Source organism: Schistocerca piceifrons, chromosome 5 (genome assembly GCF_021461385.2).
Source record: "Schistocerca piceifrons isolate TAMUIC-IGC-003096 chromosome 5, iqSchPice1.1, whole genome shotgun sequence".
NCBI classification, from domain to species: domain Eukaryota; kingdom Metazoa; phylum Arthropoda; class Insecta; order Orthoptera; family Acrididae; genus Schistocerca; species Schistocerca piceifrons.
Window position 1 is genome coordinate 502,979,915 of NC_060142.1, and position 144,179 is coordinate 503,124,093.

The 144,179-nt window shown below is 45.4% G+C and overlaps 1 pseudogene; it reads right to left on the minus strand.

The window, feature by feature from the left end:
* Window positions 1-88,315: 88,315 nt before the first annotated feature.
* Window positions 88,316-88,433, minus strand: LOC124799384 (annotated as a pseudogene).
* Between the last annotated feature and the right edge of the window lie 55,746 nt (window positions 88,434-144,179).

Consider the following 144,179-nt stretch of genomic DNA (forward strand, 5'->3'; position numbering starts at 1 on the left):
AAGGAAAAATACGAACGTTTTAAATGTGTAAATATAACGCGAAAATATGTCTTTTTTGTTATTTGTTATGCGACTGTCTCGGGAGTGGCTCTTGCCTGTATCGATATCGGTAACAGGCAAGAATCGTCAAGATTCTCGATTCCCGGAATGCAGTTTATATGGAACTTATGGTGCGAGAGTCCTACTTGCACTTAACCGGATTTTAGATTACTTTTTCATTTTATTTTTAAAAGAGATCCCCCGTATTGGGTCTGTTTTTGTTCAGTTGTGTTAACACGTTACTGAACACCATAAAAATTAAAAAACTGTCATTTCGCGTCACTATCAGATAATGTAAGTTCCAGTCACGCCACATCCTCGGCCTGAGAGTCCTTCAATTGATTGCACACGAGAGAATTCGCGTAGATTGTGTTCAGCAATAAAGAATCACCAATTGCTTTTTCTGAGAAACCCCCTTTTCATTTCGGTTTTGGACGGGTCTATCACTCGTCTTCATGCGGCCTACGGAACAAAGTGGACAGCGTGCTTTGTAGAAAGTGAGCAGGCGACTTATACATAAATCATGATCAGTGGCATTTTGTCTTGACAACTGCGGCTTATCAGTTCTCACACGTGCCCGTGGCGGTCTATAACAATGTCTGACGGTTATCTCCGTTACAGCGCGGTGACTGACGGAGTCCTTTTCTGATTAAAGTTTGTTCCATTTTCAGCGTCACATCGTCGGATTGGACGCCCGAACCTCGCGTAATGATTCCTTCGTGTAATCTTTTTTTATGTCCAGTTGATGTATAAATGTTCGTGGCTGCTCTTCTCTTCGCCGTCAGGGTTATACTAATAAAGTTGGCATTACAGTGTAGGAGCTGTAGTAATAGTTCCTAATTTCTGGTTTTACAAGTAAACTGAATCCAAAATTGTCACGCGTAGTAATGAATGGTGATGATTAATGATCGTGAAACGAAACTGATTGTTTTATATTTCCAACCCCAGCAAAACGCAAATTTTTTTCTTCTGGTGTCGTTAAATACAAACACTGAGTTTTGATAGCTTCTTCTTCACCTTTCATCGGCCTCTCGTAAGCAAGAAACATTTAACGCTAAATTTTATGGGTTTGGTAGTAATTTGTTTATATATTTTAGAGCTTCTATTTTTATTCTGTATTTTTAAAACACGTAGTCTTTTGTTTCAATTCTTGCTACTTTCTCAAACTCAATATCGCTCTTGCAAGCTATATAATAGTACAAGGTACACACTTTGGCTTTAGTCACATTTTGTAACAAGTGCTAAATTCCCTTGTAACCAGCATGTTTTATACAAACATAAGAAATAGGTTTACAGGTAGATATCAAAGTATCCATATGTTTCGACTCCTTTATGCCGACTGGCACGCACTAACAAAAAAAAAGTCAGTTTTATAGCATGTAGTCACTATCACGCAATATTCATACAACTTCCTTCGTGTTCTCTCTCGGGACATGTTTGAATCGATACCACATCTGGAAACAGATATGACAGGATTAGTACCCGTAGACGAGTCAGCATTAGAATAGCTTTTTGCAAGCACGGAACCGGTCTGGGTAACAGGGCCACCCAAGCCGCTGATAATGAGAAGACGATCCCGTGAAAGCAGCAGAGGATCAATATACCTAAGACCAAATTTCAAAATTGACATATTATGCCAAATGGAGATCAATGCGCAACACCAAGCCGGGAATCGCTCTCATTACAGTCTGTTTTTTGTTTAAGTCACACTGACCCAACCGGTGAAACTGTGCTGGTGTGAAACGAGCAATACTCACGGATGCAAGACATTCATGTTTGTTGCTGTTGTTGTTGTTATGGTGGTGGTAGTCCCCTTCAGTCTAAAGGCTGGTTTGGTGTTCGTGTGCAAGTCTCTTCATCTCTGCATAACGTCTGCAACCTACAGTGATTTGAACCTGCTTACTGTAGCCAAACATTGATCTGCTCCTAGAAATTTTATCCCACATACCTCCTCCCATTACCAAATCGATGATTCCTTGATGCCTCAGAATGTAGCCTAGCAACTGATCCATTCTTTGAGTCAAGTTGTGCCTAGCACTTTCTTTCTCCCCAATTCGATTCAGTTACCCTTCTTTAGTTAGCCGATCTACTCATCTAATCTTCAGCATTCGTCAGTAGCACCACGTCTCAAACATCTTCGATTCTCTTCCTCTCCGAACTGTTTACCGTACCCGTTTCATTGCTGTACAACACTACTGTCCCAGACAAATATCTCCAGAAAAAATTCCTAACATTTAAATTTCTATTTGGCCTTACCCCAACGTTCTTCGTTTTTCAGAAACGGTTATCTTGTTATTGTTTGTCTGCATTTTATGTCCTCTCTGTCCGCCCCCGGTAGCTGAATGGTCAGCGTGGCGGATTGTCAGTCCTCTGGGCCCGGGTTCGATTTCCGGCTGGATCGAGGAATTTTCTCCGCCCACAGACTGGGTGCTGTGCTGTCATCATCATCATCACCACCATCATCATCATCATCATCATCATTCTATCATCCTCATCGACTGCAGGCCGCCGAAGTGGCGTCAAATTGAAAGACCGGCACCCGGCAAAAGTCCTGCCCGACGGGAGGCCCCTATCCATACGATTAAATAAAAAATGTCCTCTCTACATAGGTTCAACAAAAAAAATGGCTCTGAGCACTATGGGACTTAACTACTGTGGTCATCAGTCCCCTAGAACTTAGAACTACTTAAACCTAACTAACCTAAGGACATCACACACATCCATGCCCGAGGCAGGATTCGAACCTGCTACCGTAGCAGCCGCGCGGTTCCGGACTGCGCGCCTAGAACCGCTAGACCACCCCGGCCGGCTCTCTACATAGGCCATCATCAATTAGTTCGCTGTCCAAATAATAAATCACATCTATTACTCTTAGTGTCTCATTTATTAATTTAATTCGTTCATCATCCCTTAATTTTATTCGACTGCACTCCATTATACTTGCTGTTATTTTGTTGACCTTCACTTTAAAACCACATTGCAAGACACTGTCCGTTCTGTTGAACTGCTCTTCCATCCCATTTGCCGTCCCTGACGGAATACACTTACTACATTTACATATTACACATCTTCCGAAAGACGAAAACCGAATTCCGGAAAACGTTTTCCGATGTCGCGTTTATACATGTAAAAGTCTGAAGCGGATTTGCTAGCCCAGTTAAATATTACGCCTGAAAACTAATTGCTACAGTTTCTGATTTAGTCAGAACAGTCGCTATTTCTCTTCAAATCAGAGGAGATGTAAGCAGCTCCAGTCTACTATTTCAACTTATCTGCCGGCCGGTGTGGCCGAGCGGTTATAGGCGCTTCAGTCCGGAACCGTGCGACCGCTACGATCACAGGTTAGTTAAGTTTAAGTAGTTCTAAGTGAAACGTCCCCTTTGAAGAATTATACAAGACTGTGCTTAAACTGACACACAATATTTTGTTAGCGCAACGCAATCTGACTTTCAAAATTCCCTACAAAAGAATGGCCCTGACTAACATTAAACTATACCTTTCACAAATCACTTACCTCACAAAAATCTTCGCTGCTCAAGTTACTGCAATACCGCGAGCGCCACTACTGCCAGCTAAATAAAAGATTCAAACTATGGAAGGCACTAACTACTGATAGGGATAGTTAGCAAATGAAAGATATTAATAGAGAACAAACAATGTATTTACCTTGATATCATCATATATAAATATAGCAGTTCATGACAAATTTCAAAACTCCGCCATCTCTCTCCCCACATCCACCACTGCTGGCGGCTCACCTCCAACTGCGCAACGCTACGCGCTGTTCACAGCCAGCTGCCTAACACTACAATGGCGAGTATTACAACAATGCAAAGCAGCCACAGACTGCACACAGCACAGCCAGTGATTTTCATACAGAGGTGGCGTTACCATAAAAAACATAAACAGCCTACTTACATAGAGAAAACATAAACAGCCTACTTACATAAGTTCTAGGGGAGTGATCACCTCAGATGCTAAGTCTCATAGTGCTCAGAGCCATTTGAATTTCAACTTATCTTTGACTATGCTTTGTCAGTCTGTCCGTATTAGCCGAAAATTTTTAAAAACAAGACGAAGCCTGACAGCCCTAGCACGTTTCAAAACCGTCGCTTTTAGATGGAACCGAAAATCGATTGCAGAATTGGTAAACGGGCAACTACAAGCGGATATCCAGAATCGATTTTGAAGTGTTAACATGAACACCCAGAAGCGCTATTGGGAAATCCGTTTACGACGTACGGTTTTGGGAGTCCCATGTAAAGGGGGCGAATGCTTCCCTCTGAACTCTAATTCCCTTTTGCAATTTTTTTCTAAATTTCGTTTAGTGCTTGCTTAGTGTTCAGAATGAACATTTTCCATGATGCTGTTACAGGTAATGAAAATCGATAGTTATTTTTGTAATGTTGCGTGTAGTGAACATTAATTGCTATCGAGCCGGCCGCTGTGGACGAGCGGTTCTAGGCGTTTCAGTCTGGATCCGCGCTACCGCTCCGGTCGCAGGTTCGAATCCTGCCTCGGGCATGGATGTGTGTGATGTCCTTCAGTTAGTTAGGTTTAAGTAGTTCTAAGTTCTAGGGGACTGATGACCTCAGATGTTGAGTCCGATAGTGCTCAGAACCATTTGTTGCTATCGATGCGGAGCACTTCAGAAGCCACACGGTGTAAGTAGGCTGTTTACGTTTTTATATCGGTAACGCCACGTAGAACACTGTATGAAAATCACTGGCTGTGCTGTGTGCAGTCTGTGGCTGTTTGTGGCATTGTTATAATATTCGCTATTGTAATGTTGGGCTGTTGGCTGTTAACATCGCGTAGCGTTGCGCAGTTGGAGGTGAGCCGCCGGCAGTGGTGGATGTGGGGGGAGAGATGGCGGAATTTTGAGAGCGGACGATCTGGACGTGTGTCCATCAGGAAGAGTAAATTTGTAATATTGGATATCATGGACTGCTATATATATTATGACTTTTGAACACTATTGAGGCAAATACATCGTTTGTTCTCTATCAAAAATCTTTCATTTGCTAACTATGCCTATCAGTAGTTAGTGCCTTCAGTAGTTAGAGTCTTTTATTTAGCTGGCAGTAGTGGCGCTCGCTGTATTGCAGTAGTTCGAGTAACGAAGATTTTTGCAAGGTGATTTGTGAAAGGTATAGGTTAATGTTAGTCAGGGCCATTCTTTTATAGGGATTATTGAAAGTCAGATTGCGTTGCGCTAAAAATATTGTGTGTCAGTTTAGTGTTGATCAGAATAAGTAAAGAGAGTAATGTCTGAGTACGTTCAGTTTTGCTCAGCTGTTTGAAAATCAAATAATGTAAGAGGTTTATCAGCACAGTAATTCATAAATTTTTCTAAGGGGACGTTACAACGGTAGTACTAGAGTTACATCAAATCACCTTGGTTCTCATTGTAGGGAACTGGTTGGACCCACTCCGACCGTTCACCAGGGGAATTTGTAACGTTCACGACGCTGTAGTGAATTTCACTTGTAATGCCTCGCCTGAAGGGATAAGATGTTTCACTGAACAGCCCTCCAATACCTGAAATTTTTCATCCGCTCAGAAACGACTCAGACCAGTACAATGCAGAAACCCTCAGATGCCAAGCCGAGTGTATCCTTCCGCACCGGCAGTACTTTTCTCCGCGCACTTGGAGTGAAGCCAGCGTGCCGCTCTAAAGTGAGCAAGCCTCCAGGCTGCGTGTGTAGCGACTGCTTCAGTTCCCACGCGGAACCTGTAGTGTCTCTCGGCGACGAGTGCGGGCCGCCACAGCGTAACCACTCCGGAGGGTCCTCGACTTCAAGATCCCCAGCAGCGCCGCTGTTCAGCCGCCTGGCGAAATACCGCCTTATTGGAGAACAATGCAGGTCTGCTACACGGGGCAGCCGTTAGCGGCCAAGCTGCGTTTGAATTTCAAACATACACCGTACCGGTTGTCAGGTGTTTGAATCCGGCAACGAGTGTTGTGGTCGTTTCTGCGCAGAAATCTTCGACCGAAAACCTAACTTCAGGATTACCTCAAGCGATTGTAATGGAGTCGTTACTTTTCGCAATATATGTAAACAACCTAGCAGAAGTCGGAAGTTCCATGGGCCTTAACCAACAACAAACACTGCTACTTATACGAGGGGCGTTTGAAAAGTCCGTGCAAAAATAAAACTATTTACGTGTCTGGGGTAAACCTTTTTTATTTTTCGACAAAAACAAAAATTCGGAGTAGGTATTAAAATCCATGGAGAAGAAATAAACTTTTAGGTTCGCCGATGACATTGTAATTCTGTCAGAGACAGCAGAGGACCTGGAAGACCAGCTGAACGGAATGGGCAGTGTCTTGAAAGGAGGACATCAGGTGAACATCAACAAAAGCAAAACAAGCATAATGGAATGTAGTCGAATTAAGTCGGGTGATGCTGAGGGAATTGTCACTTAAAGTAGTAAGGGAGTTTTGCTGTTTGGGAGCAAAATGACTGATGATCGTCGAAGTAGAGAGGATATAAAATGTAGACTGTCAATGGCAAGGAAAGCGTTTCTGAAGAAGAGAAATTTGTTAACATCGAGTATAGATTTAAGTGTCAGGAAATCGTTTCTGAGAGTATTTGTATGGAGTGTAGCCATGTATGGAATTGAAACATGAACGATAAATAGTTTGGACAAGAAGAGAATAGAAGCTTTCGAAATGTGGTGCTACAGAAGAATGCTGAAGATTAGATGGGTAGGTCACATAACTAATGAGGAGGTATTGGATAGAATTGGGGCGGAGTCTGTGGCACAACTTGACTAGAAGAAGGGATCGGTTGGTAGGACATGTTCTGAGGCATCAAGGGATCACCAGTTTAGTATTGGAGGGAAGCGTAGAGGGTAAAAATCGTAGAGGGAGACCAAGAGATGAATACACTTAACAGATTCAGAAGGATGTAGGTTGCAGTAGGTACTGGGAGACGAAGAAGCTTGCACACGATAGAGTAGCGTGGAGAGCTGCATTAAACCAGTCTCAGGACTATAGACCAAAATAACAACAGTCTCCTTTTAGACTTACACACTTCGTCCAACGCTGTTCTAATTTGTTGATCCCTTCCGAATAATAGGAGTTGTCCAAGTCTGCAAAATAGCTATTAGTTGCTGCAATCATCTCCTCGTTTGAATAAAATCTTTGTCCCGCCAGCCATTTCTTCAAACTGGGGAACAAATAGTAGTCCGAGGGAGCCAAGTCTGGAGAACAGGGGGGATGTGAAACGAGTTGGAATCCTATTTCCATTATTTTGCTACTACAACTGCTGAGGTGTGTGCTGGTGCATTGTCGTGATGGAAAAGTACTTTTTTGCGGTCCAATGCCGTCGTTTTTCTTGGAGCTCGGTCTTCAAATGGTCTAACAACGATGAATAATATGCACCTGTAATAGTTTTACCCTTCTCCAGATAGTCAATGAGGATTATTCCTTGCGAATCCCAAAAGACAGTCGCCATAACCTTTCCGACCGAAGGAATGGTCTTCGCCTTTTTGTGGTGCAGATTCTCCCTTGGTAACCCATTGTTTAGATTGTTGTTTGATCTCAGGAGTATAGTAATGTATCCATGTTTCATCCACAGTGACTAAACGACGCTTAAAGTCCTGCTGATTCTCCCTGAACAGCTGCAAACCATCCTTGTAACACTTCACACGATTCCGTTTTTGGTCAAGCGTGAGCAATCTCGGAACCAATCTTGCGGTTAGCTTTCACATTTTTTTAGAAAAAAGAAAAAAATAACCATAAGCCTTAAGTTTTAAGCAGCTGAAAACAGATAATTAAACACCGGTGGCACTCGGAAGCCTCCAGGGAGATAGGTCTGCTCTCCTTCACTTAGGCAAGACAGGTGGTGGGCCCAACTACACTTCATCCGTCGGAACCCAACCAGGGGACAGCCATGGACCGACCGAAACAACGACTTGCTTCCCCCCAATCAGTACATGAGAACTCAAACAGAAAATGTTATAAACGTGATAACCCACAATGGAGTACGTATTAGCTGCCAAAATTACACACCGTGTTGGACAGCGACAACAGCTGAGGAAAGGACGCTGCCTGAAATTACGTTAGTGGCCAGGGCAGGTAACCGGAACACCAACGGCCACAAGGCAGAAAATTCCACTGGTGCACTCGAATTGTAGTCAACCAAAATAGTTAATTGCACCGCATCGCGGCTAAATTTCAGCAGTAGAAACACTCGGTGTTGCTCACAGGAAAACTTCCCCAACAGCAAACCACCGAAACGAACCGCAGCAACATGAATGCGCGTGGCTTGGGTAGTTGAAACCACTACTCAACTTTGACGTCCTGGGTCGGTGAACCACGAATATCATAACGATCGGACAGCTCCACACACGCTCAGACACTGCGCAGGGTCTGCCAGCGGACCCAGCCGACTGGTCCGCAACAACCGACCGACTCGCCTCAGAATGCCGACAACGTCTAAAATCGTCGTCAAGAGAAATAACACCAAATACACACACAACCTGACAAACACTTCCACGAAGACCTGAATAATACACAACAATAACTAAGTACGCACGAAGACGAATCGGGAGTCGATGCGCGCGCGCGCACGCATACATACACATACACACACACACACACACACACACACACACACACACACACACACACACACACACACACAGCCGACTCATGAACGATCGGCGAGCCAAAACGCGTCGTCGAGTAGGACGAGCTGGCGTGGTGGCCGAGCGGTTCTAGGCGCTACAGTCTGGAACCGCGCGACCGCTTCGCCGCAGGTTCGAATCCTGCCTCGGGCATGGATGTGTGCGATGTCCTTAGGTTAGTTAGGTTTAAGTAGTTCTAAGTTCTAGGGGACTGATGACCTCAGATATTAAGTCCCAAGTTCCTCAGAGCCATTTGAACCATTTACGTAGGACGACCGACCGACGATCCACCAAGACCGCGGCCCGGCTCAAGTGATGCGTGGCGGCAACGGTCGGGCGAGCCATGTCGACGCAGACCTCACTCCTGTTCCAACCCGACTGCACTAATGCCGCATTGCAACTCCCAACTGGCAGGTCCGGACTGCGCTCCAGACGCGTTTCAACTGACTGGCAGATCCGAACTCACTATCCGAACTGCCGACACGAACTGGCTTACGACAGACAACGACCCGGAAGTAATAGTCAAGCAAAGATACTACGAGAGGGAATATATCGATACGCGCTGCTAGCGCCGGTCACTGTCAGGCAAAGCCGTGGAGGTAAAAATAAGGGGAGTTGTCATGACGTCACAAACTTGAAGCCGATCCAAGTGAAGATCCGCTAAGTTAGCTACCCCAAAACATTCACTTCTGGTGGTTTTATTCCGTGTAGTCGTGAAGTGTTTTGATAAAAATGCGGCTTGCGGCGCTTGCGAGTGTACTAATCGTTCTGGTTGTAGTCTGAAGTTTGCGAGGTGCCTGGGCTAGCAGTGTATTTATCACTAAATTCTTCTAAAATCTTCGTGTATAAATGATGCTCTAAGGCCCCCCCCCCCCCCCCCCCTATTCTAACTCCGACTTTTGCTGTTGCACATGGATTAAAAAGAACCGCGAACTGACTGTAATCGACCCTGCAAGTGGAGTAGATAAGTGTTTGGCACCTGCAATAATTTAATTTGATAAATAAGTTAAATAAAGGAAAGTTTCATCCCTCGCGTTTCGGTCGGAGTAGGTCACAAGACTGAGCTCTCGCTACTCTGGAAAGCCTGCCTTCCGTTGGCTGTCTAACATACTTTTATTTAATTGTAACTGTTCGTTGCTGAAGTTTCGACTTCAACGTAACTTTCCGAGTACAGTTGGCAATTGAGCGTTCTGCGTACAAGCGACCTATGTTGCCTGTCTTGAGCAGTTTTGGCTAAAGTTGACTGTATCGGAGTTAAACATACCACTTCGTCATAAATGTCACAATCTAGTTTAGGGACAACTTCACCTTCACAGCATTTATTTGAGTATCCAATTTGAGCCAATTTGATGTATTGTAAATGTTTCATGTGTTTTGTTTATTATTTTGATTTTAGTCATAATAAATCATGTTGTTATTTTGGACAGAACTTTCATTCTGTTAATCGGTAGAGCAACCCTTTCATTTCTCACTACGTTAATGAAACTTTCCTTTATTTAACTTATTTATCAAATTAAATTATTGCAGATGCCAAACTCTTATCTACTCCACTTGCAGGGTCGATTACAGTCAGTTCGTGTTTCTTTTTAATCCATGAGCAACAGCAAAAGTCGGAGTTGGAACAGGGGAGGGGGGGCCTTGGAGCATCATTTATATATGAAGATTCTAGAAGAATTTAGTGTTAAATACACTGCTAACCCGGGCACCTCGCAAGTTTAAACAAATAACATTTCATTCGTAAGTGGACTTATTTAAGCGCTATTTTCTTATATATTCTTGAAATTCTGATGCAGTGTAAAGTTTCACAGTATGGTTTTATTTCTGTGATTTGAGTTTAGATTTCCTATCAATCCAAGACGAAGAGCTCTCTGGAGGTGAGCAATACACTTGGTTTTCATTGTTTGGTTATTCCCAGGTAACTGAAAAGTACTGGCATGAAATATTCTGGAAATGGGGACTAATGTTTGAAAATGCGGTAATTTAATATAAACGTAATGTAACTACATGTAGTTCATTAAATCTTCAATAAAATGTGTGGAACACCTGTTACAGTGGTTAAATTATAAGTACTTAAAGGGTTACATATTTGTTAAAGCAAAGTTCCCTATCTATGTCCAGGTTATTTAGGTCATTACATTGATCACTGTGCTGTCGTGTTCCCCTGTATATTGCTGTTATTTGCCACACTGAATGTCACTTGGCAGGTACAATTTAAAAACAAAGCAGATGTGTAAACTACAGTGGGCCTGACTATCTCAAATTCAGTTCTTTTCCTTCGCAATTTAACGAATCTTTCACTTTGTTGGGCCGGCCGAAGTGGCCGAGCGGTTCTAGGCGCTGCAGTCTGGAACCGCGCGAGCGCTACGGTCGCAGGTTCGAATCCTGCCTCGGGCATGGATGTGTGTGATGTCGTTAGGTTAGTTAGGTTTAAGTAGTTCTAAGTTCTAGGGGACTGATGACCTCCGCAGTTAAGTCCCATTGTGCTCAGAGCCATTTGAACCATTTTTTTTCACTTTGTTGACATGACAGCTGGCTTGTTTATATCATCCCTGCATACATCTATGAGACACCAAAGGAAATAAGGTAAGTTTCTTGCAAACTTGAACATTTAAAATTTACATTTGACTTGAAAATGCAACGAATACAAATCGTTGCCTCTAAACTAACAATCATTGCTTTTGGAGTTCTGGCTTTATCAGTTATCGACACAAACACAATGGAAGTGAATAGAAATGGATTACGAAAGCAGGTTTTCATAACACATACTTCTCTTCACGGTTATTCGAAGTGTATAAAGAAAAAGGAGTTACAGTACTGAGGCCAGAAGCGTCATATTTTCGTGTTGTATTACTGTATCGAATACGCATTTAAGACCAGAAAAACGTTTGAAGTTGCGTTCCTTTTGTTGTATTGTTCACTAAAACAGTGTAACATTTACTGTATAAAATAAATATCGCGTGCACAAGACAGAAATAACGAACAAAAATCAATTGTAAACACTCGTCCGCTAATGTTTTGGAGGATCCAAGATGGCGGCAGGCCCCACCCACCGGCTTGAAAACAACTTACAGCGTAAGTCTCTAGCGCCATCTCCCCCTTATTCTACCTCCATGGGCAAAGCAGCAACTCAGTGACAGTAGTAATTTAAATTAACGTAGTGAGGTGGCAGTACGTTGAAAACAGGGTGTAAAATACATGATGGTGGGAACACGAGCCACGCACGGCCCACCCATACTGCCCGCGAAGACTAGTCTGTACACACCGAATCTGGTAGAGAATACGCACCTGGCCTCCCTTCCTGTGGGGGTATTTATTTGGCTAGACTGCCTGCGTTTGTTTTGGAGCGCCAGACGCGATCAGCGATGGCGGGCCGAAGCCAGCCAGCCAGCCCGCGCGGGTCACCTCTGCGCCCGGCTCTCTGGAGCGAGGACAGCGGTGGCCTCGGGAATAATGGGCGGAAGCACGGCGCCCAAGCCGCCGCCGCCGCCTACACCCGTTCCTCCGCCGCTGCCATTCCGCTAGAGGTGCTGCTCGGGTCCGTAGGAACCTCTGCCGTGCCCACATGCGATAGCGCTTTCCGGTTCTGCTTTGCGCATGCGCTTTGCACGTGCCCGACGCTCGTCACTACACACAGCTTATCGCCCTTAAGCCGTCAGCACACGGGCCGTGCATCCGAACGTAGACCGTGCCAAGTTTCTGGCGTCATAGCGTGGAATAGCACGTTCGGGAGTCTTTCCGAACGTGCAGAGCAATATCTGGCATGCCAGATATTCTGAGCGTGCGTCTGAACGTTGACCAATGAGATGGCACAACGCCACCTGCGTCACACGCACGCCGTCCCCCTTCAGTACAGAGTTTTGAGGCGCCATATTGGCATTCATTTCAAGCCTATACGTATATATGCCGATTGTGAGCACCAGAAAATTGAGAATCACTGGAAAACCCGTTGTTAGTTGAGTGATTCATTCCAATAAAATAATGAGAAACATCATATTCGTGGCAAAAGAATTATTGTAACTTGCGTGTTATGAGACTAGGCTATTTGAAGGCAGCGACACACTGAAGATCCACACAAAACGCATTGTTCTTGGTACAATTTGCTGTAATTAAATTTCAATTAGTAACATTATCATCTACGAGTAACATTTTTGGCAAGAGTAATGTAACATGATTAAGTGTATGTAGCGTGTTGTTGGATTAGCGTAATGAGTAGCGTCTCTGTACGGTAATGAGTTTTTGTTGGGACGGTGGATCGCGTCTTAACACTTCCAAATTTTTTCCTAACATTCGCGTTTTATTAGGTTCTGACACTTTATTATTAGTTTAATATAAGTATATGCTATAATATTTGATGTTATGTAAATATAAGTTCACCTGTTTTTGGGGGGGGTGACTTTGTTCGATTGGCTTAATCTACAGGACAGCTTGCGTTACTTGTATAAAGATATTTTGCTCCTTTTTCTTTTACGCTTCGTAATTCATATGCTGTAAAGATTCTGCTACTGGTAGGAACAGTGATCAAGTAAGACTGACCTTGGGGTTTTACCAAAATGTGGGAATGATGAAATAATGTTTATCTTATGCGGAGAGGTATTCCAAATTTATACCGCAGTGTTTGTAATGTAACTTTTATAAACCTGTGTCCTTATTGATTGGACATGGTACTTTCCTTGACGTGGACGATGGAGGAAATGTGCGTTTTAATAGACCTAATGTGGGAATTTTACGCGCGCCCGTTGAGTGATTTACGAACTAGAAACATCCCTCAACTGCCGCTGGAGTGCGTTGCGATCGCGTATACCACGTTGGGGCCCACATACCGTATGCACAACTCGCATCTTTCCTGAGCGTTCAGCATCACGTTGAACTTACCACGCTCAACGTTAACGTTCGACAGCACGGCCCGTGTGCCGACGGCTTTAAGCCTGCGACACGCGGACCATGCTGTCGTACATCACTTTTGTGCGCGCCCAGTTCAACATGCTGCTGAACGCTCAGACCGATGTGACTTGTACATCTTGTCAACGTGCTGTACGCGATCGCAGCGCGCTCCGGCGGCTGTTGTCGGCAGTATGTGACTCGCTCATCACACTGTTAATGTAATCAACAGACGTAAAATTGCTTCGTTAGCGCTGTTAAATCGCACATTTGGCCATATGCTAGTCATGGTCCATCTGCTAGTCATGCTGTAGTATGCTGCTGTAGACATAAATAAAAACTTCAATATCCACGGACATGTTACAGGGCAAACAGGAAAGGACAATTCGCAGTCAATAAGCACAACGGATTCTAAAAGTTCCTTTACAAACAGCGTGATACAAATTTACAGTATTTCTCCACATAAGATAAAAATTTTTACGTCATTGTCAATTTTTACTAAAATCTTGAGGTCATTCTTACTCGATCACTGTTCCTTTTCAGCAGCAGAACGTTTCAACATATGAAATAAAAGCTTAAAACAAGGAAGTGCAGCTACGGTCGCAGGTTAGAATCCTGCCTCGGGCATGGATGTGTGTGATGTCCTTAGGTTAGTTGGGTTTAAGTAGTTCTAAGTTCTAGGGGACTGATGACGTCAGAAGTTAAGTCCCATAGTGCTCAGAGCCATTTGAACCATTTTTTTGAACACACACACACACATACACACACACACACACACACACACACACACCTCCCCTCTCCCCCTTCTCTGTTCCTTCCAGCCCGGCAAACGCATTGCTGTGTGCCTGTTAACACGTACCTTGAAGAGCCACAGTATAGCAATAGTCCATGGAGATAGGCAGACTGCCTAACATACTATCCCCATCTTGCTACCGTATGTCGGACGAAACCGCAGCAAAAACGTGATACAGCAATAAACGAAATAAGCTTTATGTTAAATGTACGTAAATAGCAGACAACAGTGAAGAAAATTAAAAAGAAAATGAGGCTCAGTGTTGTATTATCGAGAAAGACGTGTTATTAAGACACGGAAGAGAAGTAGCGCTAAAAATGTGTATGTTTACGTACGAAAAGTATAGATAACTCTTTGACAGACTACGACTGACCAGGAACATGGATTCTTAAGAGTAGCCGATCCTTCACAGGAAAAGTAATTGGTTTTCTCATAACAGTGCTCTGTTTCGTTGATCCTGTTACACAAGGTCCAGCAGCAATCGATTATCCTCGCTCATCTTCAACTAATTTCGAAACGAGTGTTCGTCCTCTAATAGAAGTATTTCCGAAGAAATTTCAAGCTTACCGTCTACACCCGTCTGCTCACACATCTTTTCACCCATAACGACCGTGTTCTTGTTTCCGTATCGTTCACTGCTACAGCAAATAATGCAGCGGCCGCAGATAACACAAGAACTGCTAATTTACTGTTAGTTAGCAGTTGATGCCATCGTAGCTTGCTCCCTGTGCGTACAGTACTGATGAACCTTACTGTAGCGTCTGACCACAGTCGACTTTTTCCATTCGCTTTAGCGCACCAATCTGTTGCACACTTTAAGCGACATGGAAACGGGCACTTCCGTACGAGCCGTGGATTCCGAGTCCGGACGACCGCGAGATTTCGCGCGACGCTACGGCATCCACGAGGACATAGGAATGTTCGCAACCTGCACCGCATTCCATAGCCCTTTCGTTCCTCCCCCCCCCCCCCCCCCCCCCCTCTTCCCGGCCCCACCCCCTAGCTCTATCACTTTACACAGTCCCGTCGGCATTCATTATTTAGCAACGTTAGTTGCCCAAATGGCAATCATTTTGCCGTCCTGCGTATCCGATAAAATCGATGACAGAGTTAATTTTAATTTGTCCGCGTTTTCGCAATTTGCGAAGCACGAGAAATGGAATTAGGCCTGTCCATATTGAATGAGGCGCCGCTGCGAACTAATGTTGTTTGATAGAGCCTGCTATTTTCAGTGGCGCTAGTTGAGCGTTCTCGATTTCGAGGATTCGGCTCTGTCTGTCGTTAGCGTGCAGATTGCGAGAAGCTCGTCACGTTTGTGTCCAACTCCGACTCATTTGTGTTGTACTGAAAAGCTGCAGCGTTGTGTAATGTGCCCAGATATCGTCCCGTGTGATTTGGGGTCGCGTGTGGTCTCAAACGTGTTGCGGCTGGAATCTCATCCTCAAATACTGGATAATAACAGAGCGAACGTTAATAAAACCGACAAACTGCAGGGACGGATTCCTGACTGGGAATGGAGGGAAAAAAGTCCATGTGTTCCTTGCGTGTTGCAGGCTGTGTGACTGACGCAGCGTACTGTACCAACACCTACTCAAAGGAAGGCCTCGGCGATTGTTCGTGACGTCACGTCAGCTAGGCACGGCGAACGCCAGGTCTGTTGCAGGCATACTCATAATGGTGGTGTCTCCCTCTCTCACACAGGAAAATGTGAAACTATTGGCGGCAGTTGACCAACACACATTGTTCTGAGAGATTTCTGCTATCAATTAAGTCATTACACTTCTTAACAAATAGTGTACTCCTGAACTTAAATTTCCATCTGTTTTAAGGATTGACATACAAAAACAACTTCATGATCCAGCAGCAACAGAATTCGTGCTTCTTTACCTTATTTGTAAATCTGAGGAAGTTACGTTTGTACTGGGTCGCTTTTACAAGAAACTGTGAACATATTGGTGCTCTTCTTTAGGTATCTTGGTTGACTATGGGGTGAGGAGCACTGAATGTTAATGAAATATCTTGCGATTGTACACGTTGGGGGAGGGAGTGGGGGACAGAAGAAGAGGCAAAAGAGGCAGCTTGTTTTATCAAATAAAATTTTTTTATCTTATAAAGTTTCTCCTTTCATTTGCAAGAGGGGAATATTTATCTTTTCTAATGTGCATGTTTAAAAAAGTTTAAGCTCAGCAGTATTTTCGATGTATGAAGCTATTTTGTTTCATGTTTAGAATTCCTTTCGTTGAAAACGACTGTAATCTAATGACTGGCGACAGTTGGACATTTACACATGTAAATTAGTTCACATTTCCAGTGACGATGTCAAACGAAAATAAATAAATAAATAAAAGAAACGAGTTCATTGTAAGGGGGTTGGGGTAAGTTTCGATAGCAAAATGGATCAAGTAAATATAGTTACCTGAATGTAAAATTTCCGAAGCTTGCAACGCGGCAAAGCATCTTCTCATATTGATCTACGTTGGTTTCGACAGGATTCAGTAATACAGAACTATTGCTTTACGATAGTAAGAAAACCTTTCATCTAAATAAAACTGCAGAATTCAAAACAATACCAAACATTTTGTCCAAAAATAAGAGATTTATAGTGATAAGCACGCCCAGGCGTTTCTGCCTGCAACAGACCTGGCGTTCGCCGTGCGTAGCTGACGTGACGTCACCAACAAGCGCCGAGGCCTTCCTTTGAGTCGGTGTTGACTGTACGCGCCAGAATGGTCCGGTATTCATATCGGGAAATAGACAAGATGGTATTTATGTACGGCCAAGCAGATGGAAACGGTCGAGAGGCAGAACGACCAAAACAAGTACACTCACAGACACCAACCATAGCACACAACATTTCAAGCCGGCCGGAGTGGCCGGGCGGTTCTAGGCGCTACAGTCTGGAACCGAGCGACCGTTACGGTCGTAGGTTCGAATTCTGCCTTGGGCATGGATGTGTGTGACGTCCTGAGGTTAGTTAGGTTTAAGTAGTTCTAAGTTCTAGGGGGCTCATGACCTCAGCAGTTAAGTCCCATAGTGCTCAGAGCCATTTGAACAACATTTCAAACGCTTTTTGGGCGTCTGTGTCTTCATAGTTCCTTCAGACAGATGAACGTGCAGGAAGGCGGCGAAGTGTGTATACGCCAGATTTGAAGGACCGGATTCTACGGGATACTGAGACGAACCGTAATACAAGTTTTAGGCAAGTGGCCCGCCAATATGGTGTAACGACAAGCTACGATTACACGTATCCTGCATGACAACCCCCACTATATCTATCACCTGTAATCCCATGGCGGCCACTTTGAACATTTGTTGTGACGTGGATACGATGCAGCTCTATACTGTGTTTCGGGACGATTTGTTGTCGTTGTACACACACCGTCCATTTCCGGACACCTGTTTAAAAAATAGTTCAAATGGCTCTGAGCACTATGGGACTTAACATCGGAGGTCATCAGTCCCCTTGGACTTAGAACTACTTAAACCTAACCAACCTAAGGACATCACACACATCCATGCCCGAGGCAGGATTCGAACCTGCGACCGTAGCGACTGAAGCGGCTAGGACCGCTCGGCCACGCCTGCCGGCGGACACCTGTTTATATGACATCCTTTCCCCCATTTCCATTCAGGAATCCGTCCTTGCAGTTTGTCGGTTTTGTTAATGTTCACTCTGTATTTATCCAGTATTTGACAATGAGATTCCAGCCGCAACACGTTTGAGACTACGCGCGAAGCCACATCACACAGGACGATATCTGGAACATTACAGAATGCTGCAGGTTTACACTACATCACAAATGAATCAGAGTTGGACACAAAACGTGATGAGCATATCGCAATCTGCACGCTAACGACAGACACAGCCGAATCCTCGAAATCGAGAACGTTCAACTAGCGCCACTGAAAATAGCAGGCTCTATCAAACAACATTAGTTCGCAGCGGCGCCTCATTCAATATGGACAGGCCTAATTCCACTTCTCGTGCTTCGCAAACTGAATTGCGAAAATGCGGACAAATTAAAATTAACTCTGTCAAGTAAAACAAAAAAAAAAAAAATGGTCAAGTCCGAGTAGAGCTCGTGGACTGAGGGGTTCCGTAAAAACGTTATTATGTGTACACGTGTTTCATCCATCCTGCGAATCGAGAATTTCAATGATTTTTGCCTGTTATCGATATCGATGCTGGCAAGATATTGTCCCGGTAATTCCATGACCGTGTCAAAATCTCTACAGTAGTTCCTCAGACTAGACCGGACATACAATAACAAGCGAACCCGACATCAGTTTATATATGTAAAGAGAGATTTATTAAAACATTTCTTATTTACTTACTAAAACATGACAACTTACATTTTCTGTTTGCATGCAGTAATGTTCGTGTGCCGGCCGTTGTGGCCGAGCGGTTCTAGGCGCTTCAGTTTGAAACCGCGCGACGCTGCAGTCGCAGGTTGGAATCCTGCCTCGGGCATGGGTGTGTGTGATGTCCTTAGGTTAGTTAGGTTTAAGTAGTTCTAAGTTCTAGGGTACTGATGACCTCAGACGTTAAGTCCCATAGTGCTCAGAGCCATTTGAACACATAATTTTAATGTTCGTGTATTATGCTTTTGACAGATGATGAGTGATGTGTGTTCAAATGGCAAAAGATATTTTTTGCGTAATGTAATTACAATTTAACAAGTTTCATGTTTTTTACTTTACTTGTACTGTGAAACCTCACTTATTGTAGAATTTCATCATTCTAGATAAACGGGAAACACGCTGTAGGTTTTGATGAGTGAGTTTTCGAGTATCAAAATATGTGACATAAATGGACTAGCTTAGAAGCTTACAATTTTAAAAGACCTTAATATTTGAACTTGATACGTCTATCCATTCCAGGAAAAGAAGGTTCTTAACATCTGAACAGACAGACACGCAGAGGGACACCAACGAAATCCTCTACGAGTTCCGTTTTTACAGGCTGAGGCATGAAACCCTAAAAATAAATTTAAAAAATGGGTCTGAGCACTATGGTTCAAAAATGGTTCAAATGGCTCTCAGCAGTATGGGACTTAACTTCTGAGGTCATCAGTCCCCCAGAACTTAGAACTACTTAAAGCTAACTAACCTAAGGACATCACACACATCCATGCCCGATGCAGGATTCGAACCTGCGACCGTAGCGGTCGCGCGGCTCCAGACTGTAGCGCCTAGAACCGCTCGGCCAATCCGGCCGGCAATAAATAAAATAAAAATAAGATTATATTTACAGGGTTCAATGAATTCCTCAGTGGTACTGTTCATTTTAGAATTTGACGCGATGTAAAACAAACACAGTCTTTCAAAACTAAAGGACATCACTGAATGCACTATAAATTAGCACGACGCGATCTGCAGTAAACCACTTCCGAAGTTCTCCCTTGCAGACTAGTACACACGTGTTCTGATAGTTTTACACTAGACGCCTGCGCAGATGAAACGTGCACACATTCCTGCCTACACTCCTGCAAAGGCAGAAAGAATCGATTTCCAATCCTCCGGTCGGTTGTACAGTCGTGCTCGCCCACACAGTTTTTTTGGGACACGCAATCCGTTTCACCTCTGCAGATTGTTGGTGTTGTTGTTGTTGTTGTTGTTGTTGTTGTGATCTTCAGTCCTGAGACTGGTTTGATGCAGCTCTCCATGCTACTTTAACCTGTGCAAGCTGCTTCGTCTCCCAGTACCTACTGCTACCTACATCCTTCGGAATCTGTTTAGTGTATTCATCTCTTTATCTCCCTCTACGATTTTTACCCTCCACGCTGCCCTCCATTACTAAATTGGTGATCCCTTGATGCCTCAGAACATGTCCTACCAACCGATCCCTTCTTCTGGTCAAGTTGTGCCACAAACTTCTCTTCTCCCCAATCCTATTCAATACTTCCTCATTAGTTATGTGATCTACCCATCTAATGTTCATCATAATTCTGTAGCACCACATTTCGAAAGCTTCTTTTCTCTTCTTGTCCGAACTATTTATCGTCCACGTTTCACTTCCATACATGGCTACACTCCATACAAATACTCTCAGAAACGACTTCCTGACACTTAAATCAGTACTCGATCTTAACAAATTTCTCTTCTTCAGAAACGCTTTCCTTGCCATTGCCAGTCTACATTTTATATCCTCTCTACTTCGACCATCATCTGTTATTTTGCTCCCCAAATAGCAAAACTCCTTTACTACTTTAAGTGTCTCATTCCCTAATCTAATTCCCTCAGCATCACCCGAGTTAACTCGACTACATTCCATTATCCTCGTTTTGCTTTTGTTAATGTTCATCTTGTATCCTCGTTTCAAGACACTGTCCATTCCTCCTCTTCCAGGTCCTTAGCTGTCTCTTACAGAATTATAATGTCATCGGCGAACCTCAAAGTTTTTATTTCTTCTCCATGGATTTTAATACCTACTCCGAATTTTTCTTTTGTTTCCTTTACTGCTTGCTCAATATACAGATTGAACAACATCGGGTAGAGGCTACAACCCTGTCTCACTCCCTTCCCAACCACTGCTTCCCTTTCGTGTCCCTCGACTCTTATAACTTGCACCTGGTTTCTGTACAAATTGTAAATAGCCTTTCGCTCCCTGTATTTTACCCCTGCCACCTTCAGAATTTGAAAGAGAGTATTCCAGTCAACATTGTCAAAAGATTCTCTAAGTCTACAAATGCTAGATACGTAGGCTTGCCTTTTGTTAATGTAGCTTCTAAGAGAAGTCTTAGGGTCAGTATTGCCTCACGTGTTCCAATATCTCTAATCTAAACTGATCTTCCCCCGTGGTCGGCTTCTATCAGTTTTTCCATTCGTCTGTAAAGAATTCGCGTTAGTATTTTGCAGCCGTGACTTGGTTTGTTACCGCTCAAGTATACTGATACGTGTTTGATTGCGCGGGGGGGGGGGGGGGGGGAGGAGTGAACGTGTGAAGTGTCAAATGCGCCGTGTGTGTGTGTGTGTGTACGACTGGCTGCGCAACTGTTGGTAGCGCCGCGCCGCGCCGGGCGCCCCGAATTAATAAGGAAGCAGCGCGGAGAGCGGCCAGGGGCGGGAGTTTATCTATTTAGCGGCGTAGCCGGCGGTTGCTAGGATACCGGTTTGAAGGGGAGCTGCCGGCGTGGCGGCGAGCGCGCCGCCCCGGAGCTATTAACTGCCGGCTTAAAGCCGAAGCTCCAGTATTAGCCGGCGGGCCCTCATTAAAACCAAGGCTGGCGCGGCGCACAAAAGGCGCGGCGCGGCGGCGCTCTTAAAGAGGACGACGCACGACGCCGCCCTTCCTGCTCCCCCTCTGCCGCTGTCCTGACAAACAAGTGCCGACCCGCCGCTGCAACCCGATCCGCGCGGAAGGGAAAGCTGATGCGCGCGCCATTCATGTTGTTGTTTGTTTGTAATTGTGTGAATTGTGTGTGTGTGTGTGTGTGTGAGAGAGAGAGAGAGAGAGAGAGAGAGAGAGAGAGAGAGAGAGAGAGACACACAGAGGAGTGGGAGTAAGAGGGGTTGGGGCGGCAGCTGTTACTTGAAGGGAATGGTGGACACAGCAGATGACATATATCTAAAAGTTTTCCCTGGGGACCAGTTCTAAAGTTCATATGAAGATGGTGACCTGGTTATCAACTGAAATATCGTGGCAAGAAGTCGACAGCCCGAAATTTATGGAATGTATTAGGTTGGTTCAAAATGGCTCTGAGCACTATGGGACTTAACATCTGAGGTCATCAGTCCCCTAGAACTTAGAACTACTTAAACCTAACTAACCTAAGGACATAACACACATCCATATCCGAGGCAGGATTCGAACCTGCGACCGTAGCGGTCGCTCGGCTCCAGACTGAAGCGCCTAGAAGCGCACGGCCACTTCGGCCGGCCCAAAAGATAATGGTATGCCTCTGGTTGAGCAGCGACGGTGTGGTGTATAACCAATTCATTCCCCGATGTATGACCACCACTGATGACATTTATTGTCAATAACTAAGACGTCTCGAACTCGGAATCCAAAAACAGTGATCAGAAAGACTGTGTGAAGTGATGCTACTGCATGTGACGTCTGTCCACGTCTGCTGGACGAACAAAAACCACTATAGAGGATTTGGGTTGGGCAGTCATTCCGCACCCACCTTACTCACCTCATCTTGCGGCCTCAGATTTCCATCTTTTCCGCTCTCTATCGAACAACGTTCAAGTTACACCCTTTCCGGCTGAACATGCGCTCCGAACATGGGTCGATGAGTTCTTCGCCTCTAAACCAGCGGAATCGGAAAGTTACCTCACCGTTGGCAGACTTTTGTAAATAGTAAAGGAGAACACATTATTGATGATTACAGTGTCTGTTATGGGTATCCACTGTGTCTCATCTACGTCTACATGATTACTGTGTAATTCACAGTTAAGTGGCTCGCAAAGGGTTCATGGAACTAACTTTAAGCTACTTATCTACCGTTCCACTCTCGCTAATTTCTCTTATTGTCTCATGATGTTTTCCATTGTATATTGATTTAATATTCTCCTAATTGGCCTACTAACTGAATGTCAGATTCATGAACTGAAAAAAAAACGAGAAAATTATTTGAAATTGTTTCTGGCGAAATTCCTGTACTGTGTCTTTATTAATAATCAATTTCAAGTACCAGTATTAGGAAAAGTTTTTCGTTATGCTTGGTTTGCCGCGAAATTATTGCCAACGCGCAAAATCTTCAGCAATGTTGACGATGTATCTTTCCAGGCTGAGATTCAAAAAAATGTGTGAAATCTTATGGGACTTAACTTCTAAGGTCATCAGTCCCTAAGTTTACACACTACTTAACCTAAATTATCCTAAGGACAAACACACGCACCCATGCCCGAGGGAGGACTCGAACCTCCGCCGGAACCAGCCGCACAGTCCATGACTGCAGCGCCTTAGACCGCTCCAGGCTGAGATTCTTACGAAGAAAAGTCACTGTGGCAAAGGCGCCTTCGCGCGATGCTTGTCATGTTCGGTATATCTGTGTTTCAAACATTTCTACGATCGGCATCATTCAACGGAATTCACGAAATCTTCCTGAAGAATAAACATATGAATAAAATATAAGAACTGATGTGAGAAAGAACTACCAGAATATGAGAATTTAAAAGTAACATACTATATACACATATTAAATGTATGACACTTATTAAGAAATCTAGTTGTAGTTGTACAATTAATATAACGTCCTTGTACCCATATCTTCTACAGACATGGGCAGATAAATTAAAAGAAAGGAAAATAAATGAAAACAATAATCGGGTTACGAACACGGGGCGCGAAATAAAGAAGCCGCGGCGCTGATCACTGAGCCACCATTTCGAATGATGATATCGCGCTAAAAGGTACAGAAAGTACTTCGGAAATACGTCGAAAACTGTGATCGTCATTTCATCAGAAACGGTCGAATACCTACGGATAAGCCGAGACATGTGTTCGATTGACTCCGCTTCCACTGTGTGACGTTCCTGGGAAATCGGGTTATGGTACTTGCCCTGTTCTCGTGTGCGTGCTGCGTGCTCGCGGCGGCGCGTGGCCCAGCTACCGGGCAAAGGCGCTGTCGAGCCCAAGGTCGGCGCTGTCAACATGCCACTGACGAATGCGTCCGCGCGCGGCGGAGCGGAGCAGCCCCCGTCTGTGATGACAAACAGTATCCCGGAAACGGAGAGCGAGAATGTCTCACAGTGTGAAAACAGGAAGGACACTGAGTCACGACAGAATCTACTCTGTAGGAATCAACATGGATTCCGGAAACAGCGACCGTGTGAGACCCAACTCGCTTTATTTGTTCATGAGGCCCAGAAAATGTTAGATACAGGCTCCCAGGTAGATGCCATTTTTCTTGACTTCCGGAAGGTGTTCGATACAGTTCCGCACTGTCGCCTGGTAAACAAAGTAAGAGCCTACGAAATATCAGACCAGCTGTGTGGCTGGGTTGAAGAGTTTTTACCAAACAGAACACAGCATGTTGTTTTCAATGGAGAGACCTCTACAGACGTTAAAGTAACCTCTGGCGTGACACAGGGGAGAGTTACGGGACCATTGCTTTTCACAATATACAGGGTGTTACAAAAAGGTACAGCCAAACTTTCAGGAAACATTCCTCACACACATATAAAGAAATGATGTTATGTGGACATGTGTCCGGAAACGCTTAATTTCCATGTTAAAGCTCATTTTAGTTTCTTCCACCTACACTCAATGGAGCACGTTATCATGATTTCATACGGGATACTCTACCTGTGCTGTTAGAACATGTGCCTTTACAAGTACGACACAACGTGTGGTTCACGCACGATGGAGCTCCTGCACATTTCAGTCGAAGTGTTCGTACGCTTCTCAACAACAGATTCGGTGACCGATGGATCGCTAGAGGCGGACCAATTCCATGGCCTCCACGCTCTCGTGACCACAACCCTCTTGACTTTCATTTATGGGGGCATTTGAATGTTCTTGTCTACGCAACCCCGGTACCAAATGTAGAGACTCTTCGTGCTCGTATTGTGGACAGCTGTGATACAGTACGCCATTCTCCAGGGCTGCATCCGCGCACCAGGGATTCCATGCGACGGAGGGTGGATGCACGTATCCTCGCTAACGGACGACATTTTGAACATTTCCTGTAACAAAGTGTTTGAAGTCACGCTGGTACGTTCTGTTGCTGTGTGTTTCCATTCCATGATTAATGGATTTGAAGAGAAGTAATAAAATGAGCTCTAACATGGAAAGTAAGCGTTTCCGGACACATGTCCACATAACATATTTTCTTTCTTTGTGTCTGAGGAGTGTTTCGTGAAAGTTTGGCCGTACCTTTTTGTAACACTCCGTATATAAATGACCTAGTGTCGGAAGTTCCATGCGGCTTTTCGCTGATGATGCTAGTATACAGAGAAGTTGCAGCTTTATAAAATTGCTGCGAAATGCAGGAAGATCTGCAGCGGATAGGCACTTGGTGCAGGGAGTGGCAACTGACCCTTAACATAGACAAATGTAATGTATTGCAAATACATAGAAAGAAGGATCCCATATTGTATGATTATACGATAGCGGAACAAACACTGGTAGCAGTTACTTCTGTAAAATATCTGGGAGTATGCCTACGGAACGATCTGAAGTGGAATGATCATATAAAATTAATTGTTGGTAAGGCGGGTGCCAGGTTGAGATTCATTGGGAGAGTCCTTAGAAAATGTGGTCCATCAACGAAGGAGGTGGCATACAAAACACTCGTTCGACCTATACTTGAGTATTGCTCATCATCAGTGTGGGATCCGTACGAGGTCGCGTTGACAGAGGAGATAGAGAAGATCCAAAGAAGAGCGGCGCGTTTCGTCAAATGGTTATTTGGTAAGCGTGATAGCGTTACGGAGATGTTTAGCAAACTCAAGTGGCAGACTCTGCTAGAGAGGCGCTCTGCATCGCGGTATAGCTTGCTGTCCAGATTTCGAGTGGGTGCGTTTCTGGATGAGGTATCGAATATATTGCTTCCCCCTACTTATACCTCCCGAGGAGATAACGAATGTAAAATTAGAGAGATTCGAGCGCGCCCGGCGGCTTTCCGGCAGTCGTTCTTCCCGCGAACCATACGCGAGTGGAACAGGAAAGGGAGGTAATGACAGTGGCACATAAAGTGCCCTCCGCCACACACCGTTGGGTGGCTTGCGGAGTATAAATGTAGATGTAGACATGACAATTATGCCGATGGAAAACGGGACCTACCGAAAACTGCGAACTTCTCGTACCGAAATCCGCATTGGATTCATAGACACGGGTTGTAATGCACCTGAAGATAGTGTTACAACACGCTGTAAGACTAAGAAGAATGGCTTATCCAGCAGGAGAAACTGAGGCCATCACGAGCGCAGATCACGTCAATTCAATTCGAAGGGCAAAGAACAAACTCGTATGTCATATGAGGAAAAAAGAGACATCGCCAATAATGCCAACAGCAGTCAGGACCTGTATGGCAACGGTAACAACTCTTCTCTCAACCAAATGTAAAAGAACAAACAGCGTAGAAGGCCCGGCCACCAGCGGCCCCACTCCTCATCATGGAGGCATTGCAGTTAAACAGTGTAAATCCATGGTATTGCTGTCATTACTGGAGGAAATGATTACGTTGTTTAGATGTCAGACTTTAAAAAGTTTTAAATGTGGCCCGCGGTAGCTTTGTCAAACACGTGGTCAATAAAATATGTTTCGTCTCAATTGAGGAGTAAAAGTATTGTACTGGATTTGAATTCTATGTAGAGCATAAGACAAATTTGGTTAATAAGTAAAATATAATTATTCACAGTCAAAGACTAGATAAATATTGTTGTACAAATGAAGCAGGACATAACTTCTGCGTTTGCAGCTTTGTTTAAAATATATTATGTAGCACATTTAACACATATTTAACTTACGTCACTTCACAGCATGTATTACTGACTTCAGAAGAATAAGCAGTTTATTTATACACGTTTTCTTTATTCTTTCTCTGAAGGAGATGATAATATAAAGAAGAATCCTTTTTATGATGATCCAGTTACTTGAAGGAGCAGAATTTATTACAATTGTGGCATTTATTTAACTGAAAAAGCAGTCATGGAACGTATAAAAAGGACAGTAAGAATGCTCACAGGCTTGTTTATCTGGCAGAGAGGGTGCAACTAAAATTCTGAAAAATCGACATCTGTATACACACTGAGAAATACGCCTTACATCTCGAGAGAATCTTCTTGGAATACTTCTAGAGCAGTCATTAAGGGCAGAAAATAGGAATATTCTTCGGCCCACAACGGATCTGTCCCATAGATATCGCGCGGATAAAACCAGTCCAATTACATCTCGCACAGAGGAGGGGGTGTACAAGCAGACGTTTTTCCCAGGCTCCATTCGTAAATACATCGGGAAGCAACACTTTCGTCATTTTATCCGTTTCCGTCGTTCCTTAGTTGGTTGAAATTCATGGAGGTGTATTCCGTCTTTGCAGTTAAATTAAAGGCAGTTTGTTTTTTACCATTAGCATCTTCAGTGGTCTGTAATACATTTTTGTTTCAAGTATATAATAAATGCGTTCTATAGTAATTACAAATATGGTAATATATTAAATTTTCTCTTGTTATTTAGTACAACAGGGAGTTAAATTAAATTATTTTGCAAGTTGGATTGGATCTTTTGTTGGATGGTCTTGTGGAGTCTGAGACGAATATTCTTCAATGAAGATACTTAAAAAATAAAAGAAGCGAAACGTGTAGCACAAAACACACGCTGCCTTTCATTTCCTTGCAAAGATGAAATACGCATCTATGAACCAACAAATAATTCAATAAAAAGAACTGCCTACCGCACGCTTCACAGTGATTCGCAAAGTACAGATGTACTCATAGATGTAAGTAGTCATTCTCCTTATTTGACGCGAGCCTTTATCTCACACTCTTCTGGTGCCGCTCTCCTGTGTACGCGTGTCTGTTATATCAGTCGTCAATGCTGTATAGTTCGCTGTCATAATTGAATCGAGATGTAATTCCAACTTTGGGGAATTATAAAAGATCACTCCGTGCCAGAAGTGTACTACTATCAGACATGGCCCTTAAATTGAGCAAGAATTTTCTGAGAATTTACGGCCGGCCGCTGTGGCCGAGCGGTTTTAGGCGCTTCAGTCCGGAACTGCGCTGATGCTATGGTCGCAGGTTAGAATCCTGCCTCGGGTTTGGATGTGTGTGATGTCCTTAGGTTAGTTAGGTTTAAGTAGTTCTAGGTCTACGGGACTGATGACCTCAGATGTTAAGTGCCATAGTGCTTAGAGCGATTTGAACCATTTGAGAATGTACGTCTGGAGCACAGTATTGTACGCAAGTCAATCATATGGTTTTGGGAAACAGGAACAGAAGATGAATGTTTCGATACATGGTGTTCCAGAACGCTGTTAAGTAGATTGATGAGATAGGAAATACGAGGGCAGTCACTAAAAATAGGCGAGAAAAGCAATAAGTCGAAAACACGTAGCACAAGAAGTGGTAGGCTGGTTGGACATATGCTAAACCATTCAGGAATTAAAAAAAAGAAACCTCGGTAGCTTCTTTTCTTTGCCATCCAGCTTCGGTGAGTTCCTACGTGACACTGCCGAGCGGCCACTGTAAGCTCAAAATTAGCCCCATTTTCACAGAAGAACTGCCTCTGTAATCAGACAATATCCGTTTAGTGGCACATGGAAAACTCTGATTTATGTATGACAGGAGATTGCGTTCGAAATGGCTTCAATTAAATTTTAACCGGGGTTTCGATCAGTTCAGGAAATGCAAGTCCACAACTTGGGTGATTTTACGGTCTGAGTCTTCATTGTTTCCTGTATTGAGATCAATGTTTCATGAACAGCGAGAAAAATTCTACTGAGTCCTATTTCCGTATTTTTCAAATGGTATTCGCTCCGATTCTTAGGATTCCGTACTTATGACCACAAAGGCGCTGCGGGAAACAAAACTGTAGTGACCTATTAAGTTTGGCGCTGTCGTAGAGAATTTTTTGCGTAGCAAACTTAGGGCCTATATCCTTGGTATTCTAAATCGCTCCAGGCGAATGCCGGGATGGTTCCTTTGAAAGGGCACGGCCGATTTCCTTCCCAATCCTTCCCTAACCCGAGCTTGCGCTCCGTCTCTAATGACCTCGTTGTCGACGGGACGTTAAACACAAACCTAACCTAACCTTGGTATTCTGTGGTGGAATTATTGGAATAACGGTTCCCTTAATTTCGACCAACAGGGTTTCTCGAGAACATCATCGCCTTCGTTACACCGTCCCCTATTTCAGTTCCCTGGGCAACTCTATTACACTTTGGTATGTTCTACTACGATCGTAGCAGCACGTCTCTGAATTCTTTCTCGGTGTCAGCTGTCCTTCCTACTTCATGAAGACGGCAAACGCGGGAGCCGTACTTCTGAATTGACTACAGCAACAGATTTCTTTATAGATACATTGCACATTCCCAGAAACCTTTCAAGAGATGCAGTCTCCTTCTTTATTACTAATGTGACATGTTCCTATACTGTATTTTTCATAAAAGGCATGAAAAGGAAAGGCGAAGAAAAGTTTGAAAATGCAAATAAATTTCCAGGAAGTACTCAAAAACATGAGAGAGCAAGATCAGCTCATTTATCTCATACGGAATTTATGTACTGACCAAGAAGCCACGGTGAGAACCCCATGTGCGGCAAGATTCACCTTATTTATTCAGTCTGTATGCAGAGCACCTTATCAGAATGCCATGTTAGATGAAGAAGAAAGTTAGATGAAGAAGAAACGGAAATTCAAATAGCTGGGATAAATATAAATAACCTTTGATATGCAGATGATTCCACCCTGATGACAGGAAGTGAAGAAGAGTTAAAGATCTCTTACTGAAGATGAAAGAGAAAAGTGCAAATGCCGCTTTAATGCTGAATGTCAAGAAAACTAAAATTATGGCAACAACATCTATCACTTCATGGCATGTAGGAGGAGAAACAATGGAGGTAATTTTTATGTTCAATTATCTCGGCTCCCACCTTTCTCTTGGTGTTAACTGCAGCCACGAAATCAAGAGACACTTGTTACCCCGAAGAAAGGCAATGGCCAACGTTGACAAAGTTTTAGGAAGCAGAGAATTAACTTTAACAACAAAGATCCGTTCCATTTGTGATTTATGGACCATAAAAAAAGACTGAATGGAGTAGAATGCATTCCTTTGAATTGTGGTGTAGTAGACAACTCCTTGGAATTCCATGAACCACAAAGAGAACGAATAGGTCAGTATTACAGCAAATAAAACCAGATTGCCCCTTGGTAGGTCTGATGCAAGTGCCAATTATATTAAGTGCCACTCTTTGGGTTCTCTCTCTCTCTCTCACATGACAGCAAAAAAGAAACCTATTGGGTCACGGGCAGTGACCCATCCCAAGTCATCCAGCAACTGATTCGCCAGCAAAATACGGAGATCATCAAGGAGGGGGGTGAGAGCCACAGCAATTGGGGGGGGGGGGTGTTACTCCCCCTCTGCTTTATATATATTGTGTTGAGCACATTAATTCAAGTGTGATATATATCTTCGATATGTACCATATAACCTAACTTATGTTCCATATAACCTAACTGTCGTTAAAGTTGCGGCGCAGGGCTCCTAGATTTTACTAGAACCCCGCCGCTCTAAAATCAAGTGGGGCCTTTAGTTATGTTTTCAGTTTTCTTATATTTTAGTGCTTTATTTTTTATTTAAAGTATATTGTTATAGGTATCTATATGATCGTCTTCTGATTGTCTTTAAAATGGTCTTCTTATCTCATTTTGTGATTTTGGAGACTTCAACGCATGTTAAGAAAGCCCTCTATATAATTTTTACCGATCACGAGAAAACGTGATTCCCTGGGAAAAAAAAATATTAATGCTGAGGAAGATCGGAGGCACAAGGAAAAGAGGGCGGCAAAGAATAACGGATCTATGGCATGACACAAGTAATGAATTCCAGTTTGGAAAGTATGCGGACAGAATAAATTGACGTGCCTTAGTTCGTGGGGTTACGGAGAGCCATAATTGAATACACTAGGGGAGAGAGAGAGAGAGAGAGAGAGAGAGAGAGACGGAGTGCGTGTGTGTGTCTGTGTGTGTGTGTGTGTGTGTGTGTGTGTGTGTGGCCGCCTTGTGCCGGCGCACTTGGTGAGCTTCGCCGCCGGCTTCCGGGCTGCCGCTCGCTACCTGTATGGCAGAGCACGCTGTACTGACTGCATCCGGCGCGGGGGCAGCTTGCGTTACCACTGGCCACGTCTAGCTGCCGCCGCCGCCGCTGCTGTTGTCCTCTCACGTGGCGCTGCCGCGGGCTTCACGTCCGCAACTTCCTCGCTGTCAAGAAAAACCGCGACTAAAAGTCCCGCCCGCAACGAGGGCACTCCAAAATGGCCTTGAGACTGCCGATTTACGAAAAAGAAAAAAAAATGTAATTCTGCGCCAGTCAAAAAGGTTTTATTTAGTACAAAACGCGTATCGACTGTAAACCCATCAGCAACAGCTGGCGAAGTTTTCTTAACTATTTCTTGCATCGGCATGACTGGGGGCCGTGGTATCAACGTTCGATACCACACTTGTTAGCGGTTGCAGTTATCGACCGCGGTCCGTATTACACTACTGGCCATTAAAATTGCTACACCAAGAAGAAATGCAGATGATAAACAGGTATTCATTGGACAAATGTATTATACTAGAACTGACATGTGATTACATTTTCACGGAATTTGGATGCATAGATCCTGAGAAATCAGTACCCAGAACAACCACCTCTGGCCGTAGTAACGGCCTTGATACGCCTGGGCATTGAGTCAAACAAAGCTTGGATGGCGTGTACAGGTACAGCTGCCCATGCAGCCTCAACACGATACCACAGTTCATCAAGAGCGTATTGTGACGAGCCAGTTGCTCCGCCACCATTGACCAGACGTTTTCAGTTGGTGAGAGACCTGGAGAATGTGCTGGCCAGGGCAGCAGTCGAACATTTCCTGTATCCAGAAAAGCCCTTACAGGACCTGCAACATGCGGTCGTGCATTATCCTGCTGAAATGTAGGGTTTCGCAGGGATCGAATGAAGGCTAGAGCCACGGGTCGTAACACATCTGAAATGTAACGTCCACTGAACAGAGTGCCGTCAATGCGAACAAGAGATGACCGAGACGTGTAACCAGTGGCACCCCATACCATTACGCCGGGTGATACGCCAGTACGGCGATGACGAATACACGTTTCCAGTGTGTGTTCACCGAATGTCGCCAAACACGGATGCGACAGAACCCGGATTCATCCGAAAAAATGAAGTTTCGCCATTCGTGCACCCAGGTACGTCGTTGAGTACACCATCGCAGGCGCTCCTGTCTGTGATGCAGCGTCAAGGGTAACCGCAGCCATGGTCTCCGAGCTGATAGTCCATGCTGCTGCAAACGTCGTCGAACTGTTCGTGCAGATGGTTGTTGTCTTGGAAACGTCCCCCTCTGTTAACTCAGGGATCGAGACGTGGCTGCACGATCCGTTACAGCCATACGGATACGATGCCTGTTATCTCGACTGCTAGTGATACGAGGCCGTTGGGATCCAGCACGGCGTTCCGTACTACCCTCCTGAAACCACGGATTCCATATTCTGCTAACAGTCATTGGATCTCGACCTACGCGAGCAGCAATGTCGCGATACGATAAACCGCAATCGCCATAGGCTACAATCTGACTTTTATTAATGTCGCAAACGTCATGGTACGCATTTCTCCCCCTTACATGAGCCATCACAACAACGTTTCTGCAGGCAACGCCGGTCAACTGCTGTTTGTGTATGAGAAATCGGTTGGAAACTTTCCTCATGTCAGCACGTTGTAGGTGTCGCCACCGGCGCCAACCTTGTGTGAAAGCTGTGAAAAGCTAATCTTTTGCATATCATAGCATCTTCTTCCTGTCGGTTAAATTTCGCGCCTGTAGCACGTCATCTTCGTGGTGTAGCTATTTTAATGGCCAGTAGTGTAGTATCGTTGGACCCGCGAGTCGCGACCAGCGCCACTAGCGCCGCTCCGCGGCTTGTGTCAAGTTTCCAGCGAGCTCTCGGCCACTCTTGCTCGGGACGTCAAGTAGTACAGTAGCGTAGCATTCAGTTGATACGAAACAACCTCTAACAAGGCGTTCAGTAACGTATGGCCTAAGTGAAGCCTCAATAGCTATCTGTTCGTATGTATGCTACCAAGAAGAATACTGTACAACCAGTTAAGTACAATATATATTATTTTTTACCAACAACTTCTAATTATTTTAGTCGTTACAGATCCAGACCATGCAGCCGGCACCTTATCGACGTTACTGACAAACCTGCTGTGATTTATGTGTTTCTATTTAGCATTAGCCACCACTCAACATTGGTGACGACTCGTTCGTCGTTATTGTAACAGGGGCCATGAGGTATATTGCCTCTTCCAGTGAAGAACGGTATGCATGTTGCGTTCTGCCGAAGAAAGTCGCATATGCTCTGTATGTCAAAAAGTTTTAGTTTTGTAGTGATGTCCGAATTTCAGAAACGGCTTCCTACAACATTTATACTCAATGTTATCAAGTTTCTCTTCTTCTAGAACGCGTTTTTTGCTGTTGCCACTCCGTGTTTCTTGCCATTGCCACTCTGCGTTTTATGTCCTCTCTGCTTCGTTCACCGCCACTTTTTCTGCTGTGTAATTGGCAGATTTCGTCTACTACTTTTACAGATTCATTTCCTGATCTTATTCCCTCTATCATTTGATTTAATTTCACTAGATGTATTACCCTACCGTGTAGGGTTCCGTACCACCTCAGTCGGTAAAAACGAAACCCTTTTAGGATCACTTTCTTGTCCCTCCCTCTGTCTGTCTGCCCTAATGTTAAAAACCCTTTTTTCTCAGGAACGGGTACGCGCGTCAAGTTGAAATATCCTGTCGCACTCTGGGACCTACGGCCCCTTGGCGATGTTAAAACTTTAAGCTTCTACGTCCATGTAACCAAAAGATACAGCCACTTATGTCAGATATTTTAATACTAGTAAACGCATCACAACCTCAGGGTACCTCCCGCAGGTGTACAATCACAAAATTTAGCAACAAGCAAGGTTTTACAGCAAAAGTAAACGGCAAAATCCGAAAATCGTTAGTTTGTAGCAATATCGCCCGAAATAAAATTCTCGTATTATACAACTGTCTGTTCGTCCGTCTTTGAAGACCTCTTTTTCTCAGGAACGAGAAGACGTATGAAGTTGAAATTTATGTTGGACACTGGAGTCTTCGATCACTTGGCGGTGTTAAAAATTTAAGTTTCTGCGTCAATGTAACCACAAGAGACGGCCATTTATGTCACATATTTTGATATCCTGCAGTATCAATAGCGATAACAAGCAAAAATCCTCGAAATTCTCGATTCACAGGATAGATGAATTGTCTACATAAACAATTAAGTCCGGATCCCTCGGTGTGGATTTTTTAAAAACTCTTTTCAAGACACTATCCATTCCGTTGATGGCTTCAGATGGTTCAAATGGCTCTGAACACAATGGAACTTAACTTCTGAGGTCATCAGTCCCCTAGAACTTAGAACTACTTAAACCTAACTAACCTAAGGACATTACACACATCAATGCCCTAGGCATGATTCTAACCTGCGACCGTAGCGGTCGCGCGGTTCCAGACTGTAGCGGCTAGAACCTCTCGGCCACCCTGGCCGGCCATTTCTTTGAAGTTATATTCCAAGAGCTTAGCTGGTCTTCTGTCTGCATTTCTGAATTACAATGTCGTAATTACAATGTCGTCGCGACTACTCACAGTTTTTATTTCTTCCTTCTTTCCTTTAATTCCTTTCATAAATTTCTGGTTGCTTTCCTTCATAGTGTGCCCAATGGACAGACTAAGTAGCAACTGAGGCAGCCTACAATACTTTGCAGCTATTGCTTATTTTCATGTCCTTCCATTCCTACAACTCCAGGCTGGTTTCTGTACAAAATGTACGCGTTTCGCTCACTGTATTTTATCCCTGATAACATCAGGATCCCAAATGGTGTCTTGTAGACAATTTTGTCGAACTTCTTTCTTAAAAATCTACAAATATTTTAAATGTCGACTTACTTTTCTTCTAAAACAAAAAAAAAGAAAAACCACCGTCTTCAGGCCACGAGTAGCCTACCGGGACCATCCGACCGCCGTGTCATCCTCAGTGGAGGATGCGGATAGTAGGGGGCGTGGGATCAGCACACCGCTCTCCCGGTCGTTATGATGGTTTTCTTGACCGAAGCCGCTACTATTCGGTCGAGTAGCTCCTCAATTGGCATCACGAGGGTGAGTGCACCCCGAAAAATGGCAACAGCGCATGGCAGCCTGGATGGTCACCCATCCAAGTGCCGACCAGGTCCGACAGCGCTTAACGTCGATGATCTCACGGGGACCGGTGTATCCACTGCGGCAAGGCCGTTGCCCTACTTTTCTTCTGAGGTACTTTTTAAGGCCAGTATCACTTCGCTTGTTCCTATATTTCTCTGCAAATCAGTCCGCCACCGTTAGCTGAGCGATCAGCGCGGCGGAATGCCATGCCAAGGGGCCCGGGTTCGATTCCCGGCTGGGGCAGGAGATTTTCTCCGCTCGGGGACTGGGTGTTGTGTTGTTGTCATCATCATTTCATTCCTATCTCCGACGCGCAAGGCGGCCAATATGGCGTCGAATGCAATTAAATACTTGCCCACGGTGGCCGAACTTTTCCGAATGGGAGAATCCCAGCCCACAATGCCGTACGCTCATTTCCATTTTCTCTGGAACTCAAACCGCTCTGCGTTCAGGTCGGCTTCTAGCAGACGCTGCATCGTTCTATAGATAATTCGCCCTAGTATTTCACATCCATCTCTTATCAAACAGATAGTTCGGTAATACACCCGTCAACGCACGCCACCTTTTGTACAAGACGAACGAAAGTATAGAAGAGACACAGAAGTGAAGACACCACATCAAGCGGATGTGGTCTTTAGTCGCTGTTCACGATAACGAACTCGTCTTACAAGGGAACCTCCCCATCGCACCCCCCTCGGATTTAGTTATAAGTTGGCACAGTGGATAGGCCTTGACAAACCGAACACAGATCAGTCGAGAAAACAGAAAGAAGTTGTGTGGAACTATGAAAAAATAAGCAAAATATACAAACTGAGTAGTCCATGTGCTACATAGGTAACATGAAGGATAATGTAAGCTAAAGAGCGCCGTGGTCCCATGGTTAGCGTGAGCAGCTGCGGAACGAGCGGTCCTTGGTTCAAGTCTTCCCTCGAGTGACAAGTTTAATTTTTTATTTTCAGACAATTCATTTGTTGCAGTTTATGTGACAAACTCTCATGTTTTCATCACTTTTTTGGGAGTGATTATCACATCCACAAGAAAACCTAAATCGGGCAAGGTACAAGAATCTTTTCACCCATTCGCCAAAGTGTACAAGTTAGGTGGGTCAACAACATATTCCTGTCATGTGACGCACATGCCGTCACAAGTGTCGTATAGAATATATCAGATGTGTTTTCCTGTGGAGTAATCGTTTGACCTATGACCTTGCGATCAAATGTTTTCGGTTCCCATTGGAGAGGCACGTCCTTTCGTCTACTAATCGCACAGTTTTGCGGTGCGGTCGCAAAACACAGTCACTAAACTTATTACAGTCAATGAACGAACGGACACATCATAACTTTGAGAAAATGAAGAAGGTAAAATTTTCATTCGAGGGAAGACTTGAACCAAAGACCTTTCGTTCCGGACCTGCTCACGCTAACCACGGGTCCACGGCGCTCCTGAACTCCCAATATCCTTGTTGTAGCCTATCTTGCACATTGACTACTCAGTTTATATATTTTGCTTATTTTTTCATAGTTCCACACAACTTCTTTCTGTTTTCTCGATTGATCTGTGTTCGGTTTGTCAAGGCCTATCCACTGTGCCAACTTATAACTAAATCCGAGGGGGGTGCGATGGGGAGGTTCCCTTGTTAGAAGCCTCGGATCCGTTTCCGTACATCTCGACCATCTCGACTGCGGCCGCATTTTGGTGCGGCTACTTCGCACTCTTGTCGTGCGCCGTGTCGCTTGCAGCACAGTCGTGGCCGTCGGGAGAATTAGTGCCTCGAAGAAGCCATAAATTGACGCCCGGGACCGGTCCGGAGCTGTAGTTTTATTCTGGAAAATCAGCGCCTGCCAGAGCCCGGCTGCGGTGTAACTCTCCCGCGCCCGGTACTAGATTAAGCACCGCATGCTAACCGGCTGTGCTGCGCCGTGTTACAAAACGTTTTAAAAATAATGATTATATTACACCCGCGCTCGGCCCATTTAGCTTTCTGCGGGATGCAGAGACCATGTGAAGCCATCCGTGTTTCTCTCCGTCTCCTTTGAATTTAAATCGACCCTGCAGCTCTGCGGGAGCATTCAACATGGATGCCGAGGAAATGAAGCAGTAATTTAACACGAGCTTATTATCACCAAACACTCCGCTGTGCGATGTTAGTCGAAGTGTCGGGGGGTAGAAATAACACACTTTCAAGGCAAAAGCACTTCATTACCTGTCTCCAGGCAGCGAAGTGTGGGCGTAGCTGTGAAGCAGGTACTGCACTGGGTTGTTTATCCGCGCGAAGCAGAAGGGATACTTCGAGAAGGCAAGGAAGAGAGAAAAGGATTAACGTCAAGTCGCGGACGAGGTCATTAGATACGGAGCACAAGCTTGTACCGTGCAAGAGACTTCGACAAAATTGCCATTATGAAACAGTGACTGTGAGTGAGAAATGAACGAACGGTGTAGCAGTAGCCTTTGACGATATTTAATTCTGCGTGCAAACAGTATCGTACACTAGGAGTGAAGCGAATGAGGTAACACTGTTTTGAACTGACTGGCCTTCTACTCGGGAGAGTGGAGCCTCCAGTCTTCATCCGGCCACCCAGGTTTAGGTTTCCCGTGGTTCCCCTAAATTCTTCAGACAAATGCCAACATCGTTCTTATAGTAAGGCCACGGTCGACTACCTGTCCCATCCTTGTCGAACAAGACCTTTAAAAATGTAAGTGCTTATACGCGTGAATTATATCTTTTTTGTTCTTAAATTGTAATACTACGACACGTCCAGTATCCTTGTAAAAGTAATCCACGGATGAATAGAACTGCAACTATTACCAGCCGGCCGGTGTGGCCTTGCGGTTCTAGGCACTTCAGTCTGGAACCGCGTGACCGCTACGGTCGCAGGTTCGAATCCTGCCTCGGGCATGGATGTGTGTGATGTCCTTAGGTTAGTTAGGTTTAAGTAGTTCTAGGGGACTGATGACCTCAGAAGTTAAGTCCCATAGTGCTCAGAGCCATTTGAACCATTTGAACTATTACCACTAGGAACGCTCTCGGGATTTGAGCAGTAATCTTCTGCTCTCGCGAATACTAAATGACGTCGTGACGAAACGTGACCCTGTTTGTTTGATCTTTGGTATCTCTTGTGCTAACCTTGATTGGTAAGGGTCCCAGACTGATGAACAATACTGAAGAGTTGGACGAACAAGTGTTTTGTGGACCCACTACTTCGTGGATAAATTTTATTTCCTTCGTATTCCTGAAATGAAACTCACCCTAGCCTCTGTTGTTCCTACGATAATTGAAGTTCCTACATTGATTTCATGCGCCCAGTTGCTGGACTGTTGGCGGACTATTGTTGTCTTGACTACGAACAACAATTGTAGGTCCCCTTCAGTTCAGTTGAATGCATGCATGTGTAGCAACAGCGTGTATATTTCTGTGAACTTGACAGTAAAACTTTGTGTTAAAATGGACATTTCAGCTAGGAAGCGGGTAAAAAGTTACTTTTCACGAACACACATCTACGACTACCAGAGACATTGCCTCTGTTGTTAACTGGAAAAATCTAGTGTTTCACAAGGCTTTTTAGGGCATACAGTTATACTGGCTCATTCTCTCCAAAGAGAAAATTCAGATTTGGACGAAAACGAAAATCTATTCTTAGAACTGATAAAACTTTACTTAGATACAGTAGAATTCACCTTCCCACCGTAGGTAAGGACCTTCAGAGAGATTTATTGGCTACTGGGATTGAAACTGACTCTTCAACGGTTCGGCGTACACTTGTTGATTCTGGGAGGAAGACATTAAAGTCAATAAAGCAGCAGTTCTTAACATCATCAATGAAGAAAAAAGGGTTGGCATGGGCCAAGATACACAAATGTGTTTGACCTCCAATCACTGAGAACGTGCGATTTTCTGTGATGAATCACGTTTTACTGTTCCCGGGTAGCGAGCAAGGTTTCTCAGACGAGGCACCCATTAGGCAGTAAGAGCTCAACATCTTGAACAGACTGTAAAGTATCAAATAGTTCAAATGGCTCTGAGCACTATGGGACTCAACTGCTGTGGTCATAAGTCCCCTAGAACTTAGAACTACTTAAACCTAACTAACCTAAGGACATCACACACATCCATGCCCGAGGCAGGATTCGAACCTGCGACCGTAGCGATCGTGCGGTTCCAGACTGTAGCGCCTTTAACCGCTCGGCCACTCCGGCCGGCTGTAAAGTATCCCTCCAAAAAATGTTTTGGGGTTTCTGTATTGCAAGTGGCCCTGGGGACATTGATTCATTCCAGTCGATGGTATGATGAATTAAATCAAATACATGGAAATCCTTAAGTGTAGGATTGTGCCATTTCTACACACCTTTGCAGACGTTGGAGCAACGTTTCAGCATGATTTGACCTTGTTTAATACTTCTGAAGTAGTCAAGACGTTCATGGAAGAAAACATCATTAATGTGCTTATTGGCCTTGTAATACGCCCGGCTTAAATAGCCATCGAGAATTTGTGGAGTACTGTGAAAATGCGTCTTGGTAAAATGGAGCGTTCAGCAAAAGAATACATGTTAGTAAAGTAGTAAAATTGTGGTGTCATGACGAAGAACTACGATACATTTGCTCTAACCTAGTCGAATCTATGTCACGACATGTCCAGAAGCTCGTTAAAGCGAAAGGAGGGCACATAATTACACTACTGGCCATTAAAATTGATACACCAAGAAGAAATGCAGATGATAAACGGGTATTCATTGGACAAATATATTATACTACAACTGACATGTGATTATATTTTCACACAGTTTGGGTGCATAGATCCTTAGAAATTAGTACTCAGAACAACCACCTCTGGCCGTAATAACGGCCTTGATACGCCTGGGCATTGAGTCAAACAGAGCTTGGATGGCGTGTAGAGGTACAGCTGCCCATGCAGCTTCAACACGATACCACAGTTCATCAAGAGTAGTGACTGGCGTATTGTGATGAGCCGGTTGCTCGGTCGCCGTTGACCAGACGTTTTCAATTGGTTAGAGATCTGAAGAATGTGCTGGCCAGGGCAGCAGTCGAACATTTCCTGTATCCAGAAAGGCCCGTACAGGACCTGGAACGTGCGGTCGTGCATTAGCCAGCTGAAATGTAGGCTTTCACAGAGATCGAATGAAGGGTAGAGCCCCGGGTTGTAACACATCTGAAATGTAACGTCCACTGTTCAAAGTGCCGTCAATGCGAACAGGAGGTGATCGAGACGTGTAACCAATGGCACCCCATACCATCACGCCGGGTGATACGCCAGTATGGCGACTACGAATACACGCTTCCAATGTGCGTTCACCGCGATGTCGCCAAACTCGGATGCGACCATCATGATGCTGTAAACAGAACCTGGATTCATCCGAAAAAATGACGTTTTGCCATTCTTGCACCCAGGTTCGTCGTTGAGTACACCATCGCAGGCGCTCCTGTCTGTGATGCAGTGTCTCCGAGCTGATAGTCCATGCTGCTGCAAACGTCGTCGAACTGTTCGTGCAGATGGTTGTTGTCTTGAAAACGTCCCCATCTGTTGACTCAGGGATCGAGACGTGGCTGCACGATCCGTTACAACCCTGCGTATAAGATGCCTGTCATCTCGATTGCCAGTGATACGAGGCCGTTGGGATCCAGCACGGCGTTCCGTACTACCCTCTTGAACCCACCATATTCTGCTAACAGTCATTGGATCTCGACCTACGCGAGCAGCAATGTCGCGATACGATAAACCGCAATCGCGATATGCTACAATCCGACCTTTATCAAAGTGGGAAACGTGATGGTACGTATTTCTCCTCCTTGCACGAGGCTTGACAACAACGTTTCAGCAGGCAGCGCCGGTCAACTGCTATTTGTGTTTGAGAAATCGGTTGGAAACTTTCCTCGTGTCAGCACGTTGTAGGGGTCGCCACCGGCGCCAACCTTATGTGAATGCTCTGAAAAGCTACTCATTTGCACATCACAGCATCTTCTTCCTGTCGGTTAAATTTCGCGCCTGTAGCACGTCATCTTTGTGGTGTAGCAATTTTAATGGCCAGCAGTGTAATATCCAGTAAGCTACTAACTGTATTATGCTTAGAGTAATAAATGAGCACAGTTAAGGTTCAGTCGTCTTGCCCTAATTGATTTGCACTCTGCTGTAGGCTTATAATTACACGGTCTCTTCTGCTGAATCTGAGTGAATCATCTGATTGAAGGGTTAACAAAGCGAAGGCTAATATGCCGCTTGGGAAATTCGTCGCCGGCTGGAGACGCAAAGCCTCTCCCTCCTGCCGCCAAATACATCTCGAGTAGTGGACGTAACGATACATGTAGAGGTACTTGTGATGTTTCTGCCAACAGAGGTTGATGCTGTAGCTGCTAGCCCAGCGATTTTTTTTTTTTATTTATTTAGATCGGGCCCCTCTACGCCAGCACTAACGTGGTGACCAAACCAAAAGTTCTACTGTCACCTCCGTCAACATGTTAGTTATCTAGTAAGTGGATCACAGGATGCTGGGCTGTGATGTTATCCGTGCGTCTGAGTAAGGCAATGCATTAACACGGTCCATCAGGTGATAGATAGTGGACGAAACGCGAGTGAGGGTAGCGATTTGAAGAGCTGAGGGAAAAAAGTGCCAAGGCTCGTGCCGTGGGAAAAATCCTCTGCGACAGTGGGATGGGTAGTAAGAGCAGTAGTGGCTTACTAGCTGCGATAGTTCATGCAAGGTTGGATTTGTTAGTATGGGTATCATGCATCACTACCGTGGCAAGCAAATGGCGACGTATCCCAGCCGCTACATTCCTGGAACAATCAAGATCGTTATATAGTAGTGGGAGATCGGCCATGGATCATCTCACTGGGTGGGGCTTGTCTGCATGCAGTGTACGGTACGGCTTCCCTGCGTAATGCCAGTTATTCGGCAGTGTATTCCAGCTGGATATGCAGTGATGGCGTCTGATTAACAGGGGCTCGCCTGTACCGTTGTGTTTGCGTGTGCTTGGCCATAGCTGTCAGGTCCTTACAAGTATGTCTTTTGGTCTTTTATGTTTCCATCTATGGTTGGGGGTCGTAGTTCCCCAGATTCAGAATGAATGGGTTCTGCGAATGTCTGGAGTTTGTGTATAGTCTTGTGGTGAGTTTGTGGATTACCTCCGTGAGAGTCTCAAGTCGGTATTCCCGGTGAAGGTCCGCGATGCGTGTGTATCGTGGAGCATTGCTTATGATTTTGAGTACTTTGTTTTGTATGAGCTGCAGACGGCGCAGGCGTGTGGGCGCAGCGTATCCCCAGACAGGAGCTGCGTACGTCATCAGGGGTCGGATAAGTGTCATGTACATGGACCTCGACACCCTTCTGTTCAGTGTGCTACGCCTGTTCAGCATAGGGTAGAGCTGTTTGAGCCTCGCGCTAGCTCGGTCATGTGTTGTATGTGGTCCCCCCCCCCAGTGTAATTTCCGGTCCAGCCAGACACCGCGGTATTTGACTTTCTCACGGAAACGTATTGGGCGTCCATGTAGAGTTATTGGTCTGCAGTATCGGTGTTGCGCGGTTGCTTCGGTCTTCTAGTGAACAGAACGTGTACGCACGGTGACGGATGGCAGGCAGCCAAGCGCGCCCATTGTGGAGGCGAACATGCGGGCGGTCGGCCCACAGCGGGCGAGCACACGTGGCCCGCATTCGGTCGCCTCCCGAGCCCCGGGACCAGAGCGTCAGTTAGCAGCCGCCATTGTGGTCCGTTCCTCTCCACAGTTTATCCTCCCTTTCCCACGCTGCGGCTGTCCTGCTGATTGGAACCTTTCACTTTCATACCTTAATGTGACGCGCGGAGGCCAAAGGCTGCCGGAGACGTCAGAGGGCTACAACCTCTGCGATCTCGTAGCAGATCCAAATCTCATTCAACTGCTCCCAGGGCAATACGCTTCGTATGGGACGAAGCTAACGGGCGGGGGTGAAAGGCGAGTTCTTGGCGCCTTAAAACGGACAGAGAACAGTCAGGTCTGGAGGCCGCAAGATGGCCGCCTCACGATCAGATTCACGCAGCACGGCGCCCATGACGCAGCCAGGGGAGTTTTCTACAGGCAGTGCCCGAACAAGGCTCTAAATTCGTCTGGACGAATGTAGGACGAACACAGTCACGAAAAGAGACAAGCAAAATTTTGTACATGGCTGCACGTTCAGACACTGTGAATAGTTATAATTGAAAGAAAACAGCCCTCGGTCACTATTTTTAAAGAATTAACCGGGTTTCAACACTGCTAGGAGTGTCTTCCTCAGAATTTAAATCAAAGAATGGCCTATAACACGGTCACAGAATTATGACTAAAAACTAGCAGCCCTTAGTGGCTCGCTATCACAATTTTTTGTCTTAAATATCTTTGTGACTAATACCCTTTTTGCATATTTATTATTTTATAAATGACGTATAAGTACTGCCAGTCTTTCACGATGATTCTGTACTGTAAATAGGCTGTTTAGGTTTTTATGTTGGTAACGCCACGTAGCGCTCTGTATGAAAATCACTGACTGTCCTGTGTGCAGTCTGTGGCTGGTTGCCATTGTTGTAATATTCGCCATTGTAGTGTTGGGCAGTTGGATGTGAACAGCGCGTAACGTTGCGCAGTTGGAGGTGAGCCGCCAGCAGTGCTGGATGTGGGGAGAGAGATGGCGGAGTTTTGAGAGCGGATGATCTGGACGTGTGTCCATCAGAGACAGAAAATTTGTAAGACTGGATGTCATGAACTGATATATGAATCTTTTATTCAGCTGGCAGTATTGGCGCTCGCTGTATTGCAGTAGTTTGAGTAACGAAGATTTTTGTGAGGTAAGTGATTCATGAAAGGTATAGATTACTGTTAGTCAGGACCATTCTTTTGTAGGGATTATTGAAAGTCAGACTGCGTTGCGCTAAAAATATTGTGTGTCAGTTTAGTGATGATCAGAATAAATAAAGAGAGAAATGTCTGAGTACGTTCAGTTTTGCTGAGCTCTTTGAAAATCAAATAATGTAAGAGGTTTATCAGCACAGTCATTCATAAATTTTTCGAAGGGGACGTTTCAGTGCTTATACTCTGTATCATACGTTTTTAGTCATAATTCTGTGACCGTGTTATAGACCATTCTTTGATTTAAATTCTGAGGAAGACACTCCTAGCAGTGTTGAAACCCGGCTAATTCGTTAAAAATAGTGACCGATGGCTGTTTTCTCTCAATTGCGAAAATAGATCGCAAAATTGCCGAAAGCGGCCACACGGAACATTAACGAAGTAGCAAACAGAGGGGAAGAACTTGTACATTTCTTGAAAAATATTAGAATATGCATCACTGATATAACAGAATCAGAAACGAAAACAGTGTTTAACAGCACAGTAGTAGAACAGGTTAGCCATTTTAATTACTGGGAACTGGTGTCGCATACGAGTTGTTAATGGCTGTAAGCACTATGAGACTTAACATCTGAGGTCATCAGTCCCTTAGACTTAGAACTACTTAAACCTAACTAACCTATGGACGTCACACACATCCATGCCCGAACCTGCGACCGTAGCAGCAGCGCGGTTCCGGACTGATGCGCCTAGACCGCTCGGCCACAGCGGGAGTATGTTGAACAGGACAGGGAAGTAGCATACTCTAGAAACAAGTATTGAACAATAAACAGGGAACGTTTACACATGAATCATCTGCGTACGAATGACAACTTCGCCAAAGTACCGCCCTTTTATACCTTGTGTACGCGACACTACCGCTATCTGTATTTGTGCATATCGCTATGCCTTGACATTTGTCACCTCAGTGTAATGCTTAGTTAAGCTTCTCTACTTGACATTCATTACTTATTTTCTGTCCTGCAGCGGCCGGCCGAAGTTGCCGAGCGGTTCTAGGCGCTACAGTCTGGAACCGCGCGACCGCTACGGTCGCAGGTTCGAATCCTGCCTCGGGCATGGATGTGTGTGATGTCCTTAGGTTAGTTAGGTTTAAGTAGTTCTAAGTTCTAGGGGACTGATGACCTCAGCAGTTAAGTCCCATAGTGCTCAGAGCCATTTGAGCCATTTGTCCTGTAGCGTGTGTAATGCGTTATAAAAATTGGCCCAGGAGATGCGCCAGAGGTTTGACTGACAGAGATGCGACCCTATATGACACAGTACGGAGAACGCCGTACGCTGGACGCTGCTTTGGCGGCCAGCCCCTCAGCCGCTGCACCCGGCACACGTGTGAACAAAGAGAGCCTCCTCTCTGCGCCTGCGAGCATTCCACAACCAAGGAAAGCGCCCTGCTGCCTCTCCCTCGTCTTATTTTTCCAGCGCAAATTACCATACGTCTGTTGACTGTACAAACTTCAAAAGGAATAGCTGGCACGCGAGAAAATATTTGTTCTGTGGCTTTATATTGGAAGGCCGCTCTCCGGAATATTTTAACATTTCAATGCTTCCCAATCTCCCGGCCATGATAATAAGTTGTCCAAGTAATTTCGGCCTCCCCTCTTGTTGAATCTGGTTGTTGAAATTCAGATGAGCCGAGACTTTCGCAGGAATTTCCTGTTGTAAGAGGAGAAGAACCTCAGAAATTGCGAGAATGGAACAACAACAAATACGATGCTGAAGTTCACTCGAATGTTCATGCCGCCACATACATGACGCAGTTCTGTTTCATATATTTTCTGATTTCTCATAGAAGCATCTAAATTCACATATCCTGTAATATTTATATGTAATCTGTTAATATTTCCAGCCATTCTTCCTCACACATTCACTGCTGCTTGTCTGCCGGCCGGTGTGGCCGAGCGGTTCTAGGCGCTCCAGTCCGGAACCGCGCGACCGCTACGGTCGCAGGTTCGAATCCTGCCTCGGGGATGGATGTGTGTGATGTCCTTAGGTTAGTTAGGTTTAAGTAGTTCTAAGTTCTAGGGGACTGATGACCTCAAATGTTAAGTCCCATATTGCTCAGAGCCATTTGAACCATTTGAGCTGCTTGTCTCGCGGACAGGAATAACTATAACTCGTATTTTCACTGATATTTATTTTTAATTTTAACTAAAGTTTGCGAAAGACGACTGACTTTTGAGGAATTAACCTGCGCAGAGGATTACAACCAGTCATTCACTTTTTGTTTCAACCGTGTATGGAACAAGAAGAAATCTTTAATGGATGACATCACAAAAAATTACCCTGTCCACCAGTTGAGCGCCACAGAGTTTACGTTTTATCGGTAGGAAGTCTTGTGGTCTACTGAGGTATCATCTTGGGACAGTCTTCTGTAAAGTGTCGGCCGGCCGAAGTGGCCGTGCGGTTAAAGGCGCTGCAGTCTGGAACCGCAAGACCGCTACGGTCGCAGGTTCGAATCCTGCCTCGGGCATGGATGTTTGTGATGTCCTTAGGTTAGTTAGGTTTAACTAGTTCTAAGTTCTAGGGGACTAATGACCTCAGCAGTTGAGTCCCATAGTGCTCAGAGCCATTTGAACCATTTGTGAAGTGTCTGATGGTTTGTGGTTTTCCGTTGCCCCAAAGTGGGGAAGACTGCTTACCCCATTTAGTAGAAAGCGCGCACATTTTCCACGCTGGGTTCTAATTCTGTTTAGCATGGACCATGTTTTGAGTGGTGGGTTAAAACCCGGAGGATTTTGAGTCATACACGGCATATTATTACTTTGTTATCGCGCGCATTCTTGAGTCCACGTGTTGGTAAGGGTGAACTCTTCTTCCATAGCGATCCTTGCTGTTTTCGTTGGTGATATTCTAAAGCGGAGTCGGTTGTGATTGGTATCATCGATATCTCGTTGGATTGGGAGATCTGTAGTATCCACGATCTTGTATTACTTTTTCATGAGAGTTGTTGTTGTGTCGAAGTCGGAAGGGTAGAATGTGATTAGTACTGGTAGTGAACTTGTAGTATTGGTAGCCAATGTGTAAGGGTTGATTTGATAACACCAATATTCATCATCGTGATGTTCTTTAGCCGACACTTCTATTTTTTGTGCGTGTGGGCTGTTCAGCCAAACTGGGGCAAAATATTCAGCAGCTGAGAAGACAAGATCCAGTGATGGACAACGCATGGAAGATGCCGACGCTCGCCAAGTTGCACCACTTAGCTTTCGGATAGTGATGTATCTTGTTTTTAAATTTTTCGGCTATTGTTGTTAGGTGCTTTCGGAAAGAGTGTTCTATCAAGGGTTACCCCCCCCCCCCTCCCCCCAGTACGTTCGTGTTTTATTGTAAGTGCTTTGTTTTCTAACTGTATGCTGAGCTTTCTGCCACTGAGTTCATTATTTAGGTGATGGCATAAAATCTTCGTTTTGGTGGCATTTGATTAAAGTCTCCATTATCGAAAGTACTTTCCCACCACACCTAGCTCCACCCCTAGGGTATCTTCTGACCGTTCGACTGAGCTACCCTTTGTTGTAAGTGCCCAGTCGTCGGCCTAACCAAACTCACTTGATTTTCTTTTTGGCATGTCCGTAGTGTAGAAAGTGAAGGGATGAGGAGTTAGAACTGATCCCCATGGGACATTGTTCTTTAATTTTTTTGAGGAGCTTCTGTTAGATCCCATGACTAGTTGGAACCCTCGATCTTTGAAGATACTAACGATTACTCGAACTGTTGGTTTGCAAGGAGTTGCACGAAGAAGGCTGTAGGCGGAACGTCTCGCACTGTTATTTGTTATTCAGTGACCGCGACTGACTACCACGATCGCCAGAGGAGAAGAAGCTAGCTGCTGCGTAGATAGGCCTTGTTTGCTATGAATGAAATGTTCTATTGCCTTGGCGGATGAGGGTTTCGGACACGCGTTTCCATCTGTATACCGAAAAACATTGGAGATTTTAGAGGGTTCCAGGGGAAAAATAAATTGCAGATGGAAACTGGTGTCCGAAACCATCATCCAAAACAGCAAGAAAGCTTCGCACTCATAGGAGACAAGGCCTATCTTCACTGGAGATGGTGGCAATCAGTGGCGATCACTGAAAAACAACATTGCGAGACATTCCGCCTGCGGTCCGCCAGTATATAAAGTCACGTTGGCTACCGGAGGGGTGGCCAACAGACAGGTGCCGGCTTCAACAACTTCATAACTTCGGACGCTCTGTAGCGTCGTTGGATGACGTCTCTGGACACCCGTTCCTGTCCTCGATTTGTTCCTCAAAGCATCCTCTACAATCTGTCTGAAATTTGTCGCAGCGTTTGTGGGACACCCCGTACATGAAACTGAGGTATCTGTATGAACTTTTGAGTCGTGGAGCAAACCGGACTAGATCTAAAGCTTCTCATTGGTACTTACAATCGAAGGTAAGACAAGGTGTGGGAGAACCGAACTACTTCGTTCAGCCGCCACTTCCGCTGCTCCCCAGCATAGTAGTTTGTAGTCACACATAACTTGTCTAGTGGGTTGGGTTCTTTGGGGGAAGAGACCAAACAGCGAAGTCATCGGTCTCATCAGATTAGGGGAGGATGGGGAAGGAAGTTGGCCATGCCCTTTTAAAGGAACCATCCCGCCATTTGCCTGGAGCAATTTAGGGAAATCACAGAAAACCTAAATCAGGATGGCTGGACGCGGGATTGAACCATCATCCTCCCGAATGCGAGTCCAGTGTGCTAACCAAAGCGCCACCTCGCTCGGTTTGACAGGTGGGGGTGGTCTGTGGCTCTTAGGCTATGACCTGGTTTGCCAGGTTTTAATACACGAGGAAAGTAAGGTGCAGTCGTCCACGTGAGCACAAATGAACGTCAGAAGAAGTGACGTCTGAGAAGTATAGTGGGCGATCGAAGACTTCTCATTGAAAACGCTGCAGGAGTGCCTTCGTTGCCCCTGCAGTCTGCTGCCGAGAAAAGTCATGGAGAAGGAAATGCTTGGCACTTACGTTATGTGGGCTCCATAAAATCAGGCGAAATCTGCCGGCAGGCGCCCGTACTTGGCGGGAAACACTATTTTACGGGCATCTCTGCATGCTGCCTGTGCACTCAGAACCGAAGAGAGCGACGTGACGTGATCGACAGGAAAACTAGAAACAGTTCCCAACACATCTGTGCAATGCTTCATGAGATTTTGACTGTGATTTCCATTTCGCGCGCCGATCGGACTTTACTTTCCGAACAGCCCTCGTAACAATTACCGTCGATCTATTATTACCAGAATGAGATTATCATTCTGCAGCGGAGTGTGTGCTGATATGAAACTTCCTGCCAGATTAAAACTGTGTGCCGGACCGAGGCTCGAACTCGGGACCTTTGCCTTTCGCGGGCAAGTGCTCTACCACTTAAGCTACCCAAGCTCGACCCACGCCCTGTCCTCACAGCTTTACATCTGCCAGTACCTCGCCTCCTACCTTCCAAACTTTACAGAAGCTCTCCTGCGAACCTTGCAGAACTATCACTCCTGAAAGAAAGGATATTGCGGAGACATGGCTTAGCCACAGCCTGAGGGATGTTTCCAGAACGAGATTTTCACTCTGCAGCGGAGTGTGCGCCAATATGAAACTTCCTGGCAGATTAAAACTGTGTGCCGGAACGAGACTCGAACTCGGGACCTTTGCCTTTCGTGGGCAAGTGCTCTACCACTTGCCAGGCAGTTTCATATCAGCGCACACTCCGCTGCAGAGTGAAAATCTCATTCTGGTAATAATAGATCGACGGTAATTGTTGCCCGCGAAAGGCAAAGGTCCCGAGTTCGAGTCTCGGTCCGGCACACAGTTTTAATCTGCCAGGAAGTTTCGATCTAATATTAATTTACATCTGGAGGAATGTTACCCATTGTTCCAGACAATACTATCTATCTATTTATATCCGAATCCCGCTCCAGCTATTGCCGGGTCTGGGTGCTGATGAGTCCTCTCCATTTGGCTCGGTCCTCCCACCACTTTTCTTCCTCCACTTGCTGCCAGGTCACACCTCTCCTTTCTACAGATATTCTCACTTCAATTTTCCACCGTGTTCTTGGGCGCCCTCTAGGCCTTTTTCCATCCATCTTTAGTTCTTCCATAATTTTACGGTGTCTCTGCCCATGCATCCTATTAACATGCCCGAACCATCTTAATCTCTTTCTTTCAATTTCTTCTTTCATACTTTCTTGTTTAAGGTCCTTTCTAATCTCTACATTCCTCACCCTGTCCATTCTTGTTTTTCCCTTATCTGCTCTGAGAAATTTCATTTCCCCTGGTTGTAGTCTGCTCCCGTCCCTTTCTGTCATTGTCCATGTTTGTCCACCATAGGTGACAATAGGGATGTAATTATTCTTATACATAAGGAGTTTTGCTCTTTCTGAAACTTCATTATTCCGAATCAGGTGTTTTATTGTTTGGTAGAAATTGCCTCCCTTCTGTAACCTCATATTAATTTCATTGGTTATTCTTCCATCCCTAGATATTTCACTCCCTAAATAAGTGAAAGTTTCTACCACTTTGAGTGGTTCTCCATTCAAGGTAATATTTCCGTTGATCCCTTTCTCTCTTCGAAATACCATTACTCTCTCTTATCTTTATTTATTTTTAATCCATATCTTTTCATTATTTCCTTCCACACATCAACCTGTAACTGTACATCTACCTCTTTATCGTCCCATATTACCATATCATCTGCAAAAATCATCTTTTTGTCTTTTTCTTTTACTATATCTTTAACTGCCCTATTCATTCCCTCCATCACAACATTAAAAAGTGCAGGAGATCGAATACTTCCTTGCTTCAGTCCTTGCCTTATTTCGAAGTATCCAGACAATACTATAGCATGTAAATAAGTTATATAGAACTGCAACCACTTTTTTGAATAATAATGTTTTATTCCATGACCCGGTTTTCGAACATTTTCGGGTTCATCTTCAGATGGTTTCGGAAGGATCCGGGAAGTTACATCCTCCCGAAACCATCTGAAGATGAACCCGAAAAGGTTCGAAAACCGGTGCATGGAATAAAGCATTATTATTTTAAAAAAAGTGACTGGTTGCAGTTCTACATAACTTATTTACATTCAATGTACAGTCACGGCTCTAAAATATCCGTAATGGATAAGCATAATACTATAGCAGTTTTTGTTGTTAGATCATAGTTTGTACTAACAACGACAATTTCGTTTGGCTCAATGACCACTTGCTAATCTTTCAACTGGACGCCACTGTGTTGTCTTTGGTGTCCCTGTTCTACCCAAGTTAACCAACCAGGGAAATAGCACCTGCAGTTTAAGGTGAAATGCGAGCCACGTGTCGTTCCTGCCAACTCCTCACGTCGTTGAAAGGTGACGGCCATATTAAAGGTAGAACGAAAATTTCAAAACCATGACCCCCGGTTTCTAGGCGCGCACTTTACCACTAGGCCATCAGGCCCGGTGTAGTGTGTAGAACAAAGGTGAGCAAAATCGGTGACAGTTGGAAGTACTCTTGTGTCGTAAGTTCACGCTGGGCGCAACCCCGCCCGCGCTGTCGTCGGGGCCGGAACCCCGGCTTTTAAGTGCAGAGTGTAGCGCATAAGTAACGAGCCACTCCTGTCGCGGCGACTGCTTGTGGCGGGTAGAGCCGGCGCGAGGGCAGCGCCCCGGAAGCAGCGCGTCGCTGTCTTCCGCCCGCATGCCAAGACTTCCGGCCGGGCACCGCGTCAACGGCCGGCGCACCAGCAGGCGTGGCCCGGCTCCCAGCACGGCCCGAGGCACGCCTCACTCACGTGCAGCCTTCTCATTAATTCCTTACTGCTGCTGGGAGAGAGTGCAAGTCGCATCAGGGGTGGGAGAAACCGACCGGTTAAAGCCGATACCGGTATTGTAGTCCTCAATAACCGGTATTTTTTGGTATTTGCATGGACTCGGTTTACAGATCGCGAGAAGTGCAGATACGAGACATAACAGACTAATACGGTTAAGCCGACCTCGGGGAAGATCAGTTTGGATTCCATAGAAATGTTGGAACAAGTGTGGCAATACTGACCCTACGACTTATCTTAGAAGCTAGATTAAGGAAGGGCAAACCTACGTTTCTAGCATTTGTAGACTTAGAGAAAGCTTTTGACAATGTTGACTGGAATACTCTCTTTCAAATTCTGAAGGTGGTAGGGGTAAAATACAGGGAGCGAAAGGCTATTTACAATTTGTACAGAAAGCAGATGGCAGTTATAAGAGTCGAGGGGCATGAAAGGGAAGCAGTGGTTGGGAAGGGAGTGAGGCAGGGTTGTAGTCTCTCCCCGATGTTATTCAATCTGTATATTGAGCAAGCAGTGAAGGAAACAAAAGAAAGGTTCGGAGTAGGAATTAAAATCCACGGAGAAGAAATAAAAACTTTGAGCTTCGCCGATGACATTGTAATTCTGTCAGAGACAACAAAGGAACTGGAAGAGCAGTTGAACGGAATGTACAGTGTCTTGAAAGGAGGATATAAGATGAACATCAACAAAAGCAAAACGAGGATAATGGAATGTAGTCGAATTAAGTTGAGTGATGCTGAGGGAATTAGATTAGGAAATGAGACACTTAAAGTAGTAAAGGACTTTTGCTATTTGCGGAGCAAAATAACTGATGATGGTCGAAGTAGAGAGGATATAAAATGTACACTGGCAATGGCAAGGAAAGCGTTTCTGAAGAAGAGAAATTTGTTAACATCGAGTATAGATTTAAGTGTCAAGAAGTCATTTCTGAAAGTATTTGTATGGAGTGTAGCCATGTATGGAAGTGAAACATGGACGATAAATAGTTTGGACAAGAAGAGAATAGAATCTTTCGAAATGTGGTGCTACAGAAGAATGCTGAAGATTAGATGGGTAGATCACATAACTAATGAGGAAGTATTGAATAAGGTTGGGGACGAGAGGAGTTGGTGGCACAACTTGACCAGAAGAAGGGATCCGTTGGTAGGACATGTTCTGAGGCATCAAGGGATCAGCAATTTAGTATTGGAGGGCAGCGTGGAGGGTAAAAATCGTAGAGGGAGACCAAGAGATGAATACACTAAGCAGATTCAGAAGGATGTAGGTTGCAGTAGGTACTGGGAAATGAAGAAGCTTGCACAGGATAGAGTAGCATGGAGAGCTGCATCAAACCAGTCTCAGGACTGAAGACCACAACAACCGTTCGGTTACACACACACACACACACACACACACACACACACACACACACACCATTCCTATACAGGGTGATTCACGAAGATATGCAAATATTTTAAAATGTTATTCTACAAGTAAAACTAAAGAAAAAAGTCGATACAAACATAGGTCCGCAAATGTTTAGTTTCGGAGTTACGGCTAGTAAAAGATTTTACCTGAAATTTAGCAACTTCGCAAATATGAACCCATCGCAAAACTGTACGAGGTTAAAGCAAAGCACCTGGTGAATCTAATAAAATATGTCCCAGACGTATATCTGCAGTAGGTTTCCAGAACATCCAGTGAAGCAAATATGTAATTTCGCAAAATTTTTAATTTATTAACTGCTTGGTCCAATTTTTTTTATATTCCAGGCTGTTGCACAAAGTTTTCAACAGAAGTTGTAGAGAATTTAATTTTGGAAAAAATGATGGTAATAACGTTAACTGAAATTGCATGAATGTGTCAGATAATCTGCTGAATAATATACTTGTGTAATAATCTTTGCATCTCTGGATGTTCTGGAAAACTATTGTTGCTTTAAAAACCGTCTCTAACGGTCGTGAGCGTTAGTTACCTTTGAGGTCGGACGTGGAGAGTTGACGTTAGTCAAGAATGCCTGTAAGGTCACAAAGATGCCATTATCGCCACCTCGCTGAATTTGATCGAGGTCGCGTAATGGGCTATGTAGAGCTGTATGTTTCTCCTGCGATATTGCAGAAAGACTTGGCAGGAATGTAACCACATTCCACCGACCCCAAACTACCGTCAGTTGCGACTTCAGTGCTGTCATTGGACGGCATGATGAAGGTCAGTTATGTTTCCTGATGAAAGCTTGTTCTAGCTCGGTACCAGTGTTGACCATACGTTGTTTAAAAGGAGGCCATTGAGGACCTGCAACCAACCTGTCTGGACCTACACACCTAGACTTCTGGTCTGGGTTGCGATTTCGTATGACAGCAGTAGCACTCTCGTCGTTATCCCACGCACCCTGACTACAAATTTGTATGTAGTCCGGTGAGTCGACGTGTGTGCTGCCATTCATGATTAGCACTTCAGGAGGTGTTTTCCAACAGGATAACGCTCGTCCACATACCGTTGTTGTAATTCAACATGCTCTATAGAATGTCGACATGTTCCGTTACCACCTGATCTGTCTCCAACCGAGCACCTATGAGACATCGTTGGGCAACAGCTCCAGCTTCGTTGACAAACAGCATTAACCGTCCCTATATCGACCGACCAAGTGAAACAGGCATGGAACTGCATTCCACAAACTGACATACGGCACCTGTACAATACAATGCATGCACGTTTGAACGCTTGCAGTCAACATTCTGTCGATTACACCGGTTATTAATGTACCAGCATTTCACATTTGCAATGGCTTTTCTCGGTGCTTACATTAACCTGTGATCTTGCAATGTCAATCTCTTAAATATGTTACGTAGGCAAATGTATTCCCGAAATTTCATTACTCTACCTTTTTTCCGTGTTGCGATTTTTTTCTCTCTCAGTGTAGAAGTTATCCGCCAGGTAACTGAAGCAGTTGATAACAGCGGTCTGGAGTTCCTCGTCATCTTAAAACCGTTCTTTACCACGCCATTTTTTCCACGTGTATTAGGCTGACACAGTGTGGCGAAACTATCTGTCTTGTAGATTGGGGTAAAAAAAAAACTCCCGTGCGCTCGACATCCTATGCCTCCTTTCGTTCGTCGATAAGGGTTTTAGGCACCCAAATAGCATACACTGCATGATATCCAAGCTTTCACAATCGTAGGAATGGTGTGCGTCCATCAGGACTCGTTAATGGCCAAGCAAAAAAGCAGCCGCTTGGGACGCCAAGCTGGGAGGAAGTCAGAGCGATAAAGTGCAACGTTTTTGAAAGGTCTTATAAAGAGCCCAGGGAAAGGCAACTGACGTCTAAAAGTGGGGGGGGGGGGGGGGGGGGGGGGGAGAAACTCCGACTTATATGTCGCTTGTGTGGGCAAAAGTTCTTCACCAAGAGCACCAATCTGAGATAAGACCGAGATTTTTGGTCTACTCGTTGCACAGTTTGGTCTCCCTGGATACTGCACCTGGGACTGCGATCTTCAGCATGCACATTTGTAACGTCCACATTTAAAGTCTCGTCACAACAGCCTAAATTTTCCTCCACGCAGGCCCATAAACTGATGAATATGAGCAGCTGTGGATCATTTTGCACACGATAGTCGAATTACACTTCGCAACTAGTGAGGGCAACTATTTTGTTATTTGTTTCCCCTACAGTGAAACAACTACTGAATCAAAACAATGAGTTAAGTAACTATGAACGGACGTTCTGCATTCGTGGAACTTAGTTCTGGACTGTCTAAATATAAGCAAACGGCCCTTACTTTTCGAGTTCGCCTCATATCTACATTTCACATGCCGAGCGAGCCGTCGACTTTTAGTGTGGGAATAGTAAATTTTAAAGACACTACGAAAAAGTATATGCTACATTTGTCAGCTAGCATCAATACAGACCATTAAAGAAGAAGACCTATTTTATTACATTAATCACTGTATATGAACACGTATTATTACGAACCACATGCAATGAAATCTAGATCCTACCATAGATCTCTGTGAAGCACCAAAGAGTATTATTTTGATGGATATTGTGTCAGTCTAAAATTTTTCTCTGTGTCAGTCGAACACGTCTGCGACTACGCCTACATAAAGTGAATTCAATTTTGTTTTACATCCTGATTTGTGTTAGCGGTAAGAACCTCAGTTTTTCTTTCCTTTCTTTGTTTCAACCTAACGTGACAGAGGAAACGTGGGAAGATGAAGTAAAACAAATGAAAGCGACAACGTTGCCGTGAAATCAGTGAATTGGTTAAATTGAAGGCGCTGCAAGAAAATATTGGCGCTTTCATGAAGACATCACGGAATGTTGCGAGCGCGGGAAAAAGATCTGTGAAATTGAATTTGAACGCTTGGTTTTTCGGACATTGTGTACTGCCACCGGACGACTGCAGAAACCGTTAGAAGGTGTAAGATCTGTCTCTGTGGCAGTTTCACCCAAGATGGAAGTAATCCCTAGATCATTTAGTATGCAATACTTGCGACATGTGAGACGACAAACATGTGTAGCAAATGCAATTCTTCAGGGAAATTAGCAAAACATTTCCCTGCAGTTAGGGTACTCACTGTTGTTTAATATATAAATGAAGAGTTGCAGAATTCTGAAAGTCACATTCGACCTATATACCTCGTTTTCTGACTTTCCCGCACTCTTAACGCTGACAACACTGGTTTTCGGAAGCATTTTGATAAATAAACCGCTATTACGATAGCAATATACAATTCTTTTCCACCACTTAATTCTGCCAGCTGAACGTCTTTTTTTCTGTTTTTCTTTTCTTTCTTCCGTGTAACTGTTAAAACCATGTTACTTTTCTCTAAACCACTAGCACGATCTGGTTCCTCATCTCAGAACTTCTGATGCCTTCTTATTTTCTATGACAATAGTCTATCTTCTATAGTCGATCTGTAAGTCCTCACTTAACCAGCTGTGTTGTTCTTATTGTTGTTGTTGCCTTCAGTCCGAAGACTGATTTGATGCCTCCAGCTAAGCTAATCTATCGTGCGCAAGGCTATTAATCGCTGCATTAACTGCTACAACCTACTTGCACCACCATTTGAACCCGCTTACTGTACTCAGGCCTACAATATTGACACCCCCCCCCCTCCTCCGTCAATTAGCAAACAGACTATACCTTGGTGCCACAGATGTGTCCTGTCAACCATGTCCTTCTTTAGACAAATTTCATGATAATGCTCGTTTCTCCTAAATTAGTTTATTACCTTTTCATTAGTTGCTAGAGCCGTCTACTCTTCAGCACTTTTCGGTAGCACTACATTCTGTCATGCTCTGGACTGTCTATCGCCTACGTTTCATTTACATTTAGGCTACGCCTCATAAAAATATTCTCTAAGAAGACTATCTAAATATTTACGTCAGTTTATATTAAAAAACTTAATTTCCGTCTATGATGACTATGTTATGAATGAAGCCAATTGCTCTCTCTCTCTCTCTCTCTCTCTCTCTCTCTCTCTCTCTCCCCCCCCCCCCCCCTCTCTGTACAAATATCAGTGCAGAGCACACAGCTCAGGAGGTATGGCGCTATAAACGTTGAGATCCGTGAAAAACTATATTTTGGTTTAAATGGAGCACACATTACCCCAGTCTATCTTCATTCAGTGCTTCGTAATAAGAGCATTTAACGACTTCCAACGAACTTTAAACATAATTTCAAACATTTTCTAAACTTTTTCTCGCGTACATACTTAGTGTCAAATATTTAACGTTCTAACCGATTTGTAAATTAATCACAAGCTTGAAACTGTTTTTTACAGGGAAGTTCTATCCTAAGTATCGTGGGTTTACTGGATACTTACACCTGTAAATAAATATTATGGGGTTAAAGACAGAGGTGTAAATGAAGAGCGGGTGACACTGAAGTCAACCTAATGTGCTATGTACCCGACTTGTACAAAAATATTGAGGGAGTAATATTCCTCACAACTTCTAGGGCTGGGGGTGTGGCTGGAAAGGACTGACATATAAGTGTTCGAAAGCGGCATTTTGGTTTGTATTTCTTGTATTTAGTTGCCTTGGAAAACTTTTAAAACTATGAGATTCAATTTGTCTCTAATTTGTGCCGTTCAGTGCGTCAACCAGGTCTCTAGAATGGGCACTGCAGGGATCCAACAATTTTGTCATCGTGTTTCGGTCCAAAAATGGCTCTGAGCACTATGGGACTCAACTGCTGAGGTCATTAGTCCCCTAGAACTTAGAACTAGTTAAACCTAACTAACCTAAGGACATCACAAACATCCATGCCCGAGGCAGGATTCGAACCTGCGACCGTAGCGGTCTTGCGGTTCCAGACTGCAGTGCCTTTAACCGCACGGCCACTTCGGCCGGCTCGTGTTTCGGGGCCTAAGATCAGGCCACAAGGCTAAATACCGCAGATAAATTTAACATCGTATCTGGGAGTCGTATGGGATAAAACATTAGGGAACCAGACATAAAAGACTGGGTAGGGATACAAGGGTGGGTAGGGATACAAACAAGATACAGCGAACCTCCAGCTTACGAAGGTGGGGAGGAATGTACAATTGAACCAGGGGTCCTGGAACTCTTTCATCTGTTAAACTATGCAAACTACTCGTTCCCTGCAACTATCACTTCCTCAGCTGTGAAAATTTCTTCGCAGCATGCCAAACTTTCAAGTTAGGGAACAGGAGGAAGTCACTTGGAGCTAAGTCTGGTGAACAGGGTGGCTGAGAAAGTATTTCAAAGCCCAATTCATGCAATTTCGTCATTATTGTCGCTGATGTGTGGGAAGGTCCATTATTTTGGTGAAAGTGCGGTTTTTCGCGGGCGAATCTTGGTCTTTTGTCGGTCAGTGCAGATTTCGTACGATCCAACAATGAAACATAATAAGTCCCAGTTGGTTCTTCCTTTTCTAAGTAATCTATGACGATTATTCATCGGAAATCCCGAAAAACATTGGGCATTACCAGCTGACAAACTGGTCTTTGCCTTCTTCGATCATTTTCACCAGCCTTTTTCCGTTGTTTTGGTTCAAATGGCTCTAAGCGCTATTGGACTTTACATTTGAGGTCATCAGTCCCCTAGACTTAGAACTATTTACACCTAACCAACCTAAGGACATCACACACATCCATGCCCGAGGCAGGATTCGAACTTGCGACCGTAGCAGTAGCGCGTTTCCGGACTGAAGCGCCCAGAACCGCTCGGCCGCATCGGCCAGCTGCGTTGTTTTGACTGCAGTTTTGTTTTAGACGTGTAATGATGGATCCAGGTTTCATTAGCTTTTATAAAGCGGCGCAAATAGTCTTAGGAAATCAGTACCCAGAACAAACACCTCTGGCCGTAATAACGGCCTTGATACGCCTGGGCATTGAGTCACAGTTGGGATGGCGTGTACAGGTACAGCTGTCCATGCAGCTTCAACACGATACCACAGTTCATCGAGAATAGTGACTGGCGTATTGTGACGAGCCAGGTGCTTGGTCACCATTGACCAGACTTTTTCAGTTGGTGATAGAGCTGGAGAATGTGCTGGCCAGGATAGCAGTCGAGCATTTTCTGTATCCAGAAAGGCCCGTACAGGACCTGAAACATGTCGTCGTGCATTATCCTGCTGAAATGTAGGGTTTCGCATGGATCGAATGAAGGGTAGAGCCACGGGTCGTAACACATCTGAAATGTAACGTCCACTGTTCAAAGTGCCGTCAATGCGAACAAGAGGTGACCGAGACGTGTAACCAATGGCACCCCATACCATCACGCCGGGTGATACGCCAGTATGGCGATGACGAATACACGCTTCCAATGTGCGTTCACCGCGATATCGGCAAACACGGATGCGACCATAGAGATACTGTAAACGGAAACTGGATTCATCCGAAAAAATGACGTTTTGCCATTTGTGCACCCAGGTTCGTCGTCGAGTACACCATCGCAGGCGCACCTGTTTGTTATGCAGCGTCAAGATTAACTGCAAGTCCGTGCTGCTGAAACGTCGACGAACTGTTCGTGCAGATGGTTGTTGTCTTGCAAACGTCCCCATCTATTGACTCAGGGATCGAGACGTGGCTGCGCGATCCGTTACAGCGATACGGATAAGATACCTCTCATCTCGACTGCTAGTGATACGAGGCCGTTGGGATCCAGCAAGGCGTTCCGTATTACCGTCCTGAACCCACCGATTCCATATTCTGCTAACAGTAATTGGATCTCGACCAACGCGAGCAGCAATGTCGCGATACGGCAATCTCGATAGGTTACAATTCGACCTTTTATCAAAGTCGGAAACTTGATGGTGCGCATTTCTCCTCCTTACACGAGGCATCACAGCAACGTTTCACCAGGCAACGCCGGTCAACTGCTGTTAGTGTATGAGAAATCGGTTGGAAACTTTCGTCATGTCAGCACGTTCTGGGTGTCGCCACCGGCGCCAACCTTGTGTGAATGCTCTGAAAAGCTAATCATTTGCATATGACAGCATCTTCTTCCTGTCGGTTAAATTTCGCGTCTGTAGCACGTCATCTTCGTGGTGCAGCAATTTTAGTGGCCAGTACTGTATGTCGCCTCCACCTATACTCCTCCGGAACCCAAACCGATCTTTGCCAAAGTCGGCTTCTGTAGCTCTTTCCATTCGAGCAGCGTTAAACACCGGGATTCTTCGGCGAGACCGCATCTCGCGTGTAGTTCCACCGGGAGCTGGACACCCTGGAGCGGCGCCAGCGGTGCGCGGGTTTCCGCAGAATCCGGCTCTGTCGGCCGCTGCGCCGCTGTGGCGGCCACACATCTCGACCCGCCCACAGCCGGGTCCCGGTTTCCTGTGGTCTGCCGCAGCCGCAAGGCTGCCGGCGTTCGCCAAGTTCTGTGCCGACTATCCAGAGCGCGGCTCAGGCCAAGGCACGCCACTCAGGCCTACAGATGGCCGACCCGCTCCCGAATTGATCCAAAGAGCTATACCCTTATGTAGGGTGAGCGATCAGTGACTCCGGCGAAACGAGCGGTAGCTCTTTGGGTCCGCGTGTCTCTCCAGTGATGTAAGTGAACGGTTCGAAGATATATGGGCATGCAGTTGCAACAGCATACTACGCGACACGTTGAATTAGTCACTACGGCACAAACCAGTTCTTAAAGTGCGGCCCACGCTTCTCAGCTGTATTTAGTAATAGGCATAAGACACTACTGGGCATTAAAATTACTACACCACGAAGATGACGTGCTACAGACGCGAAATTTAACCGACAGGAAGAAGATGCTGTCATATGCAAATGATTAGCTTTTCAGAGCATTCACACAAGGTTGGCGACGCTGGCGACACCTACAACTTGCTGACATGAGGAAAGTTTCTAGCCGATTTCTCATACACAACCAGCAGTTGACCGGCGTTGCCTGGTGAAACGTTGTTGTGATGCCTCGTGTAAGGAGGAGAAATGCGTACCATCACGTTTCCGACTCTGATAAAGGTCGGATTGTAGCCTATCGCGATTGCGGTTTATCGTATCGCGAGACTGCTGCTCGCGTTGGTCGAGATCCAATGACTGTTAGCAGAATATGGAATCGGTGGGTTCAGGAGGGTAATACGGAACGCCGTGCTGGATCCCAACGGCCTCGTATCACTAGCAGTCGAGATGACAGGCATCTTATCTGCATGGCTGTAACGGATCGTGCAGCCACGTCTCGATCCCTGAGTCAACAGATGGGGACGTCTGCAAGACAACAACCACCTGCACGAACAGTTCGAGGACGTTTGCAGCAGCATGGACTATCAGCTCGGAGACCCCGGCTGCGGTTGCCCTTGACGCTGCATCACAGACAGGAGCGCCTGCGATGGTGTACTCAACGATGAACCCGGGTGCACGAATGGTAAAACGCAATTTTTTCGGATGAATCCAGGTTCTGTTTACAGCATCATGATGGTCGCATCCGTGTTTGGCGACGTCGCGGTGAACGCACATTGGAAGCGTGTATTCGTCATCGCCATACTGGCGCATCACCCGGCGTGATGGTATGGGGTGCCGTTGGTTACAGGTCTCGGTCACCTCTTGTTCGCATTGACGGCACTTTGAACAATGGACATTACGTTTCAGATGTGTTACGACACGTGGCTCTACCCTTCATTCGATCCCTGCGAAACGCTACATTTCGACAGAATAATGCACGACCGCATGTTGCAGGTCCTGTACGGGCCTTTCTGGATACAGAAAATGTTCGACTGTTGCCCCGGCCAACACATTCTCTAGATCTCTCACCAATTGAAAACGTGTGGTCAATGGTGGCCGAGCAACTGACTCGTCACAATACGCCAGTCACTACTCTTGATAAACTGTGGTATCACGTTGATGCTGCATGGGCAGCTGTACCTGTACGCGCCAGGTACACGCCATCCAAGCTCTGTCTGACTCAATGCCCAGGCGTATCAAGGCATTTATTACGGCCAGAGGTGGTTGTTCCCGGTACTGATTTCTCTCGATCTATGCATCCAAATTGCGTGAAAATGTGATCACATGTCAGTTCTAGTATAATATATTTGTCCAATGAATACCCGTTCATGATCTACATTTCTTCTTGGTGTAGCATTTTTAATAGCCAGTAGTGTATGCGTCAAGCAACTAACAGCTGAATCCAAAAAACTCGACTAACTTCTTAATAGAGTATTTCCCGTGCTCAGTAAAAAACAAAACTACTTAGCGAAACAATAATATTTTAAGATATACTTAATTTTAGCTGGCGTTATTGAAATCGGCCATGAACTACGTAAAGTTTGCCACTTACATTGGAGGCAAAGTGGTATGAACCACGCTCGTTGCAGGGTTAAGAGAAGTGAGAGAGGAAATATTTTATTGTTTATCTTCCAGTGCTGATAACTCACGACCGTACGCAACTAACACCTATCAGCCGACGGTATTAACTGTCAAAGGGCAGTAACATGGATTCGTGAATTCGCGTTACAAAGATGGTCATCTTAAGAATGTGGTACTTGTTTGTAGCAAGTAATCTGCAATCAAATTAAGAGTGATAAGATGTATTGAATAATAGAAAAGTGTCATTCAGAACATTTGTGATCGTGGCTCAGATTGCAATTACTGTTATTAAATAACAAACGTGCTAATTTATGGAGGTTACCAGTTAATAGTAGATCGGTAGGGAAGGTGTGATAAAATGGCCGGGACGGGTCAAGTGGCCTTTGGATATTTTCTCTTCTGACCATCGATGCTGCCTGTCGAGATGAGGACATTCTAGTTCTAATATACACTCCTGGAAATTGAAATAAGAACACCGTGAATTCATTGTCCCAGGAAGGGGAAACTTTATTGACACATTCCTGGGGTCAGATACATCACATGATCACACTGACAGAACCACAGGCACATAGACACAGGCAACAGAGCATGCAAAATGTCGGCACTAGTACAGTGTATATCCACCTTTCACAGCAATGCAGGCTGCTATTCTCCCATGGAGACGATCGTAGAGATGCTGGATGTAGTCCTGTGGAACGGCTTGCCATGCCATTTCCACCTGGCGCCTCAGTTGGACCAGCGTTCGTGCTGGACGTGCAGACCGTGTGAAACGACGCTTCATCCAGTCCCAAACATGCTCAATGGGGGACAGATCCGGAGATCTTGCTGGCCAGGGTAGTTGACTTACACCTTCTAGAGCACGTTGGGTGGCACGGGATACATGCGGACGTGCATTGTCCTGTCGGAACAGCAAGTTCCCTTGCCGGTCTAGGAATGGTAGAACGATGGGTTCGATGACGCTTTGGATGTGCCGTGCACTATTCAGTGTCCCCTCGACGATCACCAGTGGTGTACGGCCAGTGTAGGAGATCGCTCCCCACACCATGATCCCGGGTGTTGGCCCTGTGTGCCTCGATCGTATGCTGTCCTGATTGTTGCGCTCACCTGCACGGCGCCAAACACGCATACGACCATCATTGGCACCAAGGCAGAAGCGACTCTCATCGCTGAAGACGACACGTCTCCATTCGTCCCTCCATTCACGCCTGTCGCGACACCACTGGAGGCGGGCTGCACGATGTTGGGGCGTGAGCGGAAGACGGCCTAACGGTGTGCGGGACCGTAGCCCAGCTTCATGGAGACGGTTGCGAATGGTCCTCGCCGATACCCCAGGAGCAACAGTGTCCCTAATTTGCTGGGAAGTGGCGGTGCGGTCCCCTACGGCACTGCGTAGGATTCTACGGTCTTGGCATGCATCCGTGCGTCGCTGCGGTCCGGTCCCAGGTCGACGGACACGTGCACCTTCCGCCGACCACTGGCGACAACATCGATGTACTGTGGAGACCTCACGCCCCACGTGTTGAGCAATTCGGCGGTACGTCCACCCGGCCTCCCGCATGCCCACTATACGCCCTCGCTCAAAGTCCGTCAACTGCACATACGGTTCACGTCCACGCTGTCGCGGCATGCTACCAGTGTTAAAGACTGCGATGGAGCTCCGTATGCCACGGCAAACTGGCTGACACTGACGGGGGCGGTGCACAAATGCTGCGCAGCTAGCGCCATTCGACGGTCAACACCGCGGTTCCTGGTGTGTCCGCTGTGCCGTGCGTGTGATCATTGCTTGTACAGCCCTCTCGCAGTGTCCGGAGCAAGTATGGTGGGTCTGACACACCGGTGTCAATGTGTTCTTTTTTCCATTTCCAGGAGTGTACATCGCCACTGTTGTGACTGAGATTAGCAGAGAAAGCCTATTCCGTTATTTTTTTAGTAAAAACGTTCTTGTTTTTAAGTTGTCTGATGTAAGCTAAGTCATTTATATTATTCTTGTTGCCTCACTTGTAAGGAGAATAACAATCTTTACATCATTTTTTAAACAATGTCTTTAGGCCTACTAACGTAATTTCTTGTTATTTACTTCTGTGTAATAGTTTCTTCTGCGAATCACTAATAGTGACATGGTGTCCAATCGGTGCTAGCTAATGTCTAATTGCACTCAGGGGTTATGGTCTAAGTAAGGATGGGAACCACTCAACTAGAGTGTCACACACTGCCCCTTGCACTCCGCGTCGTTCCATCAGCTGCCTTCTTATGTCCACAGTTTTGCACACAATAGCTGAGACCAGTCAATTTAAATGCACACACTTCTGCGAACTCGTCGCCGACTGGCTGTCGTTTTATTGACGTAGTTCCACAACGCTGCATTTTTGACCCATGCCTACTTGGAAAATTTTCCTCGATTCAGAGACAACCCCGCTCTGACTTCTCAGGTTGTTTCTGTCCACCACGTATACAACAACTCGAGTAGCACCCAGTGGAAGACAGCTTAGTACCACGCATGCGTATTCCTGCGTCAGGGACTTTCCGAGAGATAGTTTACTGCGCGCTTGTCACGTGGTTCCCACTGAAAATAGAGGACTGGGTTATCAAAGCAATTCGACCGTACACCGTTTTTGTATAATATAAATCGCTGTGACTACACCAAATCCGAGCTCAAAGAACTATTTTGGACTCTACTGCAAAGTACCTGAGTACACATAATGATAAGTACTATTAAACTTCATGTTTACATGTTCATACAACTTTCGATCGTACGACGTGAACACTGCATAAAAGAATAAAATAAAGAGCGACTGAACATAAAACGACTAAACTAACAAGTCAATATCTCCAAATGGCCCACAGTATACTTTTATGCTGATGTACCAAGCGACGTAAAAAATTCCGCTTATATCTCAAGCATTTCGATGGAAATTAAATATTTTGATTTGTTTAGCGTACTCAAGCGTTTCTTCTACGCATTGAGCAGTTCACCCAAAGAATCCGAAACATCTCTTCCTTAAGGTGCTGTAATTCCTTGTTACTTTCCAAAAGTCAGTGGTTCATCGTTGACACTTCTTAGCAACTATATGGACGTGATTCAAGTTCAGCTGTTTGTTCTCACGCACAATTCACAAACAGTGTCAACGATTTTCGTACTTAATTTTCTAAAGCTACTTTTCTAACGCTTTTTATTGTTTTCCTAGCTGTCAAGAAATGACAATAACTGAAATTACGTTTACGTTATTTTTGTAAGAAGTTAAAATAAAACTGACCTTAACAATATTAACAGTTTTTTGTTTTAGTGCTTTACAATGACGCGGCCCAATACCTAGCTTTTTTTTATATAAAAATGTTAGTTTTTCCTCACTTCCAAGTGGTATTTGGGCATTACAATCTACCGAAAAGATAAATTTCCGCATCAAATTAGCGAGCATCCCGGAACTCAGAACCATGTAAACTAATGTAGTTAGTGAAACGTTTGTCAGAGAACTCAAACATTAAAACGAGTTCACCGTGAGTTTTTCTCTTGTTCATGTATCCACGTTTCCCTAATTATTCTTTCGTTTTGAAGTGTCCAATAACATCAGCATGTTCATTTTTTTTATGAATATCCGTCTCTGAGCTAAAATCCAAGTGTTCATCTATTGCTTCACAAGGAAACAGTGTGAGATACTGACTGACAACCTGATTCCCAGAACGTGCTCATACTGTGGCGTGTACCTTTTGCTACCTTTTTCGCCTGTTCTGGGCTTCCTAGTCAAAGTACCTCGACTGGTTTTTGCATAACAAGTACAAATCACAGAAATATTCTATGACAAGCGTTAAACACGACTAAGAAACAGGAAGAAGGGGTCGGTAGGGATACGGTAGCCCTTCCACTGAAACTCGGTAATGCAGATCTGAGAATGAGATTTACTGGAAAAATCTTAGAAAGGGTAATATTCCAACCACAAATGATGTAGCTTACAAAACCCTCGTTCGACCAATATTCGAATACTACTCGTCGGTCTGAGGTCCATAGAATATAGGATTCCTGGCTCAAATGGCTCTGAGCACTATGGGGCTTAAATTCTGAGGTCATTAGAACTTAGAACTACTTAAACCTAAGGACATGACACACATCCATGCCCGAGACAGGATTCGAACCTGCGACCGCATTGGTCGCGCGGCTCCAGACTGTAGCGCCTAGAACCGCTCGTTCATATAGGATTCCTGCTCTGCTTTTTCCTGACCTTTTTGGCGTACCTTCACAGCATCAGCATGTTAATCGTCGGATGCCAATGTTAATGGTAGATGGTGGCCGGATGCCGTACCACATAGCATTAATGGAAGACATAGAGTAGACACAAAGAAGAGTAGCGCGTTTCGTTACAGGTTTATTCAGTAAGCCCGAAAGTGTCACGGAGATGCTCAAGTAACTCCAGTGGCAGACTCTACAAGAGAAACGTTCCGCATCGCGGTGTGGTTTACTGTCAAAATTCCGAGAGCGTACATTCCCAGAAGGGTTAACCAACATATCGCCCCCTGCTTCGTATATCTCGCGAAAAGCCTATGAATGTAAAATTAGAGAGATTAGAGCTCACAGGGAGTTTACCAACAATCGCCCTTCCTGAGCACTATACAAGAATTGAACAGGAAAGGGGTGTAGGGCAGTGCTACACGAATTACCCTCCACCACACCCCATGAGGTGGCTGATGGAGTACAGATCTGGATGCCGAAATAAACTTTATCATAAGATTTCGTACGCACCTCCGTCATACGTCTGAGACTGTCGATACGTTGTGCTTAAGGTAGTGCAGAGGAGGGGCTGTTCATTCCTAAGTCAGTAATACTGACACTGGGCCGTGAATGGACAACTGTATGTAGCCTGCTCTTCACAGGTGAATCTAGAGTCAGTTTCCAAAGTATTTATGCTCGAAAATTTACCTGGAGCCGCAACCCTATAAAAAGAAAAGGAAGATCAAGCTTTAATGTCAAGTCGTCGACGCGGTCATTACAGCTCAATCTAGGAATGGCTAGGAATGGACGAGTGTAGGGAACCACCTCACGCAAAAAGTTCAAAATGGTTCAAATGGCTCTGAGCACTATGAGACTTAACTTCTGAGGTCATGACTCCCCTAGAACTTAGAACTACTTAAACCTAAGGACATCACACACATCCATGCCCAAGGTAGGATTCGAACCTGCGACCGTAGCGGTCGTGCGGTTCTAGACTGTAGCGCCTAGAACCGCTCGGCCACTCTGGCCGGCACGCAAAAAGTGCAGCGAAGCTGCTGTTCTTAATTCGACATAACAACTTGATCATTTTAGCAGCGTGTTAAATAGTTTAAAGGGAATTAACGTATCTCGAGGTGGTGTACTGAGAGGGGGGGGGGGGGGTGTTCGGGGGAAGAGACCAAACAACGAGGTCATCGGTCTCATCGGATTAGGGAAGGGTGGGGAAGGAAATCGGCCGTGCCCTTTCAAAGGAAGGATCCCGGCAGTTACATGGAGCAATTTATGGAAACCACGAAAACCTAAATCGGGATGGCCGGACGAGGGGATTGAACCATCGTCCTCCCGAATGCGAGTCAAGTGTGCTAACCACTGCGCCACCTCGCTAGGTGTGGTGTGCCGAAATAACAACAGTGTGTGATTATTTGTGTATTTGCGGTCTAGACAAATATTAATATCATAGAAACGGACAATTCTCCAAATAATTTACTGTCGAAGTGCTGTTGCTCATAATGTCCAACGCCACAGCTGGAGAGACGGAATTTGTGGCCTGCAAGCCGCTACATACATAATTAACATTCTACCCGTGGCGTGGTTTGGTGTCGTTTCGCCGTAGTGATAAGCGCAGTGGCGGAGAATAGCGGAACTTCGGAACTACGTGTCTTTATTAGCATCCCTGACGCAAGCAGTCGCGGGCTAATGCAGCGGCTTAGAAGTTACTAGGCTCGCTCCGGAAACCAAAGTTGACTTCTTCCTTCCGAACAGTTTTTAGTGTCGTGTTACACTACTTGTTCATCTTTCTTTGAGCACGGAAATAACACTGTTTCACGCCACGTAAACGTTTTTCTGGGGTTGTGTGTTGTATTTTTTTTTAATTTTCTAATAATCGCCTCAGTTTCTTTGCGCCGTTTGCAGTCCACGTTTCCATCCTATTTGCAGCACGTAGCTCGGGATGGATAACTATTTTCCATATGCATTATGTAATGTACATTTAACGAACTGTCTTGTCGTTCTCCATATTGTTTAATATTCTAGTCGATGTGAGATAAGAATGAAATGTTTGAAAAACTTAAATAAACCGCACTCTGTATTGAACTTCTGGGAAATGTATCGTAAGACGAGGAACTGAGCCAGTGTGCAGCATACGCACTACATTGTACATTTTTGAACTTAACAGACTACAGGATGAACGCCTGGTGAGATACATGAAAGGTTACCAGATGGAAATAAGGTAAGTAAAAATTGTTGAGATTTACACTTCAGATTAAATCAAGCGGTAAAGAATGGTGCAGATCTGGGAAAATACTCAACAACTGACCAAAATGAACAGACGTTATTTAAAAACATATCGCTTTTTTTGCCCTCACATTTCTTTTACGGTAGGATTAAGGATTCGATGGGTTGCTCAAGCAGCTACATCATTTTAAGATAGTCAATATTGATCGCAACTTGTCATACAGTCGTATAGTATTTTTGAGGATAGGCTGGCACATTATTCTCTATCGATGATTCAGTAATTAAAAATTCCTGACTAGTTACTCGCGTATATAGAAAGGTAAGTATAAATGATTCCATCGCTTACATTGATGGTGGGCAGGTCTCAAAGTTACGGATACAAACAAAGGCAGCGTTATTAGATCCCCGGAAAATCTTGGAGACGCCCTACATTTTAACCTTGAGCCCGGCAAGAACTTCGGAAATTTTATCATTATATTATTGGCATTAAGATTATTGAAATCGCGGTAAGAATGGCTGTATTACATCCAATTACGATGTTTCCTAAGTATGGCCCATGACCAAAGAGTGTGCGACAGTTATCGGGTGTAGCGCAACTGTCATTGATGATGTTTGGCGTCCCTTGAGACAAGCAAGGTACGACTGAAAGTGTGTTTCTGAGGAGAACGGGGAGGAAAGAGCACTTGCAGTTTGCTCGAAGCGTGCATTAACTGGTTATTTCTCGCAATTTTAGGCCGTCCCATTTGCAAACTAAAATGCTGAACGGCGAATGAGAGACATAAATCCAGTAAATTTGAAAGTCTTTACAACAGTAGAAACGAAGATGCAATGCGGAAACATATGTTTCTTTGGCTAATAAAATTAAGTGAACTGGCATTTTTTCCTGTTCATAGTCATCGAGCCTGAAGTCTGCGAAGTGCCGTCGAGCCTCGCTCTTTACGCAGCACACATTTCTGAGGAGGGAAAATGGTTCAAATGGCTCAAAGCACTATGGGACTTAACGTCTGCGGTGCAAAATGGCTCTGATCACTATGGGACTTAACTTCTGAGGTCATCGGTCTCTTAGAACTTAGAACTACATAAACCTAACTAACCTAAGGTCATCACACACATTCATGCCCGAGGCAGGATTCGAACCTGCGACCATAGCAGCAGCGCGGTTCTGGACTGAAGCACCTAGAACCGCTCGGCCACAGCGGTCGGCGAGGAGGGAAACATAATTAAAAGTCTGAATAGCGTATTGATGTTTGTATGTTCAGTACACTAATGTTTCCAAATAAAAATAAAATTTAGGTAATGTTCATCATTTGGTCATCTATCGCTCATTCATGATGTCGTCTGTCTTTCTTGGTCATCATGCTTCTTACTGGGTTGATGTGGCCTGCCAAGATTTCCTGTCGTGTACCAGCATCTTCGTCCAGCAACATTTACACCCACCCAACACCCTCAGTTATTTGTTAGTTACATTTTAATATATGTCTTTAACTGCAATTGTAATCTTTTACAACTCGGTGTCGTACCATGTAAGTCATTCCTGGTGTCTCAACGCACACTTTTCCTGTCATTCTGACCACTCAGTACCCTCAGTTATTTGTTGGGTGTATTTCAATATCTATCTTGCCCTCAGTTTTAAACCTCTATAGCTCCCTACCGTACTATGTAAGCTACTTCTGGTGCCTTAGCACTTGTCCTGTCTTTCTGTCACGTCTTCTAGTCAGTATTTTCTACATATTGTTATCCTCAACAATTCTGCAGGGAAACCTTTAAATTTCTTATGTTATAAATGCGCTTAATTTGCAACATTTTCTGTAAGACCACATCTACAACACTTCAACTTTCTTTCTCTCGATCTCTCTCTCTCTCTCTCTCTCTCTCTCTCTCTCTCTCTCTGTCTGTCTCTCCCCTTTTCTATAATCAATCATTCATTTCCATATATGCTGTGCTTCTGAGAAATACGAGGGTGAGTCAAATGAAAACCTTAAATTTTCAACAACAACTCGAAATTTTGCGCACTTATCCTGTAAGTTGGTAAGCGTGCTACCAACAGCGTACAGAATGGGCTGTAGGTGGTAGCATAGTTCAGATGCACACGTACCGTCGCAGTATCAGTATAAAGATGGCCGCCCCACTTGCGACTTGCACCAGGGAAGAACAGCGTTCTGTTATTCGGTTTTTTCGTAGTGAAGGTGTGAAACCTATTGAAATTCATCGACAAATGAAAGTTCAGTACGGTGATGCATGTTTGTCACAGCAGCAAGTCTAAAAATAGAGTAGGAAGTTCGCTAATGGTGTGCCTTCAGTGGAAGATGCTTCTCGTCCAGGTCAGGCACAACGAGTTGTGACTCCACAGAACATTGAAGCAGTTGAAGCCATAGTGAAGGAAAACCGCCGAGTGACACTGAATGACATTGCGGCACGTCATGGGTAAGCACACCACATTGTGCATGATGTGCTCCAGTTTCAGAAAGCGTCTGCAAAATTGATGCCACGACAGCTGACTCCTGAAATGAGAGAACGACGTGTTGATGCTTGTGAAGAACTTGTTAGGCGCTTTGAACGAGAAGGTGATGGCTTCCTTGCCACAATCGTTACTGGGGACGAAACCTGGGTTCACTTCCACCAACCGGAAACGAAGAGAGCGAGCAAGGAATGGCGCCATTCCTCATCACCAAAACCAAAGAAGTTTCGAACAGAATCATCAACAGGGAAGGTTATGCTGACTCTCTTTTGGGACGAAAAAGGCGTCATTTTCGAGCATTACATGTCTAGAGGGACCACTGTCACCAGTGCATCATACACAGATCTCCTAAAAAATCATCTGCGGCTTGCAATCAAATCAAAGCGACGTGGATTGCTGTCAACAGGTGTTCTTTTGCAACATGACAATGCAAGGCCCCATACTGCCCGTACAACAGTTGCAACAATCACACACCTGCTTTTTGAGTGTCTTCCTCATCCACCATACTCACCAGACCTTACACCAAGTGATTCCAATATCGTTGGACCACTCAAAGACGCAATGGGAGGAAAGAAGTTCCGTTTTGATGAAGAGGTACGCCACGCGGTTCATGAGTGGTTGCGCGGACTACCAAAAGAATTTTTTCTAAAGGAATTTATGCACTTTGTAAGCGCTGGAGGACTTGCATTGAGCGTGGGGGAGATTATGTTGAAAAGTGATACAGTTTTGTACCACTTTTGCGCAATAAATAATATTTTAAAAAATATTTAAGGTTTTCATTTTATTCACCCTTGTATCTTCCCAAAAGGCCTATGTTTGATACTAGAAGACACCTCCTCGTTTTTTTAAGCTAGTAATAGCCTCTTTTCCTGTGGTAGTCTGTTGTTTCCTATAGCCTCCTTGCATTATCCGACATGCGTTATTTTGTTTCCAAGGTAACAGCATTCCTTAACTTCGCCCTTTTCGTGGTCTCTAATTTTGATTAGTTTACCACTAACAGCAGTTCTTCATTACTGTAATCCTTCATAATTTGCTCTATATTTCTCTATAATTTTCTAAAATTTGCTCGTTCAGGTGCTGAATTTGATTCAGGGGGGTAAGACGTCAAACGGGCCGACTTCGAGAAGGAGAGGCACCGCAGGACATTTTAATTTCCACTGTTATTCTTTTACAAATAAATTCATAAAACTTTATCAGCATCACCAGGAAGGATTCGGGATTCACACTCACAGCAGTGGAAGTTCAAAAACACAAAAAACTAATATTTTTTAAATGTGAAATTTCACAATTTTTTTCACTTACTGTTGGCTGCATTTGTTGCTATAGGTACACTTTTCTTCGTAAGTAAGAGAGATTCTTCGATGAATTTTGCACAGCTTACAAACCATACTTACAGGTGTATGAAACTCTACAATTTATTTAATGTATGGAAAAATGAATGAGCTGACACGTTTTAAACTCCGTGTTTAGAGAAACTCGAATTTTATAGTTAATTATCTCAATTTTTACCACAGTTTTTAACAGATTTGGGAAATTCTAGAGTTTCAGACACCTGTAAGTATGGTTTGTATTCTGTGCAAAATTCATCGAAGAATCTCTCTTACTTATGAAGAAAAGTGCACCTACAGCAACAAATGCAGCTAATACCAAGTGACAAAAATGATGAAATTTCACATGTAAAAAAATTGTTTTGTTATGTTTTTGAACTTCCTCTGGTATGAGCGTGAACCCTGAATCCTTCCTGGTCGTGCTAACAAAGTTTTATGAATTTATTTGTAAAAGTATAGACAGTGGAAATTAAAATGTCCTGTGGTGCCTCTCCTGCTCCAAGTCGGCCCGTTTCACGTCCTACCCCCCTTAAAATCGATCTGTTAACACTGTCTTTGGGTGAAAAAATGGACCGCCGTAGACGGAGGGATGACGCTTTCCCTCGGTGCCAGTCCCGTTTGTCGGCGTCGTCCTTGACTTTTGGCGGCGGCGCGCCAGGGATTTGTACCCTGGACCGGCCGGCGAGGAGTTCTCCGGGTACGGCAGCGTCAGTCGGAGTATCCGAGAAGGTCGCACAGAGCGCGGCGCAGCGCAGCGGCCGTGGCCCCAGAACCGCTCGTGACGCAACACAGCCTTCACCTGCAGCCGTAGATGGCTGGAGCCCTCTCATCTGCCCCACAGGCGGCAATGGCCGCGCTCGCCCTGGACCTCCGCACGTGCGGCGGCCACTCCTGGTCGCTCACTGGTGTGTAGACTCTACAGGATCTACATCTACATCTACATCCATACTCCGCGAGCCAGCTGACGGTGTGTGGCGGTACCTTGAGTACCTCTATCGGTTCTCCCTTCTATTCCAGACTCGTATTGTTCGTGGAAACAAAGATTGTCGGTATGCCTCTGTGTGTGCTCTAATCTCTCTGATTTTATCCTCAACACCTCCTCGAGAGATATACGTAGCAGGGAGCAATATACTGAGGTGGCCGAGCGGCTCAAGGCGCTACAGTTTGGAACCGCGCGACCGCTACTGTCGCAGGTTCGAATCCTGCCTCGGGCATGGATGTGAGTGATGTCCTTAGGTTAGTTAGATTTAAGTAGTTCTAAGTTCTACGGGAACTGATGACTTCAGAAGTAAAGTCCCATAGTGCTCAGAGCCATTTGAACCATTTTTGAGCAATACACTCCTTGACTCCTCGGTGAAGGTATACTACTGGCCATTAAAATTGCTACATCACGAAGATGACGTGCTACAGACGCGAAATTTAACCGACAGAAAGAAGATGCTGTGATATGCAAATGATTGGCTAAAAAATGGTTCAAATGGCTCTGAGCACTATGGGACTTAACTTCTAAGGTCATCAGTCCCCTAGAACTTAGAACTACTTAAACCTAACACATCCATGCCCGAGGCAGAATTCGAACCTGCGACCTTAGCAGTCACGCGGTTCCGGACTGAGCGCCTAGAACCGCGAGACCACCGCGGCCGGCAAAACGATTGGCTTTTCAGAGCATTCACACAATGTTCGTGCCGGTGGCGACACCTACAACGTGCTGACACGAGGAAAGTTTCCAACCGATTACTCATACACAAACAGCAGTTGACTGTTGCCTGGTGAAACGTTGTTGTGATGCCTCGTGTAAGGAGGAGAAATGCGTACCATCGCGTCTCCGACTTTGATATAGGCCGGATTGTAGCCTATCGCTATTGCGGTTTATCGTATCGCGACATTGTTGCTCGCGTTGGTCGAGATCCTATGACTGTTAACAGAATATGGAATCGGTGAGTTCAGGAGGGTAATACGGAACGCCGTGCTGGATCCCAACGGCCTCGTATCACTAGCCGTCGAGATGACAGGCATCTTATCCGCATGGCTGTAACGGATCGTGCAGCCACGTCTCGATCCCTGAGTCAACAGATGGGGACGTTTGCAACACAACAACCATCTGCACGAACAGTTCGACGATGTTTTACAGCAGCATGGACTATCAGCTCGGAGACCATGGCTGCGACTACCCATGACGCTGCATCACAGACAGGAGCGCCTGCGATGGTGTACTCAACGACGAACCTGGGTGCACGAATGGCAAAATGTCATTTTTTCCGATGAATCCAGGTTCTGTTTACAGCATCATGATGGTCGCATCCGTGTTTGGCGACATCGCGGTGAACGCACATTGGAAGCGTGTATTCGTCATCGGCATACTGGCGTATCAGCCAGCGTGATGGTAAGGGGTGCCATTGGTTACACGTCTCGGTCACCTCTTGTTCGCATTGACGGCACTTTGAACAGTGGACGATACATTCAGATGTGTTGCGTCCCATGGCTCTACCCTTCATTCGATCCCTGCGAAACCCTACATTTCAGCAGGATAATGCACGACCGCATGTTGCAGGTCCTGTAAGGGCCTTTCTGGATACAGGAAATGTTCGACTGCTGCCCTGGCCAGCACATTCTCCAGATCTCTCACCAATTGAAAACGTCTGGTCAATGGTGGCCGAGCAAATGGCTCGTCACAATACGCCAGTCATTACTCTTCATGAACTGTAGTATCGTGTTGAAGCCGGATGGGAAGCTGTACATGTACACGCCATCCAAGCTCTGTCTGACTCAATGCCCAGGCGTATCAAGGCCGTTATTACGGTCAGAGGAGGTTGTTCTGGGTACTGATTTCTCAGGATCTATGCACCCAAATTGCGTGAAAATGTAATCACGTGTCAGTTCTAGTATAATATGTTTGTCCAATGAATGTTTATCATCTGTATTTCTTCTTGGTATAGGAATTTTAAAGGCCGGTAGTGTAGTATTAAACCGACTAGTCACGCAAATACAGGTGACAGCCGCAGAGGCGAAGTGTGGCGTCATACGGGGAAGGAAGCCCGCGGATGGCGCCGTTGCTGCTGCAGCTAGTGCCGGCCGTCGCCCGCAGTCTGGCTGCACGAGGTGCGGGGATTAGGCGCGCTGGATCATTCATAAGTCTGCGTGACGTCACGTCCGGATCAATACGGGCGCGCCCGGCCTGACATCTGGCGACGCGCCCGCCAAGCGCGCCCGCGACCGGCCTCCGTGTGAGTACTACTGGCCGCGTACGGCCCGCCTAGTACAACTGCCCGTGCCGTGCCGGGCCGTCTCGCCACTGTTGAGCGCTGCTCTAAGCTGGCGCCAGTACGCCCGCCAGTGCCAGTTCGCACGACGAGCCGAGCAGGACTGGCCGGCTGGCGCCAGGCGCCGGATTAATTAGCTGCCTCTGGCCGGCGCCGATCGCTCGATCGTTGGCGCGCGCACACTTCGATTTCCCGTTGGACTCGTGCCGCGCGCTGTCCGCGTCACCCGATGAATGGCGGGCCAGGGAGTTGAGTTCGATGGCCGACCAGCCAGACTTGCGTCCTGGACTCTTAGGATCTACAATCTTTGGGATCTCTATTAAAGTAATGAAAGAAACGATTGAAAATTTCGGAAACAATAGCAAGATTAGAATATTTTATTTTATTTCTTAAATGCTCCCTGAGGACACATTGCCTATGTTTATATATAGTATCCCAAGTCTTTCAGGGTCACAATTATCTGTATGACTGATCCTAAACTGATAATTTTGAGGTAAGTATCTTATGGTCGAAAAGGAATATTAATTTTTATAGATATAAACTGAACCGTTATTTATTTTCAAAGAATATTCTTAAGAATTCAATTTATTTACTAGCGATTCATCAAGAACATTAACACATTTAATTACACTATGTAAGCATGGAAGTAGACGCCAGGGAGTAACTAATGAAATCATAACCAAATTCCTTTTAACAAATGGGAAATTTACTCACTCTAATGGTGCCTAAAAGCATTTTTTTAAAAGATACAGATTTAAAATTATATTCAGAAAGCACCCTCTAAATGTCACAGTTACAATTTATTCAGAGGCAGAAAGAAACAAGTTTTGACTGTATGAGCCTTCGGGCAGAGAACCTTGCCGCTCCCTTTTGACACGGCCGTAGTCACAACCGCTCACAACAACCTCTGAAAGACTACACTGCTGCAGATCTGCAACACACCAATACCTTTAAACTAAGAGTTTTAACAATTTACACAAGCACACAAACTATGCACCCCCCGTAGGAGGGAGGAAATGATACAAAACACTAACAATTAAAATATTAACCTTGCCACCGAAGGTGCAACTTGATTTTAACTTCTAAGAAAGTCTTACGGTAAAAGGGTGGCAACTTTATATACTAAAATGATCATTTAAATAAAAGCCCATAAATGCAATCTTATATAAAATTCTACAGTGTTGGCCAAACAAGTTACGATGCTCTACAGTACACAGATAACGCCTCTCAAGATGATAGGCAAGATCAAAACATGTTTCAGGAATTAGGCCGTTACACTCCAAGCAATAAATTCGTTAACACACTAAATCCGACAAACATGACAGAGGCAGCTCCGAACGACAGACAGACACTAACTGCCTAAAAAATGCGGACGAGAGACAGACGAGCAAGTTGAGGACGAGAGACTGACCAAGAAAACAAGTAGAATTTAACAAGAGTAAATCACACAACATATCACCAATCACTTAACTTCTAATAAACTGCGATTTCTGGTGAAGACCTGGCGCAGCAGCCCCAAATCGCTCTCCCGAACCGTCCGCTGCCAGCCGCTTCAACGGACGCAGGAAGGCGCGCCGATCTCCCGTCTCACGGCGTCGCAGCTCGCACCGGCCAGACCGATGTCGTGGGTTGACTCCTGTTGCTCTCGTGTCGACCGCGAAACCACTACCCCTCGCTATAGGGCGCGGCCCACTGGACTCACGTGGTGACCTCACATGCACCGACGTTCAAGACGGACAAGTCATCTTCTGTCTCAGTGTGCTACCGACCAGCCGATCGATCCAACCGCCAACGGCCAGTGCCTGAGCAAACTCGAGCAGACTGGCGGCCTAACGCTCAGACTCAGATGCAGGAACTCAGCCCCGACCGGGCGACCACTCGCTGAGTTCTCTTACTGGCGGAGTGGAAAGACTCTCACTTTGCCGGCTTTAAAGGTTGATCGGAACGAAAGACATACTAGCAATCCGGACGACAGAAAGACATTAAGTGCCTCACAAATGCGGACGAGAGACAGACCCAGACTGACTCAGACTGAACCCGACGGACCAACTGGCGAGCTCATAGTGACCCTTAAATGCACGTGAAGAGGCAACCCTTCCCCTTTCCCACCAGAGGGAGACACCAAAGCTGCTATCGCCACAGCGGCGCCACCGCGAGAAACGGAGGGCGACTGCTTCACACTACGCGCCGCGGCGCGCTCTTCAAAACAATAGTTTTTACCACGGCTCATAAACAACTTACACCCCATAACACCACACATGAACAACGCATCTCGCCGCGGTGGGCGACATACGTGCCTTAACGCTGCGGATAGCCGAATGATAGGCGCATCGGAAGGTATCTGACTAATATACAGGGGATAGGCAAAATAATGTCAACACCTGTGATAACTTGGGAATGGTTCATTAATAAGGGGTTGGGCCCCCATTTGCCTGCAATACAGCTGCGCTTCTTCTTGGAATATTGACATATAATTATTGTATAGTCTCCAGTGGAATGTTATTCCACTCTTTAATCAGAACCTCTTCTAACTCCTGTAGTGACGAGGGAGGCGGAAACCCGCTCCGGAATCTGCGCTCCACAACGGTTCGATAATATTCAAGTCCCGGGACTGAGCTGGCCAGAGAAGACAATCTTCCGACAACCAGTGACAACAGTAACCTTCACCGTGCATACATCAGATGATTGGGTATTGCCTTTCAAGGAAGCGCCAGCTACATGTTCACGTACCGAGAAACTCTCATCTTCCGACAACCAGTGCACAACAGTAAACTTCACCGCGGATACATCACAGATGATTGGGTATTGCCTTTCACGGAAGCGCCAGCAACATCGACGCGGCAGGCATTTTTTATGAAATACAAGCACTTCACAAAAACACACTTCACTGTTATAGCCCATTCAAGACTTGGGACCACCAGCGATATTCCTTTCCAACCACTCTTTTCTTTTCTCAAAATATTCAGTTGCATGCTCCTCATACCTCGATTGTACTGTCCTGACTGTGTGAATGGGTGCATTATTGTGCTGAAATATGGCATCATTGTTGGCGAACAACATTTGAATCATGGGGTGCACCTAATCACCTAAAATGTTCACACAATCGTTGGCTGTAACACGGCCTTTGAAAGTGATGATGGAATCAGCAAAACACCATGATACGGCTGCGCACACCACTCCACTTCCACCTCCGTGCTTAACCGTTGGAATCAAGCGATCAGGATTGTAGGCTTCTTTTGGCGTTCTCCAGGCGTAAACCCGATCTGATGTTGGAAATAACGAAAACATTGACTCGTTGGACCATACGGCATATTTCCACTGATCTGCCGTCCAAGATTTATGCTCCCGATGTCTTGTTTTACGCTTTTTTGCGTTGATTGTCGCCACTCATGGTATCGGTACAGCAGCTCGTCCATGAATATTCGCTTTATGGAGTTCTCGGCGGACAGTGTTTATAGATATGCGGTCCCCAAGATGACTACTGAGCTCTGCAATCACTATACCCGCCGTAGTTTTGTGCTGTTTTGGCACAAGTCGTATTAGTGTACGACGATCTCCGTCATTTACTTTTGATTTGCGCCCACTATTACGTTGAAACGATGATGTGTTTCCATGTTTTGTGTAGGTTGCCATGACTGTTGAAACAATTGCTCTTGAAACATTCAATAAGTTGGTTGTCTTGGTTACTGACGCTCCAGCTAATCGGGTCCCCACACTCTGCCCTCTTTGGAACTCTGTTAGGTCTTTCATTGCACGTCGACCTCGGCCTCTGATTGTAAATAGGAAGTGTGCACTACTCGCAAATGACCTGCATTGATGCCTACTTCGTACTGAACACGCACAGCCCAGCGCGACACGTGCCTTATCCTCGTTGTTGATCGTCAAACACAGCCATCCCATTACTACCACTGTGCGCATTATTTTACTTATCCTCTGTACGATTCCTGATATGAAGTAGTAACCTTTTCAGTAGTAGGAGGGGCAACAGTCTGGATGGTTGGCTGATCTGACTCTCTAACAGTAGCCAACATGGCTTTACCACGTTGGTATTGCGAATAGCCGAGAGCAATGGGTAACTACAGCCGTTGCCTTTTACCAGGACATGCAGCATTACTGTCTAGAGCTGCATCAAACTAGACTAAAGACCAGAAGAACAACCCCATACCAACAACTCACGATCGTGACAAGTGTTCCGAGTGACGACCTTCGGCCGGCCGGCGTGGCCAAGCGGTTCTAGGCGCTTCAGTCTGGAACTTCGCGACCGCTACGGTCGCAGGTTCGAATCCTGCCTCGGGCATGGATGTGTGTGTTGTCCTTAGGTTAGTTAGGTTTAAGTAGCTCTAAGTTCTATGGGACTGATGACCTCAGATGTTAAGTCCCATAGTGCTCAGAGCCATTTTTTTTGACGACCTTCAGTCTCAATGCACACGTTACAGCGTAATCCACTGACAGAACTGAACTCTCATGTTCAAAATAATTTGGTCACGTTAATTGCACACGATGTTTACAATAGGGAACTAATAATGCTCCACTGATGTGGTATTCAACGACTTATACTTTCCACAGGCAAGTTAGCGGATGGCCATTGATTCATCTACTCCCTTGTGATCTAACACCATTTGCTCAAATTCATCTGTGCGAACACTCATTTCTTAAGAATCTTGATCAGAACTTTGCAGCTTGAACGACACAGTTTCTCGTGTCTGCAGATAAATATCCTGCAGTTATTGTGAAACTCTTCTCTGTGCTTTCGCTCGGTTTTCTGGGCTGTTAAATTAAATGCTTATCTTCATGTTCACGTACCGAGAAACGCTGAATCCTCCGACAACCAGTGCACAACAGTAAACTTCAACGTGGATACATCACAAATGATTGGGTATTGCCTTTCAAGGAAGCGCCACCAACATCGACGCGGCAGGCAGTTGTTTATGAAATACAAGCACTTTACAAAAACAAATTTCACTGGTATAGCCCAATGAAGAAATGGCACAGGCCTACATTGATGTTTTAAGCACCTTCTTGCTTCCCACTGTTGAAGAACAATTCGGTGATGGTGATTGCATCTTTCAACGCGATAGAGCACCTGTTCATAATGCACGGCCTGTGGCGGAGTGGTTACACGACAATAACATCCCTGTAATGGACTGGACTGCACAGAGTCTTGACCTGAATCCTACAGAACACCTTTGGGATGTTTTGGAACGTTGTGACTGACAGATTGTCGTTGACAGGACGGATACCATAGCAAAACCAATCAGGAACTATGTGAAGGAACTCTGATATAACTACTGTCATTCGTTCTTGTATGCTTTTTTTCTCAGTGCGATACGTTTCTTTTATGGAATGTATGAAGCTAACTGTGAAATTGTCTAGGAATAATGTTATTATGCTCCGGCAAAGTGAAGTTAATACTGCATGTTAACAGGTAACCCCCGCCCCCGTAGCCGAGGCCGCTGGATTAGGAGGTAAGCCGGTTCGAATCCTGGTCGTGGATGAAATTTCACTGCCTCTATTTGGCCGGCAGGGGAACGAGAGCTGGTAGCGTAAGGTTTCTGCTCACCAGTCTTTGCTCAAGCGTCCTGGATTAAATTCCAAACCGCTTCGCAGTTCATCATGACATGACGCCACAACACATGGTTGATGGTAATCCGTCCGTGGAATGGGTTCGTTAAGCTCGGCGATCCCTTTGGTACTCTGGGAGTGGGGTAGGCTATGTGCCGGCACCGGGTTGCACCGGGTCCCTTCTCTCATCGTTCCAGCACGAACATGGAGCTATACTCCACGCACACGCGCACACACACGCCCACACAAACACACACACACACACACACACACACACACACACACACACACACACACTAGTCGCCTACCATTACCAGATACACTTTCCCTCACAACTCTGATACTTCTCGAAGGAAAGGTTCCTGTGAGTGCGAGGGACAGGAAAAACCTTTCCTAGTAGTGGCTGAACCTGCCCTTTGGAATCTCCCAGACATGCATGCCCTACGACTTTTCTTCCTTTTCTAAACAGGGAACAAATGCATGTAATCAGTACGGCACTGCACAGCTACTGCTATGGTTGCCACACTGCGCTTGGGCGAAGCGGCAAACCATAAACATCTCCCCCCCGGTCTCCTCCCCCAACCCCACCCCCACCCCAAATCCTTCCCATGGTCAACTGTCAATCACTCCGTTATTTTGTTCCATGTTTAGGCTGTGTAAAGTTCGTAGCTATTTTTGGTATTAAATGAGAGTTGAGTTCTCTTTATATTCTATGAGTGATACTTTATACTTACACACTGGATATTTTTCAGACTGAAGTCTTTAATAGTAGATGTGTTACACCACAGAGCTTCTGAGTTCAAGGACCGTTGTCCTTGGTTGTCAGTAGTATTGTCGTTCCCTGTGGCGCATTCTCTGAGAAGTAAGAAATGGTTCAAATGGCTCTAAGCACTATGGGACTCAACTGCTGAGGTCATCAGTCGCCTAGAACTTAGAACTAATTAAACCTAACTAACCTAAGGACAGCACACAACACCCAGCCATCACGAGGCAGAGAAAATCCCTGACCCCGCCGGGAATCGAACCCGGGAACCCGGGCGTGGGAAGCGAGAACGCTACCGCACGACCACGAGATGCGGGCTGAGAAGTAAGAATGTGAGCTAGTTGGATGTACGCCACACTGCACACTGCTGAGCTGTCTCGGAGTAACCAGCAGGACACAGAGATGTAAATGAAGGGGATGTTGATTTTTGGCAATATTCTTTTGTACACACTGATTTTAGAAGTGTCCAGATGTCCAGGTAATGCTGTAACTGCATTGCTTGCTCGAGTGTAATTTGTGATTAGTTTCTGTAAGGCAAATGTTTAGTACGATTTTTCTTTAGTGATTCTGAAGGAGGAGGAGGAGATGAGTGTTGAACGTCCCGTCGACAGCGAGGTCACTAGAGACGGAGCACAAGCTCGGGTTAGGGAAGGATGTGGAATGAAGTCGGTCGTGCCGTTTCAAAAGAATCGTCGCGGTATTTGCCTGAAGCGACTTAGGGATATAACGGAAAATCTAATTAGGATGGCCGGACGGGGGTTTAAACCGCCGTCCTCCCGAATGCGGGTCCATTGTGCTGACCACTGCGCGACCCCACTCACTTTTACTGATACGGGTCAATTAGCTACATTATCGACGCGAGATTAAATAAAATTATCTGGTCAATTAGCTTCGACTCAGAATTATAGACTCACCACTCCTTTACCATACTATTATCGAATTGCATGGCAGAGCAACATCTTTTTTGCATAAGAAGTGAATTTGGTAAAGTTGTTGTAATGGATAAAAGTGAGTTTCACAGCAGAATTTTTAAGTACTAGTCTCTTCTGCATCATTCAGTAAGTTATGTTTCTTTCACCGTCCCTTCACTGAAGTTTTACTTTTGGAATCGTACGTCTCTGCGGAAAGCAATTACTTACGGCTTAAAGTATGATGTGCTTAGCATACCTTGCATTGCACTACCGCAAGGTTTTTCTTTAGTTGGGTGCTGCTGCGCTGAATTTTGACGTTCACCACTTTCGAACAGTACCGGGTTTCCTTTGCCACGAAGTGAGTCACGAAAGTTTGTCCGGGCCAGTTTAACTGTTAGGACAGAGTCAGACTATTTACAGTCAAGCATTGCTTTTTCAAAACTTCCGTCAGGGGTAGTTTAGTAAAGTTTAATTCAGATCTCATTTCTTTGTCTGACATTCTTTCTCCCACAGCGCAGTGTTATGCGGTGTAACCTGTTCGTGAGTGTGACGTTTACCTTCGGAACTTTACTTCGTCTGTTTGGGAACGCAAATTTGCAGAGCATTTGACCAGAAGCATTTTGGACATTTGTGCTTCCAAAGTTCACTTTGTAATTTTATGCAGAATATTTACTCTGTTAGTTCTGTGTGTTAGAATTCTCTATATACGAGTACATAAATGATTTGGAGGACAGGGTGGGCAACAGTCTGGGGTTGATGCCGTTGTTGTGGTGTCCGGTGAGGCGTCGACGTTGAGTGACTGTAGGAGGATACAAGTTGACTTAGACAAAATTTTTGGTTCGTGTGATGAATGGCACGTAGCTCTAAATGTACATGCGGGTGATAGGAAAGCATTAGTAGTGTCCTGCTTGACACAGTCACGTTGCTTAAATATCTGGGCGTAACGTTGCAAAGCGATATGAAATGGAGCGAGCATGTGAGAATGGTGGTAGAGGAAGCGAATGGTCGCCTTCGGTTTATCGGAAGAGGTCTAGGAAAATGTGGGCCTTCTGTAAAGGAAACCACGTGTAGGACATAGTGCGACCTATTCTTGAGCACTGCTAAGAGTGTTTGGGACCCGTACCTGGTCGGTTTAAAGGAAGGCATCGAAGTTATTGAGAGGCGGGCTGCTAGTTTTGTTACTAGTGGGTTCGAAGGAAACGCAAGGGTTACGGAGGTTATTTGGGAAGTTAAACAGTTATACCTGGAGGACTCAAAAGGGAATTCTTGGAGCGAAGGCGACGTTCTTTTCCAAGAACACTATTGACAATATTTAGAGAACCGGCATTTGAAGCTGACTGCAGAACGATTCTACTGCCGCCACCATACATTGCGCGTAAGGACCACGAAGATAAGATACGAGAAATTAGGGCTCATACGGAGGCATATAGATAGTCGTTTTTCCCTAGCTCCATTTGCGAGAGGAACAGGAAAGGAAATGACTAGTAGTGGTACAAGGTACTCTCCGCCACGCATCTACATCTACAATTATACTCCGCAAGTCATCCGACGGTGTGTGGCGGAGGGCACTTTACGTGCCACTGTCATTACCTCCCTTTCCTGTTCCAGTCGCATATGATTCGCGGGAAGAACGACTGCCGGAAAGCCTCCGTGCGCGCTCGAATCTCTCTAATTTTACATTCGTGATCTACTCTGGGAGGTATAAGTAGGGGGAAGCAATATATTCGATACCTCAACCAGAAACGCACCCTCTCGATACCCGGACAGCAAGCTACACCTCGATGCAGAGCCTCTCTTGTAGAGTCTGCCACTTGAGTTTGCATCGTGAGGTGGCTTGCGGAGTATCTGTGCAGGCGTAGATGTAGAACTGCAAGACGCGTACTGTGAAGTCACGCACTGTAGCACTGTTCACTGCACTGCGCAATACAGAGTTTCACAGAGCAGCTTCTTGAGAATACAGTTTTAAGTTTTCTAATTATTTTTTCAAGAAAGTTAATTGGAATACAGTTACGCAATTTCAGACGAATTCAGAGACTCATTTTATCACATGGCATTCACGTAAGCACACGACTGTCACTGTCATACACACGGAAGTAAACAACAGTCTGCAGCTCGTGGTCTTGCGGCAGCGTTCTAGCTTCCCGCGCACGGGATCCCGGGTTCGATTCCCGGCGGGGTCAGGGATTTTCTTTGCCTCGTGATGACTGGGTGTTGTGTGTTCTTTATCATCATTTCATAATCATTGACTCGCAAGTCACCGAAGTGGTGTCAACTAAAAAGTACTTGCTACACGGCGGCCGAAATTCCCCGTATGGGGCCTCCCGGCCAACAATGCCATACGATCATTTCATTTCAGTAAAGAACAGGAGAGAAGTATACAAAACTAAGTTGACAGTTACAGCTGTACTCGTGAAAGTTTGCGGTTCGATTCCTTTTGGTCCTCGAGAATAGAGTTCCCGATTGTAGCTGTGCAGAGAAGAGGGGACTCCGCCGCCACCGAGCGAGGTGGCGCAGTGGTTAGCACACTGGACTCGCATTCGGGAGGACGACGGTTCAATCCCGCGTCTGGCCATCCTGATTTATGTTTTCCGTGATTTCCCTAAATCGCTCCAGGTAAATTCCGGGATGGGGTCTCTTCCCTCAAACAATCCAGTCCAATCCAACTCCGCCGCCAGCCGGCCGGTGTGGCCGAGCTGTTGTAGGCGCCTCAGTCTGGAACCGCGCGACCGCTACGGTCGAAGTTTCGAATCCTGTCGCGGGCATGGGTGTGTGTGATGTCTTTAGGTTAGTTATACTACTGGCAATTAGAATTGCTACACCAAGAAGAAATGCAAATGATAAACGGGTATTCATTGGACAAATATATTATACTAGAACTGACATGTGTTTACATTTTCACGCAATTTGTGTGCATAGATCCCGAGAAATCAGTACCCACAACAATCACCTCTAGCCGTAATAACAGTATTGATACGGCTGGGCATTGAGTTAAACAGAGCTTGGATGGCGTGTACAGGTACAGCTGCCCATCCGGCTTCAACACGGTACTACAGTTCATGAAGAGTAATGACTGGTATTACGACGAGCCAGTTGCTCGGCCACCATTGACCAGACGGTTTCAATTGGGGAGAGATCTGGAGAATGTGCTGGCCAGGGCAGCAGACGAACATTTTCTGTATCCAGAAAGGCCCGTACAGGACCTCCAACATGCAGTCGTGCATTATCCTGCTGAAATGTAGGGTTTCGCAGGGATCGAATGAAGGATAGAGCCACGGGTCGTAACACATCTGAAATGTAACTCCACTGTTCAAAGTGCCGTCAGTGCGAACAAGAGGTGACCGAGACGTGTAAGCAATGGCACCCCATACCATGACGCCGGGTGATACGCCAGTATGGCGATGACGAATACACGCTTCCAATGTGCGTTCACCGCAATGTCGCCAAACAGGATTGCGACCATCATGATGTTGTAAACAGAACTTGGATTTATCTGAAAAAATGACATTTTGCCATTCGTGCACCCAGGTTCGTCGTCGAGTACACCATCGCAGGCGCTCCTGTCTGTGATGCAGAGTCAAGGGTAATCGCAGCCGTGGTCTCCGAGCTGATAGTCCATGCTGCTGCAAACGTCGTGGAACCGTTCGTGCAGATGGTTGTTGTCTTGCAGACGTCCCCATCTGTTGACTCAGGGATCGAGACGTGGCTGCACGATCCGTTATAGCCATGCAGATATAGATGCCTGTCATCTCGATTGCTAGTGATACGAGGCCGTTGGGATCCAGCACGGCGTTCCGTATTACCCTCCTGAACCCACCGATTCCATATTCTGCTAACAGTCATTCGATCTCGACCAACGCGAGCAGCAATGTCGCTATACGATAAACTGCAATCGCGATAGGCTACAATCATAGGCTACAATCCGACCTTTATCAAAGTCGGAAATGTGATGGCACGCATCTCTCCTCCTTACACGAGGCATCACAACAACGTTTCACCAGGTAACGCCGGACAGCTGCTGTTAGTGTATGCGAAATCGGTTGGAAACTTTCGTCATGTCAGCACGTTGTAGGTGACGCCACCTGCGCCAACCTTGTGTGAATGCTCTGAAAAGCTAATCATTTGTATATATCAGCACCTTCTTCCTGTCGGTTAAATTTCGCGTCTGCAGGACGTCATCTTCGTGGTGTAGCAATTTTAATGGCCTGTGGTGTAGGTTTAAGTAGTTCTAAGTTCTAGGGCACTGATGACCTCAGATGTTACGTCCCACAGTGCTCAGAGCCATTTGAACTCCGCCGCCGCGGCTGCTGGCTGACGTGCCCGCTGCCAGCGCGCGAGGATTTGCGTCCTGTGCCGGCGCAGTGCAAACAGCGTCAGCGGGTCTCCCCACGAGAGGCGGCGGCACGGCCGGCGATTATGCCTATCGCGGCACCTGCGCCGGCCTGCAGCCCGCACACACGCGGCTGGGGGAGGTGGCGAGAGGCGCGGCGCCATTGCCGTTCGGCGCGCCCGCACTCCAGCACCGCAAAAATCGTTAGGCCGCCACCGGCAGCGGCACCAACGCTGCTGCACCGCCCTGCGCCACACACGCGGGCCTGCGCCTCCCTCCCGTGCTCTCCGACGCCCTAAGCTTTCATCGGAGGCTCGCGTGCCAGCCGCAGTAAGGGGCACATCACAAACACTCGGGGGGGGGGGGGGGGGGGGGGGAGTCCTCGCATCACATCAAGACAAACAGCCATGGGTTCACATTTCCGACTAAAACTGAAACTCCTCCCGAACAAGCCACAAAGGCCCAACGGTACCGACCGGCCGCCGTGTCATCCTCAGCCCATAGGCGTCAGTGGATGCTGATATGGAGGGGCATGTAGTCAGCACATCGCTCTCCCGGCCGTATGTCAGTTTCCGAGACTGGAGACGCTACTTCTCAATCAAGTAGCTCACAAGGGCTGAGTGCACCCCGCGTGCCAACAGCGCTCGGCAGACTGGATGGTCACCCATCCAATTGCTAGCCCAGCCCGACAGCGCTTAACTTCGGTGATCTGACGGGAACCGGTGTTACCACTGCGGCAAGGCCGTTGGCTCACATTTCCGACAGTACTTTGGTTTTGACCTATTCAAGATGCGCATTTTACAACTCCTTCATTAAAATCCTTCTGAATGGGATTCCGTCTTAACCAAAGAACCAACTGCGCCAATTCAGCGGACGAATATTGAAGCGAAGGGGCACACTTTAAGGTTAGAGGCCCAGCATGTCGAACGGGTTCAAGAGGTTTACAAGCTATATGTGTAAAAAGAAATCCTTTTGTTTTTGTAATTCGGACCGACCTATAGTTTCATTCCGATCTTGATGAAATTGTGCACACTTTACCTTCAGGACAAGTGGACGATCGCTGTCTACATAAGATTTCGCAGTCTGACTTGAAATAAACAGGGTGCTCCATTCATCGTGACCGAGCCAAATATCTCACGAAACAAGCGTCAAAGGAAAAAACTACAAAGAACGAAACTCGTCTATCTTGAAGGGGGAAACCAGATGGCGCTATGGTTGGCCCGCTACATAGCGCTGCCATAGGTCAAACAGATATCAACTGCGTTTTTTCTTTAAGTAGGGACCCCCATTTTTATTACATATTCGTGTAGTACGTAAAGAAATATGAATGTTTTAGTTGGTCCACTTTTTTCGCTTTGTGACATTCGCGCTGTAATACCCATTGCAAACGTCAATTTCACAAGGGTTTAGTAATCGTTATAATATGTACGGGCCGCGAGTCATTCGCGTGTGGAATGTCGCGACGCGGGAGTATGTGCGCGCCTACCTACCGTGACCGCCGTACTTACGCGCACACGGAGTTCGATCTGTGAATTAACTGCGCACTTCCCACCGATGCTGCTTGCGTAAGAGTTGCTGCCCTTTGCTTTCGTGTCTCATATTCTCTCAGTCAATATATTTCCCCTCGTCCTCTCATGATAGTTTTCCACATTGCGCTGGCCTTTTTGGTCTCTATTGATTGGGCTACTAAGCCACCACCATAGTCGGCTATTGGTTAACATTATTAGTTTAAGCGTACCCGTGAGGGTCATGAAAGAAAAATGGCTTTTGTAGAAGTTACGCTAAAAATAATTACGTTGACAATTAGATCCAAACTTGTTACAAGGACATTAATTTCATAGTTAGAAAGTCCGACAAATACAACGATGTAATTGTTTATTTTACGCTGCTAAAATTCACAAACTTGTTACGTAAAATTTATACAAACGTCAGTTTTGCAATTTCTCAGTGCTCGACTAAAGCCGGTGGCGTAATAAGGGCAAAGACCAAAAAAAAGATCTAACGAGGGAAATAAGTGGTGCAGTCGCAAATTTGTGCACAATGGTACAAGGGAGTGGCACGAACAATGAACTAGAAATCCTGAAGGGTAGCGGCTGAGCGCAGGAGTAGTGGTGCGTTTGAAAGTAGCTTCTGTACATTTTTCTCGAAAAACTCAGACTACGGCCTCTAGCTTACATGTATCCTAGTACGAAATTTAACAACATTAATTTTTCATACAAAACTGTGGTGTTCATTTTTTCTGCAGGAATAACAGTTTTCGCGTAGCGAGCAAGAGAGTATGAATATCTAGCGCGTTGTTTTTGAAAAGGTGTAGTATTCCGGATTGCATAAAACGACATCGGAAGGAGCAGCTGAATCATCCTATACGTATATATTCAAATACTTTTCTGCCTTTATGCTACGTGTTATGGCCTTCCTGCCGTCCCTTATCCTGTAATTCCGTACGGCTCAGACATCTGCGATAGGTGATCGCTGATGGTGCCACTGTCTAGGTGGCACAAGATGGTACAAGCTATCTTGTATCTGGAGATAGGGAAGCGGTAACAGACAGGACACCAACTCACTTAACTCGTTATTTAATGTAAATATCTCGCGTAAAGGTGCGTTTACACCTGTGCGACTTTCCTTGCGCACCAGGGGCAAGCAGCCGTTGCACGAAGAGGCAAGGAGGCGCATCCACCGGTGCAAAGTCGCACGAAGGCGCAGGAGTCTCGCCGTACTAGACGGGTAGACAAGTCCATCAACTCTACTGGCCATTAAAATTGCTACACCAAGAAGAAATGCAGATGATAAACGGGTATTTATTGGACATATATTATACTGGAACTGACATGTGATTACATTTTCACGCAATTTGGGTGCATAGATCATGAGAAATCAGTACCAAAAACAACCATCTCTGGCCGTAATAACGGCCTGGGCATTGAGTCAAACAGAGCTTGGATGCAGCTTCAACACGATAACACAGTTCATCAAGAGTAGTGACTGGCGTATTGTGACGAGCCGGTTGATCGGCCACCATTGACCAGACGTTTTCAAGTGGTGAGAGATCTGGAGAATGTGCTGGCCAGGGCGGCAGTCGAACATTTTCTGTATCCAGAAAGGCCCGTACAGGACCTCCAACATGCAGTCGTGCATTATCCTGCTGAAATGTAAGGTTTAGATGGGATCGAATAAAGAGTAGAGCCACGGGTCGTAACACGTCTGAAATGTAACGTCCACTATTCAGAGTGCCGTCAGCGCGAACGAGAGGTGACCGAGACGTGAAACCAATGGCACCCCATACAATCACGCCGGGTGATACGCCAGTATGGCGATAACGAATACACGCTTCCAATGTGCGTTCACCCCGATGTCGCCAAACACGGATGCGACCATCATGATGCTGTAAACAGAACCTGGATTCATCCGAAAAAATGACATTTTGCCATTCGTGCACCCAGGTTCGTCGTTGAGTACACCATCGCTGGCGCTCCTGTCTGTGATGCAGCGTCAAGGGTAACCGCAGCCATGGTCTCCGAGCTGATAATGCATGCTGCTCCAAACGTCGTCGAACTGTTCGTGCAGATGGTTGTTGTCTTGCAAACGTCCCCATCTGTTGACTCAGGGATCGAGACGTGGCTGCACGATCCGCTAACGCTATGCGGATAATACGGCTGTCATGTCGATTGCTAGTGATAGGAGGCCGTTGGGATCTAACACGGCGTTCCGTATTACCCTCCTGAACCCACCGATTCCATATTCTGCTGACAGTCATTGGACCTCGACCGACGCGAGCAGCTATGTCGCGATACGATAAACCGCGATAGGCTACAATCCGACCTTTATCAAAGTCGGAAATGTGATGGTACGCATCTCTCCTCCTTACACGAGGCATCACAACAACGCTTCACAAGGCAACGCCGGTCAACTGCTGCTTGTGTATGGGAAATCGGTTGGAAACTTTCGTCATGTCAGCACGTTGTAGGTGTCGCCACTGGCGCCAACCTTGTGTGAATGCTCTAAAAAGCTAATCATTTGCATATCACAGCATCTTCTTCCTGTCGGTAAAATTTCGCGTCTGTAGCACGTCATCTTCGTGGTGTAGCAATTTTAATACCCAGTAGTGTACTTGCGTGTGGGGCAAGCACAGCCGCATGGCGACTAGCCGCAAGACGCACAGGTGTAAGCGCATCGTAAAGCACACGAATGCGTCTCACCAGACATCGTTTGAAATTTATTTATATTTTTACCAACAACCATCGCCACATTCCATCCGTTGGGTGAGACTCCGCTACAGTTAGTAGAGTGAGCGCGGCCAGCTCTCTCCTGCAATCAATGCTGGCGCCTCGTCGGGAAACCAGAGGACCCACCGCGGCGCACTCCTTCGCCCGTAGGTCGCTGCCACAGCTCTAGCCGGAGCCGAGCGCCTTAAAGCGGACGGCGTACTGGCACAGAAGCAGCGCTTGCGGAATTAATTACCGGCACGCGCGCTTGTCAGCTGTTCCCAGGTGCGTCTCTCTTGCTCGCCCGCGTTTCTCTTGTCCTTCTTCTCTTGCCTCTTGCCTCTTGGTACGTGATTTCGATAATCGTACCACACACACACACACACACACACACACACACACACACACACAAACCATATCTCAAATACCATAAAAGAGGAAGCGGGATGGAATCGTGGTTGGTAGTCACAATTTGTAATTAAGACAATTTATTGACATTGCACCTTTTAAAGAATTTGACAATTACAAATTCTGGGCGAGCCACTAGATAAAGCTTTGCAATTACAGTTAGAAACCCAATGTAGGCTACTCGTTACTCCAATAAACAATCCCTTATTAAGAAAACTGACAAACTTCAGAAATTCAAACTCCCATATAGGATTTCGCTCAAAATACACAACTGGCCATTAAAATTGCTACACCACGAAGATGATGTGCTACAGACGCGAAATTTAAACGACAGGAATAATATGCTGTGATATGCAAATGATTAGCTTTTCAGAGCATTGACACACGTTTGGCGCCGGTGGTGACACTTACAACATGCTGACATGAGTAAAGTTTCCAACCGATTTCTCATACACTGTAAGTAGGCTGTTTAGGTTTTTATATTGGTAACGCCAGGTAGCACTCTGTATGAAAATCATTGGCTGTGCTGTGTGCAGTTTGTGGCTGGGTGGCATTGTTGTAATATTCGCTATTGTAGCGTTGGGCTGTTCGCTGTTAACAGCGCGTAGCGTTGCGCAGTTGGAAGTGAGCTGCCAGCAGTTGTGGATGTGGGGAGAGAGATGGCGGAGTTTTGAGAGCGGTTGATCTGGACGTGTGTCCATCAGAGACAGTACATTTGTAAGAATGGATGTGATGAACTCATATATATATATATATATATATATATATATATATATATATATATAATGACTTTTGAACACTATTAAGGTAAATACATTGCATGTTCTCCATCAAAATCTTTCATTAGCTAACTATGCCTGTCAGTAATTAGTGCCTTCAGTAGTTAGAATCTTTTATTTAGCTGGCAGTAGTGACGCTCGCTGTATTGCAGTAGTTCGAGTAACGCAGATTTTTGTGAGGTAAGTGATTTGTGAAAAGTGTAGGTCAATGTTAGTCAGGGCCATTCTTTTGTAGGGATTATTGAAAGTCAGACTGCGTTGCGTTAAAAATATTGTGTGTCAGTTTAGTTTTGATCAGAATAGGTAAAGAGCGAAATGTCTGGGTACGCTCAGCTGTTTGAAAATCAAATAATGTAAGAGATTTATCAGCACAGTAATTCAATAATTTTTCTAAGGGGCCGTTTCAACACAAACAGCACTTGACCGGCGTTGCCAGGTTGATGTGATGCCTCGTGTAAGGAGGAGAAATGCGTATCATCACGTATCCGAATTTGATAAAGGTCGGATTGTAGCCTATCGCGATTGCGGTTTATCGAATCGCGACATTGCTGCTTGCGTTGGTCGAGATCCAGTGACTGTTAGCAGAATATGGAATCGGTGGGGCCCGCCGGTGTGGCCAAGCGGTTCTAGGGGCCACAGTCTGGAACCACTACGGTCGCAGGTTCGAATCCTGCCTCGGGCATGGATGTGTGTGATGTCCTTAGGTTAGTTAGGTTTAAGTAGTTCTAAGTTCTATGGGACTAATTATTTCAGAAGTTGAGTCCCATAATGCTCAGAGCCATTTGAACCATTTTTGAATCGGTGGGTTCAGGAGGGTAATACGGAACACCGTGCTGCCACGGGCATGGATGTGTGTGATGTCCTTAGGTTTAAGTAGTCCTAAGTTCTAGGGGACAGATGACCTCAGATGTTAAGTCCCATAGTGTTCAGAGCCATTTGAAACATTTTTGGTAACCGATCTAGCGTGTTGAAGGCGTGGAACTGTGAAGGACGAGGGTGGAGTGATCGGTGGCTATTGGGTGGAGCCGGTCTGGGTCACGGGCGCTCTCCTTATCTGGCTGCACAATGCGCCATTGACTGCCGCCACAGGCCGAACCTCTGTTCCCTCCCACACACAGGCCACGCTGTCTCCACCGCCCCGACTTCTACTTGCGCGATAGACTTCAGCGCACGCTACCGAGTCGCGCCGTACAAACGAGGTGATTTGAGCGTCCGGCTGGAAGCGACGGCTTAAGAACATCCGCCCACCACAGAGGAGGGACCCGTTTGTGATGTACTCACGTGGTACATGTGCAGACGGCTCCACACACTTGCTGTGTAGCTATTCATACAAACGCCTTAAACTGATGCAGGCCCAATTGTTCAGTGCGAGACTATAGGTTCGTTTGAGCAGTTACCAGACAGCGCCAGACAACAGACTGTTCTGCGCGTGATTGGTGCTTGCTCTGCTCATACGCTTTTCTGTGTGGAATTTCGTGCGTGGTGGGGCATCACGTGACCATGTGCTGACCTGCGGCATATTGAGAGGACATACAGAGTTGTACTTACAGCAATTGTTTTATCATATCCCACCCACATAAAGGATGCAAATAAGGAAGCAGTTCCTGGCATAATATCAATTAGACTCCACAGCTCAGAGTACCATAAAATTTTGCTATGGGGTGACTTTGAGAGATTTTTTTTTTTAATTCGTACTCTGCAATATTATTGCGTAGCTTTACCAATCAGGTTTACATATACACAGCACTGCAAAAGGCTAGTAGGATAGAATATTAATTTCTTGCACACAAAAAATGAAACAGTTTCTTGTGTAGCTTACACCATAATAAAGGACAATAAATTTCATAACTATTTCGAAATGTGTAAAAAATTAACAAGGTTGTCTGTGAGGCAGAGAAACTGTACAACTGACAGTTTATATTCTACTCTAGGAATAAATATAAATCCATGTTGCCAGTCTACAATTTAGCATAGAATGGCATTCTATAAATTTAAAATATAAACACAAATTAAGAAATAAATTCAGTCCTAGTGGAAGTACTAGACAAGTGCCTTGTGATCGAAAAACACTGTTTCACAGAAGGCAGATTTGTAAAATTCTGCTATAGCTGTCAGTTCAAAACTACTAACCAAATTTGCCTACTTAGTCAGCTTCATTCATCCCCATTACGCATTACGGTCGGAGGAAGGCAATGGCAAACCACCTCCACTAGGACCTTGGCTAGTACAGCGGTGTGGGTCTCCCTAATCGTTCCCCTACGCTCCGTCACGGAGTATGGGACTTCATCATCAGTCAGCTTCAAGTCAGTGTTAACGTATGTTGGTACGTATATAGCTTTAAGAGATCTTACAGTGACATAAAAGGAACAGCACATCAGAGACTACTCCAGCAGCATAGGAATTTCATAAACCATATTAAAATGCTTCATTCCGATCTCATTGCACATTTATATGTCCACATGCACTCTCAAGTACCTGATATTCAGCTTTTCTATGTAGTTTTCGTGATACCAATTTTCTTGGAGGTCCAGTACTGTATTCTCATGTTTGGTTCTTTATTATGGCATAATGTCATTCCTCCCAGAAAATGAAAATTTGCACTTGAAATTGAACGAAGTTGAAAGTAACCAATAGTGCGGAACGAAACACTTCGTTTCAAATAAACTAACTGCCTCAGCAGAAAAAAATTAATAGAAGCAAATTTCTCTACAAAATAGACAGAAATAGCTTAATTAAGACATTAATGGTTGATTGCTAATAACGTGGAAATAATATAAAATCAGAAAATTGAAACTACTAACTTATCTTTCATGATTACGAGAATGTATATTAATTCACTTGATGGCTCCCGACCACAGAAATCTGTTTTGTTTTCACTTGACATGGGAGCCGTAAACGAAGAGACCAGCAATATCACGAAACATATACACGGGTCACGTGGAGAAGGATACCACCCTCTATAACTCAGCTTGCTCAGCGCATGCGCGAATGTGGCAGCTTGGGCGCGCCCGAAAAATTTTTCCGGATAGCTTCTGGCTACTTGCTGCTACTGCTCATACGGCAAACAGCCACGCTTCAAGTAGCCAGAAGCGGGAGGAAGGCAATGCTCATACGCCAATTCAGCTCTGCGCATGCGGACGAGCCCGCTGGCAACTGCTCAAACGAACCTTATGGATTTACAGCTTTCGGGTTAGATCCTCATTTAGTCTTAGGAATGTCCGGACTCTTCGCTTCTTTCGCTTCCGGCAATGTTTGTCAGTGTGGAAAACGCCGAAATGCATTGTGGTTAGGAGTTAGAGTTAATCGCTGGATCTCCCTATAAATGGCAAGGTAAATCAGTTCAAAGACGTGGGCATATTTACTACCTTCAGCAGAATCACGCATAGTAAAAAGTTCAACCAGCCTTCGGTTTAAAAAATGGTTCTGAGCACTATGCGACTTAACTTCTGAGGTCATCAGTGGCCTAGAACTTAGAACTAATTAAACCTAACTAACGTAAGGACATCACACACATCCATGCCCGAGGCAGGATTCGAACCAGCGACCGTAGCGGTCGCTCGGCTCCAGACTGTAGCGCCTAGAACCGCACAGCCACTCCGGCCGGCCTTCGGTTTAAAGACAGTTTTAACTGTACACAATCTTAATTTGTATAATTCTGCTGATGCCGTAGATATCACACATAGTTTGAGTGTTTTTTGAGATATTTGTAGTTACTAGAACAAATCGGATACTCAAGATAATTTCCCCTTCAGTCAACAGGAACGGGAAACAGAATCAAAGACTTTAATAGGGTACCCACAGAAGGACAGGGGCTGCATGACGCTAACCATGCCTCTTTATGCTACTACAGTGCCACATAGCAATACATTGCTCAGTTTCATCTCTCGTAACCATGATGGACAACCAAAACTCTGAAGGCTGAGCTTGGCGATATCTCACAGACGACTTCATTTCGCACATGCTACGATGAACGCGGCAGTGTAAATAAACGTAAGAAGTGGACAATGGCTGAAACGTAGTTGTCGCCACCATTTCGGAGCGTTTCTTCGCTCGGAGATTGTGTGTTTGAACCGCCCTTACCATTTCATTACATCTTCATCATAATGACGCGTAAGTTACCGAAGTGGTGTCAAATAGAAAGGCTTGCACCAAGCGGCCGAACAACCTCAGACCTATCGGCTAAAAATGTCATACGAACATTTCCATTTCCCGTTGCTCTCGCCCAACGTCCGTTTGAGTAAATTTCCGTCTCAGAGATAGTCTGTCAGATAAAGCTGTAAAACAGTTTGACACCCAGAGAGAGAGAGAGAGAGAGAGAGAGAGAGAGAGAGACAAGAAAAATTCAGAGAAGAGAAGTCTGTTCTCATCTAACGAAAGGAATGAAGCCAGCTTTTTACAACAGCCTAGCTAGTGGGGGTACCTACACTTCACACACGCAGCCGGCTCTACTCGTGAAGCTCTCGTTTCTCTGATGTGTATCTACTGTATATGCGTCTATAATGTGAGATTATATATAATTTGCTGCACCTCTACAGAAAATGGTTTTAGCAAATGAATGAAACAAAGCTACTCCTGTAGCGAACTGTCTATCTTCTCGATAGTGAACACTCCTCTCCAAGTGAACTGCGACGTAATATTAATTTAGAATTCACACTTACAGACAAAGTAACTTTATGATTCTTTTTCTGTTGCAACAGAGGTTGAAGAATTTTTGAGAACCAACGTGGCTGCAAAGTTAAGCTAAAAACGAAACAGTCTCAATATATTTGCCAGATATTTCGTTCTCAAAATTATTTAGTCTCTTGTGTTTTAATAACCATTTTTGAAACCTAACAGAAGAAATTTTGGCGCATTTCTACGGTGTGCTACGAGTAACACCGTGCATGTTATCGACAGGGGGTGTGAAACTGATTCCATATTTTTAGATTACCACAATTCTTTTGACACCGTTCGTCACAGGAGACTTCTAATCAAATTGCGTGCCTGTGGAGTCTCGCCTCAATTGTGCGTCTGGAGTGGTGAGTTCCTGTCAGAAAGGCAGAAGTTCGTAGTAACTGGCGGAAATTCTTCAAGTAAAACAGAGGTAATGTGATGTTCCTAACGCACATAAACGACGCAGGAGACAATCTGAGTAGTCCTCTTAGATTGTTTGTAGATGGTGCTGTAGTTTACCGTCGCGGAAAATCATCAGATGGTCAAAACCAACTGCAAAATGATTCACAAAAGATATCTGTATGGTGCGGAACGTGAGTCAATTCTAAATAATGAAAAGTATGAAGTCATCTCCATGAGTAATGAAAGAAATTCGCGAATTACACAAATCTAAAGGCTGTAAATTCAACTAAATACTTAGAGATTACAAATGGCTCTGAGTACTATGGGACTTAACATCCGAGGTCATCAGTCCCCTAGAACTTAGAACTACTTAAACCTAACTAACCTAAGGACATCACACACATCCATGCCCGAGGCAGGATTCGAACCTGCGACCGTAGCAGTCACGCGGTTCCGAACTGAAGCGCCTAGAACCGCTTGGCCACCGCGGCCGGCGAGATTACAACTATAAATAACTTAAATTGGAACTTCACCATGGTAACCAGTGGTTTCAAATGGTTCACTAACAGGCCTTGAGAGGGCAACCCATGTACTGTCAAAACGAAGTTCGTTTATCCTACATGTTTAAATATTTTTAACGCTTCTTAATTGACAGTAGGTGTTAAATAAGGTAAGTTTAGTGTGTGTTTATTTTTTATTTCTCGACAATGTTCTTTTAACTAAGAAGTTTTACATTGTTATTCGACCTATAACCCATTGGTTAGTAATGACATCATTCCATCAGAAGTGGGCGAACCCTCCCTTGTATATAGTAAGACGTGCGTTGGTTTCTCTAGTAGTGAATCTCCAGCAGAAGGAGGTTCTTACTCATTGGTAATTCATCGTTTTATAGCTTTATAACTTTATGTTTGTTCTTTAATGTATGTAGCCCTCTAATTAAAGCTATGTATACGACTTGTAGATCTGAAAATGACCACAGTAGTGGTTGAAACCGGTCACCGTAATAAATAAATTGCGATCAAGACTGTTTTTGATAGTAAATATTTGTAACACATTGATCACTGCCACTCCCACAATGTATTCAAAAGTAACTGTCACCCCTATTTCGTGACAATACAAAACGAGCTCCCTTCTTTGAACTTTTTCGATGACCTACGCCAGTCCCAGTTGGTTGAATCTCATACTGCACACCCGTACTCTAGCAAAGCAGGGACAAGAATTGTGTAGGCACTCTCTTTAGTAGACCTGTTGCATCTTCTCATTGTTCTGCAAATAAAATGCACTCCTTCCCCACAACATGTACAAGTGATCGTCCCAGTTTAAGTGGTTCGTGATCGCAATTCCTACGTATTTACTTGAACTGACAGCGGCCTTTTGACATGTGCGATTTACGATATAACCGAAATTTTAATTACAACAAGCGAGCACGTTAAAGCCATTGCCTAAATTATATTTAGAGGCAGCTGGTAAGAAACGCAAACGAATACACGTCAGAGAACCGAGAACATATAAGAGAACATCCAACAACTGTTGTCGTCTAGTATTGCACGCACGAGCTGATTCGCAGCAACAAACGGAGGGTTTTGTTGTCGGGTATGGTACTCGAATACTCGACGTCAGTTCCCGGAAACACACAGAACACGTTTGAAATCTACAAGATATCAACTGTCGACTCTCGGATTGCCCATAAGGGAGAGAGGGATGGTGGGAGGAGAGGACAGCAGGGACGGCCAGTGGAGGAGGGCGTAAGACGTAAGGACGCGCAAGTGGTGGGCAGCTGCGGCGCACGCAGCCAGAGCACGTGCCGCGGCGCAGCAGATGGCTCGCGGCGCGGCGCTCGCCTGTCCACGGCAGCTGCGCGCTTACGCTCCGCTCCTTTCCGCACCGTCTGCGGTGGCTGCCGGGGCGGCGTTGCCGGCTGCGTCTTGCCGCCCAAGACACAGGGGCGCCCGCCACCCTCGCTCCGCGTTGCGATTCCACTCACCCGACAAGTGCACCAACACGTGAAACCAGCGAATGGAACACTAAGATTTGTTGGTTGCGTTCTGGGAAACAGCCGTGCGCCTGCAAGGATAATCGTGTGTAACACGCTGGTGCTTGCAATTCTAGAGCACTGCTCCACCGTTTAGAGTTACTGTCGGGGAGATGTGACGGCAGACATCGAGCCAATTCAGAGACGCGTGTCAACTGACCCTTAACATAAACAAATGTAATGTATTGCAAATACACAGAAAGAAGGGTCCTTTATTGTTTGATTATATGATAGCGGAACAAACACTGGTAGCAGTTACTTCTGTAAAATATCTGGGAGTATGCGTACGGAACGATTTGAAGTGGAATAATCGTATAAAATTAATTGTTGGTAAGGCGGGTGCCAGGTTGAGATTCATTGGGAGACTCCTTAGAAAATGTAGTCCATCAACAAAGGAGGTGGCTTACAAAACACTCGTTCGACCTATACTTGAGTATTGCTCATCAGTGTGGGATCCGTACCAGGTCGGGTTGACAGAGGAGATAGAGAAGATCCAAAGAAGAGCGGCGCGTTTCGTCACAGCGTTATCTGGTAAGCGTGATAGCGTTACGGAGACGTTTAGCAAACTCAAGTGGCAGACTCTGCAAGAGAGGCGCTCTCCATCGCGGTGTAGCTTGCAGTCCAGGTTTCGAGAGGGTGCGTTTCTGGATGAGGTATCGAATATATTGCTTCCCCCTACTTACACCTCCCGAGGAGATCACGAATGTAAAATTAGAGAGATTCGAGCGCGCACGGCGGCTTACCGGCAGTCGTTCTTCCCGCGAAACATACGCGACTGGAACAGGAAAGGGAGGTAATGACGGTCGCACGTAAAGTGCCCTCCGCCACACACCGTTTGGTGGCTTGCGAAGTATAAATGTAGATGTAGATTATATTGTAACATGTCAGTTTATCCCAGTGTAACAGAAATGCTCCGGGAACTTTAATGGGAAGTCAGGCGACGTTCTCGCGAGACCCTGATGAGTACATTTTGAGAGCTCACGGAATTGTACTGTCACCTTAGTACACCTCGCGTAGCGATCAGGGGACGAACTTCGTTTCGTTTCTCTCTCTCGCCACTTCCCTCTCTTCCTCCTTTCATTATCTGTGTTCTGTCCCATTCCTCATTCTCACCATCTCCTCTGCCTTCTCTCAAGTCTGTTGTTGCCAATATAAATCTCTCTACGTATATTTATTGTTCTACCAATCATGAACGAATTCAAAACAAAAATGGTTCAAATGGCTCTGAGCACTATGAGACTTCACATCTGAGGTCATCAGTCCCCTAGAACCTAGAACTACTTAAACCTAACTACGCTAAGGACATCACACACATCCATGCCCGAGGCAGGACTCGAACCTGCGACCGTAGCGGTCGCGCGGTTCCAGATTGAAGCGCCTAGAACCGCTCGGCCACACTGGCCGGCGAATACAAAACCTTGTTTTTTTTCCCTCGTGTAGCCACTACTGGATCTACTTTTAAGTGTTAATTTCATATTCAGTTTTCCCAAAAAAGTTCCACTAACCGGTCATAGTTCGATTTATAATATTACAGTTTCTGAAGCACAAACACAGCTGCGGATAACTAACTTTGTTTCCGTAAGACGTAATAGCTACGTCTCCCATAAGTTATTCGACACATGGTAGAAATCATCTTTGGAGGTCTTCCGCATAGTAGCGAAAATGGTCCCAGTTGGAAAAAAATGCGCCATTGCACACATACACTGCAATACAAACATCTTTATTTAAAATGTAATCTTTGGCTTTCGCTTACAAAATGTTAGGTAAACTTTAGTAGTGCACATACAACCTATATAGCATTTTAGAAACGATGTTGTTCGGATGTTTGGTAGCATAAGTGGCGTATTCGTTGTGCAGATTCGTAAATTGCGTAAAAGTAGTTTGTAATATTGTACAAAACCGATGAGGATCCTTTTACAGACTGTAATGAAGGCTACCTGCTGTTTGGTGTTCGTTTGTTTAGCTGGGCGAAAAGGACGGACAAGCTAGATTATACAGACTCGTTTCTTGTGAATAACTGCACTTGTGTTCTATTTACAGACAAGTATTTTGAATCGTATCAGTCAAAGTTAAGGAAGGCAGTTCCTCTAAGCCGTTGTGATTGTGATAAATATAAAGTACGATACGCAGGCTGCATGGCTGGATCTACGAGAGTACTTAATGGCCCCAGTCTTGCCAGGATAAATAAATAAATATAGACGAACACAATCTGTTATTTGACTTTCGCTGAGTGGCCGAATGGAATACGACAGTAAATCGCTTATACTGGAATGATCTACCCTCCGCCACACACTTAAAAACATCTTACGGAATATTTGTGTACATCTGCATGGTCGAAGAAATGTGCGTTGTCGTCAGCGTGAGGCGGACCCTGTACGATGCTGTGGTTCAACTACGCAACGTAGGCCTAATCACCTCACAGCAGGCAGCTAAAACTTTTTATTGCATGTCCCAAACACTATGGACCGGCAGTACCCCCGTGGACTGTTCGAGCAATTTTAGTATGGGTCGCCAGCCTGCATGAGTCACTTCAAGAAATGTATGAATTATGCTGTCTCTGAAGTACGACGCTGTAGGAAATATGCTGTAGTAAGGATTGCGAAAGAGAAAGGGGTTTGCTATCTGGACGTGAAATTTGAGGCTCGAAAAAGGTGAACGAAACGCTATCTTTGGAGCACAGCTCTGTGTGGATTTGAAATTTGCGTAACAGAGAGGACGGAAAGAAAATTGTCAGGCACTTCTGAAATTTGGTTGTTACAAGAGACTTGAAGATCAGATTATGTCAAAGTATGAACGGAACACGTGCTGCAACGAGAAAACAAATGCCTCATGACGAGCATAAAGAATCGAAAGGAGAGAATGGTTGTGGAGATATTGTGAACTGAGTTGTTGCTGAAAACCATAGCTGAAGGAATGATGGAAGAGAAGAACCCGCAGAGGCAGCTATAGATATAAGGCAGATCAGCATATTGTAGGGGATATAGTAGTTATCTGTAAACTACGCTGGTAAGGGACAGTAGGCACTTCTAGAGAACTGCAACAAATCAAATATGACAACTAAAAATGGTTCAAATGGCTCTGAACACTGTGGGATTTAACATCTGTGGTCATCGGTCCCCTAGAACTTAGAACTACTTAAACCTAACTAACCTAAGGACATCACACACATCCATGCCCGAGGCAGCATTCGAACCTGCGACCGTAGCGGTCACGCGGTTCCAGACTGAAGCGCCTAGAACCGCACGGCCACACCGGCCGGCTTATGACAACTAATTACGAATCAGAAACGTAAGAATAATTTTAAAATAAATACTTCATCTGTTAATAAATCCTTTAAGGAATTTTTAAGAGGATTAATTTTGTGAAATGATTACGAGAAAAAAAGGACAGAACAAGATATAAGCGAACTCAATTAAATCACTTTTAAAAAAATATCAAGCAAAGTTCTTGGTCGAATTTTACTGGCATTAAGAAACATTTCAGCCTCTTGTTCTATTATCCGATGGTCTCATAAGTTTATATAATTCAGTTATTTTTTACGTTTGTTTATCCTTTGCAGATTAGCGACTTCAAATACCTCTTAACATCGGACACATCTTACGGGTTACAGCGTACACAAGCATAGGTTTACGTGACTGTTAAAGGGAATATATGAGAGTATAAAAATGGTTTATATGTTGTACTGTGATACAAACAATAGTTGCAACGAGAGGAATACATAGAAAAGGAGAGCTAACGAAAGGGAGGCAAGGGGCTATACTGAATCTGGGCCATTTAATAAACTACATCTCGAATGCCGCATTTTAATGAACTGTCTCCTGTGGCCCAGAAGAAATTTTTATAATGAAAATGAAATGGATGTGTGTTAGATGTTTAGCTAGACGATGGACGGAGGGTGGCCTTAGGAATTGGTTAATGCATATCAAGAATAAGAACAGACGAAGAAGACGACATAATCTAAGAAGGCATCAGATAACGCACAGGGCAACAAAGATGAGTGGGTACTAGTGAAAACTGTAGTGTATGGCGAAATTTGATGAAGACATTTATCCAGCAGTGGATGTGAAATGACCGACAGTGATGGCTATGACGATGAAGTACCACACAAAATCAAGCATCAGATTTCGAACGACCAGTGGTTTGCTAGATGAGACGCGTATTCGCAGGCATTGCGCTGTGACTAATTCCGTAAAGTAAAATTTTGAATGAAAGATCTGGCCACGATTTCATTGTTGCTAACATTTGGCTCGCGACAGCTCTCCACTATCAGATGGCGTACTTTATTACTATCTCCATGTCTCTTTTAGGTGAAACGATGGTGTTACCACAGTAATCGGCAGAAAAGGTAGAAGATGGAAAACAGGGTAGTTCTAAAAAACTGATTTCGACGTCGGTGAACAAGACCTCCCGTGTCACGTTGCGCATTGGCTCGGGTCGCCAGAACAGAAAGAAAACAGTTGGCTGTTCTCGTAAAAATTATGGGTTGTCGGTCATACTACGAGAATTCGGGAAAGGGTTCGTTGTCCTGAAAGGTGCATTTTAAAAAACAATATTTTATAATTCATAGGCCTCCTTTATATCTGCAACAACATAATCTTACAGAATTCCACTAAGAATTGTTCCACTACTATTCAAAATAATTATGACGAAATAATATTTTTCCGTCCATTGTTTTAATTAAAATCACATACGAAAGACTGCTTAGCAGAGAAAACATGATTGCATTCACGTAAAACCATTTTACGCAGATTACGCGTACTACCTGAGGGGAACACAGCAATCGTCATGTTGTTGTTGTTGTTGTTGTTGTTATTATTGTAGTCTTCAGTCCTGAGACTGGTTTGATGCAGCTCTCCGTGCTACTCTATCCTGTGCAAGCTGCTTCATCTCCCAGTACCTACTGCAGCCTATTTCTTCTGAATCTGCTTAGTGCATTCATCTCTTGGCCTCCCACTACGATTTTTACACTCCACACTGCCCTCCAATACTAAATTGGTGATCCCTTATTGCCTCAGAATATGTCCTACCAACCGATCCCTTCTTCTAGTCACATTGTGCCACAAACTCCTCTTCTCCCCAATTCTATTCAGTACCTCCTCATTAGTTGTGTGATCTACCCATCTAATCTTCATCATTCTTCTGTAGCACCATATTTCGAAACCTTCTATTCTCTTCTTGTCCAAACTAGTTATCGTCCATGTTTCACTTCCATACATGACTACACTCCATACAAATACTTTCAGAAACGACTTCCTGATACTTAAATCTATACTCGATGTTAACAAATTTCTCTTCAGAAACGCTTTCCTTGCCATTGCCAGTCTACATTTTATATCCTCTCTACTTCGACCATCATCAGTTATTTTGCTCCCCAAATAGCAAAACTCCTTTACTACTTTAAGTGCCTCATTTCCTAATCTAATTCCCTCAGCATCACCCGACTTAATTAGACTACATTCCATTATCCTTGTTTTGCTTTTGTTGATGTTCATCTTATATCCTCCTTTCAAGACACTGTCCATTCCATTCAACTGCTCTTGCAAGTCCTTTGCTGTCTCTGACAGAATTACAAAGTCAGTAACGTCATGTAACGAACTAAATTTTATTTTTCAGCCTCGGATCAAGCCGTCATGAGATGTTTTGAATCTGTTACATAATTAACTCGCCAACAGAACAGGCCAAGAGAGGCACACAATGTGAATACCCTCTATACCCTGTTCAGTTGACGAGTTACCATGTAAAAGATTCAAAACATCTCGTGATGACATACTAAGAAGTTCCGGCCACGATATTATTTGTGTGACCCGAGGCTGAGAGATACATTAAAAGAGTTTCGTTGAACCACGTTATTTAGGGCGCAACAGATGACTTGAAAGCCCTCCATATGGATGCAGTCACACAAGCTGCACTTCTGAGAATCGAGGGGTTTACGAGTGTAGCCAGCTGCGTGGAGCTAGAGCGTTCAGTGCCCCTAGCAGCTAGGCTGTACATGTAAACAGTCTCGTTCCTCGGAGTGTGTTCAGATCGTTCTGGTTTTGACTCTCGTAGGTTCAACAGTCAAGAAGAATATAATAATTGCAATCCCAAAGAAAGCAGGTGTTGACGGATGTGAAAATTACCGAACTATCAGTTTAATAAATCAAAGCTGCAAAATACTAACGCGAATTCTTTACAGATGAATGGAAAAACTGGTAGAAGCCGACCTCGTGGAAGATCAGTTTGGATTCCGTAGAAATGTTGGAACACGTGAGGCAATACTGACCTTACGACTCATCTTAGAAGAAAGATTAAGGAAAGGCAAATCTACGTTTCTAGCATTTGTAGACTTGGAGAAAGCTTTTAACAATGTTGACTGGAATACTCTCTTTCAAATTCTAAAGGTGGCTGGGGTAAAATACAGGGAGCGAAAGACTATTTACAATTTGTACAGAAACCAGATGACAGTTATAAGAGTGGAGGGGCATGAAAGGGAAGCAGTGGTTGGGAAGGGAGTGAGACGGGGTTGTAGCCTCTCCCCGATGTTATTCAATCCGTATATCGAGCAAGCAGTAAAGGAAACAAAAGAAAAATTCGGAGTAGGTATTAAAATCCAGGGAGAAGAAACAAAAACTTTGAGGTTCGCCGATGGCATTGTAATTCTGTCAGAGACAGCAAAGGACTTGGAAGAGCAGTTGAACAGAATGGACAGTGTCTTGAAAGGAGGATATAAGATGAACATCAACAAAAGCAAAACGAGGATAATGGAATGTAGTCGCATTAAATCGGTTGATGCTGAGAGAATTAGATTAGGAAATAAGACACTTAAAGTAGTAAAGGAGTTTTGCCAATTGGGGAGCAAAATAACTGATGATGGTCGAAGTAGAGAGGATATAAAATGTAGACTGGCAATGGCAAGGAAAGCGTTTCTGAAGAAGAGAAATTTGTTAACATTGAGTGTAGATTAAGTGTCAGGAAGTCGTTTCTGAAGGTATTTGTATGGAGTGTAGCGATGTATGGAAGTGAAAAATGGACGATAAATAGTTTGGACAAGAAGGGAATAGAGGATTTCGAAATGTGGTGCTACAGAAGAATGTTGAAGTTTAGGTGGGTAGATCACGTAACTAATGAGGAGGTATTGAATAGGATTGGGGAGAAGAGACGTTTGTGGCACAACTTGACTAGAAGAAGGGATCGGTTGGTAGGACATGTTCTGAGGCATCAAGGGATCGCAAATTTAGCATTGGAGGGCAGCGTGGAGGGTAAAAATCGCAGAGGGAGACCAAGAGATGAATACGCTAAGCAGATTGAGAAGGATGTAGGTTGCAGTAGGTACTGGGAGACGAAGGTGCTTGCACAGGATGGAGTAGCATGGAGAGCTGCACCAAACCAGTCTCTGGACTGAAGACCACAACAACAACAACAACAACAACAGGTTCAACAGAAGTGAGCGTCAGCTGTCACGGGGCAATTGTGAGTAGCGTTGGGGCAAGATCTCGCTAGTTCGCCGTAGGTGTGAGCTGGAAGGCAGGGCGCGGTCCGCCTGGCGGGGGTGGGTGTCTGGGGCGGCACCTGGGGGGAGCCGGCAGTATTTTTGGCCGTCCAGAAGCGCCAAGCCGCGCTGTTCGATACGCAGTGCGCATGCGCGCGCGGTACGCGTCAGATCCATAGCCCCAGCGCCGCGCCGGCCCGCGTGCCATCGGCCGCCCCATGCTTGCGGTGACTGAAAGCTCAGCGGGGGGGCGGTGAACGGGGGGGGGGGGGAGTGGCTGGGGGAGTGGGGCATCGTAGTCGCGGTCTAGATGCCGTCCAGTCCTCTCGGCGCTTCAGACTGTCCGCTGCGGAGCTTCAGTCCTAGCGCGCTATGGCGGGATGATGTGCCAACGACCCTCACTGGCAGGGCTTCCCAACCTTTTCAGCTGGCGGACCCCTTCTCCAGTCGAATATCCATGGCGGACCCCTAGTCAGTCAAGAGCACAGTAGCTTTAAATTTCAGAGCGAAACCCATGGGAACTGAAAGCTTCTTAATGCAAGTGCCATGTTCCCAATGACCCTCCCCTTCTCCCCGAAGTATCGAAGGTCTTTGGTTTAGAGATGATTGAAAACGACTTGAAATTAACGATCCAATTTGAATTCCCACTTTATCCAGACGCTTACTAGTGGATTTACTCCCTTTGTTCAACACACTATAGCCTTATTAAAATTACTTGGTAATTGAAATTTCACACGATGGACCTGTCTTCATCCAAGAGCAATCAACGTCACGTCCAAACTGTTCGCTGTTGAAAAGCTGCCGCTTATGGTCTGTTCACTTCCACTACTTGGCTACTGTTGTGTAAGGAGCATGCACATTTCGTAACAGTCGTGTGTATATATATGTGTGTGTGTGTGTGTGTGTGTGTGTGTGTGTGTGTGTGTGTGTGTGTTTGTGTGTGTCGCTTTTCGTGAAATCCGAAGAAAAATGTTCAAATGTATGTAAACTCTTCCTTTGGTCGTCCTCCCTCCTCATTCATTTCAACTGGAAACTTCCCTTGTTGTGAAGGCGATGGAGAAACTGCACCCTTCTTCAATGATCCTGGCTTGAGCCACAGATCCGTGTTAGAAGTAACTGGTCAAAAATCGACTTCTGAAATAGACAGTGCAGTGACAAAGCAAGTTTAACATTTAATGATGCCTGGGGCCGCATACGTGCCAGCGAGCGGTGTGATTGGTCGACAAAACTCGCTCCGCGCATGCGTAAAAGGTTTCACCGCATCTAGCGCCGTGAGCCGGGGCACAAATGACCCCCGTATTATTGCTAAACAGTCGATCAGAGAAGCCGCATTCTCTGGCACTAAATTGTGTACACGTTCTCACTTAGGAACCGCAAAGGCTGCTTGGGGATACGACCTGAAGTAAAATTACACATGTTTTTCACACGAAAAAAAATAGTTATGAATTTGATTTTCGCATTTTTATTTAATAATTTTACTCATTATTTTACACGATTTGGTGAAAGGTAGTCGCGGACGCCCTAGAAAGAGCCGGCGGGCCCTTAAAGGGTCCGCGGACCACAGGTTGGGAAGCCCTGCTCATTGGTAAAGCCCGGAACATACAATTAAAGAACCAGTGATTCAGCCTCGCAATTGTCTACCCTCTCCATAGCAGCAAGACCGTGTTCCATGAATACTCGTCACACGAAACGCAATCCGTGCTGTAACACAACGTCCCACACAAGCGTCAAGGCTAACAAATGGATGAACTGTCTGCGCTAATTTTTTAATAAAATTAGCGATTAAGGTATTTTTGCAGCCCATGTGATTACTCAGCAATTCACACTTCACTGTTTGGCAGCGGGCTCATAGAACAACTTTCAAACGTGAATGAGATTTTCACTCTGCAGCAGAGTGTGCGCTGAGATGAAACTTCTTGGCAGATTAAAACTGTGTGCCGGACCGAGACTCGAACTTGCGACCTTTGCCTTTCGCGGGCAAGTGCTCTACCATCTGAGCTACCCAAGCACCACTCACGCCCCGTCCTCACAGCTGTACTTCCGCCAGTACCTCGTCTCCTACTTTTCAAACTTTCCAGAACCTCTCCTGCGAACCTTGCAGAACTAGCACTCTTGGAAAGGATATTGCGGAGAGATGGCTTAGCCACAGCCTAGGGTATGTTTCCAGAATGAGTAGAGCACCTGCTCGCGAAAGGCAAAGGTCCCGAGTTCGAGTCTCGGTCCGGCACGCAGTTTTAATCTGCAAGGAAGTTTCACTTTCAAACTATTTCTCGGCTGTCGCACTCCCGAATAGCCCGCGGGAAAAACAAACATCTAAATCTTCATCTCACGAACTCTGATTTCTCTTATTTTATCTCAACTGTCATACATTTATACGTAGGTGGAAGACAGCAAAATAGTTTCCATTCGGAGGAGAAAATTGTTGATTGAAATTTTGTGAGAAGCTTCCTTGTCAACGAGCAACGACTTCGTTTTAATGATATCCACCGCAAATCCTGTGTTATGTTCCTGACACTCGCTCCCCTATTTCACGATAATAAAAAACAAGTTGCCTTTCTTTGAACTTTTTCGACGGCCTCCGTCAAAACTATATGGTAAGGATTCCACACCGCACAGATATACTCCGGAAGAGAACAGGCAAGCCTAATGTAGGCAGTCTCATGAGCAGATTTGTTGCACCTTCCAAGTGTTCAGCCAATAAAATGCAGGTTTTTGTTCACCTTCCACTCAACATTTAGATGCGATGTTTAAGTAGTTCGCAATAGTAATTCCTAGGTATTTAGTGGCATCCTTTAAATTTATGTGACCTTTCGTGCGACCAATATGAATGTACTAGACAAACAATTTAAGAGGGCTGCTCACATTGACTCTTAAATCTTTTGTGCAAATTAAGAATAGCAGAGAGCCTATATATAGCACTTCCTTAGGGAAAGCTAGATGTCACTTCGGTTTCACTAAATCGTGTCTGCCGGAAGCCGAAACACAATTTTCTTATTTTTCACATGGTACCCTCAGTGGTCTTTCTTGGCAGAACTAAAACACTGAAATAAGTGGAGAACTTCATAAACAATCCTCCTTTCTTTCAGTAGTGCTTTTCCCATCTCAGTTAACATTTCTAAGCGGCAGTTTCATCATAGCGTTGTTCAAATGGTTCAAATGGCTCTGAGCACTATGGGACTTAACTTCTGTGGTCATCAGTCCCCTAGAACTTAGAACTAGTTAAACCTAACTAACCTAAGGACATCACACACATCCATGCCCGAGGCAGGATTCGAACCTGCGACGTAGCAGTCGCGCGGTCCCGGACTGAGCGCCTTAACCGCGAGACCACCGCGGCCGGCCATAGCGTTGTTATTGCATAAGGGCCTCCACTGCGATGTCAGCATGCTAGAAACAGACTTCTCACAATTTTTTTGATTTCTTTTCTATATGAAATCACTATGAAGTAACTCGCAAATGCTGTGGTTATACCACCATACAAAGTTGTCTTGGCTTCTCAACTGAAAATGGTTCGGCACTGCCGTGACGTTCTCTGTGGGTATGCTGTTCGTTCTTTTACTTTATTTTATGGTGCACTGGGCACAGTACCTTTGTACTTTATAAGAATATCATTACACCATACTATACTACTGTATGATTTGCAAGACTCAAGTTTTGGCCGGCCGGAGTGGCCGTGCGGTTCTAGGCGCTGCAGTCTGGAACCGAGTGACCGCCACGGTCGCAGGTTCGAATCCTGCCTCGGGCATGGATGTGTGTGTTGTCCTTAGGTTAGTTCGGTTTAATTAGTTCTAAGTTCTAGGCGACTGATGACCTCAGCAGTTAAGTCGCATAGTGCCCAGAGCCATTTGAACCATTTTTTGAACCAAGACTCAAGTTTGGGAAGATAGTTGTCTAGTATTTCCTATTACCGAAAATTGAACTGTGCACCAAAACTTACACGAAATCGTTCTACACATGTAGATTCTCCCAGCGGAAGTCACGTACCTAGTAGAAAAAAAATCAACATGGACTCTGTTGTAGATAAAGTGAACTGCAGGCGTCGACTCATTGGGCGGATACTGGAAAACTGCTGTTCATCCTCCCTCCCGTACCCTGTTACACCGTCAGAACACAATTTGTTCTTTAAAACGACTGTACTGCACTGAGACATGGCACACGAATTTAATATTTCCTCCTAACCTACTTTATTTAAAAATAAACATTAATTTTATACCATTAAAACACTATTTTCAATTATGTGCAATTTTTCTACTTCTTGCAACGCGGAAACCGTTAGTCCTAGAGAAAAATGAATTTGGAAATTTAATTTAGTTTAACGTTGTACTGGGAAACATTTCCGCTGCTATAAGCCACGGTTTTCGATTTATTCAAGAAGAATATAGATGACTGTCTTTTAGATGCCCCCGCATCCCTAGCGCACCGCTTATATCCCACCAGTCGGTATTTTTAGTACACTGTGTGAACAGAAATATCTGGACCCCCCCCCCCCCCAAAAAAAAAACACACGTTTTTCATATTAGGTGCGTCCTATTGCCAGGTACTCCATATCAGCGACCTCAGTAGTGATTAGACATCATGAGAGAGCAGAATGGGGCGCTCTGCAGAACTCACGGACTTCAAACGTGGTCAGCAAAAAAATGGAAATGAGTGTATGGCATCGTTGGCCGGAAGGCCCTATTTGGGGAAGTTAGGCCGCCAAGTGCAAGTCTTCTTTCATTCGACGCCACACTGGGGAACTTGCGTGCCGGTGACGAGGATGAAACGATGAGGGGGACAGCACAACACCCAGTTCATGAGAGGAGAAAATCTTCAACCCGGCCGGGAATCGAACCTGAGCCCACTTGCATGGGATGCGCGCACGTTTCCACCCAGCTAAGCAGGCGGGCCGTGGTCAGGTGATTGTGTATCACTTGTGTCATACGTCTTTACGCGAGATTTCCACTCCTAAACATCCCTAGGTCCACTGTTTCCCAGGTGATAGTGAAGTGGAAAGGTGAAGAGACACGTACAGCACAAAAGCGTACAGGCCAACCTCGTCTGTTGACTGGTAGAAACCGCCGACAGTTGAAGATGGTTGTAATGTGTAATCGGCAGATATCTATCCAGACCATCACACAGGAATTCCAAACCGCATCAGGATCCACTGTAAGTACTATGACAGTTAGGCGAGAGGTGAGAAAACTTGGATTTCATGGTTGATCAGCTGCTCATAAGCCACACATCACGCCGGTACATGCCAAACGACGCCTCGCTCGGTGTAATGAGTGTAAACATTGGACGATTGATCTGTGGAAAAACGCTGTGTGGAGTGAAGAATCACGGTACACAATGTTGTGATCCAACGGCAGGGTGTGGGTAAGGCGAAGGCTCGGTGAACGTCATCTGCCAGGGTGTGTAGGGCCAACAGTAAAATTCGGAGGCGTTGGTGCCAATGGTGTGGTCGTGTTTTTGGTGGGGGCTTGCACCCCTTATTGTTTTGCGTGTTACTATCACAGCACAGGCCTACATTGATGTTTTAAGCACCTTCTTGCTTCCCACTCTTGAAGAGCAGTTCGGGGATGGCGCTTGCATCTTTCGACACGATCGAGAACCTGTTCGTAATGCACGGCCCGTGGCGGAGTGGTTACACGACAGTAACATTCCTGTAATGGACTGGTTTGCACAGAGTCCTGACTTGAATCCTATAGAACACCTTTAGGACGTTTTGGAACGCCGACTTCGGGCCAGGTCTCACCGACCGACATCGATGCCTCTCCTCAGCACAGCGCTCGGTGAAGAATGGGCTGACATTCCCCAAGAAACCTTGCAGCACCTGATTGAACGTGTGCCTGCGAGAGTGGAAGCTGTCATCAAGGCTAAGGGGGGCCAACACCATTCTGAATTCCAGCATTACAGATGGAGGGCGCCACGAACTTGTAAGTCATTTTCAGCCAGGTGTCCGGATACTTTTGATCACGTAGTGTATGTTGCTCATGGCACTCCCTCCTACCACTGTTCAAAAACGTACAACTATATGAATTTTTGCCCCCTTCGACGTTTTTTCATTCTCAGTTGACTGGGTGGAGGAAGGCGTAAGGATGTACGGCAAGTGGCGCACCAATAAAGTAAGGGTAGTTTACGCGCGGAGCGCTATGAGCAGCGGGTGACGTCACCCTTCTCCAGTTTGCGAGCGGTAGCTGCTGTTGGTAGGCCGCCGGGTGACTCAGCTGCCTGCAGCATCCTTATCGCGCTCTACCAGGGTGTCTGGCAAACTGACCCACGGGCTTGCCTCTCTCTCTCTCTCTCTCTCTCTCTCTCTCTCTCTCTCTCTCTCTCTCAACTTCCAAGTCCTTGTGGATGCAACGAGAACAAATGGTATTATTTTGTAGTCTCCATCTTTGCAGATCGATGTGGTGGGGGCCTTTTACTATAGCAGATATTTCAAAAAAGCATCATTCGATTTTAAAGGCCATATCTTCTACGTGAATACATATTGAAACTCGGAATAAATTTTGGCTCACGCATAGAACTAAAAAGTTTATCCACTCTAAAAGAAAAGCAAACGATGCACCACGAAAGAATTACCCGAATGCGACGGAAATCGGTAGACGTGATATGTATCTACAGACAAATAATGATTAAAATGTAATGAAAATTCGATGATTTATTCAATAGAAACAGCTTCACAACCTGAGTACGTGAATAATGCGTTGGTCCACCTCAGGTCCTTATGCCGCTTGGGGTTGATTGAAAAGAGTTGTTCGATGTTGCAAGATCCCCTCGCTTCTAACCTGATACTGTTATCACTCAGCTTAACCGCGAGTCCGTAGAGGGTGGTATAGGTGACGTATAGTATAACGGGTCAGCATTTCCACCCGAAATTTGCGAGTGTAAGTCGGACCTTCCTTGATCCGCTTTGATGGCCCATGTTGTCGGATTTCCTCCTACCTGTGTGCGGTGCAGCTCTCGTAAATGTCGTCCCGTGCAGATTCTTCATTGGCGCATTGGATATCTGGCGGTGGAAGCTAATTATCTGAAATTGCTGTCGATCAACTTTGGGGTATCTATTTACTCGAAATTAAAATTTAGAATGCCGTAATATCACTTTTATTCCTATTGGATCAATAATGAAACACTCACGCCACAAACTACTCGTAACCGAGAGCATGGCTACCATCGAACAAGACAGAAAGAGCTCTTAACGCCGACTGCCGACTTTGGCGCGCATTCCGTATCTCTTTCTAGTTTCGTCACAGTTCGTGGATTTCCGATCAAGTTCGTACTTACCAAGATATGCATTTGTTAATGAACGGGTGTGAATTTTAACGAAGCAAAATTATGATAAATAGTTTTAAACATCCAGAGGCTCCTCCTAGTGTTAATGTTGTCATAAATGACTTTAATTATTAAATATAAATAAAAAAATCGGTGACTTTGGCGTCAACATGGCGGTACTTCCCGTCATGTATATTTCCCAGGCTGACGCCTGTTGCTACGGTCCAGCGCCGAGTCCCAACCCTCTACGCGCGACACATGGTCGCTTCCTCACCTGGCCAGCCAGCGTTGGAAATTCTCTGCGATTCATGGCCGGCTACGGACTACAGCACTTCCTAACTATCGTGAATACATCAATAAGAGAAAATAATAAATTAAAACTGGTAAACATGTCTTCCTCACGTAAGAGGCACCTTACAATGTCCTCCTTGAGGGATATTGTGCCAAATTCTATCCAGTTAGAGCACTAGATAGTAAAAATCTTGAGATGGTTGGAGGACGCTGCCCACAATGCTCCACACGTTCTCAGTTAGGGAGAGACCCAACGACCTTATTGGCCAAGGTAGGTTTGGCCAGCATGAAGACTGTGCTGGCGTAAGCTGTCGCCAGCACACCGGTCGGCAGAGATGTAGCGCGAAGATCGATAGTAAGCGCTCGACCAAGCGTGCCTACTACGAGAGAGGCCTTGAAAGACTCGCAAGCAACGACTCACTACCGCAAGTTGGTGTATGTCAGTGCATTCGCGGAGCGGCTTAGTTCAGCACTGGCTCCGCCAGTACTTAGCTTCCAGATTAATGTAATAGCAAGATTCCCGGTATTGTCTGCGAGAGGACTGTTACGGATGGGCTTGTACCACAACACATGGACTCTACTAAAATTAAGTAGCAGCTGTCTGTTCATGTAAATAAAGAACCGTGTTAATTCACCTGCCACCCGTAATAACATCCTCTCCCTTGCTTCCTATGGTACAAGGCTCTACAGTGGCAACGAGGATTCTTTGGACAAGCACCAAAAACTGTAGCCATGTACGGCCGGGTCGTTATCTTGCTGAAATGTAAACCCAGGATGGCTTGCCATAAGGGCAACAAAACAGGCCGTAGAATATCTTCGAAGTACCGCTGCGCTGGAAGGGCGCCGCGGATGACAACCAAAGAGTTCCTCCTATGAAAAGCAGTGGCGCTCTAGACCATAACACCTGGTTGTCGGGCAGCACGGCAGGTGATAGTCAGGTTGGCATCCTACCGCTATCCCGTAATTAGAACACTCAGCAGGGCTTCCTTTCTTATTGAAGACTGGTGCAGTGATGCTGTGCTGCCAGTCTGCTGGTATTCTGCCTTCTCTGATATCTGGTTCAAAAGATCTGTTAACCAACCTAATGCATTCCACTGTTGAGAACACCATAACTCTGCTGGGAGGCCATTGGGGCCAGTTGCTTTCCGTATTTTTATCTCCTTCAACAGCTGACATGTTTGGTGGTGGATGGGGAAATTCCTCGGTTGAAATTCTCTCCAAGTAGCTCCGCCAGAGTTCCTTTGCTTTCTTCTGGTCGACCAGCAGCTCATCCGTATCTTCGTATCGTCGTTAACGCCGTAAAACTTTGGATATCCTCCGTTTTCCAACGTTTTGATCTGACTAGTCGATAAATACCACATTCACCTTCGCGTGCGTCAAGTTTCAAGTAGAAATCTGAGTACTTGTCTGCTTTTGTAGCAAGACTGACGAAACAATATCCGTCGTCCAGGTGTCCTGCAATAACGTAAAAAGGGCACCAAAAACAGGATACTATCACTACAGTTGTGATGTCACAAACCCTTTAATAAAACCTTACCCTGTTTACGTTTCTGGAGGTAAAACGTCCAGCAGTGAAGGGATGGTACAAAAAAGGTTGGAATGGGTGACGTTTTTCCATCGACAACTGCTGCGGGAGAATGTTACCGGGCGTGCCGCGTACGATCAAGGGCAGAGCTGGTGTTCTGTGCTCGACACTGAGAATCGCAGCGGTTCCCACCGACAAGAAGCAGTGCCTATTGTTCGCGCCGTGTCGCGAGAGAGGTGATGTTTTTCGGAGAGCTACTGTCTTTTTCGCGCTGCGGTCACAGGTTAACAGCTGATGCACGACGTGGGCTGCAGGGAATCGGTGCGGCACATCCGGTGGCCTGTTAGATCCCGCGTCAGCCTACGACCGTGGTTGGAAAGCCACCTGCCCTCATCACCACAAGCTTTCACGAGGACCGCGCCGGCCTCGCGACGCTTCTAATCTGTCGGAGAGTTGCGCATCTACATCTCTACTCCACAGGCCTCAGCCGGCCGCGGTGGCCAAGCGGTTCTAGGCGCTTCAGTCCGGAACCGCGCGACTACTACGGTCGCAGGTTCGAATCCTGCCTCGGGTATGGATGTTTGTGATGTCCTTAGGTTAGTTAGGTTTAAGTAGTTCTAAGTTCTAGAGGACTGATGACCTCAGATGTTAAGTCCCATAGTGCTCAGAGCCATTTGAACCATTCCACAGGCCTTATCGGTGTTTGACGGAGGCACACTCTGTGAAACAGCCTCATTTCTCCTCTTCCTATTTCATCAAGGATGGTATGCGGGAAATAACATTGTCGATATACATTAGTGTGGACCCTAATGTGTCTGATTTTAGCGACGTTTTTCTTTGAACGAGACAAGAAAGAAAATAAAGTTCCACCACTCTGGCCTCAGACAGGGTTGCGGTGTTATCACACCGCTCTCTAGGCATTTGTCGGCGAAAAAGGCTCGGATTCATTACTTCTTGCTCAAGTAGTTCCTCAGATGGCCTCACAAGTAGGACGCCTTTGCAGTACTCCTACCTTGAAAAAATCCTTGCCTGTAGGGGGATCTGAACTCTTGTCCTCTGCATGGCTGTCAGGCAGCTACGGAGGCGAACACGCGATGTACGTAATAATTACTAGCGAGAACTGACACAAATGAAAGTATGCCATTATACATAGAAGCCAAAACGTTTCTCGTTTCCGTGACCAACACATTAGTTGGTTGGTTGGTTGTTTGGGGAAGGAGACCAGACAGCGTGGTCATCGGTCTCATCGAATTTAGGGAAGGATGGGGAAGGAAGTCGGCCGTGCCCTTTCAGAGGAACCATCCCGGCATTTGCCTGGAGTGATTTAGGGAAATCACGGAAAACCTAAATCAGGATGGCCGGACGCGGGATTGAACCGTCGTCCTCCCGAATGCGAGTCCAGTGTCTAACCACTGCGCCACCTCGCTCGGTCACATTAGTTGTATATTCTGTTTGTCGAGAGAGGAAAAAGTCAAACCGTGTCTTCTCAACCGTTGAAAAATTTTTCTTCTGTGGCATCAGCATTTAGGTCTGTTGCTTTTGAAATCAGTGTATAGTCAGTAGCCGTTGCCTGTGGCAATTGCGGTACATCGGTGGATGTTGACTGCGGCAACGGACAATGCTAAGCTAAAACTTTGAAACCACTGCGCACTTTTATTTTTTCAAACCCTTAATGTTTCGGCCAGCTACGGACCACGTTATTTCAACGATTTTCTATCTTGCACGTAGTCCAGTTTTCTTCTGGGTGGATCTCCCTTCACTTCCTCAGTCTACGTCTGGCGTGTCGTAAATTTTATTGGGTTTGGACTGTCTGTTGAATTTGCCGTTTAGAGAATCACGTTTCAAGATACCGAGCTCTTGGACGTCTTTTTCCACCTCTGTAATCCACACCCCGATGGCTTTCTTATTTAAAAACTAGGCGAAGATTCTGTTGAACAAAGAGTCTGTTTTCTTTCACGTCATGTTACAATGAACATTTTGATTTCACGTAAATACAGCTCAGTGTTATGTCGTATTGTTATCTGCTGTGAACGTTCATTTCTTAACGTATAGAATACAGTATGCGGTAAATTTCGGCCAATACCACGCGATACGATAAGTAGATGCATATTCGCTGCATTTATTACTTACGGAAGTCGTATGGCTGGATAATTTTCACCAAGCTGCCTCTTCTTTTAGATATTCATAGTATATGATCGATTTCGATATTATACAGTCCCATCTTCAGATATCGACACAGTTGTTCTGATTAATTGTAATTCTAATACGTCATCCAGACCAAAACACCATTTACAGATTTCAAAAATGGCGTATTTTCTGAAGATACCACACGCGACCAATATGCGTGGCGCTGTGAATTCCCTACTCGTCTCTGCAGCTCCGCTGTCAGCCTGGTTGAAACTAGCGGACACGGTGCCTCTAGAGATTGCACCGGTTTTGAAATCTATTAATTTGATTTTGGTTTAGACTACCAAGGCTCATTTAAATTAGTCAGAGCAACTACAAGGATATCTGAAGTTAAGAATGTAGTATTTAAAAAGTCGGTAATGTAATATATCTTAAATGAATAACATCTCAGTAAAAATGAGCACATAAGCGATCAACAAAATACAGATTGTTTCAGAAAGGTTCATCGGTTTCCACTAGAATATGTCATTTACATGAATGAAGGTAACTTTGGTTAACTATTAACAGACTGTAATTTCTAGTTCACGCGGTTGCATGTAGTGGCCTCCTTGGTGTAGCTAGCTCACTCGTTTGTTCCTTCTTCATGCAATGGACGCAGAACCAAGATGGCGATAACGCAGCAGCAAAAGTCGTTTTTCGTTCTCGGTTTGAACAGATGCAGCTCAGTTTCAACTCTGCGGTGTGGTTTTTGCCGAGAGTTGGGCAATGCATCTCTTACAGCGTAAGGAGCGTGCAGATATCGCAGTGCACCATTGGCCTACGAGGTCGGCTGATATCGTGGCAAATGATATCTTTTGTAGGGGCGGAGGAATGGAGGAGGGGAGTTACGGAAGACACCCTCTATGTGCCTCCCCTACCAACATCTTTGGGCGAGCTGCCACGCAACAGCAGTGAATGCAGTAACTCCGGTACTCGCAAAAGTAAAGGACAAATTTGACTATAGTTTGGATGTTTATTGTGCGTCCAGGGTGATTTGTGAAAAGTAATAAAAACTTTTATCCTAAACACAGCTGTAAGAAAGTACCCCAAGGTCGTATGTAGATGAATGCAAAAGACATATAAAAGAACTATGTAAAATCGGATAGTTCCTTTGAATCTACATCAACATCTACATGGATACTCTACAAATCACATTTAAGTGCCTGGAACAGGGTTCATCGAACAACCTTCACAATTCTCTGTTATTCCAATCTCCTATAGCGCGAGGAATGAACGAACACCTATATCTTTCCGTACGAGCTCTGATTTCCCTTATTTTATAGTGGTGATCGTTTCTCCCTATGCAGGTCTGTGTCAACAAAATATTTTCGCATTCGGAGGAGAAAGTTGGTGATTGGAATTTCGTGAGAAGATTCCGTCGCAATGAAAAACGCCTTTCTTTTAATGATATCCAGCTTCTGTGACACTCTCTCTCATATTTCGCGATGATACAAAACGTGCTGTCCTTCTTTGAACTTCTTTCGATGTACTCCGTCAGTCCTATCTGGTAATAATCCCACACCGCGCAGCAGTATTCTAAAAGAGGACGGACAAGCGTAGTGTAGGCAGTCTCCTTAGTAGGTATGTTACATTTTCTAAGTGTCCTGCCAATAAAAGGCAGTCTTTGGTTAGCCTTCCCCACAACATTTTCTGTGTGTTCAAATGGCTCTGAGCAATATTGGACTTAACATCTGAGGTCATCAGTCCCCTAGAACTTCGAACTACTTAGACCTAACTAACCTAAGGACATCACACACATCCATGCCCGAGGCAGGATTCGAATCTGCGACCGTAGCGGTCGCGCGGTTCCAGAATGAAGCGCCTAGAACCGCTCGGCCACAACGGCCGGCTTCTGTGTGTTCCTTGCAATTTAAGTTGTTCGTAATTGTAATACCTAGGCATTTGGTTGAATTTACGGCTTTTAGAGTAGACTGATTTATCGTGTAACCGAAGTTTAACGAATTCCTTTTAGCATTCATATGGATGACCTCGCACTTTTCTTTATTCAGGGTCAATTGCTACTTTTCGCACCATTCAGATATCTTTTCTAAATCGTTTTGCAATTTGTTTTGATCTTCTGCCGATTTTATAAGTCACTAAACGACAGCGTCATCTGCAAACAACCTAAGACGGCTGCTCAGATTGTCTCCCGAATCGTTTATATAGGTAAGGAACAGCAAAGGGCCTATAACACTACCTTGGGGAACGCCAGAAATCACTTCTGTTTTACTCGATGACTTTCCGTCAGTTACTACGAACTGTGACCTCTCTGACGGGAAATCACAAATCGAATCACATAAATGAGACGATATTCCATAAGCACGGAATTTCACTACAAGCCGCTTGTGTTGTACAGTGTCCAAAGCATTCCGGAGATCCAGAAATACGGAATCAATCTGAAATCCCTTGTCAATAGCACTCAACACTTCATCTGAATAATACATTAGGAAAACGATGCGTAACGAAAGAGCTATGCAAATCGATCGCAAGTTTATATTCATACAGGTATCGACGAAAAATGCAAAATTGTAAACTGTGGCGAGCTGTGGATGAATGTATGACGCTGCAGCGCCGTTTCGCCCCGCAGCTGACAAGGATAGTAAGCAGGGGACGTAACGATACCAGGGCATAAGCCGGCCACCGTGGCCGAGCGGTTCTAGGCGCTACAGTCGCAGGTTCGAATCCTGCCTCGGGCATGGATGTGTGTGATGTCCTTAGGTCAGTTAGGTTTAGGTAGTTCTAAGTTTATGGGACTGATGACCTCAGATGTTAAGTCCCATAGTGCTCCGAGCCATTTGAACCATTTTGAACCAGGGCGTAACGCATTTGCGAGTTTTATTATGGGTACTCAGTTGGACAGTAACTATGCCATGCAGACAGGTTCTTGAACAATATACGCAGACGAGAGAGTTTGAGAGAGGACGTGTTGTTGGCCTCAAAGAAGCCGGTTGGAATAATAGGCGAACCACTCCATATTTTTTTGCAGGAACGATGCTGCTTATAACTGAGGCCTGATGGCGACATTCTGTCGCGGTAACCACTCATCTACCGGGGGCGGACCAGCTGAGTGGTCAGCGCGACAGAGTGTCAATCCTAAGGGCCCGGGTTCGATTCCCACCTGGGTTGGAGATTTTCTCCGCTCAGGGACTGGGTGTTGCGTTGTCCAAATCATCATCATTTCATCCCCATCGATGCGGAAGTCGCCGAAGTGGAGTCAAATCGAAAGACCTGCACCCGGCGAACTGTATACCCGGCGGGAGGCCATTTCCAGTCCAGCCTACAACAGTTTTTACTGATTATCAGTTACGACTCTGACAGGATCAACTTCAGATCTAAAAGGTCTCAGTAAAATAAATATTCTTTCCAGCTATTTAGTGTTATTTTGATATAGTAATTAAATCGACAAACACTAATTGCCCATATGTGATAAAGTACTAAGCTCTGGAACGAACTATATTTTTCACTGACGCCTTTACTCTAAAAATGACTTTGCGGGAGTCCCATTGCTGTGTGATCAAGACAGACTATTAGCCGGCAGTAAATTACAGACCTGTTACGGTTTTACAGGGGCTCCACGTCACACTTTTAAAGAAAAAAATGGGGCTGCTTCGAAGTGACGCCTTTTATGACTTCCGAGAAGTAGCCAGTCAGATATGTAGTAACCTGCACGTCCACTGCCACTGAGTTGATGAATTTTTCTAATATTTTTCACGGCTTATGGACACAGATATCGTATGACACGCTACGAGTCATGGTTCCTTAGTAATCACAGCAGTCTCTCTCCCTTTGGGTAGACGTAATCTTTGTTGTCTTTTTTAATCTTGTCACGATTACCTCTCCTCCTGTTCACATCAAAGCTCTGCACAGACCTACTTCCTCAGTTGTCTGTTGTATCTTTTCAATTCTCTGTCTTCTCCAGTTCCCCAATAGTTGTTACCCTCCACGGCTCACAGAAATAACGCGGAAGTTGTTATTCTGTCAATCACGTGTCCTAACACCACGTTGAGTTCAAAATGGTTCAAATGGCTCTAAGAACTATAGGACTTAACATCTGAGGTCATCAGTGCCCTAGACTTAGAACTACTTAAACCTAACTAACCTAAGGACATCACACACATCCATGCCTGAGACAGGATTCGAACCTGCGACCATAGCAGCAGCGCGGTTACGGACTGAAGCGCCTAGAACCGCTCGGCCACAACGGCCGGCCAGGTTGAGTTTTCCGCGCGTTCCTTTCCTCGCCTGTTCGTTGGAGTACTTCATTTCTTATCAGACTACTTCAATTTTAGCATCCTTCTGTACTCCGCACTGCCGAAACATCTATTCCTTTCTTTCCGGTTTTGCCGTAGCACATGATCCTTTACCGTACAAAGACGTGCTTCTGACGTACCTTCTCCGAAATTTCTTCTCAAATTTGGGCCTACGCCTTGTTGGTGAGGAAGGCCCTTTTTGCCTGTACTAATCTGCTCCTCGCGTCCTCCTTGCTACATCCGACATATCTTATTTTGATTGCAAAGAAGCAGTATTCTTTCATTTCATCTACTGCTTGCGATCCCCCCGCCCTTACGATTGTTAAGTTTGTCGCGAATCTGATTTCTGCTACTTTCTCGCCTTTGGCTTATTGTCAGTCCGCATTGTGTGCTCAGTAGCTTGCCCATTCCATTGGAGAGATCCCGCAGTTCTCCCTCGGTTTCACTGGGAGACCTCCTATAAAATTGGCAGCGAGGCGCAGCCGCGGCGACGAGCACGCAGAGTACGGAGCCGGCCGACGCCCACGTGTGTTGTGGCACGGCTGGGCATTCTGTGGGCGGCGTGGCGCGCCGTCGTTTCCTGCCGTGACTCACGGCGCAGCCAGCTACCGCTGACGCACCCCGCCACGTCCGACCAGTCACAGACCGCCCCAGGTCCTGCGCTTTCGCGCGTGAATCAGGCTGGGAAGCACATCGCCGGTGAGGTCTTTCTCAGACCAGAGGCCGAATTGTTCGTGGAAGCATTCGTGACGTAGCAGTGCCGCGGTTTCGCTTCTTGCTTTAAAATCTATGTGCAGGAGGGCATCCTTATCACGAGTTAGCCATTTTGTTAGTTTATAATTGCGTAGGCATCCGCGGCCAGAGTCAGTCGATATAAAAGTTATCTGGGTATGGTACCGCGTCATAATGTAAAAGAAAACTACTGCTGCTGAAGATAAAACCAACGTTTCGGCCACGATTGCAGCGGCCTTCTTCTGGGTCTGATGGTGCGTTCTAGCTATGCAGTGTCCTTTATATTTTGTCGTTAGTGTTCACTGCGCATGCCATTACGTCATAATTTTAAAAAGGTAGTTAGTTTCATTGGCCACTTAAGGAAGAAGGAGAGGGAACTTTATTTTAGTAGGTTATTGCGGTGGAGGGAGAACGTCACCTCTGTTGTCTGTTGGCTCTTGTATTATGTACCATAATTGGTGGTCACCGTCGAATGAGAAGTTTGCTGCGGCAATTACCAACACCGTCTCAAAGGAAGGCCTCGGCGCTTGTTGGTGACGTCACGCCAGCTAGGCACGGCGAACGCCAGGTCTGTTGCAGGCAGAAACGCCCGGGCGTGCTTATCACTATAAATCTCTTATTTTTGGACAAAATGTTAGGTATTGTTTTCGATTATGCAGTTTTATTTACGTGAAAGGTTTTCTTACTATCGTAAAGCTACAAATGAAGATCATAGTTCTGTATTACTGAATCCTGTCGAAACAAACGTAGATCTACATGAGAAGATGCTTTGCCCCATTGCAAGCTTCGGAAATTTTACATTCAAGTAACTATATTTACTTGATCCATTTTGTTATCGAAACTTACCCCAACCCCCTTACAATGAACTCGTTTCTTTTATTTATTTATTTTCGTTTGACATCGTAACTGGAAATGTGAACTAATTTACATGTGTAAATGTCCAACTGTTGCCAGTCCTTAGATTACAGTCGTTTCCAACGAAAGGAATTCTAAACAGGAAACAAAACTGCTTCATACATCAAAAATACTGCTGAGCTTAAACTTTTTTAAACATGCACATTAGAAAAGATAAATATTCCCCTCTTGCAACTGAAAGGAGAGACTTTATAAGATAAAAAAATTTTATTTGATAAAACAAGTATCTCTCTTTTGCCTCTTCCTCTGTCCCCCACCCCCTCCCCCAACGTGTACAATCGCTAGATATTTCATTAACATTCAGTGCTCCTCACCTCATAGTCAACCAAGATGCCTAAAGAAGAGCAACAATATGTTCACCGTTTCTTGTAAAAGCAACCCAGTACAAACGCAACTTCCTCAGATTTACAAATAAGGTAAAGAAGCACGAATTCTGTTGCTGCTGGACCATGAAGTTGTTTTTGTATGTCAATCCTTAAAACAGGTGGAAATTTAAGTTCAGGAGTACACTATTTGTTAAGAAGTGTAATGAATTGCACAATTAACTGATTGTAGAAATCTCTCAGAACAATGTGTATTGGTCAACTACCGCCAATAGTTTCACATTTTCCTCTGTCAGAGAGGGAGACACCACCATTATGAGTATGCCTGCGACAGACCTGACGTACCTAGCTGACGTGACGTCACGAACAAGCGCCGAGGCCTTCCTTTGAGTCGGTGTTGCAGTTACTCGCCGGTAGTGCTCGTGCCTCGTGTTGACAGTGCGGTCAGTTGGGCTCTGATTACTGGCAGCCAAGATGGGGTAAGCCTGAGTCCATCCTCCCTGTTCACGTTACTAGGGTGTGTAAGTATTCCGATGGCCTCTCTGATTTTGCGTTTCGTCACAATTGGCTGCTTGGCCAACACACAGGCTTCGCTGAATTTTATTTCTTTTCCGCAGTCTTGCTGATGAAACTAACTACCTTTTTAAAATTATGACGTAATGGCATGCGCAGTGAACACTAACGACAAAATATAAAGGACACTGCATAGCTAGAACGCACCATTAGACCCAGAAGAAGGCCGCTGCAATCGTGGCCGAAACGTTGGTTTTTCTCCAGCAGCCACTAGTGTTTTTTTTACATTACAACGTGGTACCATACCCAGAAAACTTTTATGTCGACCATTCAGTTAGTTGTTTATTCAGCTATAGGCCATAGCAAAATGTGTCAGGCTTGTAAATTTAGTTGACAGAGAAAACTTTTTTTAAATAACTAATTCGTGCATACAGCAACGTTCTTGTTCTTTTTCTTTAGTGTTTCTGTTTTACGACGGGTTTCAACTGAAGGCTCTCCATCGTGTCTTGTTCTGAGCATCTTCCTTCACCTGTTTGTATGTTCGTCTTCTTCTAATGCAATCCATCATTTCAATTTCCTTCCTACCTCTTCCACTCATTTCTTCTACTTCCCCCTCTGCAATTCTTTGTTGTAGACAATTCCTACGCAGTGCATCTTCTAGCCAATACTTTTTTCCTCTTTCTGATCACTGCTAATCTTCTTACTTCCGGTATTTTATCCATTACTTCTTGACCTGTAAGTCTCTCATCCCACGTCACCTCAGGCATTCTTCTCCATAGCCACAAATCAAAACATTCTAAATATCCTTCTTTCTTTTTAACTATCCATGAGTCACTGCAGTGCCACATTACACTCCAGATATAACATTTAGCAAATCTTGTCCTCAGATACACACACACACACACACACACACACACACACACACACACACACACACACGCAAACACACACACGCACGCGCGCGCGCACGCGCGCGTTCTGTCTGGTCTAGCGTGAGGCCTTTTGCGGGCGATGTTCTGGTGACGGCTGTGGTCGATACGTTCCTGTTTGCTCGCCGATCGCACGAAAATATTAAGTGACTCGCAGCTGCAACGCTTCCTGGCACTTACTAGTTGCGCAATATTCACGTCAATGAAAAATGTCACACTTCACCAGCACAAATTCATGGCGCGACTGCTGCGGTCGCAGGTTCGAATCCTGCCTTGGGCATGGATGTGTGTGATGTCCTTAGGTTAGTTAGGTTTAAGTAGTTCTAAGTTCTAGGGGACTGATGACCACAGATGTTAAGTCCCATAGTGCTCAGAGCTATTTTGAACAAATTCATGTTGTCTAGGAGACGATCTAAGGTTAGTTCGTGCCACTGCCTTCAGTTGCGCAAAAGAAAAATCACAGTTAAGTGCTTCACTTCTTTTCTATCATCACATCAACCAAGGACCGTTCCAAATGAGAAGACCAGCAACAGCCCGTGTCTGGTCCCCTCCCAACACGATCTGTTTGCGCCATGCCAAGTAGTTACCCACATTTTAGTGCCCGAGCGAGTCGGCGCAGCGGTAAGGCGCTGGAATCGTACTCAATAGGACACTGGTTCAAATCCTCGACCAGTCATCCAGATTTAAATTTCCCTGGATGATCATGATGAAGTCCCATACTGCGAGGAGCCTAGGGGACGATGCGGGAGACCCGCTCTGCTGTACTAGGCAAGGTCCTAGCGGAGGTGGTTTGCCATTCCCTTCCTCCGACCGTAAGTGGGATGAATGATGATGATGAAGACGACACAACACTCGGTCATCTCGAGGCAGGAAAAATCCCTGACCCCGCCAGGAACCGAACCCGGGAGCCCGTGCGCGGGAAGCGAGAACGCTACCGCAAGACCACGAGCTGCGGACCAAAATTTCCCTTAATTTCTCTAAATTGCTTAAAGCGATTGACGGGATGTTTCCTTTGAAAAAAGCACAGCCAATTTCCCTACCCATCCTTTCCCAATCCGAGCTTGTGGTCCGGCTCTAATGATTTAGTTCAAAAATGGTTCAAATGGCTCTGAGCACTATGGGGCTTTAGAGCTGAGGTCATCAGTCACCTAGAACTTAGAACTACTTAAAGCTAACTAACCAAAGGACATCACACACAGCGATACCCGAGGCAGGTTTCGATCCTGCGACGTAGCGGTCGCGCGGTTCCAGACTGAAGCGCCTAGAACCGCTCGGCCACTCTGGCCGGCAAATGATTTAGTCATCGACGGGACATAAAACCTTAATCTTCCTTCCTTGGAAGCAGGTGGTTGGTGTATTTTTAGAGCGTATTTCCCACATGTCACTGCACCTTTCCGGACTTTTAGCGAATATTTCTGGAATTTTTTGTCCATAAATGCATGCATATTTCGGCAGCCGGCCGCCATGACCGAGCAGTTCTAGGCGCTTCAGTCTGGAACCGCGCGACCATTACGGTCGCAGTTTCGAATCCTGCCTGGGGCATGGATGTGTGTGCTGTCCTAGTTCTAAGTTCTAGGGGACTGATGACCTCATATGTTAAGTCCAATAGTGCTCAGAGCCATTTGAACCATTTGAGTCATGCATATTTTGGTTACTTTAGTTTGCTTTAACCGGCCTTCTAGTCATCGTCACATACTAGATTTAAAGACTCTGTTTCTTCCAACAGCTGAACAGCCATATAAGCTTCCCTTTTGTCAACACGTTAGTATTTGTAGCTAGTCAATGCACTGACCAGAACGTTTTTTTCTCCCATTTCAGGTAAGTGTGGGCGCCGCTTGGCGGGTGCAGGCGAGTTGCGGTAAGTGCGGCGAGGCTCGAAGCCGGACACAGAAGCCGTGTGAGAGCGACGCGACACCCGAGCTTCCAGCTTCCAGCCTGCAGCCAGCGATACCTGTGAGAGGAGGCCACACTCGACGGCCTCACGTCCGTCACGCAGCGGCGGAAATCTCCAGACAGCCGCAAGCGCCGAATACCTGGTCCACAGCGGCAGCTACCTAGCGTAACTAGAACGTACACTACTGGCCATTAAAACTGCTACACCAAGAAGAATTGCAGATGATAAACGGGCATTCGTTGCAGAAATATATTATACTAGAACTGACATGTGATTACATTTTCACACAATTTGGGTGCACAGATCCTGAGAAATCAGTACCCGGAACAACCACCTCTGGCCGTAATAACAGCCTTGATACGCCTGGGCATTGAGTCGAACAGAGCTCGGATGGCGTGTACATGTACACCTGCCCATGCAGCTTCAACACGATACCACAGTTCATCAAGAGTAGTGATTGGCGTACTGTGACGAGCCAGTTGCTCGGCCTCCATTGACCAGACGTTTTCAATTGGAGAGAGATCAGGAAAATGTGCTATCCAGGGCAGCAGTCGAACATTTTCTGTATCTAGAAAGGAAGGTACAGGACCTGCGACATGCGGTCGTGCATTATCCTGCTGAAATGTAGGGTTTCGCAGGGATCGAATGAACGGTAGAACCACGGGTCGTAACACATCTGAAATGTAATGTCCACTGTTCAAAGTGCCGTCAATGTGAACAAGAGGTGACCGAGACGTGTAACCAATGGCACCCCATACCATCATGCCGGGTGATACGCCAGTATGGCGATGACGAATACACAATTCCAATGTGCGTTCACCGCGACGTCGCCAAACACGGATGCGACCATCATGATGCTGTAAACAGAACTTGGATTCATCCGAAAAAATTACGTTTTGCCATTCGTGCACCCAGGTTCGTCGTTGAGTACACCATCGCAGGCGCTCCCGTCTGTGATGCAGCGTCAAGGGTAACCGCAGCCATGGTCTGCGAGGTGATAGTCCATGCTGCTGCAAACGTCGTCGTGCAGATGGTTGTTGTCTTGCAAACGTCGCCATCTGTTAGGGATCGAGACGTGGCTGCACGATCCGTTACAGGCATGCGGATGAGATGCTTGTCATCTCGACTGCTAGTGATACGAGGCCGTTGGGATCGAGCACGGCGTTCCGTATTACCCTCCTGAACATACCGATTCTGTTAACAGTCATTGGATCTCGACCAACGGGAGCAGCAATGTCGTGATACGATAAACCGCAATCGCGATAGGCTACAATCCGACCTTTATCAGAGTTGGAAACGTGATGGTACGCATTTCTCCTCCTTCCACGAGGCATCACAACAACGTTTCACCAGGCAACGCCGGTCAACTGCTGTTTGTGTATGAGAAATCTGTTGGAAACTTTCCTCATGTCAGCACGTTGTAGGTGTCGCCACCGGCGCCAACCTTGTGTAAATGCTCTGAAAAGCTAATCATTTGCATATCACAGCATCTTCTTCCTGTCGGTTAAATTTCGCGTCTGTAGCACGTCATCTTCGTTGTGTAGCAGTTTTAATGGCCAGTAGTGTATTTAATACACAGTCATTCCTTCGTTTCAGTAAATGACGTCTCTTTATCATACACTACAAATTTAGGCATTCCTCTGTTTTCACATTAGTTCCTTAAATGCACCTCTCCTGCTTTTGATTTGCTAACGCTGAGATATAACACCTTAAGCATCCTATTCTGTAATTGCGCTTCCTAAAATTCAGGTACGAGAGGATCATGTAATCATTCGCCAACGAAGCAGTGCTGAAGTCTTTCATTTTGACGTTGTATTTGCTTTTGCTTTTCGTTCAATACAAGCAATGTACTACAGAGAAATCCTCATGAATTCTCACGTTGCTCTTACGTACAAAAATTGCATGTATAATAATAAACACCATAAATACTGCATTTCTGTTTTGAGGTTCAAGGCGTCTTCCAACTTAAAAAGGTAATCGAATGTTTTTCTACTTTTGTGCAGCTGTTGTCTCTGATCCCGTGAACATAACATACAAAATCCTGTCAGTGACCATTCTGGAAAAAACTTAAACCTTGCGCAGTAAACATTATTGGAGATTACCAGGCTGGATTTCGAACAAACCGTTCCACAACTGATAACTTGTTTACTATACGACAGATCTTTGAGAAATACTGGGTATTTAACAAAAACATCCACTGTCTCTTCATTGACTTCCAGCGAGCTTACCACAGCATCCACAGAAGTAGCCTCTACAACACATTACGAGAATTTAGTATACCTAGTAAAATCATTAGGATAACACAATTGCGCATGGATGGTTCCCAGGTAGCAGTGAAATTCAGAGGATCCATATCCCCACCTTTCCAATTAAAACAGGCTTACGACAGGAAGACCCTCTTTCATGTGTCCTCTTCAACCTTGCATTAGAGAAAGTGGTTCGGGAGAGTAATTTACATGTATACAATGGTCTCCGATTCGAACACGGTGAAGTAAAACTCGTGGCTTATGCAGTTGATATAGTGTTGCTGAGTGAAACTGAAGAAGAACTGGAAGACATGTGTAGATCTCTCCGGCACAGTGCCAGCAAAATCGGGCTTCTGATTAATCAAGAGAAAACCGAATATATGGAAATAAGTCGAGTCATAAATCCGAATCCTTACATTGAAATTGACCAACATTCTAAATTCAGCAAAGTTCTCCAGTTTAAATACCTTGGATCACGTTTCAACAGTAAAAATATCATAACAATGGATATAAATGAAAGAATAGCCTCAGGGTCAAGATGTATGCACTCACTTAGCAAACCCACTCAAAAGTAAAGTTTTGTCAATCACCACAAAGATGAAGATATACAACACTATTATCTGTCCCATAGTACTGTACGGTTCAGAAAGCCGGACGCTTACAAAGAATGAAAGAGGAAAACTGAATGTTTTCGAAAGAAAAGTAATGAGAAAAATCTGAGGACCTGTGGTGGAGAACGGCGGTTGGAGAATTCGAAAGAACAATGAAATTTATCAGTTAATGAAGCAACGCACTATCATCCAGAAATTAAAAAGTAGGAGACTGCAATGGGCTGGACATGTGGCCAGAATGGAAAACAACAGAATCACCAAGAAAGCATTTGAAGGAAATCTCTAGGCAACAAGACTGTAGGGCCGACCTCGTACAAGGTGGAAAGATGACATAGAGAAGGACATCGCAGCATTAGGTATTTCCGCAGTGTGGAGAGGGGCTGCGAGAGATAGAAGGCGGTGGAAGCAGATCGTTGATGCAGCGCGTCGTCTACAGGGCCTGTGATTGCTGAGAAGAGAGATGTTGTCTCTGATGGCGTTAATTTGTTCTAATGGGCCAAATGTCAACACGTTCCGTAAATAGCCAGAAGCGCAAAATTCACAGTTTTGTGTTTTCACTCACAGATACTTCATATTTTTCACTTGAAATGTTCCACGGGGTCAATGAACTTCGCCGGTATGGAGTTGTTAGTAAATGGGGTCAACAGTAGCCTTTCGATCTTTGTTAAATGAGCGGAGTTAATGATGCAGAGGTTCCGTGGGAACGGTGAAAGAGCGGGCAGTATAAAATAGTAAAAAGGCGCGTCTGTAATGAGAGGGATGTTGTCACGTGATGATGTCGTAAAGCGGTGAAATGTTATGGCCTAACCTGTCTTTAGAGCGACGGTCAGCCAACGGGTCGTATCGTGACTCGAAGGAATCAGCTGGCTTGTGCTGCAATTGGCCTCGGTACTCAACACATCTTTCATGTACAAAAAATATTTTATATGCCTGACTACGAACACAAGTTTACAGAATCAGCAATAATTAGACAGAATGTCAATATTCAAACGAATGCGTAGCCAAGTACATGACATGGGTATGCTATCTCGCCTCTGGTGTGCGTGTTCGTTCTAATGTGCTGTTATAGTGTTACATGAAAATGACAGATATGGCTACATATTTGTTAGAGTTATGAAACTCTGGGAAGTGACGAGGCGAGTCTCTCCCGGATCGAATCCATGCGGCGTATTAACGACGGCTAATGCGGACGTGTTACTAGGTGAGTCCGGGAGGGTACCCACGTACCGCCGCAGTTACACCATTCGCAAACATTCACGTGAGGTAACACTACATGCAGACAGTTGTGATACACAAATTCCGTCACCGGTGGTCGGTACAGGAAGGCCATCCGGCCGCCCACTACCACTAAGATTGCCAAATCCAAAAAATTAACACTCCGACCCCGTGAAGGTATGGGAAAAAGAACAAAGAAGACTAACTGCAAGAAGAGACGAAGTTACAGAACTTGTGCCGAAACATCAGATGAACACGTCCCATGATATTAGTGCAATTCGTTGACAGAGGAAACGGAAGGGATGACAGAAATTGGAATTAGGTGCTACTCTGTGATGAAGAGACTGGCGCAAGAGAGAAAATCTTGCCTGGTCTCATCAAACCTATGAGGGTCACTCCAAAAGAAATGCACACTATTTTTTTTAAATCCATCTTTTATTCAACACTCCTGGAAATTGAAATAAGAACACCGTGAATTCATTGTCCCAGGAAGGGGAAACTTTATTGACACATTCCTGGGGTCAGATACATCACATGATCACACTGACAGAACCACAGGCACATAGACACAGGCAACAGAGCATGCACAATGTCGGCACTAGTACAGTGTATATCCACCTTTCGCAGCAATGCAGGCTGCTATTCTCCCATGGAGACGATCATAGAGATGCTGGATGTAGTCCTGTGGAACGGCTTGCCATGCCATTTCCACCTGGCGCCTCAGTTGGACCAGCGTTCGTGCTGGACGTGCAGACCGCGTGAGACGACGCTTCATCCAGTCCCAAACATGCTCAATGGGGGACAGATCCGGAGATCTTGCTGGCCAGGGTAGTTGACTTACACCTTCTAGAGCACGTTGGGTGGCACGGGATACATGCGGACGTGCATTGTCCTGTTGGAACAGCAAGTTCCCTTGCCGGTCTAGGAATGGTAGAACGATGGGTTCGATGACGGTTTGGATGTACCGTGCACTATTCAGTGTCCCCTCGACGATCACCAGTGGTGTACGGCCAGTGTAGGAGATCGCTCCCCACACCATGATGCCGGGTGTTGGCCCTGTGTGCCTCGGTCGTATGCAGTCCTGATTGTGGCGCTCACCTGCACGGCGCCAAACACGCATACGACCATCATTGGCACCAAGGCAGAAGCGACTCTCATCGCTGAAGACGACACGTCTCCATTCGTCCCTCCATTCACGCCTGTCGCGACGCCACTGGAGGCGGGCTGCACGATGTTGGGGCGTGAGCGGAAGACGGCCTAACGGTGTGCGGGACCGTAGCCCAGCTTCATGGAGACGGTTGCGAATGGTCCTCGCCGATACCCCTGGAGCAACAGTGTCCCTAATTTGCTGGGAAGTGGCGGTGCGGTCCCCTACGGCACTGCGTAGGATCCTACGGTCTTGGCGTGCATCCGTGCGTCGTTGCGGTCCGGTCCCAGGTGGACGGGCACGTGCACCTTCCGCCGACCACTGGCGACAACATCGATGTACTGTGGAGAACTCACGCCCCACGTGTTGAGCAATTCGGCGGTACGTCCAACCGGCCTCCCGCATGCCCACTATACGCCCTCGCTCAAAGTCCGTCAACTGCACATACGGTTCACGTCCACGCTGTCGCGGCATGCTACCAGTGTTAAAGACTGCGATGGAGCTCCGTATGCCACGGCAAACTGGCTGACACTGACGGCGGCGGTGCACAAATGCTGCGCAGCTAGCGCCATTCGACGGCCAACACCGCGGTTCCTGGTGTGTCCGCTGTGCCGTGCGTGTGATCGTTGCTTGTACAGTCCTCTCGCAGTGTCCGGAGCAAGTATGGTGGGTCTGACACACCGGTGTCAATGTGTTCTTTTTTCCATTTCCAGGAGTGTACATGTTTGAAAGTTTTACAGTGTGCAGATACATCATTTAGGAACACTATTTTCATTTCTCCACATAATTTCCATCCCTCTCAACTGCCTTACGCCAACTTGGAACCAGCGCCTGTATACCCGCACGGTAAAATTCTGGACCAACTTGTTGGAGCCACTGTTTGGCAGCGTGCACAAGGGTATCATCATCTTCAAGCCTTGTTCCACGAATAGCGTCTTTCAGTTTCCCATAGAGATGATAGTCACATGGAGCCACGTCAGGATTGTAAGGCGGGTGTATCAGTGTTGTCCATGCGAGTTTTGTGATCGCTTCCGTGTTTTTTTTTTTTTTTTTTGACTGACATATGGCCGTGCATTGTCGTGCAACAGCAAAACATCCTGCTTTTGCCGATGTGGTCGAACACCACTCAGTCGAGCTCGAAGTTTCTTCAGTGTCGTCACATATGCATCAGAATTTATGGTGGTTCCACTTGGCATGATGTCCACAAGCAAGAGTCCTTCGGAATCGAAAAACACCGTAGCCATAAGTTTTCCAGCAGAAGGTGTGGTTTTGAATTTTTTTCCTTGGGTGAATTTGCATGATGCCACTCCATTGATTGCTCTAAAATGGTTCAAATGGCTCTGAGCACTATGGGACTCAACTGCTGAGGTCATTAGTCCCCTAGAACTTAGAACTAGTTAAACCTAACTAACCTAAGGACATCACAAACATCCATGCCCGAGGCAGGATTCGAACCTGCGACCGTAGCGGTCTTGCGGTTCCAGACTGCAGCGCCTTTAACCGCACGGCCACTTCGGCCGGCCCATTGATTGCTTCTTCATCTCTGGTGAAAAATGATGGAGTCATGTTTCGTCACCTGTCACAATTGTTCCAAGAAATTCATCTCCACCATTCTCGTACTGTTCCAAAAGTTCGCTGCATACCGTTTTTCTCGTTTCTTTGTGAGCCACTATCAACATCCTGGGAACCCACCTGGCACAAATCTTTTTTAAAGCCGACACTTTCAGTATTCTGCAAACACTTCCTTCCCCTATTCCAACGTAGCGTGACAATTCGTTCACTGTGATGCGTCTGGCAGCAGTCACCAATTCGTTAACTCTCTGCACATTGTCTGGAGTGTGTGCAGTACGAGGCCTGCCGCTGCGAGGACAACCCTCAATATTGCCGTGCCCGCTTTCATCACGTAACCTGCTTGCCCACCGACTAACTGTACTGTGATCGACAGCAGCATCCCCATACAATTTTTTTAACGTCTTGTGGATGTTTCCCACTGTCTCGTTTTCACAGCAAAGGAATTCAATGACAGCACGTTGCTTCTGACGAACGTCATGTGTAGCAGCCATCTCGAAGACATGCTGTGACGGCGCCACTCGCGGGAACAAGTTGAACTAAGTTTGAAAACAAGCGCGAAGGATGTATCTACACACTGTAAAACTTTCACACATGCAGAATGAAAACTTTATTTTTACAAAAATAGTGTGTGTTTCTTTTGGAGTGACCCTCGTATCACTAGACGGAGGACAGAGGGATAACCGGCCGGTGTGGCCGTGCGGTTCTAGGCGCTTCTGTCTGGAACCGCGTGACCGCTACGGTCGCAGGTTCGAATCCTGCCTCGGGCTTGGATGTGTGTGATGTCCTTAGGTTAGTTAGGTTTAAGTAGTTCTAAGTTCTAGGGGACTATTGACCACAGATGTTAAGTCCCATAGTGCTCAGAGCCATTTGAACCATTGTGAACAGAGGGAAAAAAATATTCTTTTGCAACTATTTTACTTGAGTTACTTGCTCCTGACGGTCATTGCTATGAATTACTGATCCCAGTTCCATCAGTAAATAATTTTACGTAATTTTATCTCGTGGATGACTACTTAATAAAAGTAAGTAAAGCAAAATAAGCCGTCATCTGTAATTACGGGTTGGTACAAGACATGTCCCCCATAAACTAGCTTGGACACAGACTTCGTTGACGAAGTCCAGGTACAGTAGGGACGCGGAGCCCAGAAGGTTCGGCCCTCGCCCGCAGGGTTAGCGGAGAAAGTGGAGGTTCCAGGCGGGTGGCTGTATGCCTGCGCCGACTTTCTGCGCCGCCTCGCTTAGCGTCCGTGGGAACGCCGCCCAGCCGGAAAGCCGCCTACCTCCCGCTGCTAGTCTCTGGCTGCCCTGGCTGCTGCACTCCAGAGGACATTGTTCTTCTGCAGAGCACCCTGGCTGCGCGCAAAAGTCACGCCGATTACACCCTGGCTCGTTAAGTCTTTCCGTGAAGCATCTTACGCAAAAACTACAAGAAGGAACTGGAAGTGCCACTGTAACAACGTTTACAGGCGGCTCAACTTGCGCAAGGGGAAAATAGAATTTTCTACGTCTACTTTTACACTCTACAAACCACCTTATGGTGTTGGCGGCTATATTGATTAGATTTTGAAGGTGGCAGGTCTATATCCATGGCAAGAAAATGAACTGAAGAAAATATGATGTACTTTGTATAACCTGTCTCCCTCCCTCCTCCTCCCCCCCCCCCCCCCCCCGCCCCACACACACATTTCTTCCCGTTTCAGCTGCGAATGGTAGGCTGAAAGAAACGTGTTGTTAATTCTCAGTGTAGCCTCGTATGTTTGTAATTTTATCTTGGTGGTCTTTTCGCAAGCTATACGTAGAGGAGGAATCAATGTATTGATTGACTCTGTTAGGAACGTACGCTCTCCAAATTTTAACAGCACACCACACCCTGATACCCAGTTACGTAATACATCTGTAGCAGCGTCATCCACTTAAGTTTAGTGAGCATCTCAGTGACCGTTACACACGATTAGTTTTATGTTGTTCTGTATTAACTCGCTCCGTATGCATACTTACAGATACACAGGGTGAAGCAGAACTCCACCGAGAAACTCTCAGAGCTACTACGAGGCGTGTTTTTGTAAGTAAATACCGTTTTGAAATTAAAAAAAGACGTGCTATCTCAATAATTTTATTTTTACATGAAAGCCTGTACCTTGATCTACGCACTGACCCCATTACAGTCTGATTCTTCCTTGTTTACGTTATGTACTGAGTGTTTAAGATGCTTCCGATAATCGTGAGTCCCGCCGACTGTGAAGTACGGGTTGTTATAACATATCTTAGTGCTAAAGGCCTAAAAGCGATCGATATTCATCGTGAGATCTGTGCAGGTTACGGAGAAAACATTGTGACTGATGGAATGGTAACAAAGTGGGTGAGAGGATTTAAAGTTGGCCGCACAAATGTGCATGATGAACAACGGAGTGGGCGTCCTTCGGTCGTTAATGAAAGTTTGGTGCAGGAAGTGAACAGTAAGGTGAGAGAAAACAGACGCTTTACGATTTCCTCCTTGCGGGATGACTTTCCTAATGTTTCTCGTAGCGTTTTGTATGGCATTGTTACCGAGCACTTGAATTACTGAAAATTGTGCGCTGGTTGTGTACCGAAAATGTTGAGGGATGTGCACAAAACCAAACGTTTAGACAGTGCATTGACTTTCCTTGAGGGGTGCCACAACGACGGTGGTGATTTCTTAAGCCAAATTGTTACGCACGATGAAATATGAGTGGCCTACGTCACACCAGAATCAAAGCAACAGTCCATGGAAGCTGAGCAAGGGCATCGTTTTCATGGTTGATCAGCTGCACATTAGCCACACATCACGCCGGTAAATGCCAAACGACGCCAGGTTTGGTGCAAAGATCGTAAACATTGGACGATTGAACTGTGGGAAAGCGTTGTGTGGAGTGAAGAATCATGGTACACAATGAGCGATCCGACGGCAGGGTGTGGGTAAGGCGAATGCCCGGTGAACGTCATCTGCCAGGGTGTGTAGTGCCAACAGTAAAATTCGGAGGCGGTGGTGTTATGGTGTGGTCGTATTTTTCATGGAGGGGGCTTGCACCCCTTGTTGTTTTGCGTGGCACTATCACAGCACGGGCCTACATTGATGTTTTAAGCATCTTCTTGCTTCCCACTGTTGAAGAGCAATTTGGGAATGGCGATTGCATCTTTCAACGCGATCGAACACCTGTTTATAATGTACGTACTGCGACGGAGTGGTTACACGACAATAACAACATCCTTGTAATGGACTGGTCTGCAAAGACCCCTGACCTGAATCCTATAGAACACCTTTGGGATGTTCTGGAACGCCGACTTCGTCCCAGGTCTCACCGACCGATATCGATACCTCTCCTCAGTGCAGCATTCCGTGAAGGGGGCTGCCATTCCCCAACAAAGCTTTTAACACCTGATTGAACGCATGCCTGCGAGTGTGGAAGCTGTCATCAAGGCTAAGGGTGAGCCAACACCATATTGAATACCAGCGTTACCGATGGAGGGTGTCACGAACTTTAAGTCATTTTCAGCCATGTGTCCGGCTGTTTTTGATCACATACTGTAGCTATCGTGAATAAGGCGATTTTCAAGAGAGAGAACACTCCGCTACCCGCTTTGGTATGTGGAAATGGTATTTTTTATATGCCACATTCGTGTATATGAGTAATGTTACGAAAATATTTTTATTTGTATATTAATCTTTATTTGTATTCTTTATTCGTCATTCGAATTAATTTTGCCAACAGTGGTAAGTAGGTGTCTTATCTCGGCAACTCAGCAATCTTTTTCAGTGATTTATAGTACAATAGCAGGAGAAAGAGCAACTTACGAGAGCCAGAAGGTATTAAAGTTGTGTGAATACAAGCACTGGCCATCGTTTTGATATGTAATCGCACAGTGAACAGTTCCTTCTATCCCGTGTCCACTTACATCTGCAGACTGACAATTATTGAACTGTATGAAAAAAAGTAAATTAGGTACAAACTACGGCGTGCACACACTTTATTCAACATGTAAACGTCACAACAGGTATTCGGATTTCGATTATATTTAGGTATGGCTTCATGTGTGTGTAAGTCGTGTTCACGCGCGCGCGCCTGTGTATGTGTGTGTGTGTGTGTGTGTGTGTGTCGTCTATTTTTGACAATGGCCTTATTGGCCGAAAGTTTTATTTGTCACAGTCTTTTTGTTGTGTCTATCTGCGACTAAGCATCTCCGCTGTATGGTGAGTAGCACTTTCCTTTTCATAATATTGTTAGGTTATGCCATGTTCGATATGCCTGCCATCATTGGCGGTGATATGGCGCAGACGAATAGCGAAGTTCTGCATGACCCGCTGAAGTACCGAACATCGATGCTGTCGATGGCCTCCTGAATGGCTGTTCTCAGCTCAGCAATGATTGTGGGGTCATTACTGTACACCTTGTCGTTAATATAGCCCCACAAAAAGGAATCGCATGTGTTCAGACCCGGAGAATATGGCGGCCAATCGATGCCCATGACAGTGGCTTGTGGATACCCCAGAGCCAGAATGCGGTCCCCAAAGTGCTCCTCCAGGACATCAAACACTCTCCTGTTTCGATGGGGTTGAGCTCCGTCTTGCATGAACTACATCTGGTCGACATCAGGGTCACTTTGGATAATGGGGATGAAATCATCTTCCAAATCCTTCACGTGCCGTTAAGGATCAAGGAATACCGCACCGATTATTCCGTGACTGGTCACAGAACACCACACAGTTACCCGTTGAGGGTGAAGAGACTTCTCGATCGCGAAATGCTGATTCTCAGTCCCCAAATGTGCCAGTTTTGATTATTGACGAATCCATCCAAATGAAAGTGGGCTTTGTCGTTAAACCAAGCAACAATGCGCATACTAATTTCGATCAAGCCCCTCAGCCAACCGTGCAGTTTGAACGTCCTAACGCAAACCATTTACAAGTTATGACGATTTTATTTCATGTAGCCCTGTAGATGATTCTAGATGTAGAGTCTTTCCTTGTTAACGCCCAACACATTGCCATACCAGCGCGACCGTCTCTCTATAACGTCGAGTGCTTTTTCTTCTGTTCGCGTCCGCTGTAATCCTTTCGTGAAGCTGACGCCTCTAGACGTATTTGCATGGCGCTCCCCCGTCATGTTTTGTCACTAGAGCGGAGTTTGTCAGAGTTTTGTCTGGGGTGTGAGTGTGGCGCGCCTAACGGATGCAGGGGTGTTACTGGGAGGGCGATCGACGCGCAGGGCCTCATGGGAAATTACGCACGCGCTGGCCGATTCTTTGGCCGATAGCGACAGCTGGGTGGCGCGTCACAGCCCAGTGTTCCCCACTCGTCCCCGACAAGTTGGTCGCTAACTCACAAGTGTTGTGCATCACTGCACTGAGTTTTTATATACATTGCTAGTGGTAGTAACTGAGCGTTGCTTTATATAGTAGAGTATATTCCGCACCATTTCTTTCGGAACGTCCGACTTCATCCGGTTGAATAGGGAGTGCAGAGGTTTCAGACAGCCGGTATCATACTTTCGGCGGTGGCGTCGCTTCCTCTCATCCCAATCTGTCTCGTCGGATGTTTTTTGATACCGTAAAGACTTTCAGGAGAATGACATCCACACAATCCCTAACATAAAATTAATATGACAGCATTGTTTTTAGGAAGCATACAATGTATACAAGTATAATACTACAGATACTCGAAATCAGTCCAAGGGGTAGGATATGTGATAAATTGTCTTTAAATAGAAAGTAGAAGTTTGCTGTGGTATACAACATAGAGCCCAGTAGTAAAGAAGTGATGTAATCATAGGAAAAGTGTAGTATATGTGTCCATCAGCAGATATTATTAATGTAAACTCTTAGGAAATGTGTATGTCAGTAATATGCTAAAAACATAATATAAAATGGAGCGTAGCACGTTTGCAGGGCACACATATAGTACAGTGTAAACCTTTTTGCACATCATATGAACACATGAGTACGATACGCTCACACCTTTCGAGCTACCGTACCATTTTTGGAGTAAGGGAACCTGCTGCTCTCTATACTCCTCTACATAATTCTAAATCTCTAACTATCTCTTTCCCACAACCTTTACAAATAGATTTCAACCTTGTTAACTTTAATCCACACTCTATACCTAAATTAATTCTGTCTTTACTCTCTTTTGCAGAATCTCCTATCCATCTATTGTTATATATTTTCCTTCTCTTACCAAATGTATATTCTTTATTCGTGTAAAGTGATATCGTTTTTAACTCACTATGTTCTTTTTTTCTCTTTTTATGTTTCCTTATTTTTACACGTTTACTAAATTTTATTAACATTGTAATACTTTGGAAATGTAACACCAAACCATGCATGCAGCATGTGATAGCGCAGATCTGGTCCGCCTCCTCGTGGCTAGGGACGGAAACGGTGCAGTTACTCGCAAACAAACCATTTGTGAGTGGCCGCAAAGGCTACGAGACCATGACTTGCTGTAGCTAACAACCCACCTTAGTTGTCAAGGCGGTGGGTTTCGCATGTGGGTAAATGAAAAAAAAAATCTCTAACATCAGGGAAAGATTAAAAATGAGATTTCTCAACGCATCGAGTGGATTGATACGTTACCTCACTGGCCATGGCCCTTATGCCACGTGTCTACACAAAATCAGAAGACAGATGAACGATAGCTACGCCTGCGGCAGTATGGACATACCAGAACACACATTGTGGGACTGCGCGGACTATGAAGATGCAGCGGGTAATGGACGTCAGGTATTGAGGATGTTGGATACCGGAACAGCACTAAAGCCGTCGGCACACGAACCGTGCATCCGAACGTTGAGCGTTGAGCGTGCCGAGTTTCTGACGTCATAGCGTGGAATAGCACGTTCGGGAGTTTTTCCGAACGTGCAGAGCAATATCTGACATGCCAGATATTCTGAGCGTGCGTCTGAGCGTTGACCAATGAGATGGCACAACGCCACATACGTCACACGCACGCGTCTCCTTTCAGTACAGAGTTGTGAGGCGCCATATTGGCATTCATCTCAAGCCTATATGTATATATGCTGTTTGTGAGCACCAGCAAATTGAGAATCACTGGGAAACCCGTTGTTAATTGTGTGATTCGTTCTAATAAAATAATGAGAAACATGACATTCGTGGCAAAAGAATTATTGTAACTTGCGTATTATGAGAGTAGGCTATTTGAAGGCAGCGACACACTGAAGATCCACGCAAAACGCATTGTTCTTGGTACAATTAGTTATAATTAAATTTCAATTAGTAACATAATTATCTACGATTAACGTTTTTAGCAAGGGTAATACAATATGGCTAAGTGCAGTGAACGAGTTATTGGTTTAGCGTAATGAGTAGTGTCTCTTTCCACTAATCAGTATAGGTTTGGTCGGTGGTTCGCGTCGTAGGACTTCCAAATTTTTTCCTAACATTCGCGTTTTTATTAGGTTCTCATACTTTATTATTAGTTTAATATATGTTATAATATTTGATGTTATGTAAATATACGCTCACCTTTCTTTGAGGGGTGACTTTGTTCGATTGGCTTAATCTACAGGACAGCTTGCGCTACTTGTATAAAGATATTTTGCTCCTTTTTCTTTTACGCTACGTAATTCACATGTTGCAATGATTCTGCTACTGGGTAGGAATAGTGATCAAGTAAGACTGACCTTGGGGTTTTACTAAAATGTGGGAATGATGAAATAACGTTTATCTTGTGCGGAGAAGTATTTCAAATTTGTACTGCATTGTTTGTAACGGAACTTTTATAAGCCTGTGTCCTTATTGATTGGACATGGTACTTTCCTTTTCGTGTACGATGAAGGAAATGTGCATTTTAATAGAGCCAACGTGGAAATTTTGCGTTCGCCCGTTGAGTAAACAGTGTGATTTACTAACTAGAAACATCCCTCAACTGCCGCCGGAGTGCATTGCGATCGCGTATAGCACGTAGGGGCCCACGTACCGTATGCACAAGTCTCATCGTCCCTCAGCGTTCAGCAGCACGTTCAACTTGGCACGCTCAACGTTGACGTTCGACAGCACGGTCCGTGTGCCGACGGCTTTAGGAGCGAGTCGACATAGCGCATCTTGGACGACACTGCAGCCGTAGTATCCAGGAACGCCAAGGAAGACTTCACGAGACATTCAATAGTAAGTCATCGTTCTTCCGTCCAGGCTAAGATGGAGAGAAGATCACTGAGGTTGGCGACCACATATGAAATACTGTCCCAAGAATCTATATTGCGTCTGTGCAAGTTATCATGGAAGTGTGGACTTTAAGAAGTAACAGTGATCGGTGGAATTACTCGCTACAGTGGAAACGCTGCTGACGTGCTACCCGACGCCCAAGGAATCCAGCAGACTACGGCTCTTGACTGGGATACCACGAGGGCGAATCCAGTGGCGGAAACAACTACGTACAAGTGAAATGCGCCAAAATAAATGAAGAAACAGAGAACAGATTCTAGTGTTTGTAGTAGATTAGTAGCTGGATTATTGGTGGAGGGGTTTAATGTAGTTTTGTAGTAGGAGAAGTAGTTGTAGCTCTTTTTCTGTCCGCCCCCGGTAGCTGAGTAGCTCAGCGTGTTCGGTCAGAGGGTTAGCTGCCTTCTGTAGTAAAAAACTGAGTTAATCGATTAACAACGAACTTAAACTGGTGTCTTTGCAGAACTGAACATGTTTTGTGCTGTGTCAGTTCACGAGGTTTATGGACCTTTCTTTTTTGCGGCAGAAATTGTGACACGAGTGTCATAATTGGGCATGCTGCAAAACTGGTTGTTTCCTCAACTTCACGACGATTCCTTTGATTTCACTTTTATGGATAACGACGCCCCACTTTCATGTTGAAGTGCTGCGTTATCTCAACAACACCATCCCACAAGACTGGATTGGAAGAGGTGGACACGATCTTGTCCATTGCTTTTCGTCTCCCAAATCACCCAGACCTCACAGTTTGCGATTTTTTCTGTGAGGGT